This window comes from Colius striatus, chromosome 18 (genome assembly GCF_028858725.1).
Source record: "Colius striatus isolate bColStr4 chromosome 18, bColStr4.1.hap1, whole genome shotgun sequence".
NCBI classification, from domain to species: domain Eukaryota; kingdom Metazoa; phylum Chordata; class Aves; order Coliiformes; family Coliidae; genus Colius; species Colius striatus.
Window position 1 is genome coordinate 5059653 of NC_084776.1, and position 144179 is coordinate 5203831.

At 39.3% G+C, this 144179-nt stretch overlaps 3 protein-coding genes across 7 annotated transcripts; 1 reads left to right on the plus strand and 2 right to left on the minus strand.

The window, feature by feature from the left end:
• Positions 1-18493: 18493 nt before the first annotated feature.
• On the minus strand, positions 18494-85740 carry STXBP4 (syntaxin binding protein 4). 4 transcript variants are annotated; one of them, XM_062010736.1, is made up of 23 exons: positions 85637-85740; positions 83632-83754; positions 76385-76458; positions 76102-76197; positions 75015-75084; positions 74122-74196; positions 71883-71968; positions 71067-71184; positions 70411-70543; positions 68220-68326; positions 67664-67847; positions 66533-66611; positions 63422-63504; positions 62849-62945; positions 62416-62510; positions 61658-61744; positions 60102-60167; positions 54768-54944; positions 52573-52689; positions 52019-52068; positions 50961-51100; positions 33760-33817; positions 18494-21473 (listed from the first exon to the last, which is right to left on the minus strand). In XM_062010736.1, the coding sequence occupies exons 2-23, from the start codon at positions 83667-83669 to the stop codon at positions 21362-21364; spliced, it is 2142 nt and encodes a 713-aa protein (XP_061866720.1). In that variant the 5' UTR covers positions 83670-83754; positions 85637-85740; the 3' UTR covers positions 18494-21361. The 4 variants fall into 4 exon arrangements, with proteins under 4 accessions (XP_061866720.1, XP_061866719.1, XP_061866718.1 ...); XM_062010735.1 differs by having other exon boundaries at positions 50967-51100; positions 71067-71196; XM_062010734.1 differs by having other exon boundaries at positions 71067-71196.
• Positions 85741-85989: 249 nt separating this feature from the next.
• LOC104563703 (cytochrome c oxidase assembly protein COX11, mitochondrial) lies at positions 85990-89475 on the plus strand. Its single transcript, XM_062010889.1, has 4 exons — positions 85990-86229; positions 86325-86480; positions 87322-87447; positions 87932-89475. Exons 1-4 carry the CDS (start codon positions 86179-86181, stop codon positions 88112-88114), a joined length of 516 nt encoding a protein of 171 aa, XP_061866873.1. The 5' UTR covers positions 85990-86178; the 3' UTR covers positions 88115-89475.
• An 886-nt stretch (positions 89476-90361) lies between these two features.
• On the minus strand, positions 90362-112795 carry TOM1L1 (target of myb1 like 1 membrane trafficking protein). Of its 2 annotated transcripts, none has more exons than XM_062010888.1 (15): positions 112556-112795; positions 112291-112375; positions 109946-110024; positions 104777-104926; positions 104243-104362; positions 102813-102920; positions 102079-102195; positions 98499-98632; positions 96269-96329; positions 94852-94969; positions 93952-94048; positions 93487-93547; positions 92521-92608; positions 92236-92308; positions 90362-91307 (listed from the first exon to the last, which is right to left on the minus strand). In XM_062010888.1, the coding sequence occupies exons 1-15, from the start codon at positions 112611-112613 to the stop codon at positions 91244-91246; spliced, it is 1413 nt and encodes a 470-aa protein (XP_061866872.1). In that variant the 5' UTR covers positions 112614-112795; the 3' UTR covers positions 90362-91243. The 2 variants fall into 2 exon arrangements, with proteins under 2 accessions (XP_061866872.1, XP_061866870.1); XM_062010886.1 differs by having other exon boundaries at positions 102813-102923.
• Positions 112796-144179: the final 31384 nt, after the last annotated feature.

A 144179-nucleotide genomic window follows, 5' to 3' on the forward strand; every position in this document is an offset into this window, starting at 1 on the left:
GATAGCTGTCACCAGGAGTTCCCGCTAGCTTGTCCCAGTTTTGTGTCAGAAGGGGCTTTCCTCTCTACTTTTAAGATCCCCGTTGCAAGTACAGTTGACGTTTTACCCGCTCAGGCCCTCGGCCACCCTCTCGGGAACTGAGTCCTGCTCAAGTCGACAGCTCAAGAACTGCTCTTGCTGCAGTAACTTCCACCCTCGGGTGCTTGTAGGCATTTCCATCTCCCTGCTCCTCATCTTGTTTGTTGGATGGCATTTTGCAAAGCTTTACCATCCGTATTTAGTTGTTACTTGTCAAAAGCCAGTTTGTTTACCATTAAGAAATACAAATAATCATAAATACTCTAAGCCAATAAATGCAAGTAACGTGCATGAGCGTTTAATTGGGTGGCCAGCATTTGGAAATAGAAGCTGCCTGGGTAACAGAAGTCTGCCTTGAACTGTTAATGTTTTCCCCTTCCCTTTCTGCCTAGGATTATGTGCACTGACTAGTGTCTGGCCAAATGATCCAAAACAAGCAACTAATCAAAGTCCAAAGTACATTCAAATCACTACAAATCACATTGGCACAACCAAAACCTGAAGACTGGTTGTCATCAGGCCCTTCATAACATGGTTATGGCACAGCTGTGCAGGGGTTTTGGAAGAACCTTCATGTGCCACGGAGACAGCACGTTCATGATCAGAAAGACTTCAAGCAGGAATGTGATAGTAGTTTTTAAGTCACCTAACCAGAAATCAAAAGCACTAGATTATTAAATGATTGTACACGTAGCAACGTTACCAAATTGCTAGTTGCTACAAACCTTTAATTATAGTGGCATAAAGGTTAGGGTGATTGACAATCTACATGCAGATGTGGTACAGGTGTGTTTTCTATGGGGTATAAAGATAGACTTAGGGCATTCAGAAGATGTTAAAGTAACGGGGATACTGGGAAACATCAGTAACAAGAATAGTTAGGGATGCAATGAAAGCTCAACTTGGGCAGAACTACTTGGTTTTTTATGCTTACTATTACAAAATATACTCACCAGAAAGAAAGGGTATTGTCACTACAACAGAACGCCAAGAGAAGTGTGCTGTTTCACTAAACATTGAATAGGGTAAATTATGTGCAAATGAACAAAATGAAGCAACCAGACGCTGAAGGCTGCACGCAGTGACAGAGCCTGCACTCTCAACACACCAGCTGAGAATTTCCTGGGTAAGCAAGCTGAAACAACTCTTCCTGATATATGCACCACACAAAAAAACGCTGAGCAAAGTACTCGAGTGTGGTGCTCGAGCTGTTTTCAGTCTCACAATATAACAGGAGCAGTCACTTAACTCCAGCCTTGCCATCCTGGCAGGTTTTGTACCAAACAGCCAGAACTGCCAGCTCATTTCTGAGCGCTGCTGCTGTCTGTCACCCATTCTACTGGCTACGCTTTTCCAAAGGTGGTCTTCAACCCCCTCATCCTATTTGAGCCCCTGGCTGACACCCCCCACCCCCTCAGGTAAGGCTGACACAACCAAAGCAGAAATAACAAGACACTAACTGGATTTCTACATCTTCCAATGAAAATACTCTTTGTTGGTGTGTATGCTTGGCTTAGCATTCACCCATTAGATGTTTATTTTAGGGCTTAATGAAAGACTATGCCAGCTACTTAGCTTTTGAATAGAAAATATCCTGATTGGTCCCTGATTAAAAGAATAAAAATCAACCCATGTTTGTGTCCCTGCCCCTGGTGTTTTCATCACAGAAATGGTTATATGAGTTAAATGGCCCAGAGAGCCTATTTTTTTCCAAACCCAAGTACACATCAGTTACGACACCACTTCCCAAGGTATATTTTGAAAAGACAATTTGAAACTGAAAGAGCCTTACACTTTGAAGAGATTCTTCTACCTACAGCCCAGGTGTACCAGGATCATACAACCATAGAACGGTAGGGTTGGAAAGGAACTTGAGACATCACCCAGTCCAACCCCCTTGCCAAAGCAGCTGCCACCTACATCAGGTCACACAGGAAAGCATCTACGTAGGTTCTGAAGACCTCCAGAGGACAGTCCCCGTTGCCGTACACACCCCCAGGCTGCGGGAGCCCCCGTTCCTCCAGCTCTGGGGCCGTTTCACGCAGACAGGGGCTGCCTCGGGAGCTCACCGCACACAAGCGGCCGCGCATGAACGCGAGGCAATGCCACACTGACGGGCACGGCAGCCTTACCAAAGGGCACACGCAGGGCTCAAAGCCCGGCACCGCACCCTGCCCAGCTCCTCGGGGTAAACAAACCGCCGCCGTGCCACCAGCACCGCGCTGTGACGGCCGGGCCCTGCCCGCCCGCTGCCCTCCCGGCGGGGGAGGAGCCGCCACTCACACCCGCGGAGGGCTGTCCGCGGCACCTGCGCTCGAGCGGGACGAAGGGGCGGCGTGTCTGAGGGCTCAGGGGCCGCGGGGGGCTCGGCTCCGCGCTCCCGCCGCCCCCGGCAGCCGCCGCCGTCACGCGGCGCCCCGGCACGGCCGCGCGAGGCCCCGTCACGTGAGCGCGCGCGCTGACCTACTTTGGGCCAATGGCGGAGCGCGCGGCCCCGCCCGCCTCGTGCAGCCCGCGCGCGCGACCCCGCGGCGGGACGCCCCGGCACCGGGCACCCCCCTGTGCCCGCCCGGCATCGCGGCGGGACGCCCCGGCACCGGGCACCCCCCTGTGCCCGCCCGGCATCGCGGCGGGACGCCCCGGCACCGGGCACCCCCCTGTGCCCGCCCGGCATCGCGGCGGGACGCCCCGGCACCGGGCACCCCCCTGTGCCCGCCCGGCATCGCGGCGGGACGCCCCGGCACCGGGCACCCCCCTGTGCCCGCCCGGCATCGCGGCGGGAGGCTCCGGCACCGGGCACCCCCCTGTGCCCGCCCGGCATCGCGGCGGGACGCCCCGGCACCGGGCAGCCCCCCGGAACCCGCCCGGCATCGCGGGCTCTGCCGGGACCGGGACCCGCGCCACGCGTGTTGCCGTGATGACGGGAGCTGGACCCGCTCGGCGATGGACGGGACCTGCAGGGCCGGGGGGATTCAGCTGTTTATTGGGCACTTCGGGGCCAGAAATCTGACCCAAACTGCGATTTTAGAGCGAGGAGGGGAGAGTGAGGGTCGTTCTCACATCTACACTCCTATCTGTGCTCTCAAAAGTGAATAAAGATCCCCCCCTCCAAGTTATTTTAAACATGTTTTACAAAGGAGATGCTGCTTAAGTAGAAAAATCTTCAGCAGAGTTTGTAAGAAACACATTTTCTTCACTTTTGCTGCAATTCCCATCGTCTTGCCCATTACATTTCCATGGTTTTAAATGGTAATTGGGAATCCTGTTCTGAAATAGCCTGTGAAAACATGTTTTTCATCCCCATGCAGACAGAGTGACAGTTTTCTTTAGGGATCCAGCTAACCAGTATCTTCCAAGGGACCTACTTATATTTTCTCCATAAACTGGGATAAAAGTGGGCCAGGAGGACTGTGCAGTAATCATGGCTCTGTGTAAAGGTTGATAGTGATAGAAGAAAGCTCCCTGCTCCTGTGCTAGAAGACAAGTACATCACAGTCACCTTGTCATCCAGAGCTTTGTATGTATTTAAATATAGATCACTCCTTTTCTCTGACCATCTTGGTCTGGCTGAGGGTTAAATAGGAGCTGTAGGTGCGGTTTGAGAAAGCTCACAAACTTAACAAAGCTTTCTGGGGTCAGGTTTGCAAACCAGGGATTGCAAAAACAGGGAGACAAGGTGGGGAGGACAAAAAATGCAGGAGAATAGGCTCTTATTTTGGTCAAGGCACAGGACAGATTGGAAAAGCAAATGGTACCTTAAATAACTCTGGTTTTGTCAACAAGAGTGATCCCCACCTCAGCCCCTTAGGAGCCAAAACAAGGGAGGAAAGGACAGAGTGAGATGCACAAAAAGAGAGAGGAGAGAATCTGAAGAGGAACAAGATTCAGCCATTGATTTAGTTCTAATTTGTCCTAAACCATCAAAACGTTCCCACATGAATACTTTCAGGTACCCACACCCAAACTGGAGCTAAAAATCACCAGCTTTTGAAGACAAGGTTGAGAAGCTCCAAGAAGCAAAGCTTGCCTCCTTCCTTCACCATCACAGAGCCTTGGAAGCAGCCCTTGCTTGACTTCCCAAGTGAGAGCTGCTACCAACACCACTGAGTTCCTTAAAACCTGATGTTTGTTGTCCATGTGGTGTGCAGCTGAGCGAGCTGCCAGGGCTCCTCACAGAGGGAAAATGCTTGTTGAATGAACCATGGTCTGCTCCCCCTCACCTTTTTTTGTTTTTTCCCAGGTTTAATTGAATGTGGGAGAGGACAGGTTTGGAGCTGCTTTTGGGTGATGGCAAAGGAACTTCTCTAAAGTAATCTGGGGTGGTTCCAAAGGCATTCCAGTTCTCAGACAAATAGGTATTACTAGTCATTGCTTACATGCAACGAGTTGAAAGATTAATAATTTTCTCTGCCAAAGTTTTACAGTCAGCCTTTACCATGACAGTGGATCAAATACATGTACTTGCCTGGGCAGCTGACCTGGTTTGAACTCAGCAAGTGTTACTCTCCACCATGACTATGTTTTTGGAACAAATACTCTGCTGTGCTTTTACAGCAACTTTAATCTTGTAAAGCATTAACCAGCCTCTCCAGCCCATTTCAGACACCTCCTGCCCTTGGTGCCTTGCTGAATTATTTAGACCCAGTAGGTGTAAGCAGCCAGATGACAGAACTGGATCGAGACAAGTGATAAGGGAGTAGCTGCCCTGTTTTGCAGTCAGACCTTCCCCTGAATAAGGGCAACTCCCAGCTGGTGCCAATGGGAGAAACAACTTGATCCTTCCATTTATGCCTCTGTTCTCCATTCCTTTTCCTTTCTCACTCTTGGCTTGCCTGCTGCAGAAAGACAGTTAGAAATAGCTGTTCTTACATGCTCAGGCTGTTTGATTTGGGAAGTTGGCATTGGTTTTACTGGAGCTAGAAGAGCACCCACGAGCACAGAATAAAGCAGCCCATCCCCAGGCAGAGCTGTAACAGAAGGGAGGAGTGAAAGGTACAGGAGCTGAGCATCTCCTCCTTATTCAGAGTTTCTATTGAAGTCAATGACCCAGATTTCTCTGACTTCAAATGGCTGTTTTCAGAGAGCTTGCCGGAGGCACAGTGCTGGAGAAGGTCAGGCAGAATTTAGCCTGAAGTACTCGGCATGCATAGGCTTATCAGATCTGGATCTGTAGGATTTGATACCCAAAATTCACTATTTTCTATGAGACCTATGAAAGTCACTGAATTGGCCAGTATCCTGTGTCTCAGGCGGGCAAGCCAGCCCAAAGCTTGAGATATCTGTTCTGTGATCATTGCTGTGACATTCACCTTGCTCCCAGGTTTCCCTCTTACAAAAAGTAAATTAAAATTTGCATTAAACAAGTAGCTTTTAAGCCCATGGTGTTGGATCATTAAGAATCCAGAAGCTTGGTAAAGCTCTCTTGTCTTTGGCAAGAGATCCCAACCAGTGGAAAAATGGGAAAACTCCTACAGACAAAAATCAGGCTTCTAAAAGTAAAGGCATTGAAGTCATGCTATTTCTCTGTGAGAGAATCATTGTAACTGCACATATTTTAAACCAGTAGTGCAGAAACACACATTATGAATCTCTAGGCAGTTTATTCTGTAGATCTAGATTCGTTACATTTTGCAGATAAGACTGGTTTGGGTTTGGGGTTTCCCTTCCCCCCTTTTTTTCCCCCCTATATCCCTCACTTCCAGTTAACATGCAACAGCAGAACAGGTTCCTGATACTAATGTCAGCCTGCAGCACCAGCCAGGGGCATTCTGCTAAATGATCTTCTCTCTCATGGCCTGTTTGAGTCTGTTTAAATCTCTTATCAGTAATTTCAGTTGGAAACTAGTTTCTGTATCACTATCAGAACACACACAGAGAATATGTTCAATATCAGCATATCCAGGATTTTTTGGAAACCTACTTTTTGAAATACTGTAATGCAACACAGAGACAGTGATGATGAACATTGTCTTGAGGCAAATGTACCCTGGCTTCTATGTGTGGATCTCCTTACTTTATTTGATATAGAAGGTCTGATTAGATCTCTGAAGATTACAGTTTAAAAGGGCTTGGAAAAAAGAGAGCATTGGTAAATTTGGATTTTTTTTAATATATATTCAAACATAGAATCAGCTTTACTGATACAGAGCTGGATTTCAGTCACAGGGCTCTGTGTTTATCAAAAGGAAAAGGAGGTATTTCCCATAATCATGTGTTGGCTTTGTCTCTGCAGTGCCCAGGGCCGCCGCGCGCTGTGACGCAGGATGAAGCAGCTGCACACTGGGGATTGTGCTCTGAGGGAGAGGAACAGATTTGGAGTGTTGAAACCATGAGTCCTCCTACCTCTCCTTTCCACTGGAGTCAGCAGCTTTGCAGAAGTCCTGTTCCCTGTTTTATCTTCTGAAAGACCAGACCAATTGCTAACATCTTCTATGAGGACAGATGTGTACAGAAAAGATGTACATTAGAAGAGATGCATCATATTTGCCATTTCAAACAGTGTTCAGCTTTGTGAAGTTGTTTTTAGGCATCAAAACATTGAAGAAGAGATGAATACAATCGTAGCTGGCAGCTGTATCATAATAACCCTTTGATATACATGTGGCCACAAGGAAGCATAGAAGCATTGCTATTGTTATTGCTCAAGTTATCTGCTCCAATCTGCAGTAATGTGGGTGCATAACTGACTGTGTTTAGACTAAAGATATTCTTGTCCATATGCTTTCCTGGTCAGGCATTTAGACTATAAGCTATATTGAAAGCATCAGGCAGAAAGTTATACTGAAAACATCGGACAAAAGAAGTTTAATATTAAATCAGCTTTGCATTATTTTTATTCCCATTCATCTTTAAAGCACAAAAAAATTATCTTCAATTTATTACTTTGCAGAATAAGTTGTGTTTGAAAGCTCAACAACTAGCATTTTAATAGGCAAGTTGTTGGTTGGTTAGTGGCTTTTTTACATTGCCAAAGGGCATAAACATACTTACAGTTTCCTACAGCCATCTGACAGCATGTATGCAAGGAAATAAAGATGTTCTCCTCCTGGATTTTCCCCTTAAATGGCTTTGACCTGGAGAATATATGGTGTTGATTGGCATGAGAAAGAAGGCTGTGATCTTATTTTTACTGTTTGTTATAGCAGATTCAAACTTATCAAAGGAAGAAATAGAAGCTTTTTAGATGGCTGCTTGCCAACATCACTAATCAGAATTTTAATGAGATTCTTCTTTTCGAGGCCTAAATTAGGTCTAATTAACAATATATAAAGCAAATGCATAATGCCATAAAAGGGATGCAGCCTACTGCACATAGAATGTGTTTCAATTTCTCCACAAATAAAAATACTGAACAAAATACACATTTTGTTTTAAATATATGCCTTTTAAAAAAATTACTGTTATTTCCTTAATTAGCCAATTCTCTTTAGAAAACGTGCTCCTAGTGTCAGAACTTTGACATCTCTGAATGGGAATTCTGCAGGTGCTTATGGCTGAACCCCTCTGCTCAATTTCCCTTTGCTTTGACAGAGACTCCTGAAAACCCTCATCTGACACACATTGCTATTGTGGCAACAGCAAATGAGGCCCTGTTCCTTCCCCAAGTGCTACTTTTGCCATCCTCATGGCATTGGATGGACCATGTGTTCCTATTGTTCGTGGGCTGGGTAACTAGCCTGCAGCTCCCATTTCCCAACCCTCACAAAAGGCAGGGTTATATTTAGTCTACACACACTGGGTTTTTTCCAAGCATTTAAGACAGAAAATTGTTAACAACTACAAAATGCCATCCTCAAAACACAGCGTGGTTTCTTCCCCCAAAGTATGTTTTGTGCAAAGAGGGATAAACCTAAATGACTTTTCTCTTTCCCCCCCTGCAAGATTGAGTTGCTATTTACGGTACTGTAGCTCAGTTCTCTCCTTGTCTGGCTTATCTGTTACACATGAAATATTTCAGAAAAGAAAGCATCTCTCATCAGAGCTGCTCAGACACAGCTTAATGCAATTAAACACCTAAAAGTATGCAACTGCATCTTCTGCCTAAACAAACCTTTTTATTGACATGCAGTGGCCATTAATCAAGAAACCTCTTGCAAAGCCTTTTCCTAAATTTAATGTTTAGTAAACCAGACTCATGTCTGTATTCCAGCTAAATCAATATGCCTTCTGATGCATTTAGCTCAGGAAATGAAAGATGAACAGCAGCAGTAACTACTGGGGTAAAAACTCTACCAGAAAAAAATGAGCATAAAACCCAAACCAAATACTTCCCCTTGCACAAACTCAGTCATCATTTCTAGAAGCACTGGGCTGAAGTGTTCAGAGGGCTTGAGCAAGGCTGTAAGTGTTGCTCTGTACCTAGTTTATCTGGAAAGCTGTAACTAGGGTTTATGCTAATTGGTAGCATCTGTAGTTAATAAGACAGTCCATCAACTGACCATTAGCTTTGAACTAACATCAGACACATTCTAAGTAAGCTTAAATAGCCATTTCAAAGGTATATTTCTTGAAATGTGTAAATAAATATATTCACAGCAATTTTAAGGGAAGAGCCAAAACCACAGGGCAGAGGAAGCCAGAATCATTTTTGCATCTGTTACAACACTCAGGATAATGTTTTGGTTGATTTATAGTGGAAATATTTGTTTTTCAGCTGGAATTTCAGTAACTCAGAACAGATGTTCAGAGGGATGCTGGAATACTCTGCCCATGCTTCTATCTAAATCAAGTGCTGTTACACATTTGAGCTAAACTAGGGAAAAATTAATGTACTGTGAAATTACTAATCTTTGAAAGGTACATGTTTGATTCCACTTTGATTATCCTTCCATTTTATCAGGATCTCTAGACATACAATAACACATGTAAAAAACCTACCAAAGCAGTTAGTTAGGTTGCATCTGCTTTGTGACCCTGGATGGAGGAGCAGTGCTTCTCTACTGCTATTTTTTCAAAGCCTGGTAGTGTTGAACCAACTCATCTGTCTGATGTTTTTCCACCTTTACTGAGCTAGGGAATATTTAAACAAGAGGAGCAAAGAAGGTTGTTGTAATGAGAAAGTTACTTGGATCTCCTAAAAATCATGAAGAATTCAGTATATTATTTGGGGAAAAAAGGTCCCTTTTATGTCACATGGAGACCTCTTGACTACAGAGCAGCCAGGAATGCAGTTCTCTTTCCCCCATTGATTTACTTATGTCACTCAACCTTCAGCCAGAACAGGAGAGGAGTCTGTCATCAAATAAATTGCAGGGGCATCATGTTCTGAAATCCACAGCTATCTTTGCATTCACCTCCCTGGCACTAAGCTCCTGAGCTCAGAAGCGAATGGCACTTCTGGCCCTGTGGAGAGGCTGCCTTTTTGTCTTCTTTTTTTCCTAGGGAGGCAAGTTATAGTCTCCAAGTACAAACCTCCAAAGCTATTTGCTGATGCGAATTCCAGATTGCTGGTGGAGTTCTGCCTGATGTCTTTACCTTATGAGGATTGTTGTTTCTTCTAGGAACTTTCAGATACTCTACTGCTGCAGTCTTGCTTCCCAGGAAAGATCTAAATAATCTGGCATGCAGATATTTAATGATTATTCCATTTGCAACTCCATGTCTTTCCAGGTGCCATCACTATATTCTTAATGGCTGAAAGCACTGACTCAGGGAGGGGCCAGTGACTGGTTTCTGAGTGAAGCAAACATTTGGAATTACAGTTATTACAGACATTACAGACATGGGTTGGTGGGGTTAGCAGTGTGAGGAGAGGGGTTGGACTCAATAATCTTAAAGGTCTTTTCCAGCTAAACAATTCTATGATTTTAAAACCTTCAAGATGTATACAGAGATGTTTCCTCACCAATTTGATGCACTCATAATAATGCCTGTAACGTGCTCAGCTGTAGGAGCACAGGGACCAGGCAGGGCTTCTCTTTGGGCCTCAGCTTTTTCACAGCTGAGAGATACTCTATTATCACTGGAAGAAGTGGAACTATACCACAAGCTTGTGATGCAAACGCAGTCCAAATGCAGATTTTACTAGAATATAGTCTTTGGAAGCAAGTTAGTATTTATAGCGGTGACATGAGTCACCTTCTTAGGTACCATGGATACAGCATTTCCTCCACTAACTCCATTAAGTACAATCAGCTTCTCACAATATTTTGCACCTTCACTTGTACAACTGAGTAACTGTTTCACTCCTTGGGATGCTTCTTCCTCTCTGCCCTGGTGAGAACTTGAGCCAGGAAGAATTTGAAATCCCTCCATGGCCAAGAAGCTTCCATGCAACAGAAACAAAACTTCACCTGCTGTTGACTTTCAGACAAGATGTTTTCAACATTTCTCCGATGCTTTGCTCAGACATCCAGCACCATTATTTTATCCTGGTTATTATCTAACTGGTTTTGCCAACTGTTATACTATGTCAGTTCTTCCTTGGAAAAGCTGTCTCTTCTGCAAGCAGAGCTCTGTTGTGTCATTATGGTATTTCCTTGAGCAGTACAATACTCAGGCACTCCTGAGATACCAGTGTGCAGGGTACTCACAGCTGTCTACATCCTGTACTCCTGGCCATGGGTCTGAGAAATGTATTCACAGTCTGTTTAGGGTCCCTTATATTGGGGGTTTAAGCTACAGGGTGCCTCCAGGCTGAGGCCTCAGTGGGGTGGGAAGAGCCGTGCAACACCACTGAAAGGTGCAGGGCTAAATCTGATGTTTATCACACATGCAGTCCAGAGGTTTTCATCACTGGAAACCATCCTCCATGTGTTAACAGATGGAAAAGTTCTGAACCATTTTTAAAATTCTGTACTTGAAGAATAAGATTTTCTTCTAACTTAAACCTTTACACCTGATCTGCAGCCTTCACTTGTCCAGACAGTTCAGTACAGGAGTTAAAGCACTAGGCTGCTGACTAATGCTCATCTCTCCAGCTTCTGCCACCACTTGCTGCATGATCTTGGACAAGTCACTTGGTTTCTCAGCGTTGTCTCTCTCATGGTTTGTCCCTGTTTCCCATAGGAACGGGTAGGAGGTTCTTAAGGGGCTAACATCTGTATCCTAGCTGAATATTTGCAGGAGTTAGCTGTGTGATTTCATATATACACAAGGTAACAAGATCTATTATGACACTGACAGATTGTAAGCCTCTTGTGCACAACAGCCAGGTACTTGTTCCAGGAATAAGTCCTGTAGCAGTACATTATATTTCTCTGAATCTCACAGTAATACCCTCTTGTTGCTCTCTCAAGCCCCATTAACAAGCTGCTCAGAGGTTGGGAGACAGCATCTGCTTAGTAACAGAGCTGGTATTGATCTTGGGCATTGCAGATTTGTGCACTTTGGTAGCACAGACAAACAGTCTGATAATTGCTTGTCATATAAAATCAGAACTTGATCCCAGATAGATTTTTGAGGATTTGATCCTTTTGGGTACTGAATGCTTGTTGAGAGCTGAGCCATCTTCAGCACATCAGAGCAGGTAAAGGTGCTTGTCATGCTGCAAGTCCAGGCTGGCTTGGACAGGGAGCCTGTGCAGGATACTGTCCTGCAAGGAAACACCTTGATTATTCTAGGTTAAGAATAGGTGAGACTAGTTTGCTTATGAGTTGTGCTGAGATGCTTTGGAAGACAGTCCAAGCTTTATTATAGGACAAGGGGCAATGGGTACAAGCCAGAAGAACATAGGAGGTTCCAAAGAAACACAAGGAAAAAAAATTTTCATTGTGAGGGTGAGGGAGCACTGGAAGAGGCTGTCCAGATGGGTTGTGGAGTCTCCTTCATTCCAAACCCACCTGGATGATTTCCCATGTGACCTACTCTAGGTGGCCCTGCTCTGGCAGGGGGAGTGGACTGGATGATCTTTCAAGGTCTCTTCCAACCCTTAAGATTCTGTAATTCTGTGGTTATGCTAAGATTAGTAGCTCATGAGTAATCTCTACTAGAACAAGTCACTCTCACTAAGCTGTTGAAATTTCTGAGGTGCTGAATCTCACTGCCACATTCTGGTTTTTAAAACCAAAGAAATCTGTGGATTTCTGGCATAAGGGTCAGAAAAGGATCCGTCATGGCCCATGCCTCTGTCTTTTGTGCAAAGAGAACACTGGCTCTATTAAACATGTAAGACTGGCTGTCATCTGAAAGAGCTTATAAATTTTAACAAAACATAAAATAAGCATGAGTTCAAGGGAGAGGATTTTGTGGCTGTAACACACGTTGCAGTTACAGACACAAAATGTTGCGCCTTTGGTTCATTTAGAGAATACACATTTCAGCATTCAGAGACACCCTTACGATGAGGCATCAGCACAGACAGCACTAAGGAGAGTTTGCAAATCAACTGAGAAAAAAAAAAACCCAAGCATTCCAGTTTTATGATAACAGGAGATGTGATTTCAATATTTGTAACAGTTCCCCTCAACTTCAAAAAAAAAAGAAAATCGGTCTGATTTAGCTTTTTTCCCAGCTCGTGGGTGCTCCAGGGGAGTAACTGCTGTTCCTTAGCAGAGGGCATTGCTTGCAGAGAACTGAGCACCCTGACAGCCTGCTCCTGCCCACCCCTGCTCATGGGGAGAGGGGGTAACAAAGGACATCAAGTGCTATTCTGAGCGGGTGCCTCCCCACAATCTCTTTGCTTTCAGTCAGGCATGGTTTGGGTTTTTTTTCTGCTCCAATAGCTGCTGTTCCCTGTTACAAAGATGTCAGCCTGGTTTCCTGCAGCAGAATTTTGCCCTGCTTGAGCTCTGTGTGAAAGCAGTCCTCATGTCCCTGCCCTTTAGCTTTTAGGTCCTATTTTACAACTGTTCACATTGCTGCCATAAAGATGAGAAGAACAGCCTGGCACCAAGGAAATCCATAGCAGTATTGCCATGGGGTTTTTCAAGAGAGGCAAAATTTCACTCTGTCTCTGAGATCTTACCAAAGTAGATTAGTTTTTGTGACTTCTCCTTGTGCCTTAGCATTTGGCCAAGAAAGATGAGGTTTGCTTGCCTTGAGAAGTGCCGAGGAACTACAGGGCTCCCATATCAGCCTTGTTACAAATGCAGGCGAGGCTTCCCTTGGAACTGTGCTACCATTTCAAGTGGTGACTCCAGGGAGAAGTCTGCTGGCAGCCTTTTCATCTTCTCTGCACCCCGACTCATGAATAAACATAGGGAAAGAGTGAGCTAGATGAAAAACAGCCAGGACTCACGTTGCTGTAGAGCTGTGGATCTTCCTGGGTGTCAGCTATAATTGTCTCCTCTCTTTCTGGGCTATCCAGTATTTAGCAGGTGTTTCACTGTCTCCCTAAAGGAAGGCAGAGCAGCCCGTTGCACCTGTGTTCTAAAGCAGCTCTGACTGATTTTAGGTCACATTAACAGCAAATCAGAAGGAACAGACAGCTTGGGAGAGCTCTGTTCGCTCTCCTGCCTCAGCTCCAGACATCAGCTCGCTTGGATCTGGCTTCAGGAGAGGCTTGAATCTATTTAAATGCTGCTGTTACCTGTAATTTTAATATGTACCCCACCCCCCAGAATTGTGTGAACTGGCACAAATTCTCATCCAGAATCTGCATGTAGATGTGCAATAGTCTTAAAAACCTTGACAGGTTAACTTTCAAGATCTGTTGTTAGGCAGTAGTCACTACTAGCAATTACCCTGCTTTTATCTGTGGCTGTCAATGCACCGTAAAAAGTGGCTGTTATTCCCATTTTATAGAAGAAACAGATGTTCTAGGCATGTCTGAATAGATTTAATACAGAAATTGCAGGCTTAAAAGGTGTTCTAGAAAATCCCATCATTATCACATGACTGATTTTATTCAGTGCACCCAGGAATTCAGCAGATCTGCTGGTTGCACTTTGCTTCTCTTCTTGTTTGTTTTAAAGCAATAACTTTGAAGTTTTCCTTTCACTCCCCTTCTGGGGCAGAGGAGAAGCTGAACTGAGACTACCCTAATTTTCTTTTTTGAGGCAAACATTCAGGTAGGGGTTTATTTGAAACTTCTGGAGGTTTAATTTGGTTTTGTGATCAAGAGCCACAGAAGCCACATTTGTGAAATCCAATTAGGCTCCAGCTCTGGCAGGGACACATGACATAAGGCACGTACATCCATCTGACTCCCTGTCCTTTCCTGCTCCTAAAGCCTTCAGTCTCCATGGCAGAGCTGTGCTTCTTATCTCAGGTATTTGGGATTACTGCAAACTCAATTTACCTGCCTGGGAGTTGTCAGAGCAGCAGTCTTTCCCTTGGAAACATGGTAAATGCCAGGAAAAGGCAGCTGAGAACTGTTTCACTCCAGGGGAGTGAGAGAACTGGGCAGAGCAAGAGGAGAGCTACAGATGGACGTTGTGTTGGCATCAGTGTTGTCAGCAACTGCTGAAGGCAGTTGGTACAAACAGAGCGAGGAGGTTGTGCTGCAGCCTCAGTTTTAACAAGGAATGAGACACCTTTGTGCACGTCTCCACTTGTTTTAACAAGTGGAGCTCCTTCTTGCCAGGAGCTACAGTTTGTCAGTACCTTTACAGGCCAAACTTTTTTGTTTCTTGGACTGAGGACTTTCTGCTACAAGAAGCTAAAAGCTGTTAGAACAAGGAAGAGCTTACCTGGCAACGATCCCTTCTCAGGAACCAGCTCTCAAAAGGAACCAGCTCTCACATGCTGCAAATCCAAAGATGTGATGATGTACCTGACTGTGTGCCACTGTCTCCCCTCCCAGCTGCAGAGTCCCTTGGCTTGCCTTTCCCTTCTGGTGACAGTAAAAAAAGAAACCAGCTACTTCATCTTAATTGGAGAGCAGTAATTTCTGTCAGCTACATCAGAAACCAAATTGGTACTTCCCTGCTGTGCTGCTCAGCTCTCTGGGCAATAGCTCTCCCTGGCCTGAAGCAGCCCTCTTGCAGCACCCACTTGTGCTGTAGCAAAACATCACTCCCAATGGCTAACAAGATTTCTTGTAAGAGGGAATCTGGATTTTTATGAATAAGGTGAAGTGACCAAGGCCTTTTCCTTCACTTTCCTGGAATTGTATTCACTTGTAACTAGGTTAATTTGTGTACACATAACAGTCACAATGATAAGCAAGCAATGATAACAAACCTGGGCTGAAACAGACTTCAGAGTTTTGTACCAAACAGCTTCTGAGCACAGCAGTAAAGCAGACTTTTTCATTATCTTCAGCCAGCCACAGGACTTTCCTGTTAGTGTATATTTACTATTGATTTGCTCTTTGAGTTTTCTGTCATTCACTGTGGGACTCCAGATGGTTATTGGAGCAGCAGAGCCTCTACCATCATGCTGCTTCAGCATCTAAAATCAGAATGGGTTAAGCACAGACACAGAGTTTAGGCTCAAGTGACTAGACTACATTCCCAAAGATGAGCAGACTGAGGGATGAATAAGAGTGAGATTAATTGCATTCACACATTTTCCTCTAGTAGCAAAATGATTCCCTTTGGTTGCATCTTTCAAATAGCCAAATACCAAGGCAGTCATAACACTGTTGCTGTCCTATTTCCTGCTCCTCTTTCTTTATTATTTACAACACTTTTGTATTTAATTTGAAGGAATAATATGCTCTGAGAGTGACAGGCTGCTTCCTTAATGGGTTCCTCTGCTCCTGCTCATGCCATGCCATCAATTATGTACAGTTGTCTTTGGCTTGGAATATATAACCCCCATGGTGCCTAATTAAAGTATCTAACATTAGGGTCCCCAGTGGCACAGAAGAGAGGTTAAAACATGCAGTTCAGCCTGCTGCTTGGGGACTAAAAGATTCACTGTCCCTGGAGAGCTCAATGCTCTTGGTTTTCTCAGGCCATTGGGGTTGCAAAGGAATGGTGATGCATTACCAGGCTTTGGAGTAAAAAAACCAAAACATCAGAAGGAATCCCAAGGCTTTGCCTTTCTAAAGGTCCTTTCTCCTTCCCATATCTGTGCCATTATTATACTTCTACTTCAGGCCACAAGTATAGTTTGATGTCTTTTTCACTTTTAATTGTATGTTTATGAGTTCTCTTCATGTATAAGAGCAAGGAGTGTTCTTGGTGATAATAATAATTGGGGCAAAAATATCCTTAGAGAATAGTTAACCCTACACATATTTAAGCTTATCAATCCTGGAAGTTGTAAATGGAGATCATTTTCATATACATCAGATCAAACCTTATGGCTTTGGGGACAGAACTTGCTGTGGACACACTAACTTCCCAAAACATAACTGGGAGGGATATAGATTTTTTTCTCATTTACTGTCTTTAAGTGAACAGCTTTATAACTAGTTTGGCTATGACTAAGATACTGTACCATGTAGACAGAATCAGTATTGGTTACTAGATTTCAACTTCCCATCCTCGTATTTGGAAACATGAGCTTCTATTTGTAACAGATTTTGGCCCATTCCATTTTTTTTTAACTTAATGATGAATGATACAAAACTCACTGTGTCTTTGTGGGAAGAAAAGTCAATAGTATTATCTTGTAATAAAATATCTTAAAAGAGTGTTACAAAAAATATCAACCCATTAAATCCATGGCAAGGTCAGCCACTGTCTGGGGAAAAAACTCCAGAAGGAACACTAAATAATCAAACTACCAAAACCATAAACAGAATCTGGATGGTTCAGCCTGTGAGATGGCTAGTATTTTTAGTATTAAATGAACACAATCCCCAGGGAAAGGCAAAGCTGGTTAAACAGGGCAAAGGTTAGGCTTTATTCATTAGTATTTGATTTTTGGTACACTATCATTGCACGCAGTAAAGGGAAAGATTTACTAAGGTACTTAGGTACCTAAACATGCCTAGCAGCATTTATAGCAGCATCTAAGTAGGTTAGGTGCCTAATTCCCATTAACTCCATCAACATCTTTAAGCTGCTAAACATCTTTGCCAAGCTGGTCCTGCAGCCAGAGCTGCTGGATGTCGGTACCGAACTGGTGTGGCTGTGCTCAGCTGAGGCTCAGGCTGATGTTCCTTGGAGCAGAGCAGCATGAGCAGTCCACGAGACACAGAAATGAACCGGCTCCTGAGCCATAAAAAAAGCTATAAAAGAGCCATAAAAGAGCAATACCTGTAAAAATCCATTGCATGTTGATGCTTGGTTTGGAGTAAGCATTAAGGTTTCTGACTCAGTTTCTTGAGCTGAGTGTTAAGAATCCCAACAGTTCCCAGAAAAGTCAAGATTTCACGGGACAAGTCATAACAGCATTTGCTGAGCTTCAGGAAAGCCTTTCCCACTAGTCAGACCTGCACAGCCTGGCTTGTTCCACAATCACAAACATTTTTCTTAAAAGATTTTCTTTCCCCTAACTCAGTGCCAATAGACACCCTCCTCTATGTCAGAAACAGAGCTAAAGACATTGACCACACCATTACTTTCAGGTTCACAGAGCAGCCTGCCACGAGAGGCTTTTAAACAGATAGTGAACATTACCTGGGATAGATCAATCTGCATTAAACACTTTGCTTGACTGAACCTGTCTCAATTCTTCTGGCTCTTCAGCTTTCTTGTCCTGAGCAAAGCGCACATGGTGAAACTCATCTCTCTCCAGCAGCAGGTTCCCGAGATAATTGCAACTCTGCTTTGTCTGAGGAGCAGATAAGGCCATCCAACACATAGTGTCCATGAAGCAAATATATTCTGAAGTAAAACAGCTAGTTAAAAGAATAAGCTACAGGAATTACCCTTATTTGAAGTACACAAGAGATTTCCACCACAACAAATGTTTTTCAGTACAAAGAGGAACGATAGTCTGCATCAGTTATGGTTTTAAGGGGGATGGCATTAAACAGGAGACTGTCTGGAGAAAGGTTGAGGAGGATCATCCTTTGAGAATAACACTATCTGAGAAGGTTGTGTCCAGGGTGGTCCTCAATTTGTTTGAAATGTCTGTGTGACACAAAGCAATGGTTGTTCCCACCCCACTCCAAGTGATCATAAGTATTTATTGAGGCTTTATGTATCACTACAAGTAGTTGTATCTTGTCTATAGACTTTACTGGAGAAAACTACCTTGTAGCCACCACAGTGCAGCTGGTGGGGTTGATGAAAGGATCATCTGATTTATTGAGACACTGAGTAGTGTTACAAGGAAGTTATTTAGCACCTGCAAAGCTGAGCATCTCATGTGCCTGTGTAGGTATTTCTGTTCAGCTACTAGCTTTAATAGGAGTATGTGCCATTATAAATGTACTGGGGTATTTGCAGTATTTGAAGGGCAGCGTGGTGCAAGTATCCAGGTAAAGATTAACACCAGTATGTACCAGAACAGCATTTTTCACAATGTCACCTTTAAATAGAGGTACAGGAATCGTTTATGGCCTGTGGCCACTCCCTTATAGAGCTGTAGTTTCATTATTGTAAAGGATAGAACATGCACTTTCATTTCTTTTCCACTTACATTTTTATTTATTCTGGAATAAACATGAGAAGTTGTTTACAGTGCTGTATATTTTGACAACTACTCTTTACAAATTCTTCTCAAGTCATCCTAGGAGCATTTTATCAATATACACAGTTCAGCTTAATCAAAATAATTCCACAAACTTATTTCACAGAAAGGAAGAGACAAGGGGAGTTAGAGAGGAATAACCTAGGAAACAAGCATGCCAGTGTACAAAAATAGATTAGAACATTTGCAGATTGTAGGTATGAAAATGTAGTCTCAATAACAGAGAATTTGAACTAGAGGATTATCTGAAGAGGTAATGCTTACTGGAGAAGCAGCTAGATAGATGCAGAGATCTATTTCTAACGCCTTTAATTTCTAGGCAAATTTATAAGAGAGAGGGAGAAACAGTCTCCAAGTTTCTGAAATGTTCTCATCTGTGGGTGGAGACAGTTAAGCAGAGCAGGCAGCTCGCCAACATTCGGTCTCAATTTCTCCCCCTCTCGTGCACAGCAGGATGGGCACTGCGTGCTCAGAGCCAGAGAGCATTACCAGCTCCCCAGGAAGGGCAAGCTGGATTTGCCTAGCTGCCCTCCTCCAGCTGATCCAGCAGAAGGACAGCTTTAAATTGCTCTCGGGTCTCTAGAAAGCCTCTGCTCGTGCAGCCTGCTTGATCCATAGTCTCTGTCCCTAAACAGCTTCTCCTGTTTGAACCACTCCAGCTAGCTGTCACAAAGCCACGAGCAGAATAAATCAAGACTGTAAGGGTCAAGTGGAGATGCAAACCTCTCTTGGTAACAGAACTGGAAAACTGGAACCTATATGCAATCTAGACAGTAGGGAAGTATGAATTGAAAGTGCCTGCCATAAAGCATCCAAAGGACTACTAAGGCTACAGTAAATACTGCAAGGAATTCAGAACATTATTTCCCCTCTCTGGGTCATGAGTATGTGCCATTTTCAGAAGAGGGGCATAAATAAAAATGCTCCTACAGTGCCTGACCCTGAAACTGAAGAACATGCTCTGTCCCTTCAAACTGTATTCTCTGGGAACACAAAGGAGGCTGTGAAGCAATTAAGAGCCACTGGAGCAATATATGGCTACAGCATTTCTGTGTTATTGCTATGACAAGTTTTCTTAGAAATACAAGTTACTGTGGGTCTGCTGAGCAAGCTCTTTTTCCTAATCCACACCACCTGTGTAGATTCGTGGATAATTTGGTTCTGACCTAGTTAAAAGTACAAAACAACTTTTCTCCTATTTGCTTATTCAAGATTCCCTGACACCTACTTCCAGCAAAGCCTGCAAAAACTTTTTTGTGAGGTGCACATTGTTCCTCCAGGAAGACCATTTGCTGCTGTGCTCCACAGTTCACAGGTAAAATCCAGTAGATTGTTGCATTGCTAGTCAAAGAAGAGACTTGGATCTTTAAAAAAGGGTATATTATTTTTGATTCTAAAGGATCAGCAGCTACAGTGTGCCTGACTTGGCTCTGTAACGCTGGAGGACTCTCTGTAAGGACAGAGAGTGTGGCATAAGCATCAGAACTGCAATTAAGTCTTTACATCTACTCCATAGAGTACAAGCATTTACTTACTGGAGGCAGATTTCAAAAGAATGTGATTGCACAGCCTGATTTGTGTTGGCCAACAGAGGTGAGCTGGAGTGCAAAGCTGTACCTGAACCTTTCCAGGGAGGTTCTGAAGTCCTTCGTGTGCTGCTCAGAAAAATACAGCTTGTAGCCTGTGCCTTCCTCACATTGTTACAGTCCTGTTCTCCTTCTTGGACTAAAGGTCAGGGATAGTTTTCCTTTGGTATATCCATCAGTGCTTCTGCAAAGTTTCAGGTCTGTCTTTCATTCATTAGTCGACACCTACCATACATATTATATACATACACACACATATAAAAAGCCTCCAGAAAAACATAGCATAGAATCACATATTTCACAAAGATGACATCATGCTGTGACTAATGAGATTTAAAATATCCTGTGCTACTGAGGTACAGTGAAACCTGTTCATTAGCTTGCACTAGCACCCTCCATCATTTTCGTTATCCTCTTTAAATCCTCACCAATATGTACAAAATGATTTTGTTCTACTTAAAGACCAGCTTTGAGGAGGTGACTGATTTCTGCTGATCCTGGAGGTGGTTTCACAGGTTTCATTGTACTTGAAACTTCACAGCTTCCACTGAAGTATTTGATGCATGTGTGTATCGGTTTAGCAGAGTACTAAAGTAGAATAATTTTCATTCTTGCCTCACATTGTTGACAGAGTATGGTCTCCTCTACCAAAACTGTTTCTTCTAACTTGTCAACTTCTCAAAGGCTCATTCTCCTAAAGCCTAACCACCAATCTTAGTAAGTATTTGTTTGAAAAGTCATCAGGGCTCCAATACTTGCCATAAATTGCTACATTTCTATTAGTAAAAGTTATTTGCAAATTTCTTCCATAAAAAAATGACATTTTTCAGTAGTTAAAGCCATCTACATTACACTCACCAGCACTGGTTAAAAAAAACACAGTACCTCACTTTGCACCTTTCAGTCAACCATCAGGTGGTATCTAATGTGAAATTACAACCAATGGTTCCATCTTAACTCACACTGGTCAAAGCTGTGAAAATTCCATTTCAGGTCAGTTGGGCCAATGAAGAGGCCATGAAAAGACTGGATCAAGCCTTAGGAAAAGACCGATCCCTGTACACTGCACTGAGACAGGCTTAGGACTGAAGAGAATGCCTCCACCTTTTGTGGCACTCATCAATAAACTCTCCTTAAAAATGGCAGGACTCCCTCTGGCTTGAAGGGGAGAAATGTCCTCAGGTGCTATTATACTAGACTAGAAAATACTTAGGTTAAAAAAGTGTGCCAGTCTTCACTAATGTACTGAAATTAGACAAACTGCTTTCTGTTGAGAGATGGCTTCAGCTCTGGGACCTGGGAAGCTCTCTCATTCCATCGTCGTCATCCTCAGAGCAAAGCAAACTCAGTGCGCTTGTTACAGGGTGGACCCATGACGTTGTTTGGGTGACGTGGCTAAAAGGAAACAAGAAATGCTATCAGTCACCCAAAATACACTTTCAAATACAGAATACTATTTTTCTTGCTATCTATGAGATTTTCACCAACAAAATGTGGAGTCCTCTGGCTGCTGGAACCTGCACTGAACGTCCCGTTTCCCAATACATTAGAGAATGCTTTTATAAGAGACTCATTACACAGACTGGTGACATTTCCTGTTCACTAATGGAGCTGTAGACAGTGTATAGCCCAGACTAGAAAAATCTTGTGCAACTCCAATAACCTAGCAAGGTATTACCATTGCCATCACACCAGTTAAAGTCTGATGCCTAGTGCTCAAGCTGAACAAACGTGGAATCACATCATAGAAATAAATACACTCAGTCTGTAGAACATGAATTAATATCCTGGCATCATTAAGTCATTCCTCTTCTTGCAGTAAAAGGTTGATCAATAAATCCCCCAAAAAAGGATGTTCTTTATGTGCCCTCTACACCAAATTCTGGACATGCTTCCACAGCCTTCACACATGCAATAAAAGAGAATTGGTACTACTTTTTAAGGCATAAACTCTATATTTGGGATTCAGTCTCAGCCAATGTATAGTTTTTTGTAGGCTTCTGTATGAATGGAAAGGGACTGAACATGGCTCAGTAAGGATAGATAAATCGCATGGGCTTACAGTTTGTGAGTGAGAACACTGTACACCTGAGGACTGGTAGTCTGCATGCCAGCCATACTGTGTGTGGGCAAGACACAGCCTCTTCTCCCTTCTGGAAGAATGTGTTCTTGGTAAATCAAATAGCTTCTATTCACTTATAAAAATCCTGCTAATAAATTCATGGCTTTTATAGTCAAGTCAGTGCAAAGATGGATTTTATAAGTTCATTACAAGAACTATCTGAAAAGTATTGTCCATGTAATACACAGCATAAAAGACAAACAGCTCTTCTATCAACCTTTATACCTATTTCAGGTACATTGGGCCTATACTCACCTTTCAGGTGCATTGGCTTAATTAAATATGAAGGGCCACGATGGAAATACTCTACATTTACCTTTCCAAGTGAAAACAGATTTTGTCTTTCTGTTTTCAGGAACACTTTCTCAAATCTCTGATTATAGAAATTGGTATATTAAAGCAGGAAACTGAGCCAATGTTCCACAACACTGAATTAATGGTTATGAGGATCATTCCAGTCAACATGATTGTGCTACGACCTTACTTTGTGTTCACAGCTTTGGTTTGAGTATACTGAGGCCAAAGTTGGATATGATGAGGACAATAATACTGTTCAGCAAGAGGTAAATATGATGCTAACGTAAATCACCTCTTGAGCTGCCTGAATAGATGAACTTATCTCTGAACTGGTAACCTCTGAATTTAGCTGCTACTTAATCGAAGAAACACCTGAGAAAAACAAAATGTGGAAGATAAAGGCCATATCCTCAGTTCTTACAAAAAGCTCACAAACCCAAAAGCTCCAGTGATGTGTAAAAACAATTCATAGAATCATAGAATGGTGGGGTTGGAGGAATTCATAGAATCATAGAATAGGTGGGGTTGGTGATTCATAGGATCATAGAATGGTGGGGGGTCCAATCCCCCTGCAGAAGCAGGTTTACCTAGATCAGGTCATAAGTGCTTTTTGGTCAGAGCAGCACTGGATGGACTCCATTCCTCCATGAGCATGTTGTAAAAATGTGCATCACCTTACTATAGAAAGGTCAGTTTCACAGACATGGAAACAGAATTTTAACTGGCCAACACATAACTACAGAAAATGCAACCTCTCTCAGACAGAGCAGTCTCTTAATTCTAAGAAACTGAATGTACCAATTTTACCAGCAATCAGAGCAACTTCCCATAAATTTCCAATGTTTACCCTTAGAAAGTCAGACAACAGCCTACATGAAGAATATGGAGAGTCCTTTTAAAATGTGTTAGGAGAGATTTGTGAATACAATCTGTCTAATCAAGAACATTCCCATTTTTCCCCAACACCATGAAGCATGCATATTCATATTGTGCATATATTTATGTTTGTAAATATGCTGAGGAAAATGTCTTAGCTGTATTTTTTTTAATTAAAAGATTTAGTCAGTGTGGCTTAATACTGAGGATAGCACCATAAAATAAAGTCCAAGCATGTGATTTCATTTATCTGTGTAAGGACACAGAACTCCTTCCAATACCTGTGGAATCATGGGAGTTGAATGAACTGGATTCCATGCCTTCCAGCTCTGCCAATGTAGGATTTATTGCCTCCAGTACTATTTTAAGTGTTTATATTGTCTGCTTTTATCACGCTATTTCTTAGCACAGGAGTAGAAGAATTATGTGGAAAAGCATTCATGGGTCTTTGATGGAACCAACTAAAAAATTCTTTGCTAAGTATTTATTCTTCAGAAGACTTTTCTCCTATGTACTTTAGGACCAGGAGGCAAATGATAACATTCTGCTAACTGCTCTAAGAACTTGGTTTTGTTCTCATACATAATAAATCCAAATATATCATTAATAGTGCAGAATTATGGCACTGAAATCAGGATTACAATTTCCAGTTTCAATGGCATAACATTGTTTGATCACTGGTAAGAAATAAGAGAACTAGATCTCATCCATTTTCAAAACATACGAGGCCAAAACTTGCTCTAAAGTTGATCTGCTCTAAATGCTTCTGATTTCAACTCAGCTCTTTTAAACTTGCACCAGACTTCAACCCATGAATGCTTCTACTAAGACAGTTTGTTTTAAAGCCTTTGCCAAAACCCTTACTAGGAAAAGAACTCTTATAAATAAACATTAAGTCCAGATACCACATCTCACACTGTAGATGGACACACACAATATGCACAGATTATTTAGGTACAGAATAAATGTATAAACCCCTCCTGCCATTTATTTTTAGCCCTCCAAAAGTGCTGTGGCTAAAGAGCTTTGACATAATCAGTCCGAAGAGATAATCCTAGATTTACTGGTTTGCAGAACATTCTTGTATTAGAAATACATCCTCTGTGATTTGTGTGTTAGGGTCAGCAGTAAAAGTGAGAGGGAATTCAAATCTACCTCTAGGTTTTGCTTAATTGATGGAACTGTGTTGAATATTAAAAGGGATATTTGAAAAGCCAGCATTACCAACTCTAAGCATAAAACACTTTCCATTTGCAAATGTTCCCATTTGAAAGATTCATTTCATGTTATGAGAGCAATTAACAATATCTAAAGATTTTTAGGTTTTCAAACAAGTCATTGCTACTGGAGAGCAGCCAAATTTATTGTCAGAAAACAGCAATGTTTGATCTGGAAATATGTCAGTAGATTATTCTGTCTTTTTAACATGAGTAAATTGCAGGACAAACTTAAGGAGTTGGAAAAACCAAAACATGAGAGCACAGAGATTTTTTTTGGCAAAGAAATAGTAGCAAATTATCTAAAATACCATTATAATTACTCTCCTTATGAGCCTTACTTCTTTGCATAGAAAATAATATCTTTTAAATGAGACCTTAAGACAACCTTTTAAGAAAAGAATAATTTAAAGAAAAAAATAAAACAAAAACTAACAGAAAAAAAAATATCTGCATCTTTGACAGATTTTGAGCATCATCAAGACACCTTTTTCACTTGAAATTGGATTCTCCAACTTGGACCACACTCTGGAGTCTAACAGAGAACCATGAAGAGTGTTGCAGAAAGCACAGCTGCTGTAGGCCACTGTGCAGAATGCTGAGCTACAAAGCAGTCAGGTGGTACTCTTGGAAGTTGGGGTTTTTTTCCCCATTTGACATGAGATTATGTTCATATCACCTGGCTGAATTTTTCCAGTGCACCCAGGTTACTTAGCTTTAAAAGGAGCAATTCTGTGCACGATCCATTTGTTTATCTGTTCAGGAGACACGATGCAGCCTTAAACAATTAATCAGTCAAATGCTCATAATGAATAGAGACCATTACTCATTAGGGGCCAAATAGGATTTAGTTGTATCTGAAATTGGAAGGCCAAGTTCTGGCCTCATATGAACCCCGTGCTTCTCTACCAAATTGAGCAGTACTGAACATGAAAGTGAAAGCACATCTCTGCTCATGTGAAATGACACAAAACTTCAGGTAGCCATTTTCCTCCCTAAACAAACACACCCTAAAACCTAAAACAATTTAATCCATTGCATTTTGCTAACTGTTCTTTCTTTACTTTTGTATTCTCAAACATTTAAAATGCAACAAATGCTCAGTTGAAAAGTACTGTTGCCTGATGGGGCTTTTCTTGATCTGTGCACACCTGATTTTGTTTGCAAAGCCACTGTTGCAGTGCAGTACTGCTGTCAGCTGTAAGGCTGAGCTAAAGGAAACTGCATGCTCTGAAAGCTTCACCCTTTGGCACTTTCACTGTTCTTATTGAAGTAAGCATTAAAAATCATAGCAAAAAGCACTGCTAGATGTAGATGCAATGGGTTGGAAAGTGGACATGCTCTGTGCTACCCAGAAATATCTTCTGCATTGTGCTTTTTTTAGTTTTTAGACTACAAACACATCCCAGTGGGAAGTCCTAAAGTTCCTGTGAAAGGAGTATATGCCATCTGCTAGATGACTATGTGCTCCTTTGTTGTGTACTAGCATTCAGGCCCCCATGCAGTAGTGGTTTGGAGGCCAGAGCAACAAGAAAATAAAGAACAATGACATAGAATGAAGATCCTGAAACTTCATCCTTCATCTAGAGGCTATAGCATCTTCTCTGCTTGCTCTTGCACCAAATCTTTTTGTGTAGCTCTTTGGTGGACTGTGCACAGCTTTGCAAGATTTAATTACTGCCTTTGTCTTTTGTTGCTGGGCCTGTTTCTGTTCCCCTTCTGCTTGGAACAGCCCTTTGCATTGCGAGGATCTTTTTTCTCTTTAAAACTCACTGCTCTGAATCTTGCACCTTTGAGGAGGTACCCATCTCTTTCATTCTATTTTACTCACACTTCTCTAACTTGCTAATGCAAGTCTCTTGGGCCACGATCAACCATCCTTATGCACCTTCTGAAGCTCTGCATAATAAGAAAATAACATAATGAAAAACAGATCTTACACAAAAATGGAGTGGTTTTCCAGGCTGCACCACACATCTTGAAGACCTTCATGACTTTGGTAAAGTGAGAAACAATGACTTTTCCTCATGCTAACAGGTGGCAATGGAGCTAGCAGACACTTGCAGACCCTGTCATGGTATCTGTCATGTTTGAAAACGGCAGTGGTTGAAAAGCAGATGTTAAGTGCTGGAAGGAAATACTAAGTCAAGCAATGGAAAGCTCTTGCTATTTTGAAGAGCAAATGCTGTGAGGATCTGTAAGGAATAACTTATTCTGAACTGACTAAAGGATTTTAATTTAGTAGATAAGCAATTAGATACAAGAAATCAACCGAGTGACATTGATGTAAGTATAATCAAGCAGTCCTGAGAGCATCTAGGGAAGAGTTCCCAGACATGCAACCTATAGGTAGTTTAGGAAGAGTATTTGTGTTGTATTTATCAAAATCAGATTATATGAAATGAAATGTTCTTTTTGTCTTTCCTCTTTTTGTTAAAATTGTTTTAACACTGTCTCTTTCAAGACATTTCAAAAAGAACATACAACATCTAATAGTACCCCAGGAGATGTGGGGTAGGTCCTGCAAGATGCAGTGACCTTATCTTTTATTGGCTGTAATAAGATCAACTGCACTTGTCACCTCATGGAACTGTGTCCTAAGGCAACATAAATGTTCCTTGTATTTCCCTCAGGGATCATAGATTTTGCTTGAGTATTTATTAAAGATTGAGGGACATAAAGTGAAACCCCAGAAGACAGTCTCGCTGTTTATTGCCTGATTAAACTGATTAAACACTTGTCTACTAGGAAAAATCTATGAGCTATTTCAGAAGGCAGTAATCACTAGGAAGAAGATTTATATAGGCAAATGGCGTGCTATGTCATAAAAATTTGTCAACAATAAACAAATGGCCCAATATAAAATAACACCAGTAATAGCAGTAGGATCTGAGCCAAGGCTGAATAAGCCCAAAGGTTTGAGTGACAGGATATGTAAAAGTTTTCAGTCGTAAAGCACTACCTGAAATCTGTCTTACTCCACTATTAGCCAACTGCTATTACTCTAAAAGTGCTGTTTTAATATATGCAGTTACTCATACTCCCATATCTCTAAGTGAACATCATAAAAATTCTGGTGCAGTTTATTTACAAATGCATCAGATTGTGCTCAAGGCTCATGTTTACACTACATGTGTACTAAAAGGAAACAAAGCTGGAGCAATGGCTTTAGCTCATGCTTCAGATGAAGCACATACTGAAAAAACCCAGCTATGCATCGTGCTGCTTCTGATGGCTCTCCCAAAATCCAGGGAGAGCTCAGGAGAACTGATGGTGTAGAGCAGCGTACGTGGCTTATTGCACAAGTCTCAAGTTCAGCTCAGCAAAGGAAAATTTAGTAGGAGTCTGACCTTTCACATTTCCAGTCCTACTCACTGAAGTAACTGGATAGGTTAGACCTTTGGCCACATCAGTGTAAAAGTAAAACTACCCATAAGAGGTTAACAAAATTTGGCATCCTGATTTCAGTGGGATTTCTGGGTCTAGAGTAGAAATATAATTTCAGCTTCATATATTTTCTCACAGAAGACATTTTAACAACTGCCTTATATGACAGGCCAGAACCTGGACAGAGCATACAGTATCTGGGGAAGATGAAAGAATGTTTCTCCATTTTGGTTCTTGATATTGCTAAATAACAAACCTCTCAGGAAAAAAAAAAGCTCAACCAAAAACAGCTTAAGGTCTTAACATTCTTGTATTACAAGCTCATGTTGTCATAAAATCCAATGCCAAGTTTTCTAGTTTTACATCTAAGATTACTTTCTTTAGAGTCATACAAAATGATTTCAGTGAAAATCAGAGAACCTGAATTCTCTACAACCAAAGTATCTGGCAATAAACCATTTCTAAACTGTAGATATTATTGGAATTTTGATCTTATCCTGGCTATCTGTAAGTCTTCATTAATTTTTAGTCAGTAAAGTGCCTTATAATAAATTATTGCTGTATTCTTTAATGAGAAGTCTTTCTTCATTCAACAGTGACTGTAAACAGTTTGCAGAAGAGGACTATTACTTCTGGATATATTTACTCCTAGTGACCAACGTGAGACACAGCAGAGTCACGTACTTCAGACGTCAGGCATTAACACTTTGTGAAAACGAAAGTTCCCTGAGATGTTTCAAATTGGTTATAAAGAAAAAAACAAAAAGAAGAATGCCAGGATTTCCCTAATTCATTTGGTCACATCTGAAAGTGTTTGAACTGGTGTGAGCTGATGGATGCAGAGAGCTTTGGATCGTTACACATCAAAAAGCAGCAATAACAGCACTTGGTTAGTGCTGAACCAGGTTTATTTAAATATTTGCAGCTTCTTGTGACTATAGAACTATTCTTTCATCTGTTTTCAGACAGGAAGACTTAAGGATGACAGGGAACAAGAAACATTTTCAAATGCAACCCTCTACTTTTGAATGGCATATAAGATAGGAAAGGTCCAATTTTAAGAAGTGCAAAGTAATTAAAACTTTCTTTGAATGAAATGAAAGTGGAGAGCACTCCATGCCTCAAAATACTCATTCCTGTTCACAAAACATTAAAGTTATTAAGGTGGAGACACCTACAAAGATGATTTTGATAACTGATAATTTCAGTGCAACTAAGTTACCTGCTACTAGACAGGGAGTTGGGAGCAGACTGGTACTGGATTCAGTCTGAATATAAAGAAGTTTACTTCTAGATCAGCTTGACTATAATTTGAATTTCATTGAACTGGATTTCTTCTAGGAAGAGCCCCTCTAACTACTAGTTAGATAACCTACAGGTAACTAGTATATTGTAATATACTAAATATATACTGGGATGGGACAGCAGAGGTGAAGCTGAACACACCTCAGTGTGTTGGGTTTTGGGTCCTTCCTTTATAATGCAGTAGAAGTGTGTAGAGTACACTTATCAAAGGAATAGCCTTTCATTTTTTTCAATTTAACATGCAGAAAATAAAATAATCTGTGGTTTATTTTCCTTTTATGATGATACCTTTAGCTCTAATGCTATAAACCACCAACATTTATACTACAGAAGTTGTTAATCTATAACACATGCTTTGCTATTCTTAGTTCAGTCATAAAATCAAAACCAGATTCTGTGAATGCCCAGCTTTCAGTAAAATCAATGATGGCTCTTTCTCAAGCAAAACCAAACAAACTAGATTATTATAAAATATCCAAGTATGATGTGTTGGCCTGATTTGTTTGTGGAAGCCTGATTTGTTTGTTAGGTGTGATTGCAAAAGCTACCAGAGCACATCATGTACAGTTTTCACTAACCTGTGTTTTACAAGTATTGACCTTAGGCTTCTACTTAACTTCTGTACCTTCCAATGAAGGCACCTTCATTGCCTACTTTGTCACACTGAAGCACACAGTGCTTCCATGTGAAACTTCTGATTTCTAGAGAACTGCTAAAAGATAGCCCTAAATCAAGTTTACCCCTCCTTATAAGACAGAAACCAACACTGGCTCTAAAACAACTAAGGGAGAGGATCCCAAGAGTTTAAAGTATTTGGAAACTTTGACTTGTCTCTCAGGAAAATCAAATTAAGGAGAAATGTTCTTAAGGAAAGTAACAGTTAATGTGGAATAGTTGGAACCTAGTCCTATTAAAATGCTAGAAAAGTAGTGTTTACAGGGGCAAAATTCACAGCTGGTCCTTACAAACTGTATACATATGCAAGGCATGGGTGGGAGTGGGAGGGAGGATAGCAAGGCCCTACCTAATTTTAGGTGCCAGTCTCATGATACAGAGCTGCCATATGTTAAAGGTGAACATAGTGGGAGGATGGAAAAGATTAACTATAATGGGTTTTCTGGGGAAAAAAAACCCAAGTGTCCCAGCTATGGCTTTTTATACTGTTCCCCTGTGATTCTAAACCACCAGTGTGTAGCCATTAATTAATTAGCATATGTACTTCACTACAAAAGCAGCTATGCAGAGACTCTTTCTCCTGTTTAAAATAATCAAAGTCTGAAGTTACTAATTCACAAAACCTGTTCAATGATAAAATACCCTTTCTGTTTGCACTGCTGCAGTGCTGAGACTTTCATGACTTCTCATGCCAGAGCATACAACAAAAGTGAAGTTGTGTTCTAATAGTGGTTACAACACTTAGTACACCAGGTTATCTTAAAAGATAGAGGCCAAATTCAACCTCTACTTTCCAGCAGGAGGAAAGCAAAGTTTTACTAGCAATGCAGCTGATCCCTACCTTCTAGTCTACAGCTTTTTTTCCTTCTGGTAACTGTTCATTTATATTTCATTAGTAAGACACTTCAACTTGCTTTTTTTTTCCCCAATGCATGTAACTCTGAGAGGCTTCTGGTCTGTTTGCTATTTCATGGTAAACCTGTTCACATGACCTTGATGCCTAGCACAGAACCATGGGAGTTTATGACACACCAGCAGTCTAAAAGGTAGCTTTTCTCATACTTGCCGGCACTTCACAACCTGGTTGACTGGGAAGAATTTACTGAGAGACTGAAATTATTTCCTGAATGAAAGAGGTGATTTCAAACATTGTCTTAAGGTGAGGATTCACAGATAAGATACAGTTTTCCTTGCTGGGTATAGAGAGTTGTTCAGCCCCTTAGGAATACAGCCATGTAAATGTTTTATTCATGTCAGTTATTCACATAAGTGGGTTTCACTTTAGTGTGTAACACAAGCCAGCTGGTTTGCTTCTTTTAAACTCAGATTTCTCATGCACTTCATATTGCTACACCCCCTTCAGAGATATTTATGGAAATTTCACAGCAAGCTGTCTCAAGCTTATGTGCTATTAAGATTCCATTCTGGGGTGTTTACTGCATTAGATTATAACATATAGATTTATGGACTCATCTACTAGATGGCCTAATAAAGCACGTTGAGACTGAAGGTAACTACTAATTAAAATAATATTTGATTATCCTTAGTATATTGTAAAACTGCTATAGATTTAAACAGAGCCACTGCAGCTTCCATATAGCCTCACAGCCTAACTGCCTAAGAAGAAAACTGATAATTCACATATAAGATCAGTTCAACTGTGGCTACACTTTAAGGATTAGAACATGTTTTTTCTGTTTGTACACATGGAAGTGGGCTAGTGTTGGAACACTCTAAGCCCCTCATAGCTTTGGCTATTCTAAACACCAAAGAAAGAAAGGATTGAAATTCACAGCCAAAAAGAACAAGGAGGTTACACTATTAGTACCAGGCTAAAATATCAGCTATTCTGCCAATCCCCATTTAAACAATTAGATTAAATCCTACTGAAAAGGATCAGCTGGTAAGATGCACCTCAAGCTAAGTTCCTCCTAGAAAAGGAATGTTAGGTAGAATTTTCATCTTGAAATGTCTACCATGCAATGTCAGAAACAAGGGACTTGCACAACCCCTGCTTCTTGCTCTAAATAGTTCACTTTCTCAGCCTGACTTCATACACATTACAAAGTCTACTAAGAGGTATGAATTGTCGAGGATGCAAAAAGCCTGGCTTACGTTCTGCAAAGGCATTTGGAAACAATGATGAAAGCAAAATAAGGAAGTAGTTAAAATGAATATTAATTACCACAATGTCTTGTTGCAATGCTCAGTTAATGCCATTCTAATGAACTGCATTAAGAGTGCTTAACAGCACCTCGTTGTGGTGGCTCCATTCAGAAGAGAAATTTTTATATGGCAGTCATGAAGGATGATGTCATACCCATCTCTGCAACTAAACTGATTTTCCCTGCCTGCCATGTAAAGACTGATGTGCAGAACTTTATAGGACAGATTTCTAAGGTAAGTATGAAGGAAAACCTGGGGGCACTATCACTTGCATTGCTACAAGCATGTTGAAAGGAGGGAAGAACATTCATGAGTCATTAACAATTAAAGATTAGACATGCAAAAATTCCTGCAAAAGCCTTCTCAAGTGAACTACTGAATTCAAATCTGTAGTTTCAGCAAGTGGGGAGAATATGCAAAACATCTGATGCTTTCTGTACATTAGTCTTCCACCACCTCAACTAGCTGAGATTCTACTGTTGCTAATATGCATCTGACTGTCACATCTGCAATAGTTCAGCATCCAAGTGCAGAACTTCTTGTGCATATTTAGCAAATGGAGCTTTCTGCTGAATCATCAAGTACTTGGAGGAGCAGCACAGTAACAGAGCCCGAAACAAAAAAAAAAAGAGGGGGGATTGTTTCAAGAATGTCAGATTTCTTCTGCTTCTAAATTGCATTTGCTATTATTGCTAAATAGCACCATCTTCAAGCTCAGTTTCCAATTACACAGGTATAAACCTAGAGTATTGCAAGTGTTTTACCTAGCACAGAATCCACCTTAACTTTCCAACTGTCCTATAATGGCTCCCTGTATCACCAGATGGAGACCAAAGGACCAGGACTCTGTTTTAATAGTTGCTCTGGTATTTATTTCCATTGCTATGAAATTGGCTTTTAATTCACTTTCATTTCCTAAGTTATTTTTCTACTTTTTTTTTTTGGTATAAATCCATGTAGTAACCTACATCTGCCTGCAAAGAAAAGCCACCCTTTGATTAAAGCAGGAATGCACTATCATCCACAGGGTGTTTGGAAACCTCTGCAGAAAAAAAACCCCCTGTCTGCTTTAATATATCTAGCTTGAGGCACCGTGGGGTGAGTCAAGGACAACAGAGCAGTATGTTTGAAAAAAGGAAAAGAAATGTCCCTGCTTTTCTTGGCAAGCTGATACATAAACTTCAGTGTTATTTATGTGACTTTTATAAGAGTGTGGGATAAAAGCAATTTTATCTCACTGCAAAGATTTATTTGCCACCCTTCCTATCTTTTAGGAGACTCTGAAAGTCCACCTGTAAAATAGTGTCTTCCTGGCACCTGAAAGGATGAAATAAGATGGAAATTTCAGCAGCTAGAATAACTAGCTGTTGTTAGTGATTCATGATACACATGGAATGGAGATGGATTAGATTTGTCACCAATTGTTTCAGTCTTTTAGAGGAATAATGAAAAAAAACAGTGAAGTCACAAAACCAAGAAAAGAACAATTGATGTTGGTAATAAAGACATATATAAAACATACAACAGCTTTTGTCATATTTTTACTTATTTTTCCTTTAATTCTACGTTTAAAAATGTGTTTAGTTTGATGTGCTTTTCTTTCCACTCTGACCCATTTTCCCCAAGAACTACTCACTTGATAAAGTACTTGATTCCATCTGCTGTATAAGCTTCTTCCCATCCATAAGGCAGACCTAAGATGAAATAAAGAAATAAGATGTCTCTCAAAGCTTATAAGACATGCAGAACATAGTTTTAAAATGGTGTTAGAATGCTGTAATTTCAAACCATGTCACAAGAAGATTATAAATTAGTCCTTGCTGTTTTCATAATAGTCAATACTATATATACAACACCATTTAACAAATATTGGCTCTGCTACAAAGCTATGAACTTTGATTAGTAGCATTTCTTTTGTAGAAGCTGACAGTCTGGTCAAATTAGAGTGCAGCAGTTCCTCAGCTTCTTATATAATTTACATCTATAAGAAGTGACCAGAAAAATCTCCTACACCTGTGGTCTGCTGAGGTCTGCTTTACTCTGTTTTTACAGCTACTACATACAGATGCTGATAACTATATTAGGTGGGAGTCTGGGCAGAATGAAATCCTCTGCTGTTTGGTTTATCACCAGCTTCTGTGTTTATACACAGTTCCTCAGCAATTTAGACAAAAAATCCAAGACACACAGAGAGAGATTCAGAGAAAATACGTACAGGTATTAGTGTGAATCCTTATCTAGGTCTACATACCCTGTCAAAGGAATTCACTAAATGCATCGCTTCATTTTGTCATTTACTGTGATATCTCTGGGAGTTAAAGTATTTAATACTGCAATGTTTAGCATGAATTAAAAGAACTAATTCTGTGAGGGTGCCATTTTTACACGCAGTAAAAAAACTGTGGCCTCTTTTCTCCTTTTGTAATTATTTGTTATGCTAATCTTGGACTTTGTTCTTAGTTTGCAAGTCCCGTCCATGAGAGCAATGGGTAACACTTTTAGTACTATACTATGTCACCTTAAAAATTATCCTAGGAAACCTTTACTTTTTCTGTTGTTATTTGTTTTCAAAGGCAAATGTTTGTGGAGTTTGAAAAGTGTAGAGAAAGAAGCAAAGTGAAAAAATGTTCCTGATGTATGGCATCGTGACCCTGCACTGCAATGTATAAAGGCAAGTGCAAAGTTGTCTTTTCTTGGAGACTAGAAATATATATAAAATGAAAATGGCATGAAAAATTGTCCTGCGAGTGCTTTAGCTTGAAAGTCATCTCCAAATGTTAGTGTCTCAGGAGTTAAACTATTTTTGTTGAAGTCACAGTGTATCTCAAAGCCCAGCTCATTAGAACCATCTGTGAGCCTACTTTAGATTTAAAACTTTTGATTTGTTAAATGTGCCGGACTGCACGCGCCACATGGTCCTGTCAAAGCTGCTTCATCCCAAGGCATCCCCTAAGTGCACATCTATTTTTTTTACAATTTCTTTCTTAAAACACTCATTTTTTCCCTCCTATCATAACATCTTTGTCTTTGGTGTGATCTTGAAACTCTGGAAAAGGACATCACTTCAGTTTTCAAAGAGAAATAGAGTTCATCACAGCTACTGAATCATTACTTGGAATAGTGAAGCAGGTACAAACCACCTGAGAAGTAATTATACCTGTGAAGAGCAACAGCTGAGCCTACCAAAACTTCAGAATTCAGGAACCTGAGAATTGGTAATTGTAGACCAGCACCATTAATGTTGAGTACAGCTTGAAGCATATTATTCTTTTTCCTTTCACTTTTACCCCATATTAGTCACTTACTTCAGGCTTCTTTAATTTTCAATTTAGCAGAGATTTACAGAATCTCTTCCTTAAAACATGCCACCTACTACCTTTGAAAGAGAAAAATCCACAGCTACTTCTCTTTAAACACAAGGTAGTTGCTGCATAACAGTTTTCAGGCTTCTCAGAGCCTTCCTCCTTTCTCATGAAGGAAGGAAGCAAAGGACGTTTTCAGTTAGAAATATGAGCATATGCTAGACGTGATCATTAGTTCTTCCTTCCTTCTCCTATAAAAGATGAGACCTTCATTCAACACAGATACTTTCTAATGATTTAAGTGGCAATAGGATTCTTCCTTCAATTGCTTCCACCTGCCCTGACCCTTCCTCATTCCTGCATGCAACATATAGGTTCAAAATAAATGACAACAGACTTGCTCAGTTATGAATAAAAGCCTCAGCATCTGCTCTGTGCTCACGTGGATCCCTTACATCACCTGTTTCATTCACCAGTGACAATTACACTTTTTTCACTAGTAATTTGACTAAAATTATTTCACCTTTCTTTCCTTCTGAATCAAGGACAGCATGTTGGCAGTGATGACAACACATGCTCTCTATTCTTTTCTTAACTACAAAAGACCATGTTTTTCAAAAACACTAAATACATCTGCTACCTATAAATGAGACAGGAGATATCTCCACAGCTTTGTTTGCCTTTTGGACTTTATATGCATTGGATTATATATCCTACCCACACTTGATATACTTCCACCTACATCTGTAGGTTCTTTAGTGCCTTTATTTTCAACATTTTTACTCTTCCTCCCCTAGTTTTTCACTGCTGTTCCCTTTACTCCTTTCCTTCACTATTAGTTTTGTACTTACATTTCTCAGTATTTCCCATGGTAGCCAGGAGGCTCTCATGTTTTGCATTTCCCTAGACATCATCTTCATTTCCTTCAAGTTCCCTTTCTCCATGAATCATTCATAAGTTGATCTATTTCCTAGTGCTCTATTTTTTCACGCCCTCCAGGGTCAGATTTGTTGCCTGTCCCAGGACTTGCTCTGAAGGAATACTAAAGCTTTCACCTAGAGTAAATGGGAGGTAAAGGAGCTCAAACAGTCAGAAACAGTCTAAAAGATACAGGATTTAGCCTATATAAACTCCAGCAGTCTTAGGTTTCCTACATATTTATCATTTCTTCTGTGAATTGCTAAAGTCTTTGATGAAACTACATAAATAATGTATCTTGACTGCAGTTGTCTGCATACATCATCTTAAAAAACACAGATTTACAATAATTAATATTTTTCTAAGTAGAAAATACAGGGCTTCTTGCTATTCAAACCTTTGCAAATATTTATCTTTTGCAAGGTAAAGAAAAGGTAAAACTGCAAAAGTAATTACACATGAAAAAAAATGGATATAGTCCAAAACATCCTTTGCTTAAACAGAATAGTATCCTGGGAGGGAGCATGTTAGCCAAAACACATTATAAACTACCATTATGTTGTTCAGGGTATGTGCATTTCATTAGGGGTGATGCAAAAGAGATTTCTATAATTCTATATGAAAAAGAAAACCAACAGATTGCTGGTTGTGTGGATCCCAGTGATGTTCATCTGACCACAGAGCAGCCAGGCAGCATCCCTGGTGATTGCTATCTCCTCAGCTGCAAGATGCCTGCTGTGACAACCACTGCTGTAAAGTTAACACTCTGCAAAGCAAAAAGGAAAGGAAACCCTAGGGCAACCAACATTTTCCTGATACTTGATGAAGTGTAAGATCTCATCGATCTTTATCATTTCCTTCGGGTAACAGGACAAATAAAACGTACCAGCATTGATAATTGGTTTGTTGCAGTAAGTAGAAAGATGAGCATCAGCTCAGACTATAAACAGACATTGAAGACGCTGCCTTCTGTTTCTGAGGCAGAATGCATATACTCTCCTGCAATAAAAGCTGCACACAGCATGATCAATCAAAGTCTGACCCTAAAGGAAGCAGAGGGAAATAGAGATATTACTCGTTTTACAGGGCAGCTATCAAACCTGGAAACAGTATTGTAGCTGGGGGTGGGCTTTTGCCAATAATTTAGTTCAAAAATATTAAAGCAGAAGAAATGTGGAGAGCAGCAGATGAAACTAATAAAAGCAGATACTATAGCATGAATATTCAATTGACACAAACCTGACAGTTGTTTCCCTAACATCTAAATACTGCCATCCAAAATATGGTTTATTTTTCTTAAATTCTGACAAAATTACTCAAAGGAAGTAAGAGATTTAGAAAATAGAGTAAGAATTACTGTTCACTAGGATTCTATCTAGATTGGGCTGAAGTATGATTATTTAGCTACTTTGAGATAAGTATGTTCTCAAGCACTTTATTTTGTCCTTAAGGCCAGCCTTAAAAACCCTGTTTCCATTAGAAGCAGTCACACAAACATTACTGATGTATTTGAAAAGACTGCTTAGGGTTAGCTGCCTACCAGAGGTGGTAATCTCACCCCAAAAATTCTTTTGTGAAGCATAAACTGATTTCCAGTAGCGTTCACAGCTTTGTCATCCACCATCGGAAGGATGTCTGGCTACAATTCCTGCTAGGGCTAGAAAATCTTGTGGCTTTATCATTAAAGCACCTCATCTGGAATTAATATGAGTATCAAGCTTAAGGCATGTCATATCTATTTTGGAATTCAAAGGCCACGTAGTACCAGTTACAGCTTCACAAAAAAACACATCCTTTGACCAACAACTGAAATAAAGATACCTTTTTTCAACTGTCCTTTTACCTAGCTTGACTTTTTCAGTTACACATATCTTCTTTTAAAGGGAGTATGAGCTAGCTCAGAACCACCCTTTGTTTACCTCCTTCTAACTTATCTATATTTAATATTAGATTCTGAAAAAGAATGAATGTTTTAAGAAATAAGAATTACCTGCTAAGACCATCTCTAATATACAAGATTTGGTAAAGGACATTATAAGCAGTTTTCTCTGTTACTTGATAAATGAGGCTTTGAGATCTCATCTCTACAATATCCACTAATTCAAGTCTTACAAACACTTAAACCTTCCTCATGTTACCTCAATAACAATGTAAAATTCATTAGTTAAGATCCTCAGTGCCTTTGGCTCATCTCTTTGAGCTATCTGTGCAACGCAAAGAGGATGGAAAGCTGAACATCTGACTTGCTGGTTCTGTTATCTGGTCTCCTGAGTGCTACTGGAATATGAGGACATCCCAGAAAAGAGACCACAAGTATCAGGTGATGCAAGACCAGCAGAGGAACTCCTCTGTGAGTTATGCAATTCGGCACAGATAAAGCCAAAATGTGTGGAGACATACCCAGACTTGTTTGCTGAGTGTGTTCTGTGGGGTGCAGGCATAAAATGGCCCTTTATTCTTGAGGCTGCCAATTATATGTACTGTATTTTATCGCTTATTTGTGAATTAAGTACAAAACCTCAGGTTCAGAGAAACAGTTTTCAGGAAAGAATATGCATGTGCCACTTTGTCTTTAGACCAGTTGGAGTGCTCTTCCCACAAACAAATGTGTTTCATTTTATGAATAATACTCTGCTAACAGGACATTCCATTCCTTTCTTTTGCATATCAAATTCCATCTTAAAAGGAACAGTTCTTTTGTTGTTGGTAATTTAATAAAACAAAGCTGGAGTGAGTAGTTTTCAAGTGGAGACATCTGGGAAATACTAGCAACTGAAATCTATGCTGATTTCGAGTATGGTTGGCAGACTGGCTCCTCTCCCTTCAGCCTTGTTCCTAGAAACCATGCTTCATGCAAAATATTTTTCTTCCTTTGGATATTTAGGGCATGGTGAAAGATGACCTTTCCCATTTCCTCTTAATCATGAGATTATTGACCCATCTATGTTGGCAAAATCATTAATCTCTTATTAAAATAAGTACATGAAGTCAAGTTACAGTTTAGAATGAGTTATAAAAGAGTTTACTTCTTGTGGTAAAGGATGGTACGAGCAACATTGAGATCTTTATGGCAATTTTGAACTTACAAACTGTTATAAATGTTTTCTTCTAATATTTGTCTTTGAATAACTTGGTACAGTTAATTAGAAACAGGATGGATGCAACAGAAGCTGTAATATATGAACAATGACCAGTCAGCTGACTAATTTAAGGAAATAAGAACAACTTTGGTCGGAATATGTGATCAGACATTAGGCATATTGCTTGCCTACCTAACAAATAAAGAAATCAAAATCTGGAGTCCAGTATGTGCATGTCAGTTCCTCCAAAATGACTGAGAGCTATAGTCATCCAATAAGGTTGCTGCTATATGTCTTCATGAAGGATAAAGGATTGCCTTCCTGAAAGATGACTTTAAAAGTCTACCTTCTCACAAGTTGAATATTTAAAACACAACAAAACCCCTGAACTACATATTTTTCAAGTAAAGACTAATATTCTCCTTTCAAATGAAGTTCTAGGTTTTCTAGGATCCAAGCAGTTTGGACTGTTGGTAAAATGAGAAGCAGCCTAGACAATGCTCATCTTTATCCACGCAGGAGGTTAGTTGTTAAAGTACAAAATAGGCACAAAATGCTTAACAAGGGCAATAAAATCCTTACTTCTGCTTATTTCACAGCAAATGATTACACAGAAATGGCAGAACTTACTGCACAATAACATTACTATGAAACTTTCTGACTTTTAAAGGGAACAGAAAGAGTACAGTAAAAGAAGTATTGAGCTGCTCACCTCACCAAATAGAAACTGTTCTTCTAAGGTACACTAGGTACTTCTAAGATACAGAGTTTTGGGAGAACATGGCACTAGCAAGTGCCAAAAAACCCCACTTTTAGCCCAGTGGTAAACATTTTGATTTAGCAACTTACATTGAAAAAAAATCAAGCTTATTATTTCAATATGCTCACAATACAATCAACATGTATCACGTTTGGCTTAGAATATCTTTTCGCATACCACACATTTGACAGTCAAAACTTCAATTATCAATTTTGAGGAGGCCAGGATACCATTAAGCAGTATATCCTTCAACATCACAGCTATTTTAGTCATGAATGTAACATATTTGTTTAGTCATTAGGTCAGGAGAGTATAAACCCACAAAAGTATGGGATAATAAAAGCAGAGAAGAGTTAAAGACCAAACACTGAGTTTTGCATAATCTACTGGCTCATATTATTTGCTTTTTAAGATGCATTTAACATATTATCTGACAATTATTTCTGTGTAGTTCACCTACACTGATTCTTACTAAAATGCTACTGGCTGTCCAGTGAATTCTATTAATTCATTGAAGCTTTTTTCCTACAGTCTTCCAGTGCTGACTATGAATGTGACGTTGCCTTGCTGACTGAATGCACTACAACTTCCAAAGCAATTTTTAATGAATATTTACATAAGTTAATTTGAGATTCATCTTGATTATACCTATGAATCTTGACCTCCTGAAGAGATGACAGGAAATACATTACTTCCTATAAAATTAGAAAAATGGTCCATAACTGGGGAATTCCACACAAATGCCATGTAGTCCAAAAAGAAGTTAAATTAATAGAAGTAACTGCTCTCTAGAGAACATTCTTGTTCTGAAATGCTACTTCCAGCTGGTGAAAAAGAATCTGGAATAGCACATTCATATTCCAGAAATACAAGTCTTTGCAGACAGGGCAATCACCACCAGGACTATTTAATTAGGAATAGCCTGGAATACTTCACTGCATGGCCCAGCTTTAAATCATTTCTTTTTTCTCTCATTTTCCCTACTCTCTCTCTTCCTCCTCTGATTTCCCTGGTCTGGAATTCATCCATCTCCTTTCCTTACTGGATCAGCTTCTCTTGTCACCATCTATTGTGTTATCCACCCACTTTCATCACTGTCATCTCACATTGCTCCCTGACGCATGCAATTGTTAAATATAAGTTTAATTAGAAAGCATTCATTGGTAACAAATTAAAATGACTGTCTAAAATTAGAATTGAGCAGAAATTGTCTGAGACTTAAAAAGCAATAGTATTACATGATATGCCTTTCTTGCTAAGTAATATCTTACTTTTATGCACTGATGATGAAATTCAACTGCGCAGGGGGCTGGCATGAACCACCTACAATTAAGAGACACAGAACTACTCTCTGCTGAGCTCATCTCTCAGGAAGTACAGACCAAAGGAATATTTTTTTCCTTTGGAAAGAAGAATTGTAAAAATACATTAAGACAAGAGATCCTTTTAGAGATCCTTTTACCAAAAAACACTGGAGCTGCACACAAATAAAAGAAAGGGTTGATTTGCAGGAAGATGTGACTTTAAAACCAGCATATTTTTAAAATATTGTCAAAAGTTGATAGAAACTAGGGTATACATCTCCTCTTTTTTAGTTATAAATCTGAAGGGAAAGAAAAATCCACCATATGCCTGTACTTTGTTTTACTCTAACTGTAAATGATTCAGATATTGTTGTGGTTTGGATGGGGAGAGTTTCAAGCAACTACTTACAGGAGCCATCTTTACAGCCCCTTCCCCCTTACCAGAAAAGGCTGTCATGTCATAACATGACAGATATAATACCTGTAGCAATCACTAACACAAGGCAACATTTCCAGTTAAGGATACATAAGCTTTACATCATGAGGTAACGAATCTAGTATGAGAATTAGTCGTATTTTGTACCTCATTTAGGTTTCCTTCATAAGCACCAATGCAACTATGTTTTCTTCTTGCAAATTCTCCTTAAAAAATACTTTTAAAAAGCTTCCTATATAATTCTTGGCAATCAAGTTTCTCTGTACTTCTTCCCATTTAAATTATCACACTTGTGCACCATATATGTCTAAGTAACTCTGCTAGCCCTCAGCTTCTCACTCCTACCTACTGAAAAAGAGTGAAAAAATGTGTCAAGTGAAGGAACTGACAGAAAAGCACACCAGCCCTCTTAGACAAGATGAGTGCTGATAGCTTTAGCATACACTGACATGTGAAACAAAGGTCTGATCAGTCCCCCGCCTCCTGCCAGCTTTAATCCAGCTCTCTCAGGATGCTCAAAGTTGTGTAGCCATAGAAAATTAACTCAGTGTTAACTGCACAAAAGTACACACAGTTCCTTTGGTTCAGTTCCATACTGTACTGGTTGCTTTCCTTTTCAGTACCTGAGATACTGAGTTGCTCCCTGACTGGTGTGCAAATGTACACACCCACAGAGAAGCACTGGGTTACCTACTTCTCCAGATAACCAGCCAAAGATATCTGAGCTCTGCTTCAAATCCAAAGAAGGATGTCAGACTTGAGTTTGAGACACTGATATGGGATTGAGATCTCACGGTTCAATTCCTATCTCACTTCTTTCTTCTGACTGTGAGCAATTTGAATCTCTGTGCTACAAAATTTGGAAGCTTTTTTCCTCCTCCCGTATGTCAAAACATCACACTGTAATTAAGGATTAGTATATCAAAATTCTAAGCATTATGTCAACAGAAATTAATATAGGGCCGATTTAGGAAGTATTTACCACCCAGTAAAATTGTTGGTTGTGGAGAGTTTTGACTTCAGTCTCCATAGTTACCAAGAGCAAGTACACCTTGTATGGGAAGAGGCACAAAGTCAATTATATTTTTCATAGTGGGGTCACAGTATGAACTAAAGGAGTTCATAGGCTTTTAAAGGTCTGCTCTTTAATGAAGTCTCCCTTCAGAGGTGCTGAAAATTAACCTAAGGAGGCTGCACTGATCTTGTTAGCTCATCTGCATTTTAACGTATAATAATATCACTTACTTGTTTTCCATTATTAAAATGTTTTGATTTGAAAGCCAGTACAGACAGTGCCTATTCAAAACCTGACTCATCTTTTCTCATTAATGGTAAGTGAATGGAGAGAGAACAAATTGCTTTTCTAGCAGCAACAACAGATTTCTGAAATCTAGGTCACGTTAACAAACTGCCTTTAGTACAGGCTTTTGACATTGGATTGTCTTTTTCCTTGCTGTGAAGCATTAGGAATAACATACATGTTCAATCACCAATAAATTAGCTAGCAACTTGTTCATAATGGATACTTGAAATTCATTTTTAAAGCTGATCAGGGTACAAAATTATTAGCATCACCTTTTATCCAGTTTCTCTGCTTATACATAATTACTGTAATGTTCTGTTTCTCAGACATCAAATTACACAAATGGGGTCTAATTTCTAGGTCCCGTATCAATACCCACAAGTAAGACCAGTGAAAACAATGTCATTCCTCAGTCCCATACAATAAAATGAGGTTTTAGTCCAAGTAAGAAGAGTTCAGGGATAATTCAGGATTTAAAACTCATTTGGAAATGAACACTCCTTCGAAATGTTATTGAAAAACAGGATTAGAATTTTGTAAGAGCTTGACTAACTGGATCAAATGTTTGAAATAAGTAGGGTGCAATTCAACAAAGACAAAAGCAATGTGCTCCCCTAGGTGTGAATAACAAGCTGCACAAAAGCAAGTGTGGCCTGTCTACCTATCATTTGGTTCAGCAGAATCAGAGAATCTTCTGGAAGTACAGGAAAGCCCAAACTTTACACAAATCAGTAACATGAAGCTATCATGGAGAGGGAACATCATTTGGGGATATAAGGGCTGATGTGCCATATATTAAAGTGAAACCCTTTTCCTAATGAAGCCTTTAAGAGGGTAAGAGTGTAAAGGTGCTACTTGACACTTTTCCACGCTCAAGGCATGAGCTGAGATATTTTTTCAATGAAAATGAACTGCATAAATAGAACATACAGTCATAATAAAGCAGAAACAAAGTATTGTTATAAATCACTAACAATCTTGACAGTTACCTAAGAATGTAGAAGGATATAATCTGCACTGCAACAGATTCTAGTAATAGCAGGCCACTATCCAGGAAGAAGGAAAAAAAAAGCTGCTTTCAGGATCTTCTATCCATACAACATCTAGTCAGGAGATTAATTATTTAGTTCAGGAGACTGATAAATCCTCTCCTTCTCCCCATCCCTCCTGAATGAAAAAGTCAGCTGCTTCATGGCTCAAATTCCTCCCTAAAATGGGGATAATAATTGTAATTAAGTTGTAAAAATGATGTACATAAAGGAGATTGTATTAGATTTATAGACTCAAGAATGGACTTGTCTCACAGTTTAGTGCTCCATTTTAAATTTAATACCCATACACACTCATATTAATTGAAATTAAATGGGAAATATTTTTTAAATGATATACTATTAGGTTTCTCAAGTGGATGCTTCCTCTTTGCTGCAATGAAATGTTTTAATGTTCTTGGATAAATCTTCCTTTCAGAACTACAGTTGTTGAATACTGTCAGAATTGCAACTTCTCATTCTTATTTATCATGCAGGCAAAATAGGAAATTTTAATGATTTGCAGAAAATTCAGTGTCTTGCTGCAGTAAACAGGGATGTGGAATAAGCTTTTAAATTCTAGACTGTGTCCTTGTAAAATTGCATTAAATATGCTGGGATTTTTTTTCCTGAGGATTACAGAAACCATTTGCCTGTTATGCAACTCTGAATTTTAATTTTTCTGAAAGTATATGAGTTGTTCACCTTTGGACTCCTCAGTGTGATCTGATTTGCAGTATATCTAAAGAGTTGCTGATAAGCTATCATTTTTTTTTAGATGAAATAGTCTCATTTTCAGCATGAGGCAAAAATTCAAAAATGCCTTTATTAGAGGGCAAAAAGGCCCCACTTCTCATTTCATGTGCACTTGATGTTACACTGGAACAATGAAAATTAAGTCAAGGGCTATTCTCAGTTTATATCACTGAAGATGTAAAAGAAGAGTTACTAAGTTTTATTTCAATTCCCAAACTATATTCCTGTGTTGTGCTAACAAAGTTTTCAGATCAGGAAAGAAATGTAGGTACTGTGCAATCTCATAAAAAATGATCTTAAAATCTCTTGCTACCTGAAGTTTAATTTTCGGACAAACTACCAGTTTGTGTAGTAGTCACTGTTTCTGCAGAGTGGCACTCAGTACTGTGTGATGGTTGGTAGCAGGCTCCAGAGCACATGTTGAACTGCAAGCTCCTAGTGCCTTTAAAGTTTTCGGTTGAGCAGAGCTGGAAACCAGAAAACCACTGCCCCACAGAGACTAAATCAAGTGATGCATTCAGCAGCAGCATGAAGCTTTGGTCTTGTTCTATCTTCTCTCACTCTACATTGTCTTTACAAGACCAGATTAGCAAACAAGAAAGTAACTGAATTCTGAATTCAGGACAAATTGGGAGATGCTTCAGCTACACAAGAAAGAGGTTTTGGGTCTTATGTGGCCTTCAGAACTCAGTGGAGGCCAGGAAGGCATAGTACAGGCAACACCTACTTCTGCATATGTGTAAGAAAAGATGGGTTTTGGAGAATTGTTCTTGGGAAGCTGATAACATTTGGTATAATGAGGATACAGTGCCAATATTCTGTGGCAAATGACAGCAGTCCCCACGAGCTCAAAATTCAGCATGATTCTGCAAGCAGAAGGAGCTGCTGATGTCCAGGTCATATTCCAAAATTACTAATGTGATTCTGGGATTTATCTTTTCTTTTAATCTTTTTATTAACAGCAGAAAGCTCATTTAGGAGCTTAATATTATTACTTCCTACAAAAATGAAATTACCTTCCCATTAAGTATTTCTGTTTCAATGAAAAAAATCTCCAACCTTCAGGGACTCACAAAACTCTGAAATTTTCCACTGGATAAAACAGTTGCTAAATCATCTTTTGGGAAAACTCACCTCTTTTGTTGTTGAATGTTTCAAAGGAATAATGCATTTTAATTTCACCAAATTAGTATTTTTTAATGGAAGTACTGTCTCAGAAAATGTTTAATTAAGAAACATACCCTCTTCAAAGCATACAGCACTGACCTGAAGATTTCATTCTTTTGCTAGTCAAAGATTAAAAAGGGGAGCTGTACAGATGTGTTCAGGATACACATGGTATAATGTAATAGGTCTCTTCTATTTCAGCAATACCCTGAAATATTTATGGATTTATTAGCTGAAAGAATATTGAAGGTATACTATCCTCCTGAGGCAAAATCATCGCCACAAAGATGACCTTGCAGGAAATAATTTTCTCTTTCTGATACTAAATATGTATTAAGACATTGCAGCATGACTTTCAGCAAATGCTAGCAATCAGGTAATATCCCAGAGTCAACAGAAGACTCATATTTTGATAACCAGCCTCTGCAACTGTATCTTTAATATCACTAGCCCTATTAATAAAAGTCAAGTTAGCCAGTGCATGCCTACTCATGTTGAAGTTACATCTGGATTTTGATTTACAGACAAAAACCAAGAGGGAGGGTGTGGAACAGCCCACGCTTACATGTCAACTTTTTCAGAACTCTCCTAATGAACTACAGCCAATTACCCATGAGAACAATGTAGCACTGGTGTATCTTTAATTTCAAGGAAAAAAATTAATAATGTATATAGCATTAATTCTATTGTAATAAACAAATACACCAGGGATGTAACAAATACATAGAATAAATAAATACATAGAAGAACTACCAATACTTCACAATATTAGCTCTTCTCAAAATAGCAAAGTTGATATTTGCAAAGACTTGTTACTCTACCTTGTAACATTGTTCCACCCAGACTGTCAAAAGAATGGGAAGGGGCAATTAACATTTGGCTGAGTACAGAATGCTTTTGGCAATTGACCATGATACAGTTTAAAAACCCCTAAAGTGAAGAAATTGATTCGTTCCATATTTCAGCTTCTAACACCTAAGATGTAAGACTTTGTGGTCCAGAAATCTAAAGGAACTTAACTGTCAAGAGAACAAGGACGAATGGATGCTGATCACCAACAGTTTCAATTGTTGCCTTGTACTCAGCACACAAGGAAAACTGATACAAAAACTGGGCAACTAAACTGCTGCCTGTAGGATCTTTGTACCCAAATGTATAGTAAGTACTGTGACTGACAAGATCATTATCAACAAGGTGAATAGGGTTTTTGGAAGCTATATTAACTGGCAGATCATTTGAGTGAACTTCAGCATGATTGCCAGGTGTCAGATCCCAGGCTGACAACGGATGAAAGGAACGTGATTGGAAAAAATAATTCAAGTTGCACTGCTTGAGTTCCTTCCGAGCAGAGATGCAGGCTTCACAGCACTTAATGGATACTGATGACTGGGATTATATCAACAAGGGCAAGATTGGATTTTTGGATAGAAATTTCAGAGGCACAATGAGAAAATTAGCAGTCAAAATACTCAAAAGCTGCATTATCCTAGTGCATATGTCAAAATGCCCATTTCTTGCTATTTTATGAGATTCTAGGTTTGTTCCAGGGTTAATTAGATTTTGGCCATTACTAGAAACAAGTGTATTTCTTTTCTAATTTTGTAATAGAAAATGCTTCTCAATTCTTTTTAGCATGATTTGCACCATATGGTCTATTAAGTGCAGCCAGAAACTACTTTTAAATGCTACAGTTCTGTCACTGAGGCATTATTATCCTTTGTATGATGAAAGTAATTTTATGTCTTCAGGAGATGCTTGTATTCTGCAAAGCAGAAAGGCCTCTCAAGACTTAGTTTCTAAAAATAGGTTTCATCCTTTCAAGATGAAGGATGAATCTTTCAAGAATTGGGCTTGATTATTCTGTTTATTTGCATTTCTGGATCTTGAGGATCCTGTAGTAGTAAGCACTGGAAAAGAAGTTGGTTTTCTCTTTTACAAACAGATTCCTTGCTTGAAAAATCATCAAACTCACTTCACATAGCTGTCATTCAACCTAGAAAGCTGAAAACTGATCTGCAGCATTATCACAGGCAATATGTACTTGGAGATTTTCAGGAATACACTGAACTTCTTTAAACCTCTCCGGCAAAATGTCATGATATTATGGAGGAAGGGGACAGTTTGTGTGGTTAATTCATAACTAAGTCATTTTGACCTGGTTGTCAAGGATGGTCTTTAACAAGCAAAGCAGTTTTCTTTTGGAAGAACATTCAATAAACTTGTCTTTGCACCTAGGCTTAGTTTCACAAATACTGTAAATGAATCAAAAAGCTGTTTTGGTTAGGGCTCCTTTACTTCATGTTGTATGAAATCAAGCAAATTATGACAGAGAAGTTCTATTTAGAAGGCAAAATACATCATGATTGTTGCCCAGTTATCCATTTTTATCCACTGAGCAATCTCAGAAATATGAACTCTATTTCTCTAAGAATTCATTAACAAATTATATTGTGGACATCCTCACAGAAAAAGGAAAACCTTCAGCCTGCAATCTAATGCCTATTATACTTTTTTCTTTGATTTATGGTATTTATGAAGTGCTACAGATGAGAGTCACGTTTTTATGATAATCCATCTGCATAAAAACTGAAGATCACAGGGAAACATTTTGTGAGAATCTGGTATAGAGGACTGCAGACAAAACACTATTGAATAGTTACTCTGCCTTAACTAGGGTTTTGGGGTTTTTTGACAGCGAGAAACTGAGTGAGATTGGAAGCTTTAATCCCATACACAAGCTCGTCAGAGCCCAAATCTCTCTGTAACACTCTCCAAATCAGAATGAACTCAGAAGGATGACGTTCAATCTTTAAACCCTTCTCTGCAGAGCTATTTTTAACTCTCAGGTTCATAAAATGGATCCCTGCTGTGGCTCCAGAGCTTTCTAATGTGTATCATACCTATTATGTTTGACAGAACCACATGTTAGGATTCAGTTACATTTAGAACTAGAAGTTTTCGTTGCACAATTTCCTGTGTAGTGTGATAGAAAGATCTCAATGTGACAGAACTCGACCATTGTCACTGGCGGAAAAAAACAGTTCTCTCCTCTCCTGGCCACTGTTACTCTTTTCACTTCCACCAGTAGCTCTAATTCTAATATTCTGGACACTTCTGAACAGTTTTTTAATATTCTTATTTTCCTTTCCTCTCCATAGAGTGATGCAACAAATAAGTGTTCTGTAAGTTAGGTCAAGAAAGACATTTTTCATATCTGGGAACGTTTCTTCTACAAATACATTTCTTCAGTCCCTTTCTAAATTAATTCCCAAACAACATAAAAAGGATATTCAAATCTTTGATGCAATGATAACTGTCAACCATAAGTCACCAGCTGTCCAAAAACTCCTGTAATGTGTCAGGCCATTTCTGTTTTATTTTTGCAAGTCAATCCATCTAAGCTGGATTAGAACTGACATGTCTGCTCAGCTATAGGTAAATATGATCAAAATACACAATCATTTTGATGATCTGATCTGGGAATCATATAATAAGCCACAGATTTTCAACTGTATGCCATTTATTAAGGCAACTGCTCACGAACTAGTATAATTTTACCAATGGAAAGAGATTTCTGTTAATGACCTGAGGGTAAACATGTATCTCCAAATGAAATTGCAGGCTCCATTAATTCCCTGCAGTAATAAAATCTTCATTAAGACACTTTCATGTAAATTCAGCAGAATAACATTTTGTAAACATTCTGGTATGACAACAGAGCATTACAATCAGGAAATTCTGCTACTTTACACGATTCTGGAAATCTTCATATTCCTCATTTTGCCATTTATTTTCTGCTTTAAGTTTTCCTGGGCAAACTGTACTCTGGAGTAACTTCATATTGTAATTACAGTTTGATGAAGGTGCATTCTGAACTGACATTGAACCTGCTCTGTCCTCTGGTGACATGAATGATTGATTCTGCCAGTTCACATTCCATTTTAAATAAAAATATCTCTTTGCTAATGAACTGACACCAGACTGAAAAGCTCTGGGAAGATTTGTTTCCCCAAGGGCGTTTCTAGACTTCAAAACTCACATTTCAAAATCCTTAACAATAATGTTCCAATTTTCTGAAAATTAAAGTTGAGTTATTATTTAATATTTTAATGTATTGAGTTTTAATAAGAAGATAATGATAATTATCATTATAAGATAATGGTAATTTTTCATACATTCAAGATACTGAGTTATTAAAGCTTATATTCCAAAACCCTGTTGACTTGGACAGCATTCACTGCTTTAGTCTAAAGCCCATCAAGTACGATGGAAATATTTCCACTACTGAGTTTCAAGTGATGTCTTTTGAGACAAGGAAAGCCAAGTCTAGAATCTCATGTGATTCTTACTTCTGAGTTCCTCCTAATGTTTAGATCCTAGGAAGCACTGACTCAATCTTATGCAGCCAGAATTAAGGTAGCTCTGTAGTCTTGGAATGAAATAAAAAACAATACACAGGAAAAACCCTACTGGGTGAAGCATACAACAGAAAATTGGTCAAATCACCATGGGAAAACAGTCCAATTGTAGGAAAGGGTCTTGACTGTGGATAAATTTAGGTTATGGTAGTAAGCAATAAGCAGTAGGGTAAATTCAAATCCAATCCAAATGGAACCTCTAATCAGGATCTTTTTCACACATTAGGGAAAAAACCTCACGTGGTGACTACTGAAACACACTACTGTAAATTAGCAAGCAAGATGCTAAAGCTAGAACATTTAATGGAAGAAACAAAGTATTTATGTATGTGTATGTATGCAGACACACTCAAAAAGCTGCATACACTCACTGTCTACTTCCAAGATGGCACGGACAGACTTGGCAAGGTCTCTAGCTTCTGCTGCAAGAGCTGTTGTGACAGTAGGTCCAATCCTTCCCATCCGTGCAAGAAGTGCTTTGGTAGACAATGCTGTTCTTCTGTCACTAAGAGAACAAAAAATAGTGTTAATGTGTAAGATAATATAAGAAATGGTTACTTTTAATAAACTTGTTAGATTGGTTAATGAACCAATGGCTTGGTTCTAGATTGGTTTTGTTCTCATTGTACAAACAAAAAAGAGTCATGCTACCAAATCAATGAGTTTGCCACACAAGCCGTTCTGTCTGTATAATACAAGTATTAGGAAAGTTGCTTTTGGCAACGTTCATGTCTCAAAATCCAGTGTCAAGAACTGAGTGGGTGTCAGGAAAGTAAGTTACTTAAAAGTAATTTTCATATTAGCATGTAAGAAGGGACACTGCTTTAAGTGACCCAATTCTTACCTTCTGTGCTGTTAATGAGTCAGTTTGTCACCTTAAGCTTTGTGCTTTATACATCAGTCCATTTACTAAAATAAAGTCTACAAACTTTATAAAACATGCAACATCATTGTGCAGTGATGATGGGAACAGCATTTAATTGATTAAGATTAGCATATGAGAATAGATATCTACAATATAATAGTTGATCTGATCCTTCAGATTTTTTGGAATGATAATGCAAAATTTCTTGGGCAAATCTAAAAAATAACTACAAAAATTTAGAAGCTACTGTTGAAGTTCCTTGCAATTTTAACTAATCCTTAGCACATTATAATTATTTTATGGAAACATCCAGACAACCATAGCATGTAATTACTAATGGATTTAATTCTGAGGGTTTTAATGAAACTGTATCCTGAAAGTTGAATTTATAATTCATGCCTTTCCCTCTCCACCAAAAAAAACCCAACTCAGAAACATACAGCAAAAAATATAGGAAAAATAGCTACAAGAAAGTTTTGGGACACTTTGAAACAAAAGTAGAGTTTTTCTAATATTAAAATTATTATTTAAATATTCATAACTATGCCATTTTGTTACCTTAAAACCGTTGAGGAAGGAGAGTTATCTGAAAGTACTTCATGAACAACCTGTTGGCCACAGTGAAGACATTAACAGTATATAAATCAAAACAGTCAAAAATTAATACCTTACAATTTGATGTTCTATTTGAGCATGTAAGATTTGATTTGCAATTAAAGAGTTTAATCTCTCACAGCTAGAAGTGCAAAAGTAAAACCCCAAATATTATAACCCCCCCTAAATGTAATGAATATAAAAACATTGCTTTTTTTCCCCATAATATTTAAAAAATATTATCAAGTATTACTTTTTCTGCCTTTTTCCTGTGAGGAAGCTCACAGAAACTGCCATGGTGTCTGAAAAATTAGGTGAAAAATGAGAAGTTCCTTTTCTTTTAGGACATAGCAAAATATAAAGATTAGGTAAATTCCTTCATGGATACGTACATTAATACACCATCTTTATTTATAGTAATGAAAGGACCTCTGAAAACTAGTTTATAGCCAGTTTGCTATGTTTCAATACAAAAGTTTTCCAAGTGGAATATTGCTAGAAATGCCAAGCAAAGTTACCTCTATAAATTGTAGCAACTTTTCAGTAGCCACCTCAAAGGTCTTCCTAGCTGATTCTGATTTCCGCAGCTGACAGTCAAGCACTGTAACTCTCTTTCTCAAGTCTTGCATGTTATCCTGGGAAAGATATTTTGAGACTTTTATTCTTATCATTTTCTCCCATGGCTCACATGGTGTGGATTGAAATGCATGTCTGCAATGTTTAACACATAGTCTTTCCAATGTTTCTGACAAACAGGCAGGTGTGCCTGGTCTGCTTGTAAATCAGCTCCCAAACTACAACAGATTTTAGCAAACAATACAAAGGTAAATTGAAATTGCCAGTTAATAAAAGTGATAGGTCTGAAATTTAAGACAGTTTGAAATGATTCATGAACAGATCAAAACTATCAACCTGAGGGTGACAGTATCTGTCAGCAGGGTGGCATAAACAGCCAATGTGTGAACAAACTCAGCTCACTAGTTTGCAGCTGTACATCCTTTAGCCAACAGACTAATTATGGCATATCTCAGAAAAAAACCTGCCCTCTAGGATTTCTCTACATGCTGTTGTACAACCTACTGCTCTGTGTTATGTATCCCTCTGTACTTCAGCTACAGAAAGTGTGAGCTCCATTTAATCAAGTTCTGGAGGCTCAAGATTTGAGTCTTTGGCACTGTTCATGTAAGAGGACCAGAAGATCTTCACATGTATATGGGCATGTCTGTTCAGCTAAGCTGTCTGCTGAAGAGATCTAGACCAAAATACTCTCCAAAATTAATATCACTATCATGAAAAATAAACTTTTACATTACTGTAGATGATCTTTTCTGAAACTCCACTCCCTGCTATGAAACTCTTCTAAAAAACCACCAAAACCCACTTACCATCTTTACTTGAAGCAGCTGAGTAGACACATTTGTTTGTATACACTGTACAAAGCAGCAGAACAATGATCACTCTGATTGTCAAAGAATTTGTTGATTAAAACAAATTACCTTTCTTTGGTATCTCACTGTCCATTATTGGATAAAGAGCTGGTAAGCTCTCAGAGGGACCTTACTCTTTCATACTAAAAAGAGTACACTATATAATTGGTACCTATTTGGTACTGCTTCTTTTGAACAAGAAATGCAGAGGATCAAATCTCAACTCAGGTATTAAGTGCTCACTCAGAATTTCAGGAATTCAAGCTAGCATCTCAGAGCTGAATTTCTAAGAAAACAACCTACACTGTCTGAATTTCTTAAAATGTTGATATTTATTCAAGTCCTAGAAAACGAACAGTGCTTCAAGAATGCCTGACATAAAACATGGGGCATCTTATCCAGATGTTCAGAAAGAACTTCTAGAGTGTGATTCACCTCATCAGATACACTCAAAATCAGATGAGAGGAATTGCTCCCTGGGAGTTCTGTGTACTTGATATGTTGTGTTTTAGTAAGCTTGCATACCACTGGGCTCAGTGTTATCTTTTAACACCTTTAATATTGAATTAATTATGATAGAATAAGGCAATATTTCAGTAAGTTGGCTTCACCAATTTGTACTCACATCTGTTTTTCATGAGAAAAACAAAGTAAAAACCACAGGTGTCAACCTGCTTGGACTTATTCAAACTGCATGTAGAAAATGGATCTGCAATTATGGGGAAATACTTAAAAGTGCTTCAAATATTTTATTTCTTAGCATGCTTTGAAATGCCTCACTCAAGTGGTTTTAAAATATGAGGCTGAATTAACAAACAAAATTTTTTGCCAGGACACTGTTGGCAACATCTAAATAAGTATCTTGATTAAATCTAAATTTACTTAAGAACAGTACTGGACTTTATATTGTTATTAGCCCAGAACAAACATAAATATGAAGACCATTTTTACATAAATAGAGAAGCATACAGTTATACCTACAGTCTTTAAAGACAATATTCTGCAGTTTGGAAACTATTCCATGCTTTTAATGCTTGAGATATGCCATTTTGACCTCTGACTCACATATGCTTCTAGCTCCTATTTTTACATCCCAACGATATGTGGATAAAGGAAAACTCACACACTTCACATTACCTCCTTCACTACACATCATTCCAGTTATTGAATAATACAAGACAAACAGTGACCTACTTTAGAAAAGCAGATGAAAAGAAAATGAAAACAAGATACATGACAACAGAGAGAAAACCATGGTAACTACAGCAGACAGCTACTTTGCTTACTTTATTTTGGCCAGAGTGATCAGCGAGCTGAGCCTTCAGCTCTACAATTTCAGCTTCTAATAGGCGAATTACTTCTTCATAGTCCATCTCCATTCCACGAGCCTGCCTTTGTGCGGCTTCTGCAAGGTGAATCCTACTTCGCAGTGCTCTTGTCTCTTCTACAGCTGCCTTGGCTTCCTAGAGATGATAGAATTTAATTGAAAAGTTACACCCCCAGCTAACAAAGAAGTAGAGATTTAACTCAGAAGTACTGCAGTTCCATTAAGGCTATCTTTTTGTATTTATGGTTAGATGGTTTAATTGATATTTTTTAAGTGTATCATGTGGAAACAAAAACCAGAAAGAGAATATTCCTAATAAATTAAATCATGAATTCCATGGTTGCTGCAAACCTAACTACTTATAGAAATGCATCTGATACTGTTAATCTGCCCCAACACTTTCATCCTAAAAAATACTTTAATGAGACATTATTTCATTTTATCACCATCACCTGAATTCACACTTAATTCAGAGTCCACACATCATGCAGATGGACTTGTAATGCCAAGTACTCAGTCCATGTTGTTCTCAAATTTAGTGTTGGTTTTAATTTTTCTGTCTGGTTCCTGCTCTTATAATATTATCTTCTTCACAGAAGAATATGATATAAAATTTATATATAAATAGGATATGGAAACCAGGAAATTAGACCCTGTTAGCTTTTAATTCAGCTAAAGTAATCCCTAAGTGTTGTAAAATCTGACTTAATGAAGGATATTGCTCTGTTCACTTTACTACTGAATATATATTCAAGTTAACTTTGTTTTGTATGTTTAGAAAGTCAAACTAAAGGTCTGGATAACAGATGAGTTTCCACTAAGAAAAACCAAACAAACTGCTTGTCAAATACGTAGACACATAAGCTCACTGGCATCAGAACCAGTAAACCATGGTTCCCCTTAGCTTTTTCTCATCTGTGAAAAAAGTCACTTAACGTGAATTTTCTGAATCTTTAAAGTTAAAAGCTTTACCTATACAAATTCACAGAGCTAGAAATTATCTGTACACATTCTCAGCTAAGGATACTTACGTGAATATCCTATTCCTAGTCTACCTATCATATCTGATTATTCTAACTAAATCATGGTTGGGATTGGAACTAGAGGGAAACAGGAACAGGGAATAGAAACACATAACCTTCTAGAAACTAGGCTTGAAACTACTGTTTCTGAAAACCTAAATGACCAAACCTTATTTTTGTTGAAGAAATGTCAGATTTGTGCTAGTATGACCTGCTTCTGCAGGGGGGTTGGACTAGATGATCTCTAAAGGTCCCTTCCAACCCCTATCACTCTATGATAACATAAATGTCAGTTAAGCTTAAAAAAGTAGATTTATCTTATTATTTCCTAACCTAGAAGCATTTGCTTTGTGCAATCAATATCCTTCAAGCCAGGTTTTCCTATTCTTTGTCACAATAGTTGCTCTATTAAATGACCCAGGCTGTACACTGATGGTCTTAATAAACAATATGTATTTATTTCAGGCCATAAGTAAACTAATCTCAATGACATATATATATAGAATATCACCTTCCTCATTTTTGCAATGGTTTTGCAATATAAAACCAATTTGGATGATTACCAGGAACATTCTGATCTCTTAGAAAATAAAGCACTGCAAGTAGCAATCACACGTGTAACAAACATTGACACCATCAGTGAATACAGATGACACTGGAGTTTTATAGTTGAGAAGTTTCTGTTATAGGAACACAAGTGATAAGAGAGACATTTAAATAACCTTTGACAGTAAGTACAATGATTTTTATTGTTTTTCTTTGGAAGTACAAAGCATTAGGTCAGCCTTTTCTCTATGATGATCACCTCCACCTGGAAACACAAACTATTAAAAGGCTTATTGCTGCATATCTTTCTGTTGTTCAGCAAATTCATTTTACAGTTGTCTGTGCACAGCACTAAATGCAGTGCAAGGGACCATTACTGAAAGCACTCACTGAAAGATCATCAGCACAATCCACCCCTCCCACAAGCTGCTCATAGCAGTTCTTTTTCTAGAAACAATTCAGAAAACACAAGGGTTTCTCAGAAGTTATGAATCTACAGAGCTAGAGGTTAAAATTAGTGCCTCGAGACAGGTCATTTTCCTGCCACTGTGGGAAACAGTGTGACTCAACAGCGAGAAAAGCCGGGCCCTACTGACACAGAGAAGGATTTGGTAGCAGCAAAGGTAGCTTCAGTAACAGGCTGGAGGTGGGAAAAAATGTCTCTTGGAGACAAAAGTGAAGAAAGCTCTGATGTTGTTTGGCTAATGTAAATGAACAGAGAGGCCTTGACAAAAGCGGGCACGTGAAAAATGCCCACATAGGAATGATTTAAATAAACTGACATCACAAAAATCATGGGAAAAAAGCTAGGAGGAAAAGACAGCTCTTAATTTTGAAGTAAGACCTCCTTGAGATAAAGGATTAATCTCTTCTAATCCAGAATTGCCTTTGCTCCTCCATTATTTTTTTACAGAAACCCAATTGTTGAATATTAATTTCCCTGTAATAGCAGCCTAAGTATGACCAGATTTCAGCAGTGAAAGACCTAAAGGAATAATTAATGTACAATGGATTCTTACATTACAATGAAACAATTATCCACACTACAACCCAACCAGCAAAATTTTCAGACAAACCAGAGCTGTTTCCTAGAGTAGAGAGGCACAAAGGGAAATGATACCATCAGGTTTCCTCATTCTACAGTTACTGATTTTGGTACTGCGGTGACATGGTGGGTTCTCTTAGTGATGCAGGTAAAGGGCCCCCACCAGTGAAGATGGTGGATAACAGCATGTTACAGCAACATGCTTGTCCCATTCAACTGCTTGTGTGAAAGAAGATGCATCATAAATGGAATCTGTCACTGCTAGTATTTCATCTCTATAAATGTCTGACGGGACCATTTGACATGCTCTGAAATGAAGGCACTCTAACTAACAAGAAAGTGCAGGCTGGAGGAGAGAAACTGAGTCCTTACACAATTGGTTGCAAGGTACACATTTCTTTCAGAGGCAGGTTCTATTTCTTCCTTGGATAAATTCAACTGTCAGGTGAGGGGTTTATCTGAGTAACTTACAGCCACTGATTATGTTTATTCATTATTTTTTTAGAAATTGAATGCTGAAAATATCCTTTAAAAGAACTTTAATTACTTTTACTATATAGTAAAAGAAAAAACCTAATGAAATAAAGGTAAACCAAATACTGCTTTCAGAGAGGGGGAAATAAATTCTATACTGTATCCAAAAGAGCAGCCATTCAAGCACTACGCTTCGAAGCACCTCTTTTCCCCTTAGAATCCACAAGCATAGGACAAGCAGATCATAGCTCTATGAAATACAAGTCCAGCAGTATGGGAGACTATAAACAGTATCTTTACTACGTTTCACATTTATTATGTTTAGCTGAGATCCTCCAGGTGACAACAGCTGTATAAAAGAATCTGAAGTAAAGGAGAGATCATTCAAGCTGGTACGGCCCAGGACTTTCAGGCAGCACAGAACACTATCAAACTCATGCAGGAAGATAGAAAACATCATTACAGATTTCACATTCATGGTGTTGACAAGCATTCAGTTACTCAAATGTGCCTTTCTATGTTTTGTGCCAATTTTAGTTTCCATATGACTTCAGAAAAGACCAAAAGACAGTGCTGTAGGACTATCTCGAAGTAAAAATGTATCAGGTAATATATTTCTTAATGTGATAGACCAATATTAGGAAATAATTACTATCTCATTTCAAATTTAGCAATATTTCTACTCTTAAAGAGTTTGTTTATCCTGTTAGTTACTGATTCAAGCACTGTTTAATGAATCAGTACTAACAAAACATGTTCATTAACCAGAATATTTGTGTGCCTGTCCTAATTAAGCTGTAATCTCTGTGACTCACAATTAGTAGGCACAAAAGATGCTTCAATATTTGACTGGTAGCCTATATCCTCATTTTAAACCTCGGGGCTTTTTCAGGAAAGCAGTACTTTTTGAAACAAACATTTAACTGGTATTGAATTCAGAAGCACACATTTAAGTTGGTTTGTTTGTTTACTTTGATTCGGGCCATTAGGGCCCAATGATGTATTCATTAACTCATTTCACTAACTTCAGCTCCAGCAGGAATGCATCATTGTAAGTTAAATGGTGATTTGTACTGTAAGAAGCCTATTTTTATTAAACTTTATATCACTATGCACATCACCTCAGCATGGACATTGGTTCTGAACTACAGAAATATATCTAGAACTCTTGAAAATGCAACAAATATCAAGAAAACTTTTCTACTAAAAGCCTGCTTGTACCTCTTAAAATATGTCAAACAATGCTGTGATTACATATAATTTATTCTTTCTTTTAATTTCATTATATGAGACCTTTTCAAGAGCAGTAACTTAAAATGCTTTCTAGAAAATCAGAGTATTTCTCCCCTGGAGGTTTCTGCTGCAAAGCTGACCTTCACCCTCACCCGGCAGAACTGGAGAGAAAAATAAAATACGAGGACCTCATGTGGTAGAAATTCAGCATTGCTGCCACTGAAAAAAATCATCTTTGTCCTAATCTGCCCTCCCAGTAAGAGCAGGTGTGTGAACCACAGCACTGGATGCTGAGGACTTGATATCCACAGTGTTTGCATTTCAGTTTGTACTTTGTATTGGCTTTAGTCTCGACTGATAGATCGAGAATCTACTCTAATCTACAGCAACAGATTGAACCATCAGTAGTGAATGGAAACACGAGGTGCACTACTGGAACAAATTTTATCCACTGTCCCACAGTGTACAACATAGCAACACCACAATATTAATGGAGAAAAGCTTTCAAGCAATTCTCTTACGTTCAAGGAATAAATGGTGACTCTCCTGGTAAATATCAGGTAGAATTCCCAAGTGTGTCTGTTTTATCTATACTTAAAACTCTGGTTGATATATAAAGTGGGTAATGCCAGGACTGGTGATTAGGCACACTGTTGCCTAAGAATAGCAAAATCACTTCAAGAACATTTAAGACCACAAAGGTACTACCACATTATTATCAAACTTGCCTGATCCTGCTTGTTTTAATAGTTCTTCTCTCAATTCAACAGCATAGAAGTATCATTGCTCTCAAAATCTTAAGGACTGCTACTCTTCAGTTATAATAAAAAGCTTTGCAGTAACAAAACAACCACTTTGTGTTGAAATCAGTGTGAAAGTACAGTCTATATGAACATCAGGATGTGCTCCGCTCTCCCTCAAAAACAGTAAAAAAATATGAGAACAATTACATTTTTAAGAAATTTCAACCTACTTGTTTGACTGTTTGTAGCTCCTCTGTTAACTGTTTCTGCAAATTCACAGATTCAGACAATTCTTCCTGTTTTGTTTCAAAAAAAAGGAAGAAATAATTAATAATTAGGTCTGAAAGACAAAGAGTTTTCCTAAAACCCAGTTAGCTCTTTCAAAACTACAGGTAGCAACACAACCAATGTCTGTTAATAATGTTGTACAATCAGGAACACCCTTTCAGAAACAAGTTTTGGTGGAAATAAAAAATAATCAACAGCTTTTATAAAACCTGTGACAAAAATAAATCTTAATCTACAACAGCTTTTTTTTTTTTTTCAGAGAATTGCTTGATTCTGTTTAAGTTCCTTGAGCAGCTGAGGATTATTTATTGAGCATTTCTGTGACAAGTAGAACACATATTTTAAGTCTCTTGTTACCTAGGCAGCTAACAAATGAGCAGAATAAGGACATTTTCTTGGCTTTAGCAGATTGCTGTAGAACCTAATATTCACATCAAGTCATTTTCAATACGGTTTGTTTGACCATTCTTTCATTCACCTAATACCAGAAGCCTGTGGGTACAGCACCTTCACAAGGTTAAAAGCTCTAAGGAAGTTTTAAGAAAAAGAAAGGTAATGTAAAATCACAAAGATTCTTATACTGAGTCAGATCAAGGATATTTCTCACTCAGTACCAAGTATTTCCCTGTAAGCTGTTAAGGGAAGAGTATAAGGAATGAGGCAGTTATTGATTGATCATTGCCAGTTTCCAACATCAGGAATTTAGGGACCCAGGATAAATATTCACTGCTTCAATGTTCAATGTACATCGGCTTCTCTTATTTCAGTATGAATTTTTCAGAAGGCAAATCTTCGTACACAGAAGGAAGAATAGATCTTTGGGTATGTCAACACATCACTATTGTAACCTACAGCAAGAATTTTTTGGGACCAGGAAGCAATTTGTAGAATTGCCTGTATAAATCGCCTGGGATAAATTTTCCAGTTCTATCCAAGAACAAAAGTTAGGTTTTCTGACTATAGAAATTTTTATCCTTTGGGTTGTCAGAGAAGGAAGTCAGGAGCACAGAACCACAGTTATAAGCCAAGGTACTAAGAAATAATAAATATATTTGCTCCTTTAGGTCTCATGTATTTTCCAATGTCTATGAAAATATATATTGATTTTGAACACAGTCTAATTAATCTTCCAGTTCTAACTTATTTCAGAAGTATTAGCATATGCTCAGACACTGTGGTTACTAGGATCTCACATTGCTAAATGCAAATCAGTCACTTCTCCAAATTGACTTTTGTGAAATGTCTTGCTTAGTCTCATGTCTCTGTGAATCAGATTTAAAACTACATTACTATTCAGTATAACAAATAAAGTTCACTGTCTCCAGAAATATGTTGTAAGCATACAATCTTCAAACATAAGTAGGACTGTTTGCTTTGCCTTTTCATATATGCATCAAAAATTGAGCAGAGAGTTAAAAGCAAAAGAGTAAATTACAAAATCCACTCAAAAAGAATTTAGTTTCTTGAACAATTTCAGCAAATAAAAATTAAGTATTACCTTTAATTTACTTATTTCTTTTAAAGCTTCATTTCTTTCTTTCTTAAGTCTTTCCATGTCATCTTCCAAAGCATCACAGGTTACAAACTGTGCATATTTAAATGCATAAGGTTAGAATGTATTGCTAATTATACCCTCCATAATCTTTAACATCTTATCTTACAAGGACTTGTTAATATAATGAGAGGATAATCTTAATTTGAAAATAGTTTAAAACCCAAAAAATGCTAAAATGTTTAAGAAAATTCTGAGCAACTTATCTTCCAAAGGAACAATTATTATTTCTGTTTAAAAGTATTAATAAAAGTATGTTTAAAGGACTGAGAATACCTCACTGCCATCTCCTGTTTCCGTCAACATTTTAAATAATACATGATTTGGGAATTCCTGTGCTGCAAATGTACTTTCTCAAAGCCACCTTGAGAAGAAAGTGATTTTCACTGTAGTAGTTCATTTTGCTGGACCCAATAATTGCCTATCACTTACACAGATAGTAGCAATATGTATGTCATTAAGAAACCTCAGTATATCACTGACCATGTCCATGCTTAAAACAAATCACAACATAATGATGTGAATTGCTTTCTGCAAAGTAGGTTGCTTTAACAAGCAATTCACAGAAACTAGGTTATCTTAATGAACACCACAATATGGAGATGTTCTAAACATCTAACCAAGATCTAGAGTAATGTTACAGATAACAAGCCCTTCAATAACCTCCTCCCAACGATTAACCACTGTATAGACACGTATTTTACCTGGGAATCCAGTAAACTGGCAAATTCATTGACCCCAAATGTTGTGTTGTCTGTTGCATTCAGTTGCAACAGATTCCTTGAAACTTCAACAAAATCTAAAAAAACAGTTTAGATTTGTATTCAGTTTAGATTTTGCTGCTGGAGTCTGCAAGTTTAGTTTAGTAGTAGTTTAACTAGATGCAACACAACTACTACTACCATAACTATGGCTAGTCAAGCTCTTAATTAGCTAAATTTGTGATTTGCTTTCCAATTACTTAGTTTCAGAATCCGAAGCTTATTTTTAGAGAGTAGAATAAGGTTCTCGCCTCAAAGTATCATTTTATTTGCAGTGGCAACCCAAAACTGACAAAAAAACCCATTAATGGTTATTATCTATCATTTCTAGGTTCCTACATTTCATTATTTTCCACGGTAATTAACAAATTATTACCTCCAAAAGAGACTGTTCCTTTAGAATCTTTCTGAAGTTGCTGCCTTAGGGCTTGCTGCTGCTCATCTGTGGGCTGAATCCCAAGATAATTCAATGCCTGGAAGGAGAAAACTTATTTTGGAGAAAAAAATGACTAGGAATAATGACTGCAGGGACATGGGGGAGTAATTAAAGAGCTATACTTCAAAGAGCCTTTGTATCATAGTACACTCATTGACAATACTTTTATTCCAGAGACACTCTGTGACTTTTCCTTCTAATTGAGAGATGTTCAGATATTATTTAACCTTGAATACAGATGAGTGTAATAAGCAAAATCCTTTGTCCTTAATAACTGCCTTAAAAATCCTGAGGGATGTTCCGATTCCCTTAAGAGTTAATGAAGTAATTAGATTAACAAAAACAGTAATTTGCTCAATATATCAAATGAAATATTGGCCTGCAACCTGAAAGAACTACCCAAACAGAAAATTTGGTGTATAATCTATACCTTAAACTCTGTAAACCCAGAAATATTTTCCAGATGTTTTGCATGCATCATGAAGGAAAATTCAAAAGACTGTACTTATTTACCCTTTCCAGCTTTTCAGCTTTGAGACGAACAGCAGAGTTCTTTCTTTGCAGGTCATAATCATCATTCTGGCTGGGGGCAATAACTATCAAGAAAAAAATTCATTTATGATATACTTGTAACTATTGCTTTGAAGAATTTGTTCTGAAGCTCCACTTACCAAATGGATGCCAGCTAAATACCCACTTGCCACAAATCAACGTTAATATTTAGATTGACTTTTGTTTTTTAAAGGACATAATTGTAATAAGCAAAAATTATGGGTATCAATCACTAAAACTATTTTTTCACATCAAAAAGTGACAAGTAGCTAATTAGCAGAAAGAAACCAGGAATAACTTTGAGCAATCCATCAAGCATATGGCTTATGCTTGTGGTATTTTCTCTTCTCATAGAGATACACAGTTACTCTGGAAACAGAAGGGGAAACACACTTCTGAATTCTGAGAAAGACCTTCAAGACACACTCTCTGCATAAGCAACAGTTCCCAAAAGCATATCAAGCGATCTGGAAAACACCGGGGAAAGAAAGGGAATGACTTGTTGCCAACTAAAGGCAACAAGAGGAAGCTTAGACTGAATTCCAGCAGGCTTTTCAATATTTTCCTGGGGAGAAACTCTATTTCCAAGAACTACCATCCATCATCTCCCTCCTCCCCAGCCCTTAAGTTTGCATAATTTTAGCTAGTTGCATTAATAACGTATGGTGCGTCTATTATATTTCTGATACATGCAAATGATTAAGCTGAGGAAAGGAAAAGAAGCTAGCAGTACTAAGCAGTCCAGATGCAAGATCTCAGAATAATTCCTTTTTTTTTTGATGTGCATGTTTAGTTTTAATGGAGCTCAAGAAATGCAGTCACAGCTTTGTCACATTTCAGATACACCTGTGGACATAACACAAGCAGCAGCAACCTCAGGAAGGCTTTGATCACAGACAAAAGCAAAAGGAGCTGTTAACTATCAATTTCTTTGAATTTTATATGTATGTAAATAGAACAAATTCATTCACTTGGTTTTTTTTCAGAAGAAAACGGAATACTAGTTTGCATTTAGACTTTATACAAATGAATTAAGATCTAAATTGTAATTTCCTTAATGGACTATAAGGGTTTTAAAACAAAAATCAGCCTTTGAAAACTAAAGGAACTCGCAGTGTGAGATTCTCTCCAAAGGAACAGAACAAATGGCACAGAATTTTTTTTTCACTTTCACAGCATATCTGTTTCCAAGCTCAAAGTAATTTACATTCTCTTTATATGCCAAAAGTATAAACCAAAACATCTTGAAAATCTCTGTCACTAACACCTCTCACATGCTATATTCAATTCTGAAGACAGCAGGCTAGAACCTCAGCTGAATTGGCACACTTCCTTTCAAGTGAGAATGAAAAGGCCTTGTGTTTGAGTTCATGCAAGAATTTCTCAAAATTATGGTGATTTTCTTAAAGCACTTAAAAAACCCAATAAACTAAGAGTTACTTCAATTTTTCAAGGCTATCTTTGAAAGGTTAACCTTGAAAAAGGGCAGCTTGAGAGAAGTGGCAGCTTTGACTAAGGATGTGCTAATAAATAAGGCTAAAATGAAAAATGATAATAAACAGTACAAACTGGAGCTGCAGGAGTTTCCACTCCACTAGCTATGTTATTCAGGTATTTTAAAAAACCTCTGGCCTTGGTCTCTTGAAGCAACAATGAAGCTCCTTGTGTATTTCACCATATTAACCAAGAGATTTATGTTCTGAATGTATTCAAAGGTAGCCTTCTGTCTTCTTCCTCTGATTATTGTTGTGTTTTTCACCATCAATAGGAAAAACCTGTGTGATCATTAAACTCCAAGTGTATTAAATGCCACAACCCTTCCAGCTTTAAAAGTTCACATTCAGTCAGCTTAGCCTTCAAGGAAGGAGGCTAACTGGTCAGATTTGCAATATGGAGACTGTTTCATTTAAAATTAGCATATCTAATATGGTCCATAATAAACCCAGGTACAATTTAAATAACATCGGTGGAGCAACACCTAGAATGAATCAGATCCTGTATGTTTGTCCTTCCTCTTCTCAGCATAGTAGACATCAAGTGGAGAAGCATGGGTTGTGCTTACTTACTACTGCCTGAAGTAAAAGAGTATAATTCAAGTCTATGGAAATACAGAACAGAATCAGTTACCTTACCTTGTCAATTGAGCCTCCCATTATTATGTCAGACTACTGCATTTTCACTCTTTGTTATTACACCACATATTTGCTTCCCAAAGGAATTACAATTGTTTCATTCAGATATGGTTCTGACTAAATTCCACAACCTCTATTTTTCTTTAGTGTTTTTTTTCAAAATACCTATCTAGAGACACGATCAAAGTGACTATTGACTTCGTTTGAATGTCCCGACTTAGGACAAGGGGCAATGAGTACAAGCTAGAATATAAGAAGTTCCAAAGAAGCATAAGGAAAAACTTCTTCCCTGTTCAGGTGAGGAAGCACTGGAACAGGCTGCCCAGATGGGTTGTGGAGTCTCCTTCTCTGGAGACATTCCAAACCCACCTGGACAAGTTCCTGTGTGACTCCTATAGGTGGTCCTGCTCTGGTAGAGGGGTTGGATTCGAGGTCCCTTAATTCTGTGATTCTGTGACTTTCACATACAAACATACGTCAATATATTCTACTTGTTATTATTTGAAAAAACTGTTACAGAGGTCTGCATGTTATTTCTACCCTCCCTATATGCTGCCCTGATTTAAAAAAATAATGAAGTGCAAGCAGTATATATCCACAGGATTTCATAAGTAAAGAAAGCAGTTTCTATAGCAACCTAATCTCGATCTACATATGAGTCTTCATCATCTGGTTTCTACTGACTCTTATTATCATTACTGATGTATAGCAAATGTGATCACTCATTTTTGTTTGGTTACAGCTGTTTATTACAGAAAATGTAACATGTATTCGACAGAAGCTACTAAACAATCCATTTATCTCAGTCCTTTATTTAGTACTATAAAAATAGTGCAGTATTCCTTTTTTTAAAGACTATTTAGAGTCTCACTATGTACAATTTTCTGTACAACAGTTACTGAAGAAAAAAATGGTGGCACAGAAGTAAATCAGCATTTACCTGTTGCAGGCACATCAGTGGGAATGCTGTCTAGAGAAGTAACTGGAGATTGCTCTCCCATCTTGACTCCAGCTTCCATCTATGAAAGAAAACCAAAAGTCATGAAATACCATTCCCAAAGCAGATCACAAGCTAAACTTGTAATACACATTAATTTTAACAGAGGAAGGAGAAAGAAGACCAGGGGAAGAAATAGTGCTGGATAGGTCAAAACAACCCTATGGAAAATGGAAGAAAATGGAAGTTACCAGAGGGGTGCTGGTAGAGAGAAGGAATATAATTCAAAAAACTTAAAGGTCAGGGCCATATCAAAACTTTAGTTAGGTTTTGAGTATCTTCACAGACTAAGCACAGTCTCTCTAGGCAACTCGTTTCAATGTTTATGCCTCCAACAGGAAAGAAAAATGGGCAAGAATTTTAAGTACAAACATAAGAACAATTGAGGATCACCTGTTTTGACTTTGTGTTTGACACAGAACATTTTATTCTTCCTGCCTTGTACAAAGGCAATACTTTAGTTTCTAAGATGCAATAAATATATATTTTTTAAATGAAATAATAGAATCATTTAAAAATCTTTCTTATGGTCAACATTGGGTCTTCACACTAATGGTGAGCTGGATGAATTCAAACAATTGTTGTTAGCTGAAAGAAAGGGCAAAACCCCCCATGTTCTGCTAAGACTCTGATTTTCAAGCAAAAATCTCATCACCATGGAGGAAATGTAACTTGTGAGATTGTACTGTACTCATACATATGTAGTAATCAGAGAGCACATTACCTCTGAAATATGTAACTACATATACTTAATTCTGAAACTTCACTCCCTAAACAAACAGTAAGAAGAACTTTGTATCTAAGAACATAACTTAATGCTTATTTGATTTGTTGTCTTACCACAAGTCAACTAATGCTCTTATTCCTTTCCTCAGTGCAGTTTACTTTAACACAACATGTCTTCTGGAAAAGTCTTGATGTAACAAAGAATTAGCATTGGCAGGAAAAAGAGCCAGTCATTTTCTTACTACAATGGAAACGGAATTATAATAACCCTATACAGAAACATCCATAAAATTAGGGAAAACAACCACTTGCTCACTTTATACTAAGAGAAGTAAGAAGTATACTCACAGCATTTGGAGTGGATGTTGAAACAAGCTTCTCATTAGGAGATGCAACAGAACTAAGTACTGCAGCCTGTTGCTCTCCATATGCTACTGAAGGCGTTAAGAGGCTGGAAGGACGCTCCAGATTCTCTGAATAACTGGGGATGTTTTTCTGTCTAATAAAAGCTATCTCCCAACAACTTTCAAATCTGGAATTAAAATTAAACCAGTTTCAATATATTATATACTATTCTGTTCATAAGATTATATGTTACACTTGCAAAAATTACATTTTCCCAAACACTGGGAATGGTTTTACTTGAATGTTCTATTCCCCATGCTTAAAAAAGGCAAACACTGTGGCTTTGATTTTTTTCTTCTGAAAGGAATTAAAGTATCATAATTTTACAGGTCTAAAAGGGGCATTTGAGTCTTCTTCTATGAAATAATATTGCAATTGAATATTTTTTTAAATCCTATTCCTGTAACTACAAGTGACATGACATTTCACATTTATCAGATCATAAATACTCATATAATAAATCATCCTGCATGGTTAACTGTTTGACACTAACACATACCTCATCTTTGTTCTGTTGATTATACTTTTTGCCTCTTCATAGGAGACACCAATCATTGACTCTTTGTTTATGGATACAAGTTGATCTCCAGGTTTCAACCGTCCATCCTACCATAACAAATCAAAAAACAAGCCCACACATTTTAAATTAATTGCTAACACTATAGAAAGAACTGTATAATCACAGCACTTTAATATGTTCCTCTGGATCTGTCAAGACAAAAAATACCAAGAGCATTTATACAGTTTGCCTGACAGTCTTCCAGAAATAAACAACAGATTAAATGATCATTTAATCACCATGATGGCAGTCATTATAACAGCTTCATCAGAGAGAATGGATCTCAGATACTGCATGAAGAAGAAATTTAGACAGATACATATTTCTATTAAAAACAAACAAATACACCACAGATAGTAATTTCTCCAGCAAGGAGTACCAACCCATCTGACTACAAAAAGCTGCTTTATGAATTAATTCACCTCTGAGCTGGACTAATTTGTGATTCAAAACCAAATGTTCCTTGCTATACGTGTGACTCCTTAAGTACATACTAGTCACACTAATTTTAATGATAAAACCAGATTAGTCTATTAGGAATTCACCAGCCCAAACCATGACAGAAATAACATTGTCGACTTTGTGCTTCTATTGAATTCACTGTAAACTTTCTAGCAACACAGGAACAGATCATATTTCTGTCTCAGAGACTGTAAGACAAAACTTTAAACATGCTAGGCTAGATTTCTCACTAAGATAAAGCCTTCTTCACTTACATTTTAAAATAGATCTCAACAATTTAACTGAAAATTCCCATAACTCATCTATAGTTAAGGAGTTAGTTATGACATTTGGCTAATGTAATAGACATCAAACTACATACAACATGTCAGAGTTCTTCAGCTCTTTAAGAAATCAATCACAGAATCTATCTGACCATGTGAAACAAACTCTACAAAAGACACATTGGAAATAAGTAAAATACCTTTTCAAACCAGTATAATTTTATGTATTTAATACTCACATACCACAATTTTAGCTGTGTTATTTCAAATCTATGATAGCACTTTACTACACTTTTCTGTCACTTCTTGTTTTGGTTTTGATTAAAGAAAAAAGTTGTAGATCTTTTATTTGACTAGCATCCAGACAAAATTCAGATATCCATTTCAATGCTGCCCTCACGTGGCAGAGACTTATAATATGCTTGATGCTTAACCAAGACTGGGAAATTACCTCGACTGTTGCTAATATCAGAATGTACTGCAAACGAGTGTCTCAGTCTATTGATTATGTGGAATAGGCTTTAAATTACATGTTTACAATGAGAAAAGTGTTTTAGAAACCACAACAGGATGGGAGAAAACAAAAGACAAATGATTACTATTCATTGACAACAAGAAGTCCTACAGAAACACCGCATTTTTTTTCCTTCCATCTTGACTTTTTAGGATTAACTTTCATCTACAAAACTTCAGTCACAAATAACTTTAGACTGTTTTGGAGCAAACCCATTGTTTGTGAAATTAGTCATACTCCCTTGCTTGGCAAAAGGCCAAAACTAGTTATCTACAGATCAAAATAACCACAACACAGGATGCAAAAGGAGATACTTGGGTAAACATTTTTGATTCCATGAATCAGTTCTGTTACTTGTTTGCTTTTACAAACTGACAAGCCCTTCTGATTTACATATTGCCTTTGTCAAATGAAAACAGTAATCAGTACTGATTCATACATTTTATTACTCTGTCAGTTCTAGGTTTGTGTTTTTCTGATTTGCCTTACTATGCTTTCCAACTGCAAGGCTCCATCTACATTTAGTCTAAGGGAAAAATGATTTTTTGAATGTCCAAGAACAAAAGGAGATGCAATCTGTAGAGCTCTGGCCCGTCCTTGCTGATTGACCTTGCATCATGCAACCTCTCAGAGAAGCTGAGTTCTTACTTTCTCATATGTAAATCAGGGAATAAGATCCTCATTTCCCCCAAATGAACTCATGAATGACTTTCATTACCATGTAACCATGCTATGGTGCAATGAGATAATTCTATTCAAAGAGAAAACAAGGAGAAAGCCAAAAAAATTCTGTATTTAAAATACAACTGTATATATAAAATACTGAAGAGCTATTAAATGAAGGCAAAAATACAGGTGACTGAAGGAGAAGGGATGGAAAAATGGTGTTTACCTTATGACAATCACCACCAGGGATAATTTCTTGAATATACACCAAAGGCCCTTCATTTCTGTTAATGCCTCCTACGATATTCAAACCTAGGCTTGTTCCTTTGCAAACAGAGATCATCTGAAATGCACTATCCCTATGAGGAGAAAGAAAAGTAGATTTACTTCACAGAACTAGATACTCAATGAAGACTCAGATGACACTCTTACTGATTTCACTTCATATATTACACTAACAAATAGAAACAGGGGACTTTTACTCTCAGTGTTCAAACATTACACTACCTACTTACTGCAAAATCAGTAACTTCGGTTCTTACTTCTGGTAATTACAAAAAGAATTGGTATTTTACACGGCTAAAAGCTCCTCTCTACAAAATATATCTAAGGCTGGTGGGAGTATCTAGGTACACATAAACCAAAAGCATTAATTCATTAGGAGACACTAAGATCAAAAGTCAACTTGATGAATGTACTTCTACCACGCAAGCAATAAATAACTGAGAAAAATAACTTATTAAAATAGAAAGTTTTCAATACCAATAATATAAGCTACAGGACTTATACTGTTTAGAACTCAACCCAAAATTCTCCTGACCAGCCAAATACAGCATTTTCTACAGCTCAAACAAAAGAGTTACAGTCAGTTTTGGAGATTACTTTGCAAGCTTTGTGGATGATGCTGGGACAGAATTGTTTCTGTTCACTGTGGTGACATTATCCTTCGGATGCAACTGAGGACTCTGTGACCTTGAGGATGACCCAGAAGAAGGGCTGTCTATAGATTTTGCTTAAAGAAAAGAAATAATAATAAAAAAGAAATAAGCACTTGAGGAAAAGCACAACATTTCAATCTGTGTAAACAGTCCCACTGAATTTACATGAGCTGAAAACCAACAAACTGTAAGTAATCAGACAACCAAAATAAAGCTTAAGTCTACACAGTTAAGAATTGTGAGCCACTCAGGGTCTTGGGAATAATTCTTTAAATTAAGTGATGTTTTAAAGCAAGTGATGGGGTTTCTTTTCAAACTGTGTGCAAAAAAACATATCAACTGACTTTCCTAAAGGAAAGGCATCCTAATTAGGCAACAATTGCACAAGGATTAGAATTTATGGTATCCTAGTTCAAATTTTTAATAGGACTTTGAAAGAGTGCATTTAATCTACAAATACCTTTGAAATCTTATGGTGCATTTCATCTACAAATACTGACTGCTTTTACATAGTCATTCTTTAAAACTGCTGTAGGTGATAGCATATTTATTTAAAGAGTGGGGGAAATTGACACACAAATCCTTCAAGTCAAGTATTGAGATACAAACTAAATGTTAAAGTCTAAGCAAATATGTGTTTTCAGGCACCTCCTCCAATATATCCTCCTCAGATGGACAGAGTTTTAAGTGAAGGCTCTACTCCACCAAAAAAAGACTACTGTCCTACAGGATTATGTCAGGCTAGGAAGCAACCTCTCACCAGGTAAAAGTTGTGTTGGAGAACTTCTTGAAGAGTTAGTGTCACTGTGAGAGCCATACTTATCCATCAGGTCAAGAAATTCTTTCCTGTGGCAACAAAAAGATCCTCTTTGTCAGAGTTTGGCATTGGTTTACATTCCCCTTTTGAAACGCGGTACTGTTTATTGAACTGAGAAAGAAACTCAACCTCTGAAATGGGATACTCCTGTCAAATGTTTGAAGAGGCAAGAAAAATATAACATAATACAGAAGGATAAGGATGGAATAGGGATAGACTATGAATGCAGTGGACTATTGATAGAAAAGCTTAAGTATTACTTCTCTTTACCCCTGATTTCAAAACTTCAAGAACTTCTAACTCAACTACAGAGAGTAAGACAGGGGTATTACTTAGGTCCAGAACAAGTTATTTATATTAGAAGGAATCAGATAATATACCTATAGCACAGTCATATTTTTTAAGAATGCTTTCAGTTCAAGTATACTGAACAAGAATCTAGAGGAGACTGACAAAGATGTAGCATCTCAAAATAGAGGATAGAAGACATATTTCTAACTTTTCAAGAATGAATAAAACATATGTAAATTCTTAACTTCTGTTCAGCTTTCTCAGAAATTTGCAGTCTATTTTGTCAGAAGTAGATACAATTAAGTATTAAATATTGTATGTGATTGGGCTTTGCTTATTTTTTTACTATGAAGTCTTTTTTTAAAAGCCCAAGTAGATGAAATAAAGGGCAATTCTTGGTCAGATGCACTGATGAAAAACTATTACTAAAAACATAAAAGCAGAAGTTCTTTGCAGAAACCAATCACATCATAATAAACCAGAACAAAGCAGCAATGATGTACATTGTGTAGTACATGCATTAAAAAGGAAACAAAAACTCTTGATTAATACTGAATGCATCCTAACTCTAAAAAAAATGTTTCTAATTTGAACAACAATTACCTCTAGTGATGATAGATTAAAACTTATAAATAATCAAGAATTATGTAAACTGGAAATATCAGCAAATTAATATTAGAGAATTAGACAGAGAGAATTAAGAGGTGGCAGGGAATGTAATTCCCAAGTAATTCCAGTAACTGCAGAGGCTTGTTGAAATCTGCTGGATGCATTATTTTTTGTAAAAATTGCAAGGTTTATTGGACTAAGGCCAGACCCAGGGAACACACATAAACACAGCTGAGTGTAAAACAGTCTTTTAGCATAGGAATGTACGGTCATAAGAAATTAATTCACAGGTGTCTGAGTAAGGAAGGGCCTGAAGGTAGCAGCAAATTGTGCACAGGCCGTTGGGCACACCACCAGAACAGTAAAAAGACTGATGGGTTTTAATTATTCAAAGAGTTTAGAGGAACTAGGTCAGTATGCTTTAGATAAAAGCAGATTAAGAGTGGACCTCACATATATCTAGGCAGTCTGAAAACAGGAGAGATCAAAGGCTACAGAGTAATTTAAATATCTGTTAAAACCAGAAAATAAAGGGGCAGAAAGAGGAAGATTGGACAAATGGCTAAAGAAATTTAGAGAAAATTCCCTTATGGAGAGATTACTCTCTAAATGGAACATCCCAGGAAAGTCAAATAACAGCAGATACTCTCGCAATGATTAACAAATGTAGTTATGTAACAGCCGCTTCTTCCAGAGATTTAAGTCAAAAGGGGATATAGACCTGGATCCCAGCATTTCTGATGATTCTCTGCTAATATTGGTTTATAGGCTTAACTTTAAACAGCAAGGTTAAAGCAATATTTAATGGAAATGTCCTTATAACTGATGTATTTTGAACTACCTGCTGCAGTGACCAGTTTAACCTACTTATTCAAACTAATTCAGAGGTCATTAAAGATTGGAAAGTAAACTTCTGAGGGGACACAATAACTAAATCTGCCTTTTTTTTCAGAAGCTTAGACCAGTTTAAATTACATATGTACATCTTTAATTAAACAAAAAATCAGGGGAAATCATTTAAATACCATGGTATTAGCTGGTAACATAATATTTAAACCCTTTTCATGAAACTGAAATTGGCCTGAGCTTGCTACTTTAATTAAGGCAAATTGTCTCAGAATGAATTGGCATCAAACACTATACAGAAAAACATGACACGGTGCAATTCTGTGATTAAAATCAATCTGAAAGAAAAATACATGCATGTCTGCCCACCCAACCTAAGATGCAGTGCTGTCTTTCTACTTGTTAGAGGTAGAACAATGCCTTATTTTTCACTTACTTTGCTTCTTCATCTCTAGCAACTAGCAGAGACATGTGATTAGATGCTGATGCTGTTCGCAAGATATCAACAGCCCTAGATGAGGAGAAAACCAGTCAAATAAATATAGGCAGGTGATGTCACAAAGTACACAGAGAGTAAGGCTAAAAGAGTTGAAAAATTGACAAATTCTTAATGTAGTTAATTTTCACTGCCGGATACAGTGAAAAAAGTTATCCAGCAGCAAAATTCAAACTCAGCATTGGAGCACTGAGCTAAAGATAGACTGTGGTGAGGCTGTGCCTGGTGAGAGGAATAAACTAGGATTGTCCTCCCTTTTCCTTCCCTTTGTCCCCATCTCTCCTTGGTCCATTCTACTGGAATGGAACTTCTTCAACATTAACAGACTGCACTAGAGGAAAACTACTACTCAGGTGTGCTTTCCCTCAGTAATATGTACTGTAATTTTTCTTTGAATTTTAAATCTATGTCTCCAAAACTAAGCTGCATTGATCTTTGGTGATCCAGCTACAGAAGCCAGGCAACACTAGTCAACAGATTTTTCTGAACAACTTCTTCTTCATTGTCTCATTACAGTGAAGCTGCATCATTTACATTGACCAGAATTGACTATAAAAACTATACTGACTATAGAGAACTATAAAAATATTTTAAGGGCTTAATACTTTAATGCTGTTTTCATGTACATTAAGAAATTAGCTTATTCTGTCATTATAAAAGCATAGAAACTCTTGTTGCTTTTACTGAGTTCATTGGTAGGATAAATTAATTGCTAGTTGAATTCCAAGGACCTCAATGGAGTTGTGCTCTTTCAACCAGTGGTCAATAAGACAAAAATATTGCATGTAATATTCCAAACTCTACTAAGTATTTAGCAATCAGCATGAACATACCTTTCATTGGTTACTCCACTTAGGTTTTCTCCATTCACATCTAAAATTAGGTCACCAGTGAGCAAACGGCCTTATTAACGAAATCAACAGAAAAACAGTAAACATTCTATATCATGGGAATAAAAAAGGGCTTTTTCTTTCTATTTTAAATGCAATAAACAACCTTACAACTTGTAGCAGATTAGGTTCTGATCCTAATTAAGCAAGGTTATTGTGATAAGACTAATAGCTATCAATCAGTCTTAGAATAGTCACTGAAAATAAGTGTTGTTCAGCTATTTGTATTATTTACACATAGCACAAATATTTGTGGGACTTGGATTTATATTTCACAGTTGTGGAATCAACTTTCAGATAAATTTTGCTCTTAATGTACATGTAAGTTATTATATATAGACATATTAATGTTTTATACATTAATATTCCTGTGCAACCTGATCTAGATTAATGTGCTTTAGCAGGGGGTTGGACTAGATGATCTGTAGTGGTTCCTTCCAACATTCTGTGATTCTGTAATAAAGACATCTAAAAGATTTTTTAGAACCAATTCTATTCAACCTTTGGCAAATCTTAAGTTCAGGAATTATCACTTTTTAAGTAGATTTAGATTACTTTAAATGATCATTTTGCACAAGACCAGACAGAATCTTAAAGAGCTTCATATACAAATGTAAGGACAGAAGTATCTTCTGTAACTTTATTATCACAAACTCTACCTTGTATGATTTCTTATTTCCACACTAAACACCTTAACTACTATTGGAGAAAAAAACAAAACAAGAACCATTCTTATCCCTTACAAATAGAGAGGTTCAGCTCATTTAGCAGTGATGAAAGATTGCCAACTGATTTCACTCCAGCCATATCAAGACCTGAACACATATTCAAGAACGGAGGGTATTAAAAATCTTTTCATGTGAAGGGTCCAAAGTGTCATTTCTCTATCTTAAAGTAAGACACGACTTACTTTGGATCCTCACAAATCGTGTTGCTTTAGATGTCCTTATCCACAAAGGAAAATAAAGAAACTTGTTTTGATGGCTTTTTATATGCAATGTGTTTGTACCAAAATCTTCAGATTACTTACTATCTACAGCAGCAACCCCTCCAGGTAGAATTCTCTTTATGAAAATCCCATAATCTTCTGCTGTTTGTGCCCGATAACCTCCAATAATTTTAACTCCTGCAGAACAAACAAAAGAAACAAGCAAGAAATTGGTTATTCCACTTACCGCGCTAAACGGATTTGCAACCAAATCCACAAAAGCCAGATAAATTAAACTTCTACTGATGACTGTGAACTGGAAAAGCTCACCAGGTGCTTTTAGATTTGGTTTACTCTGAATCAACAGAATGTGCAATCTAATTACCTAATCCATTTTGACAATCAGAAAAAGAAATGCGGTGAACAGCTCGGTTGATTCCATGAGGGCCCATAATGGTCCTAAGGAATAAAGTAAAAGTCATTAATTTCTAAATACAGAAACCTATGTAAAGTTATGTTACTATAAAATACAGTGACCATGTTTTTAACACTAATACAAACTAAAACCTGTTTTCTACACTGATAACTTCACAGTGTTTGCTCCCTCTGTGCCACTCACTCTCTCAACATACAGTCTATCTCCTTATAACAAATACAAGATGGCAAGGTAAAATAAAGTACATGTAGTTTATTTCCTTTCTCTCCCAAAGCTTTTTAGGCTGACAGTGAATATCACTTTGTTTACAATACAAGGATCATGACTAAATACAAACAAAGTCCCATAACCTGCTCCAGCTTAGCATTTAAGCAATAAAACTTATTATGCATTTTAGATCACACAATAAATATTCAAACAAAACCACAGCTAACATAGTGTTTATAAAAAATATTTCCTAAGATATCCAACATAATTTTGTGGTTATTTATGATCCTAATATTTTCCCTACAGTCTCCTAGTTCTTCACTGAACATTGTTTTCTTTGTTCTAAAAAGGATTCTCTCTGAACTCTTATTTCCAGCTCCCCTGTGCACTCTCCCACTCCAAGACAAAACTCGGTGAAATTGTCTAAAGGCAGACGAATATTTTGGAGGCAGTTGATAATGCTGAAGAATGAATGAAGAATACAAATCACAATTAGAGTTTTGAAACCTGAACTTAAGTTCCACCAAAAATATGACCAGCATACTGTTCTGTCAATGCAAAATGGTAAGAGTTCCTATAAATCCAGATTAGCCTTTCCTACTTTTTATTTTCATTTAGATAAACTATTGTAAAAAAATCCAAGTTGTATCATATTTTTCCCACTGTATAATTTTTGGAGAAGACTCACCAGATTCCTTCTAGAAAAAAGCAGAAGCATCACTTAGGTTTTTCTGATTTGACCTATATATTCTAGATTTGGTAACGAGTAGTATTTTCTAGAGCACGATGTTAAAGTGAAATGGAACAAGCAGAATTCATAAGCAGGAGGGAAAAGAAGATCAAAGTGGAGGACATAGTGACCCAAATCCTCCCACGCCAGCAAATCCAGCACACGGCCTGAACTCCATTCCTGAAACTGGGGATTTGTACAAAAGCTGGAGTACATGTCATTAAAAGGTGCAGTGGCAGAGGGAAGAGAGATATCCAGAAGGTCCAAATATTCCCACTTCTCAAGAGATCCAGCTTCTAAAGAACAGTCATAATTCTTCTGGTTTTCTACAGGAAAACTGGATGAGTTTTTAAATCAAGAGACAAGCAATTACTCTGGAAAGCAACCACAACCTCAAATGCCCACGTACTTGCAAAATTAGCCTTTGCTTTAGAAATGCTGGCCAAAAGAACAGACCTAATAAATGATCTTTAGAAACAAACAGGAAGCCTAAGTTTCAAGCATTGGACAATTTTCACTGTAGTATTTCTTAGAAGTATTTGTTTCAAAGGCTAAAATGAAATGATGAAAAGTAGTCGGTGTATTTGGCCACTGACAAGACTGCACATGGCCTTGCTACTGCATGAGAGAGCACAAGGCACTCTTTGTAAGGCTAAAAGTGAACCAAATTGCTCTTATTTAATTACAGTCTGAAAGGAAGAATAAGTTCTGAAGACTGTTATTTCTCGAACAAAACTTTTTTGATAACCTACTTCTGTACTACAGCTGCAGAGTACTTTGCATTACTACCTAGTACTGTCACTTCAATTATCCCATGAACTGAAATTGGTTAGAAGCTGAAAGACAACATACTATTCATATCTTCTATGGGTCTGTCCTGATTTGTATCCATCTTTGAAAACTTGAACAAGGTACATTGTTCTTTAAGATAAGCAGACTATTCTGTTTTTTTTCTGTCCTGTCTTTTGCTGCTACTGCTCTGATGCTTGCTCTGCCACTCAGCAGTTTTCACATTACAGTTTCTTTATCAAAATTAAAAAAGCAAGAACAAAGTTATTTCAGTCTCACACAGAAGTTTACTTTAATGAACTCTTAAAAGATCAAATCTCAGACTCTTAAGTCTAAAGTTCACCAGAACTTATGTATATACTGCTATATGGATCACAAAATATGATCAGATCTAGGCACAGAACACTTACACAAGGAAAGATCTGCATTTCTAGAAGTAACAGGCAGTATTTTGAAAAGAGAGATCCTAACTAACTTTAAATGGGTTCTGACAAAGACAGAATACAGAGAATATATGAAATAATAATTCTCAGTGCAGGGGAATAATCTATATCCGAAACAGTGAATTTGTCATGATGTCACTGCTTACAATTCAAACTGACACTTTGAACAAAAATCTTTACAGTTGTGTTTATGTTTTTAAACGCTAAATCCCTCCAATACATGTAGCTTAAAATTACTTTATCACATAAAAGTAAAGATAAAGATTTTGAAATGCTTAAATTTATTTAGCATATCACATCTTGCTGACTTTTGCTGTCAGCTTTTATCTCATATTACTTAGAGATGGATCTTCAAGTCAAGCTACTTCTTGCAGTTCTAATGAAACAATCAGGGCTTTAACAGCTTCACTATAAAAATACTTGGATTTAGCACCTATCCTACATTTACCTCATGTTATCATGATTTAATATTAATGAAGTGTCAGAATACTTCCTCCAAATCATTAGAAACAGTATAAATCAACAGTATAAATAAGGACACAGGCTTCTAAATCAATTGGCAGTGAAACCAAAAAAATTATTTCCATGTTCTCTGTAGAAAAAGATGCAAAAGAGCAGTCATGCAAAAACACTAGTAAGCAAGCTTTTAGCACACAGTGAAGATATGAGGCAACAGATGAAATAAACAAGCAAACCTCTACAAAATGTACAGTATTACTTTGTTACACTAAAAAACGCTCAACTCAACACTCCAAATGAAGTCCTGAAGTACTAATAACAGGGTGTATAATTTTGTGCAGATGTGCTAGCAAAGGCAATTGAAAAGAAATCTTTTATACTTTTTCCCCTATTACTTTTTAATAGCATACACAAGGAAGTTCAACAGCTTTATGTTTCATATCTTCTAGTGACTTATCAGAAAATTTGGCTCTGGATATTCTGACCTGGATTGCTGAGACATTATTAGTCATTTATGTACACAAACAAAATATTTACCTAGGTTCATCAATGAATAATAATACCTTTCCCTCACAAAACTGCTATTACCTGATGCTTAAACAAAAACCTAAATTATAAATTCTGCTTATGGAAAAAAGCTGAAAATATCTACAACTTGTAAATTGTCTTTGCTGTACTTTTCCCAATCACAGACTAGAAACTGCCATCAGACCCTAATGGTTAAGCGTACCAGTATAAGAGAGAAAGACCATCGAAACGCTCTGGTTCATCTTCATCTCCTGGTGAGAGTAAAGACATTCTTCAGTACGGCAGCAAAGACAACGACAAAGCAACTGAAATACACTGCAGGTTTCCAGTTCTGCCAGATAAAGGTTATGTGCTGGACAACTTCTGCTACTAACTAAAGAAAAAAACCAAACAGAGCTCGAGAGGAGTGTCTCTGCCTACTTAATCTCCTCTGAAACCCTCTGCGTCACATCCACTAATTCACCTATCGAGATAACGTTGACTTTTTCTCCATTTGAAATGGCAATTTACAAACAATTTATAGCAACTTTAGACTGATAAACACAAAGGGGAGAAAAAGTACTTGCACTTAACTACAGCTGTGATTATGCCATCTATATCTAGCAGATAGATAATTAAATTAAGTTTGTTTTCCGATGTTCTTCTAATAATTTATTTCCATGCTTTGTCCAAACAAGGTCAAAAGCAATAACTCATGACCTTTCCAAAGCAATCTTCCTAGCAGACTGGATTATGTAGATCCACACACAAAAGGGAAAGCCAACAAAGCAGACAGACTGAAAGCATTAATGAAAGAAATGCCATTACGCTATTACTTTGCATTCTCAATCACAGTATTGATTCGTGTCACTCTTTAACTTGGTTTTTAGTCTTTCAATATACAACAGTCAACAGTTAACATAGAATTTCAGTTACGTATTTTCTCTGCAAATGGAAGCTGACACATCTGGTCTTTTCATGAAAGCAACTAGAGATGGTGAATTTATATCATTACACTGCAAATAATCTAGGCGAAAAAGTCAAAAATACACCACTGTTCCCAGAGGTAAGAGTCTTCTCTGTTACAAGGCTTAGTCTTACAGACAGATGCGTTTCCAGAAGTTCTGAGCATCTGACATAATTTTGGTTAACTGCTACTTTGTTCCAGGCTGGTATCAGAAAAAGGACTTCTATTACTCCTCCTCTTTCTAAAAGATCTTGAAAATATTGCAGTTTAAACTGAAACCCAAATATTCTGTGTTCACTGAGGACTTTAGGTAGAAAGGTGAATCCTCTCTAGCAGGGAATAACCCTGTGATGAGACAGCATCTGTCAGCGTCTAGAGCAGCACAGCAGGGCAGCCTGGCTATGCCAGGAATGCATATGTCAGGCATCTCTTTTTTTTTCTTCTTCTTTTTTGAAGCTGTATTGACTGTGGTTTCACTAGCACATAATCCTTGGGGTGAAAAGATCTTTTTGTTTTTGGCCAATGTGCTTTATATGCCCCTAGATTCCACAGAGTCTGTAGCACGCACACACACACACACATATGAGGGGCAGAAGAGTAAAGTGACCCAGCAGAGACTAAAAAGCAGATCAGTGATGGCAGTACGAAGTAGCCTTCCGAGCTCTTAAAATGTGAAGAGGTCACTGACATCATTTGGATTGCTCACATTCAATCAGTGATGAAAGTTTGACCCTTTGTAGTCTTTTCTCAATCAGTTTAACTCCGCTGCTGTTACTGGCATTACAGACCAATGAAAGAGAAGATCAAATACCAACAGCCTTTCACTAACCAAATTGTCATTGTTCAATTTGTGGTATCAGTTATCAGTAACATTTGTCAGAACAAATCAGTCAGATCAATATGGCTTGTTTCCAGTGCCATGTTCTCTGCAACAGAAAGACATTCTCCCCTCCAATTAAAAGTCTGGCTCAAGGCTATGTATTTCTATTATTAAAAAGCAAAGTAAATACTTTATTAAACCAAACATGGCCAACTTCCAAGCAATTTAAGGCAAATGTAAAGTACTATTAAGCTTATTGCTCCCAACTCTTTCTATTAGTTATGCCAGTAATACATCACTTGTTCAAACAACTGCTCCTCCATCCCTTCTCAAGTAAACTATGCATTGATCAGCTTCCTGAACTCATCTCCGAGGCTTCTGTCCCTTTTAACCTCAAAATTCTGCATCTGTGATGCTTTTAATGCTTCTAAAGTATTCACACACAAAAATGGTATTATTGCATCTCTGGAAAATTCTCTGCCTTTCAAGAACACACTTAGGAGAACACAAATTACTTTTTACTGTCAGAAAGAGCTAAGGATACTGTAACAACTTAAAACTGCATAAAATCGAAATCTTCAAGAGACATCATTTGTTATGATATGCACCAAACAAGCTACAATTATTTTTCAAACAGTTAATAAACTATTATCTTCTGGCAACATTATTAATTATGACTCACCTTTCCCAAAGGAAGTTTTACAATGCTTTAGCAACTGAGATAGATTACAGGATAATTTAGCAGATTACAAAGAGATTTGCAGAGTCTTCAGAAGCAGAACTCACAAAATTTTTTTGCTATCAATAAAACTAAGTGCTTTTATAAAAAATCTATACAAGCCAGAGACGCAACTGCAGCCATTCAGGTTTGCTAACCCTAAAAGGTAAAAATTCATTATGATACTAAGGACTACAACCTAGAGAAGTCTGTGTCATATAGCAGGAGCAACATTTACTTCTGGTCTATCCAAACCCACTAATTATTCAAAATACATTTTGCAGATTAAAAGAAATTGTATGTCATTATATGGCAATTGTCAAACATGAAGAAAAGCTTGAGCAACATTGTAATTGTGGAGAAGCATGAACGGTTTGAGGCTAACCCCTGGCCTAGAGAAGAAAGGTGTTATTTGAAGTTTAGGTAAACCTCAATTAACATACAACCACGTACATTCTTGAAGCATTGTACATTGATACTGTCTCCTAGGACAAACCAAGAAAAATATACAAAATTATAGTTTTCCATCATCATGTAGCTGCTGATGCAGTCATATACATCTTTCATGTTCCTCTTGTGAAAATTGCCTTTGGAATACTGTGATCTAGGAACTATTCGTACAATATACCTTCCACACGAATTTAGCAAGCCACGGCTGTTTTCAAAGTGTATCTTTGTGTTGTAGACCCTGAATTTCCATCAGATAAGCAGAGTGTTTGCTCCTTCAGATCCCAGTAAAAAGCCAGTTAATATTTTTAATGTTTTGTGAATTTGTTTTCTTGAAAAGCATCAAGTTATTTATGAGGTGGCATAATTCAAAGTTATGCTAAATTGTTGGACAATACTTTAGAATACTACGTCCTGGATTCTACTGCAAAAGAAAGAAAACATGATAGTCCAGCAAGAGCTGTCTGTACCTGCTTTTAATTATGGATTTGATGACAGCATTGGTGTGGTTACTTAGCAGTGTGGGAAGGTTTAGGGTTTTTATTCACAAGTGAATCCATGTCTTCATTTAGATTCTGGTCTAACCTTTAACTGTTAAGTGGATAACATTACAGTTGACAGAATGAATACAATTAGCATTATATATCACACAGTATTATTAAACATTAAGATTTTTCCAAAGCACTACATCTAAAACACTGAAAGCATGCACACATAGTACTCTGAACAAGTAATGCATTATCATAGAATCATAACTCCATGCAGTACCCTATGTTACTGCAGGTTTCCTATATATACAGGGGTATAATTTGCTATATAGCTTACAAGTATGGTTTCATAGCTGCAGAAGCATTAAGAAATTCTATGTGCAGTTTATCTCTACACAACCAGTCCAAATCAAGTGTTGATTAACCTAATGAAAAGCTTAAGAGCTGTTCCCTCCCTTTATGTGTAAATTCACTGCTGTTGGCACCAGCTTTTCAAAGATATTGCTTCAGAGTCTGTCAATATCAAAGCTATTCTAAGATTTCATCAAAACAAGATCCTACCATTAGAACTGCAAGAATCCAGCAATTGCATTCCTGTGTGTGGGGAAGAAAAGTACTTACTTTTTATCTGCATTTGTTAGGGGATCTGTACTGGACATCTTCTCAGGTGCACTGCTTTATTAAAAGTTCAAAGTGAAGAATTCTGACACATGAAGTACTGGTTGGTAACCAGGATAATAACTGCTGTAAAAAAGGAGAAAGCACTTTTTGAAATTCACATGGCAATGTTTATTTCCAGGCACTGACAACAAACCTTATTTATTACTGAATGAGCTGAGATCAAGCGGGAAAAGAAAACTTTCCTGATGAAACAGGTACAGTTCACTGCTGAAAAGGAAAACAGTAAGCAGATAACAACTCAGAGTGGTGTATATTGTACCAAAGGAAAACAGTAAGCAGTTAATAATTCAGAGTGGTGGATATCATATCAAAACATCTCACATCCTCATTTCCTCTTAATTTATGAGGTAGGAACTAGGGTAAACCTGAACCCTGCAATTAAAATCTTTAAAAAATGAAGTAACTGAGATGACAATTTCAGGATAAAGTGATGTGACTGCTAAAGACAGGAAAAAAGATATCCTTTTTTTTTCCAGTAAAAGTTACTTGGGAAGAGAATGTCATTGTGAACATGATGAGGTGTTTGTATGTCTTGTTTTCTTATACTTTTTAAAACCTACAGTCTGGTATTCAGTGCCTACGGAATTCCCACATGAAGACAGATGTAGACCAAAGAGCACACAAAATGAGGTTAAATACTGCTAGTGTAGCAAAAAACCCAGTAATTCACTCTATATTCTTATTAGTGCATGTGACAGGTTGGCAAGAAATATAATCCTGAGTCAACTGGGCTATGATTACTTGAAAAATTTCTGCAAAAGCATTAATGTAAAAAAATCTGTTTGCATTAGTAGCAAATCTTCCTGACTCCCAAGAGCTGTACAGACAAATGCTCACATGCCTACAAACCAGGAAAGACATTACTCCTAAGATATGGTTTAAAGAGAACAAGGAACTCTCTGAATAAGACACAGGTAGAAGATGGCCACAAGTGCTAGTGGTAGCAGTGACACACTATACTGTTTTAAACTAGGCTCCCTAGGTGCATGGTGTCAGCCTCCACATAAAGACACTGATCAACTCCAACAGTTCTGTATTTCTGCATGAAAAAAAAAATATGTCAATTTCACTTTGGAGTAGCACAGATCTTCCTGCAGTAACAGTTTTTAGATCTCTCGCTAAAGAACCAAAAAAACAGCCATCCAAACAAAGAAGAAATGCCACAATATTGTTTCACTCTAGTGTTTACTATTCTCTTACTCACAACACTTCTAAATGGAAAATGAAGCTGTATCAGGAGCTGCCAAAGCCACTGCATTACTCGCGTTACTGGAGCCAGCACAAGAGCAGTGCTCTAAAGCAACACGTTCAAGCATTGCTACAGCAAAGTTTGTTACAGTGTATGGGACTAGTCCTGTGAGAAAAGATTGCATTTGGCCATTTGCCTGACCTCGCCTGACCTGAAGTTATTGCTGTTTACAAACAACGCTCGGTTACTTTTCAGAGTATCAATATTTGTATTTAAAAGGAAACAAATCCGTACACAGTAGAGAAATAAACATAAATATGAACCGAAGCACCTTTGGAAATGAACTTAACCGTGTCAGTGTCCACTGAACTGTGAGAGCTCCAGGAGGACAAAGGGATGGAGCCTCCTGCTCTCTGTTGAACCTCTCGCAGCAGTGCACGGCACAAAGGTGGCTTTACGAACGCTGCGTCGAGCGCTCGCAGCCCCGAGGGTCCCACAGCCCGTCGGTGCGCTCCTCGCCCATCAACCCCGCTGAGGTCCTCAGAGGACATCCACCCCTCTCCCCCTGCTTCGCCACGTTAACTCGCTTCTCGCAGACTTCTCGGTGGCCCCGCTGCCGTCCGGCCCCAGCCCGCACCGGCACCGCTCGGACAAAGCCCGCTCGATGCAATGGCAGTGCGGGGGCCCCGAGACGGCGTCCCCGGCAGAGCCCGAGGGGTGCGAAAGCCCACCGACCTCAAGGGCTGCGACAGTTACCTCGATACGCAAACTACCGCCCGAGCGTGAGCGACCACCGGCGGGGTCTGTCGGGAACGCCCCGCGCCTCAGCGGGACGAGCGCCGGGCGGCCCCTGGGCGGCTGCTCCCTCCCAGCGGCAGCGCGATGGCGGCCCCGCCTCGCTCCCTCCCTCCCCGCCCCTGACGCCGCCGGACGGTCGCCGGGCAGCGGCGGGGCGTGGCGCGCGGAGAGCTGGGACCGCCCCCGGGTCTCGCGAGAACTGCGGCATGGGGCTGTGCGCGAGGGGCTGTGCGCGCGGCGCGGCGCTGCGGCTGCCCGCGGGGCCCGGCCCGCTCTGGGCGCTGGCGCTGGGCCGGGCCCTGCCCCGCACCGGCGGGTGGGCGCCCGCGCGGCCCGAGGGGAGGGCTCGCTACGGGCTCTGGGCGCCGGGCGGCCGGGCGCCGGCCCCCGGGGGCGCCCGCGGGCTGCGGAGCTCCAACCCCTTCACCCGCAAGCAGGAGGAGGAATGGCGGCGCCGGAACCGGTCGACGCTGGCTTACATCGCCGCCGCCGCCGTGGGCATGGTGGGCATGTCCTACGCGGCTGTGCCGCTCTACCGCCTCTACTGCCAGGTACCGGCGAGACCCGCAGCCCAGTGCCGCCAGCCGCCTCCCGCCGGCGGGCGAACGGGCCGGGACGGTGACTCACTGCCTTTCCTTTCTGTCAGACGACCGGGCTGGGCGGAACAACGAGCACAGAGCATAGGTCGGAGCAGATCGAGAGCATGGAGCCGGTGAGAGACCGGGTCATCAGGGTCACGTTCAACGCCGACGTGCATTCCAGCATCCAGTGGAACTTCAAGCCCCAGCAGAGCGAGATCTATGTGAGTGACTTTGTTCTTACCCTCACACAGAACCGCTGGCAGCCAGAGGTGGAAGCGTCAGGCTTTGCCTCACACGTTCATGTCAACCTTGCATTCCGGTCACCTAGAGCCATGCAGTTGTGACCTGGAAAACACACACAAACGGGGGGCACGATAGTCCAGGGGTTTCCACAGTACTGCCTCTGCAGAACTGTAGTGTTGATGCAGGTTGGGTAGGCAGGGCTGAGGCCTCTTCCTACCTGAGGGCACAACTTCTGTTGCCTCTAGCCTTGTAATTAGAGTTGTCTCCCTACCTTTCCATCAAGCTGCCAAAAGGATTGCTAATTAAAAATACACCTGTGGGGTTTTGCCCCAGTAGTTTCTCTTCTTGCCCCTATAGACATGTTTCTATATTTAAAAAATTGAACGTTTAAATCCAACTTGACTGTTTAAAATTACTCTTGCAAAAGGAGGGAAAGCACAACCACCTCAGAAATTCAATGTACACCATATATGAACCTGCATATAAAAAAACCCCACCTTATGCTGTTAAACTGCTGAGCAGTCTCAGTAGCAGAGCAGTTAAGGTTAAAAATGCACACATCTAACATTAGTGATGCTTTTAATGTTGAGCATTGGATTGTTCATAAGCAAAATATTTGTGAAGGAGTGAGGTAACCAACTTGAGACAATAAAAGAGAAAATGAAGTCATATAATCATAGAATGGTAGGGTTGGAAGAGACCTTTAGAGATCACCTAGTCCAACCCTGCAGAAGCAGGTCATACTAGCACAAATCTGAAGAACTCAGAGGGGTGGAGGGCTGCAGTGGATTAATAAAATCACCATGTTACTTTATACAGGTGGTACCGGGAGAGACTGCCCTGGCATTTTATAAAGCAAAAAATCCTACTGATAAACCCATCATTGGAATCTCTACCTACAATGTGGTCCCCTTTGAAGCAGGACAGTATTTCAATAAGATACAAGTAAGTGTGAACAAAGCAAAGATGACGTTTTCCTGTACTTGAATGAGAATCATTATCCATATATTAACTGTTTCTCATTTTAACCCTGGATACCTTGCTATACTAACAGTTGAAAACAAAATCCCTTGACTTTTTTAAATGGGAGTGCATCTCCGCCTTGCTGTCCTCAGAACAAGCTGCAGCACATGCCCCTGTGGATATACTTATTACCACCAAGGCAGAGGGCAGGCAGTAAGGCTGTGGGCTGCTTGGCCTATCTGCACATCTGGACACATCATGAGCAGCTTGACTTTTTATCCTGTAACACAAGAGGAACAGAATTGCTGTCTTTTTGCTCATTGAGTTGATCCTTCCCAGGATTTTAGGGATGTAGAGGGAAGTTGATTTAAAAAGTGAAGCTTCTCTGGTGTTGGCAGAGATGAAATTTACCATAGCTATGGGTGTGTAATTGTTTTTTTTCCCCTCCCTCTCCCTCACTCTGCAGTGTTTTTGTTTTGAAGAACAGCGGCTAAATCCTCAGGAGGAAGTGGACATGCCTGTCTTTTTCTACATTGATCCAGAGTTTGCAGATGACCCTAAAATGGCTAAAGTTGATCTCATCACCCTCTCTTACACCTTTTTTGAAGCAAAGGAAGGACAGAAGTTACCACTTCCTGGATACCAGTGATGGACAAATTCTACTCGAGCACCAGCTTTGAAAACATTTTTCCATGGAAGAAAGAACTACAGGAGTACTGTGCAATATGAAATGATATTAAAACACCATGGACTGTTAAAACAACATGCTGCTGTTATGAAAAGATGTATTTGCATTTAAAAAAAATCCAATTTAACATGGTTGGGAATATTATTTCTTTGGGATAGTATTTGTCAATCAGGCAAGAGAAGGGAACACGCTGTTCCTGGAGGAGAGAAGGTTTTCTCAAGCCATCTTTCTAAAAAGGTGATACATGTTATCTGAATACTGAGGCAAATTTGTAAACCCAAGTGTAAACTGAGATTGTCATTCAGAGAAATCTCCAATTGCATTGCTGGCTCTGAAGAATAACTTCCATGTGATCAGTTAATGAAATCTCAAAACTGAACAAAGTTAGACTGTATTGCCATGTAACCCTCCCAGGGCACAGGAGGATACGGTGATTCAGAAGATTATGCACCCTCTTCACATTATTACTGAATCAGTAGTTCACTTGGTAAGAGCAGACTGGTCTAAAACTGTTATAATTTGAAGGAGGAACAGTGATTTAAATGTAAGCACAGCAAATCTGTGGTGTGGTTTCCATTTAGAAATGCCATCTTCAAATGTCAATTCAGCTTATGTAAAACATCTGCAATGCTCCTGACTGCTCCTTCCCTCTGCTGAGGGCTGTAGGCTGGGCACCTCTAGAGAGGCAGAGTAGGTATGAAATGCTTTGAAGGCAAAGGCAGTACATGAACAGCTGCTTTTAATTGTGGGGTAAATTAGGGCTTTTGAGGAGACTCCTAAGCTACAAAGGAAATCAACCCCTTGCAGAGGTTATGTCCCACAAAGGCTGCCCAGCAGTGGAGCAGTTGTTCAGGGGTATTCCGTGTACTGTCGGGACACGTAAGCCTGTATTTATGTAACTTTTGGTCATTATCTGTGGGTTGGGATAATTACACTTTTATCACAGCTTTGCAAACTAGGAGGGAGTTGCACAGCAAGTTTGAAGTGACCTACTCATTTTCAGTCAGGAATTAATCTCAGCCCAGTATCTCATCTGCTAGGCCAGTTCTTCCTACCCTTCTCAGCAGATGAGATAGAACAAAGTTAAGACTAGTGTTGGTTTGTTTGGACTAAAAAGAACAGGTAAAGTCACAGTTAACTGCCAGGTACATGAGTCTCAATTATATTTGCATACACTCATTTTAAAAGTGGGGTTTTTTTAAAAATAAATGCTACCTTAAAAATGCAGTACTGTACCAATTACAGGTGGTGTTGAAATAGATTCTGGGTGATGTTCATGTCAGGTCTTCCCAGTGTATTTATTAAAGTTTTAAAGCTTTTCATTCTTTTCTCATGCATTTTATCCAACACAACATGTGAAGCCCAAACAAGTGAAATACATCTGTATAAAGAAAGCAGCAGGTTTCATAATCTGTATTTCCAGTTATGCTTAAGAAACAAAAAAAATCAATTTTTGAACCCAGACTAGAAAAAAAAGCCAAAATAATCTTACCTGGGTTGTCTTGAATCTGTTGTCTTCTTGAAAGATGGAACTCATTGTGGGAGCTTCCCACCCATTGCAATGTTCTGTCCAGGATTCTGTGCTTCAGAAGAAAAGGAATAGCCCCATGGCAAGTGCCAGTTTCATAGAAATGTGGGAGGAGATTTCCCCCAGGATTGAAAGCCCAGGTTTGCAGAGATACTGGGTACATTCCAATGATAAAATCAAGCTTTCTTAACTGCAGTAGTTACCCAGTTCCCTTTCCATCTGTGACCATTCTGCCCCTTTAAACATGGAAAAGCTCAGCAATCATCCACTATGGGTTACCATACTGAAACAGCCCATTTGAATTTGTTACACTTGGGGTATTTGCCTTCTCCCAGTACAGCTAAGCTGCAGGGGAAAACAAAAAAAAAACCTAACCCCCCAGAAAAGTCAACCAACCTCAAACCCTGTTTTCAGCAGTTTTCTCAGGCTGCTGTCCAGACCATTGCAAACAATAACAGAAAAATAAAGCAGCTTACCTTTCCACCCTCTGCTTACACCCTGCCCCCCCACCAACTTCATGCTTGTGTTTTTGATAGAACTGAGATGTTTCTAAGGGTCCTACAATGACTAACACCTCATTGAAACCATGGATTTACACTTTCACTGCTCCCTACATTTGGCATTCTGTGGAGAATGTATCATCACCTGTAAGAACTCCAAAGCAATGAGGGTTAACTTCTCAGTAAGCAGTTGTGTTTATTTGGAACTTTATGGTACAGAAATTGCAAAACCAACTGAGAAATTATCACTTAGAACAGTTAACATAATGAATGTTTAAAATGCAGTATTTCACAAAAAAAACCCAACCTAGCTTATCAGCTATGGATATGAACCAAGTTCTCAAATTTTATATGGAGTACAAATTCCGAGAACTCTTATCTGTTAAAGTGCATGTTTTACATTCAACATTAAAATAGATAAGGCACTTCTATTAATAAAAGAGAAAACTGTTATTAACAGGGTTAAACAACTTGATTAAAATAAATGGTTAACTATTGCTCATCTGCATTGTAGATGATTAGCTTTTCCTTCACCAGAACAACAATCTCTGCAGGGCAGGAACATTGAAAGAAATGATTGATCCCTTTCCAATATTTACTGAGTAAATGAATGCAATGCCAGAGGAACAAGCAGGGTTTTTCTGTTCTGTTAAACATGGATGACAGCACCTCATGTTCTTACCAAGACAAAAATCCAATTATATTGGAGGCTTTTAAGAAGAAAACAAACTCTATATCCAGAATACGAATGTAGGAAAGTAACACTGTGTCTTCAGACAACTATGAGGAAGCCCAAGTTCAAGAGAAGTCCTGCATAGCAAAATCCCCTTCTAAACTTCTGGGGAGATGAACACAGCAATGAGGCCAAAATAGAAAGTGGATTCTGCAGTTTCTTTTACCACAGTGTTCCACTTCCATGTAAATATCCCAGTACTTATTTGTTGTGCGAACATACAAAACCTGTTCTGTTATTCACTTGTAGGTTACAGGAAGGTTATAGGAAGCACTGCATAGGACCAGCAGAGAGTAACATGTGATCAGTAAGAGACTTCACCTCCACCTTCAGCATTCTGTATGCTTTTTTACTTCTTTCTTTAGCACATCATCAATTTCTTCATAAACAGCTCTGAAAGAAGAGGAACCAGGGTGACTCCTATATCACAGTTGTTTCATTTTGATAAAATGCACCAATGAAATCCTGCCCGAGTACCAATTGCCAAGAGTTTACAGTGTTTGCCTAACAGGAGATCATCAGTGGCAGGATGCCCAGGTTTCCATGGAAACAAGAAGCCAATCCCATGATGTGCCTGTGATGCTACATTTAATGAGATACCTCTGGACATTGACACTTTTGATGAAGTAAGTTTGGGAATAGGACTGCAAAATGCAAATGGCAAGTATTGCACCCAGCATGCAACTACTGCACTGGTTAAAAAGAAAGAAATAAAGCTTTGTTGAGATTTTTCTTCCTTGGAATTTGATGGTTTCTCAGAAATAAGTTTTGTGTAGACGGTTCATTTTTTTGCAATTTACTGGTAGGGAGTTCTGCCAACTATTTAGCTTCAAGTTAGTTTTCTAACTACTTGACCTTCTGGAGAATCCCAGCATCCATTCCCTTTTGTAGTTTACATTTACACTGCTGACTTTCTTGAAGAACATTCATAGACATGATTGTTATGAGTAGGAATTACTTTGGTTACATTGCTCCAGAACTACCTGTGTTGAAGTGTCAATTAGCTTCCTCCCCCAGGACCTTTTCCAGGTTTTATTCACCTTTTCATATCACTGCATAGAATTTTAGTAAATCCTTTTTGACATGGCATTACCCCACCACTTTTACAGATGCTGATCAATGAACACGCTATAGGAGTTTATACCTTAGTTATGCCAGAAATATTGGAAGCCACTCTCATCTGCATTAGCCATGCAATTGGTCAGCTAACTTAAGTCTAAATAGTGTGGTCAGTTTTCCCACTCAGAAGAAAAAGCCACCTCAGAGCAGCCTTGCTTTGGCATCTAAGAAAACTGTGTTATTTATATTACAAGTTACTTACTCAGTGGGAGCCAAGGGATCAAATTCCATTATCTCATAGTAATGAGGTGATTGTGGCTTGTTCTTTGATGCAGCTGAAGAATAAAGACAGGTAGATAAATCCCATGTATCTACTTGCTTTAAATTCTAAAATGGACAGACATTCCTAGAGAAGTCATGAGCAAGATGAGATTTTGTCAATGTTTGTTCCTGCTCCCGTTCTTTAACAGTCATTACATAAAGCCCTTGAGTTCCAACAAGAAAAATATATCTCCATGAAAGTTAGCTGGTCTGCAGTATTTATTACCTGCTGATGACAGTCCATTTAACGATGCAGTATGTTCACTCTGCAGATTTACTGGATTCAGAGGCACTGGGCTTAAAAGAGTCAGCAACTAAGGACATCAAGCAAAACAGTGCATAAACAGACCGTTCTCTGACAACTGGTTTGACTTAACTTATATTACTGCTGACTTGCCTTTAGACTCAGACTACAGGAGATAAATTCTAAGGTCAACAATTACCCATCTATTTAATTTCCATTCCCTACAGAAAGTTCAAAACATCTTTTGCTGTTATCTATAGCACTACAGTTATTTGTATAACTTCTGTGTAATTTGTTGCACTACACAGACAGCAGTATTCACAGAACAGATATCTGCATTTACTTCTGGTTTAAAATAGTGTATATGCATGTGTGTTTGGGGGCTGCTTCTCAAATTTTCTATTTCATACTGCCTACCACAGAACAGCATTTAAATGTATAACATTACCTCAAAGCCCCTTTGTGTTATTTGCATTCCTTCTGTCATGGGTGTTCTGTTTGTAGCATATGCCACTTGTCCCTCACTGTACTTGGCTTTTAAGTGTTTGGGGTATTTTGGTTGGTTGTTTGGTGAAGTATTTTTGGTTTGTTTTTAATATCTTATTTGAGATAGGAAATACACCAGAGTAAGATGATGTCAGTAGGAGGTGATCTTGGCTTGCTTCACACAGCAACAGATTAAACATGAACAATAGAACAACTGCTTTCTGCAAACACTCCTGAGAATGTGCTGGACCTGAGAAAATATGCTTCCACATCAACATCTGCAGTATCAAAAGATGAAAGTTAGCCTGGTCACCAAACACAGAGTGTTCCCCCATCTATAAGGAAGGGACAAAGAACAGATCTTTGTATCCCTTTTGCACAGCAGTAGTGGTAAATCCAAACAGTTCTCATTTTGACAGCTGCCAGCAAAGAATGATTATTCTGAACATGTGCATTACTCACATTGCTATATGAATGTCCAGCTGGGTTGCTTACACTATTGTTTTGTACTTCAGTTGCAAATCTAGGAGAGAGTAATACATTTATAGTTAATGTATCTTCTAATTGATAAATCCTTTTTTGCTGGTCTGTCTTTATGTCACAACCAAGAGCAGCATGGCCAGGTGGGCCACTGTCCTGTTCACTTAAAAGGTAGGGAACTACAAGGACACTTTTATCTTGAACTCTTCTTATTGACCTGTTTATTCCTTTCAGTGCACCATTTGCAACACTGTAGCAGAAAGTTGTGTAGATCTCAAGTATGTTTTGACTTTTGAGATAAATTCATGTCTATGACTAAACAGTGCTGCAGGAGTACTATATTTTTAAGCATGTTAACAATTGTCTAACACACAAGTAGTTTTCATTGTTTTCCTGGACTAATGTGTAGTAAACCTGTGTTCTATTTCTTGACAAGAGATTACTCACGGGAATTGCTGAGCTTTTGTAGTAGCTGCTACATCTAGCTGTGGATAAATTGATGGATGATGCCTGTTTTTATCTTCAGGGTGTGCAGATATGCCATCTGAAATACAAAGTGATAATTAATCATCACTTAAACATTATTAAACAAATCTTAGTTACTTGTACTATCAACATCGAAAAGGTATTTTGTGTGGAAGCCTGAAATGAATTGGTGTTTATAACATGAAAGATAAAATTTTAATAACTCTGAGAAAGCTTTAGATGCAATATATTTATCTCCTTAAAATATCATCACAGCATCAGTAGTGCTATACATGGCAGACAGGAGTTAAAACTTCCATTGTTCCTAAAGACCAAAATGGAATTATAGGCATTTACTCCTAGGGTGGATATAAAGGAGGGGTTTCTGCAAACAGTAATTCAGGGTACTGAAGTTAGGAGCTTTACTCACTCCTCTGACTATGAAAGTAGTCTAAAGTTAGAGGACATGAATACCCTTCTCAAAGCCAACTAACACCAAGTATCTCCTGAAAAAGCTTAGGGCATCAAAATGGTATGAGAAGAGTGTATCTGTGTTGCTTTATTCCAAGCCTACAGAAGCAACTACCAAACTGCTTTATAGGCTTCATTGTAATAGAAAACAGAGCACATTCTACTGTTCACATTTACATAATGGAGAAAAAGATTGTTACTTCCACTGTAAACAACTTAGAGAACCTTACACTAGCTTACACTTTCTTATGTATGCACATCAGTTCTCCTTTTAAGGAGATTTAATGCATATCCTTAAAGTTAAGGAGTATCTTTGTTTTCTTTCTTACAGCAACTTCATTCCTCCACCAAATTCCTGTTGGTTTGCTTTAAGAAAACAAAGTGCAAGGGAAATGCACATTCATCACTTACTAAGGCCTGAAGGAGACGCTGCAGAGTCAGTTTGCACCACTGTGGCTACAGGAGAGGGAGAATCTATGGAGAGGTCAAGTAGATCACTTGAGGGAGCGGTCGGCTGCTTCCTGTATAGCTTCACATTTCAAAAGGAATAAAGTTTGTTTGGGTTTTGGTGTTTTGTTTTGTTGGTTGTTTGTTTTAAAAACGACCTTGTATAGTTTTAAACAAAATTGCTGTTTTCACAGAATATAAACTTCTACAATCAGCATATTGAAAAACTGGGAAGAAGATCAGGATTTAACAACTTTTTTGGTGTGAAAGACACCTAATGAAACAAAAAATGCTTTCCAGAAAAGATCAGTTTCAGCTGTTTCAAAAAAATCAAGGGAAACAATTCAGAAGTAGGAAACAGAACAGACTTAACTCTGAAGAGCAGTTGTGAGCTTGTTTAGATACAGATTTGATATCAATGTTCTGATTGATCCTGTGCAATTATTTTCATGCTACTTACTCATGTTATTGAGATTTGATATATACTGAGGAGACTGATTTTATTACAGTCCTGTTTTGGATGGGAAAAGTTCAAAAAACACAGCAATGTTTCCTGGGACACTTGTGTTAGAATGAAAAGTGTAGCTAACCAAAGACTTCACTAAAACCTCATGCTTGAATCACATGAGTTTGGTCATAGCAGATTTTAAAAGGAAAAAAGATGCATTTTAAACCTGGAGACTCCCGAGTAATATCAAAATGCATGGACTGCACCATTTGGACTATTAACTAATCCTACAGTGCATCCAACAAGCAAAAACATCCATCTCCATAACCAGAATGTAGCAATAGTGTCTTTCCAGTGACAAGATCATCTTATACCTTTTCTTAAATAATTGTCAGCTGCATTTCAGCATTCACAAGCTGAAACATGTGCAGAACTACTTTGGGCAAAAGAATTAACAACTATAATTATCAGTCAATAAAGGCCAGTCATTTGCTACAAGCCATTTCTCACAATTCAGAAAAAGCTTTCAACCCAGGAAAAACCATCAGTAATAGTGAATTCTGGTAGTGTAATAGCATTCCAGTCTGTAAATGCTTAGCAGAGAACAAATGAAAAGAAACATTATGGTTCTTCATTTTGTATATGGCTGATATTAATGCTTTGCTGTAGAAGTAATAAACCAGCATTAGAATAGATTTTCCCTGGCCAAGCTTCCATCTTAGATTTGACATTATTTGCTATGTAACTAGATGAACTTGCATGAAGTACTGCAAGTGAGACTTTAAAAAAACCCCATGAGCAGTATCAGCCTGTTTTATCCTGTCTCAGTTTGAGAATAAAAGTCTGCATATATCAAAACTGTATTTATCACAATCAACAGAAAAAGGGATGTTTATAGTCCTGCACTTCACAAGCTCAGCTGTTATTGCTCACCTCTGCACGCTCACGTTCTATCCTCTGATTCTCCAGAAAACGAACTCTGTTTCGAGAGAACCTGTTGAAGTTGCAGAGTCAAATGTTCATTCTTACATTTCTATAAATGTAATTTATAAGAATATGAAACCAGTTATAATAGAAGTTCAATTCTCAAATGACTCCTGAGGCACCAAACAAACACTACATGTGCTTTTCTCTGGGGCACTTGTCTCTGCACTAGCAATCTGACTCGGTCTTCTCCAGGGCTGTGGGCCTCTGATTAACACCAGTTTGTTCTTGTGCTCATTTTTGGAGACAACTATCCCTTCCTTCCAGAACAAAACCAAAGCATGGCTGACAAGAAAGTTTGCCTCTGTGCCAGATAAATAACTATGAACATGCACTTTGCCAAATCTGGCTCCTTCTGAATAGAACACTCCAACTGAGTTCCAGGAAGCCTTCAATCCTCAGAGTTCCTCACATTCCCTCATGCCATCTTAGGACAAACCACACATCCTTTCTGATACACAGCCCCGTCATTACTTCAGGTATTTTAAACACTTTTGTTTGCTTATTTTTTAAGGAAACAACAAAAAAGATCGACATATATAAACATTTATGTACTAGGAGTCATAGCAGTGCTACATCGAGCCCAGGGGAGGCTCAGTCAAGTGATACTCAGCATCCAGATCAATTTGTTTCAGAAGTAAGAGCCCTAAAATGGCATGGACATGAGGCTGTGTATATAACTGCATTTGCTATTCAGGGTTACCATACTGGTAAGGCACACAGAGATAGTATATTTGCAGGGAAGAAGACAAGAAAAGAAACCTCTCCAACTGGAGAACATAAAATGTTTATGTATAATACAGGCAAACTGCTAGAGCCACTAGAGCCACTAGAGGGAGGCAGCGTTACATACATGAGGCCAGTTTATTGCACAGTGGCGATTATTTGGCTCTACATTAATAATCAGAAACAGAGAGTGCAGCATGACTTGTCTTCAAACAATACACACAGTATGAAACAGATGCAGCTAGTTAAAAATCGGCTTGTCCTTTACACATGATCTTCTGCAGCAAGCATTAACCAAAGACATTTTAATACTTAGCAACTCTGAAGTGCAATGTATCTGCACCCAGGAAGATTCTTTTCATATAAACCATAACTAGTACTAAACCACAGTAGTTTTCAGTTTCACAATGGTCAATTAATTGTTCCTTCAATCACCAAGTGAGTGTTTCATAAGGAATTTGCTGAATTATACCCATGAGCTACTATATATAGTTCAGGAAGTTCTTAGCTTTGCCAGTTTTCATCAGTTGTAACAAAAATGTAAGCCCATATCTGACTTCTGTTCAGCTTCTATAAATCCACTGAATTTCGTTTCTGTTTTGCTTTAGGAAGTTTTTCATTTTAGTAAGAAGTCAGCACACAATTCTTTCAAGACAGTTACTGTAAAATATGCCAATGCTGCTGCAGACATAAGATTTAAGAATAAATCAAAACTACATGTTGTCAAGATTAGGCCCAAAGTTTGTGCCTTGACACACAAAAGAATTAGTGATAGCACTCAGAAGAGGACTAAAAAGCAGACTAATTGCTCGAAATCTGCTAAATTTAATCATACAGGATTGTACTTCATGCATAATTATTTCTACAACATTTCCTAGCCACAGAGGGGATCAACTGCTCAACATCGAAGCCTAGTTCCTATTACAGCAAAATGCTCTCCAGGAGGGTATGTGATATTTAGGGGGATAATCCTGGAATTTAGAGTTTAAAATGAATTTCAGTTTTTCTAGCATCTAGTCATGTTACCAATAACATAACAGACAAGTAACACAGGATGTCAACGCAAGCACTACAGTGCTTCCATGTGTGAAAGAAACATTCTTTGCTGTAAGACAAGTAGAACAGCATGTTTCCATCCAGCTGAGAAAAGCAAGCAACTCCTTATGCATGCAATGAGGCAGAATGCTATTCCATGGCTGATTCCAGCAGTAAAGCTGTCAAAGTTGTTTAGAAAGGAGAACAAATATTCTTTTCTGGAAGCATACATACAGATAAGGACCATCACCAGTACCAAAGAGCCTGTAGCAAGCTGATGACAAGTTCACTGTGCACTAACAAAAAGAAATGTCAAATCCCACAATTATTTTTGTTGTGTGTGCCTCCATCTGATTTCCTGTCCAGATGTGAGGAGATGTTAGGATACCAGATGTGAGGAGAGAGGCCCTTTACTTACCTTTCATGTCCCAGGAGGACATTATTCAGATCTTCATTTACTTGTATTAACTCAACTATCACATCTTCATTCTCCACTGTCACCAAGAGTTCCATGATCCTCTCCTGCATCATCCGACAGGTCTTGTACAGTTTCTGGGCAAGGCAGGGGAACAAAAAAAAATGAACTGTGGTCTCCAAATTTGGCAGTTCTGGAGAAGAGGAAGATACCTGAGTACTGCAGACTCATGGGTACCATTCCTTAATTTACACAAACCACACACACATACCAAACGTTGTGAATAGCATAATTTTCATGTCTTTGATCTCTGCAGGGCAGGCTGACAACTATCATCACAGCCAGCACTCCTACCCAAGCCCTACCTCTTGAACCACCTTTATTTTTAAAGATATGTCTCTAAAGTCTAAATTACAAGTCACAAAATAACGAAGACCCCTCTGGGTGATACAGAGGAAATTTGATTTGATCCTGTTTGAAGCTGATTAAACTCAGCAGGATACTTCCCATGGATGTGATCTTGTTCAATGTCTGCTTGCAGAAAAGACAATAGCAGTCTAAAGGACAAAAATGCTCTGTGACACAAATCTCTTGCTTTAACTATTCCTCTAAGTGGGGAAGTTTGAATGCACTTAATCTATGCACTTCTTGAGAAAGTAACACACCTCTATCAGAATCAGATAGGAGAATGATGGGAGCTTATTGAGCAGCATTTTGCCTTACTGACAGTTGAAGATAGCTTATTTATACTTCTCTCCACTCCAGACTTCTCATGTTCAAAGAAACAAATTCTTTAGCAACAGGAACTTCAATTCAGCCAACATTTTTTTACCCCCACAGTGCACTTCCAAATGCTGGCTGTCTCTGCTTATGGATAAAAAAACCACCACCAAAAAAAGGGGGAAATTATTCTGTTTGCACACTGCTATTCAGGAATTGCTCTGCTGTTGTTTGCAAAGTGATCTATTTTTCTTCAAAAAGTCTTACCCTTCACATAAATTCAAGATTTTATTTACGTAAAAAGAAATTCTGCACTCCTTTGCCAAATCTGCAGAAGGATTACAGAGCACTGTACCCTTCAGTACTGTATCTTCATAGGATAGGATAAAACATTCAGTTTAATGTCTGTAATTAAACTTAAAACCTCTCCAATTGCACACTTTACTACCTGATCCACATTTAAAAAATGTGTTATTTCTTATGACTCCATTATGCAGGCAGACTAGCTCCTTTGTAAATACAGTATTCAATAAAGAAGAAAATGGAGACACTCATTTCAAGCATGGATTTGCTAGGTTTTGCTCCTAACCTACAACGATGCATATGCTCATATGTTTTCAAAACTGGAGTTTTACAACGATGCACTACCAGCTGGTGTAATAATCAGCAGCGATTCCGATGAATTTGTGCTGATTCTTATCAGCTGATGATTTGGACCCAAATTCCTGCACATCCACCAAGTATGTCTACTCACTATCCAGTACAAAAGTGTGTTACTCTTCTTGGCTGATACTGAGCTTTAGTTTCTCTTTAACTGCTGTAACTGGTCAGCACAGGATTTCAAGTGAGATCTGCTATCTGAAGCCTTGTCCAAAGCAGGGTGGAGAAAGGGAGGAGCCTAGCCACTAATGAAGCCACAGAACTGAAAATATGCTGCACTGATAAAGTGTACCTAACTATAGTTTTTATTAAGAGACTCCAAATAATCAGGACTGAAATTAATGTCTCTGACCCCCCACCAAAGCCTGAACAAGCAGCTCTTAATAGAAGACTTTATTCTCTGACAATAAAAGCCTAATCCAAGTAAAGCCACAAACAAAAGGGAACATTAAACATTGTTAAAGGAACAGTCCAGCCATGTGGGATGCTTTGTATCACTCTGTGCACAAGGGAAATGAACAGAAAGAACAACAGAGAAAAAGAACATAGAAGGAATGAGTTTTCAGTCACTCTCCCACAAGTAGGAACTCCACACCCTGTCCTCAAACTTTTGCCAACAATTTTATTACTGGGAGTGTCAATAAGAATCCACTGGTCTACTGTGGGCAACCTAATCTGCACACTCACATCCAGAAGGGCCACGGTAGGAGACAGGAAATGAAAGACACACTTTTCCTGTTTTGCAACCACAAACACCTTGTTATGGTTTGGACATAGGTGGCCAAGTACGTTAAACCAGTGTACTTTCATACTTGAGTATCTTTCACTGGCTGGTTAAATCATTAATGCCAGTTTGCACCTTCACAACATCCCTGGCAGTAGTACTACAGAACTGAAACATTATGTATGGAACACACATAGATTAGCTGCTTAGATGGTGTCCATTGCTGGAACAACCCATACTCAATCCTTTAGCACAGGCAAGGCAAGATCTCTACAATCTATTGCAACAGCCATTGGTCTGTGTTTAAAATCTATGCTGCTCACACTGTTACTTTGCAGGCCTTTCCTCTTTGGACTTGTACCTTCACAGAAGAGATGGTGTTGGAGACACAAGGAATTTCCAGGCAAGCAAAAACCCCTGAGAAATTGCATCTGCCTCCTATCTGGTTCCCCCAGACCAGCAGTGCTACCTGTCTTTAGAGACACAGTGGCAAAATGCTGCTTCCTCTCCGTATCTCACCTCCAGTTGTGAGCAAATCCGTAAGTGGACACAGCTGAACAGCATGACTTTGAAGGTAACCCAACAGCACTCAGTAAGGGTGCTTTGCCAGGAAAAACTTCTGCACTGGGCATGAGAAGCACACTAAAGTCTTGCAAAAATTAGATCAGTTCCCCAGCACATTTGATGCTAACAAATTACCAAAGATGCTTCCTCATCGTAGAGGTCTGGAGGTAGGTTTAAAACCAGAAGGATGTGCTAAAAGCTTTTAAAACTCTGGCAGACAATATAAAAGAGAAAACCATCCATTCACATAGGTCACTGCTGAAATGCTAAAGGAATACTGCATTTTTGATTTCCGAAATAGAAAATGCTGCATGAACAAGTAGACTAAAGGTCATCATGGAAAGAACATCTAGATGTTCACTGTCAGATCTATACTGGGCTATTGCAATACACTTCCTTCAGGCTACACTTTAAGAGCATGTGAATTCATCTACAGCACAGCAAGCTCCCAATCTCTGAGTCACACACACACAAAACCAATGCTTCATATTCTTCACTGGCCTTCAGTCTACCTTTAAGGTACTGGTAATAATAAAGAGAGCACTGAGGACTCCAGGACGGATATGAGAGAGAGAGAGACTGTGTCATCATCTATTTTTCCACAAGGCAACTGCTTTCAACTGGAATGTTCTTGGGGCTGTTTGACAGAACATGCTTAACAGAGAACGCTCCATTATGAAATTCCTTTGCCCTTGGAATTCCCTAGAGCTTACATTTGAATTGCAGGCTGCATCGTCTTTTCCTGACTATCCAGATGTCAAGGGAAGGTGAAGGAGACAACTGAAAGCTGAGCAAAACCAGAGATAGAAACCTTTTGCTGGATTCCATTTGGCATTCTGAATCCAGATGTTAAAAGACAGGATGCAACACTAACTAAACCAAATCCATATACACTACAAATGAATTTTCACTTACCTGTAAAAGATTCATATCATCTGGATTTTCAGAGCCAGGAACATTTTCTTTTAATATTGATGACATGACTCTCACATTCATTTTTGCCATATCCAGTTCACTGTACAGTTTCCCAATCTATTTGGTTCAACAGGACAGAATATTGTGAAGGTGAACAGAACAAGCAGAAAAATTCTTACCTCTAACAGATACTTTCCTCCCCACTGGGTATAATATGGGCCTAATTAGCATTATTTTACTCTCATGGCTCATATGTGCAATCAAATTAAGATCTAAGTCTGGCAGTGCCACTCATTTCCCTTACAGTTAATCCCTCTCACTAATGTTACTGTTACTCTTTTTAGTTACCCACAATCCAAGTAGGAATGGAAGTGAATTATCCTTCCCTTCCTGCTTTTTAGAATAATCTCTTCACACAAGCATTATGCAAATTTAAGTTTGGCTTTCACACTTGTCTTTGAAGTAACTTTTACCAATTTGCATAACAACATTGTAAGACATCATCAGATAGTCTAATGCTTGAGTTAATGACTCCACTTTCTGTTTGGGGTACTGAACTCCCTTCTGCCTACTTAGCTTTACCACATCAGCATATAAAACATCTTTAGGACAATGAACCTGAGCTATGCCACAGAGCTGGTGGTCACTTCCAGTGGTCTATGCACTGAGGTTGTGGAAACCTTAACAGTACATTTCAAGTGGACCTGCCCTCCTCTAAACCTGTACTACAGCACCTGCTCAGCAGTCAACAATAATGTTGGGCCCGTGGGAAGAGGCAGTAAAGAAGATTTTGCAGGACTAGTAGGAGATGGTGATGACTTCTTAGAAGGTTGAGATGAAGTCTGCTGAAAGACAAAAGAGCAGAGTTCGGGTTTAACAAAAGAACTGAACCAGACATCTAGATGAGAGGGCTACAAAACATCTTTGTCAGCTAATGCCCAGTTGTTTGATCTTTCTCACAACCAGTGCTCCCAGGGAATTTGTAGAACAAGGTCTACTTACCAGAATAAATCTAATGGTCATTTTGTAATGAAAGGAGGCTTGGAATTCAGATATCTTTTAAATGGGTTTGCAAGTAAATTTTATCACAGGATAAAGCTGGGGAAGGAAGGAGAGTCCTGGGAAGAGGGAGGGGGGAGGGGAGGTGTTAAGATTGAGTTTTATTTCTTATCTCCCTGTTTTGATGTTTCATTAATAAATCAAACCCTTTTCTCCCCAAGTTGAGTCTGTTTAGCCCATGACACTAATTGCTGAGCGATCTCTCTGCCTTTATCTCAACTCACAAATCTCTCCTTATATTTCTCTCTCCTCTGTCCAGTTTAGGAGGGGGAGTGATATTACGACTTGGTGGGCACCTGGCACTCAGCCAGGGCTAAACCATCAAACTCCAAGCAAACCTGAAACATTCCTGCTTGCACTGATTACAGACCTCTAATTCTGTAATTGTAAGGTTCCACACAGTAATGGATGGCTTTCACATTTACTAAGACTCTTATGAAAACTACTCTAACAGAAAAAAAATGACTTTAAAACATGGACTGTATTTTCAGCTGATGGCCAATGATCAAGCCATACATATGTCTTAGTGACTACTTAATGTCCTAGGTGCTACACAAAGCTACCTGTGACATATGCTTAAATAACATTTTTGTGTAGGGGCTGTGCAAATAGCTAGAAAGATATACAGGCAGTAATCTTTTCTTATAGATTTCTACCACTCTGGATTTAATTTAAGAGATAGATAATGCTCATATTCTGAACAGTAGTACGTGTTTTCATGAAAATCTTACTCATTTTATTTAAAGCTTTCAGAGCTGACAAGTTTGGAGCACTCAGCTCTCATTTGGAGGTAAACAGCGTGCCCAAATCCTTTACACACTTTGCAAGACTCAAGAGAGATGCTTCCTTTTAAAGAACATATTCATTCATCTGTGATTTGAACAATAAACTACTATATAGGCCAGGCTTCTTTGTTGTTATCTTAGCTGTTATAATTGAAACTGATTCCTGCTCACGTGCTTAAGTAGGTTGGTCATATTCTCCCCTGGAGCACTTAAATAAACAAACCCCAAAACAAACACACCTCTTTGTCTACAGACCTCATACAATTAACACATCCTGTTATTGATTTACAGTGGTTAATGCAGTATCCTTGTGACCCCACCTTACGTCCTCCTCTGCTGGTGTCAGAAGATGGAAACTCCACTCCTTTCTTCAGCAATTCTAGATAAACTTCTTTTACTTCACTCACATCCACCATTCCTTGGAAACCTCGGGCCCACGTCTAGTTTTGAAATAACAGGAACAATAACAGCCACAGAAATGAACAGTCAGTGGGGCAGAGAAGTGCTTCTAAACCACGTGCTCCTAAAGGCAGGTCATTCCCTCCATCCACTCCAGTTAACTTCATTCAAAGCAACAGGAACCACAAAAGCTCCAAAGTTAGCTCTCATCCTGCTTTTTAAGAGCAACCACAGAGGAAGCACATACACAGACTGGGAATATATAAGGTAGAGGCTAATAGTTTCCCAGTTCTCTCCCTTTGTCTTCCAGTCTGTGCTTCTCTTGCATGTAGCACGAGCAGCAAGAATAAAGTCTGCTTTAGGAAGAGGTTTGCATGAGCATGTAACAGTACAGAAATGGGCTGCATTGTACATATTTACCATATAGCAGGCACACAAACACTATTTAGACTTACCATGATATAGGTCAAGATTTTCTCCTGCATGTCAATTGGTAGATTGTATCTTGGGTTCAACAGTTTCACGAGCTTGTCTTTACAAAAATCTTTCTTCACAACTAAAGACTGGAATCTCGGGCCGCAGTTCTCTATACACATGTCAAGCAGCTGCACACACAAAAAGCTTTTGTTACACAGATACTAAGGGAAAAGCCACCGACTGGACTACTATTGTTTAATTTGTTCCAAGGTGTTATGGGGAAGAGCATGAATGGATATGAACAGATAACTGCCAGCTATCTCACTAGAATGTCTGATGAGGCTGCTACAGGCAAACAGTAGCTCACTGTGCGCAGTTACACCTACACAATGCAAAGTGAGATGTGTGAGCCAGTCATACTATTTTGAACAGAGAAGTATGGTCACTATTGTTTCCATGTCACAGCAATTACTAAATGCATGGTACCTTAACAGCTTGAAATCTGTCCACAACATTAAAAAATGATTTGTACAGATTCAGTAATAGAATTAATTCCCTGCCTAGCACATAGGTACCCTGGTCTGACAGACTCTGAAGAGCTCTACATGAGAAGAAAACAAGATTACTAAATGTCTCTCTTCTGCCCTGTGAGAGACTAATGAAAAACCAGAAAAGAACAAATTCAACAACTTGTAGTACAATTTCTCCATATTTTCTAAAGGTCACACAGATTTGAAACAGAATAGCTGAACTGTTCCAATTGTCCAATTAATCTTCATGAGAGAAGTCTGCTTCCACAACTCTGCCTGAAATGCTCAGAGTAGGATCCCTGAAAACAACGTTTCTGCTCTATCCAATACAGCAGCGTGCGATAATGACATCATACTTCTCCCTTGTGGTTAATTACAACTCCCATTTTGCAGAAGAGGTATCAAAAGCTGTCACTTCATCTCAGTCACCTAGAATCAAGCCCGTACAAGTCTTGATAGTAAACTGGGGTCAGTCAGATCAGGTGCAGAATGAGGAACAGAACTCATCTTCCCTGGCTGAAATCTGGAGATTGACTACAGGATTACAATGCCCCATATAGAGAAAAATGGTCACTCTTGTGCTTTTTGCTTTTCAACAATATCTTTACTTTCCCTCCCAATTTAAGAGGGAAGGCAGAAAGGTGAAAGCAAATGGTAGAAACTGACAAAAGCTGGCAAAATATCTTGGGTTTTGAGACAAAATTTCCCCTGGATCATGCAGCAGACAGGGCATACTCTTAAAAGGATGCATAGAATTTAAGGGATGCTATTGTAAGCTTGATAAAAAGTAGGTTAAATAAACTCCCACTCAGAGTAGGCTATATTTAAGTGGAAATCATTTCGCTACTCCATTTTCTAGCTTCAGGACTTGGGGATTTTTCTCTGTCTGTAGTCAGGAACTTAAAGGAGAACAGGTTTAAGACCAGAAGAAAATATATTGCTGGAATAAAAACAGGGTAGAAAAAAAGAGACAACTGGCAAGCTGCTGTGCAAAAAAATAACAGGGATAATTACCAAAAAAATCTTGGCTCGAATAATTCTTTTTCATTTGAAAGAGTACATGAAACATATGTTAATAAGCCAAGTCATTTGCCTGTGCAGTACTTCAAAGATGATCTGGGTAAAAAATTTTCATCTCAGTGCATGGGAAATTTGGTTTGCTACTCCCCATTATTAATTCCCTACTTAAGGGAGTGAGTATTCACCCTCTGAATGAAAGTATTCAACTAATGTTGTAGATCCTCCACTCAATTATGCCAGTGCAGCCCACTCAGTGTGAAACTAAGCTGATGTAAGAAAAAGAAGAATTTTACTCAATTATTTTTAACCAGACCACTAATGAATAAGCCACATTCACACTAATAACAACTTTCAGTAGAATTTCAGTATGGTTATTTATCATTGCAAATAGGACTTCACCTTCCAAAGCAGTTCCATTGGAATGAATAGTCCCAAGGTGGCCAAGTGAACCACTGTTCCACATAGCACAATGAGATCTCAATAGAAACATGCTTTAACAACAAACTTGCAAATTAACTTCAATTAATCCATTAAAATTCATCTAAATGACAGGCAAGACTCAAGATCTGTTTCAGTTGACAGAGCTGCTATGTTCCAGGCTAACTAATGCCAAGAGACCTGCACTGAGCAAAAAAGGGGGCAAAGGGCACACTCAAAGCCTCTGGGTCACACAAAACTGAAATGATAAAAGGCATCTGAACAGAGGTGAAGACAAACTGTACGGTAGAAACAAAAATAGGAGAACTTGGTGTAACAGGAAGTCAACCACCTTCCTTATCAATAGAGACCTCACTCAGAATTCCATAGGGCTATCTACTCATCTGAAGCAGACAGGTATGGTTCATAAAGCTGTAATAAATGGATGTAGTCTGTCATGGCTAATTCTCAGACCTAAATTGAAGGCAACAAAACTGCTGCAGTAAATGTTTTACAAAACCAGGGGAGATCTAGGAGGAAACTGATCAGGTGCCTCAACCTTCACTACGTAAACAGAGTTTATGCATCCAAAGTCTATTAGTAATAAGTCAAATAACACACACAGAGTTCATTGGATTCCTGCCTAAACATTTTAATCCTCTTCACTCTGATTGCACAATCGACACCGCCAAACCTGATCTCTTGGCTTTATCAAAGACTATGCATGAGGCAACTTTATGGCCTGACATACACACACACCTTGAGCCATGTGACTTCAGAAGTCCTAGGTAACTTCAGTAGATCAAGTCAAGCCATAGCTGACATTTATAGCTGGCACCCACCCTCCTTCCTCCAAGTAAATCAGTAAGCTAGGAGGAGGAAGACACCGTTGTGATGGAACACTGCTCAATGACAGAATCAGGGCTAACACATGCACTCATGTTACTTCAGATGAAGGCTTTCACATTTTACTCTGTCTGTATTCTCTGGGAATAAGCTCTTTAAGCAGTTTCAAAAGAAAGATTAAATTCCAAAATTTCAAGGTTGATTAAATAGAAGTGGATCAAAGTACATTTCAAGAGAAAAGTGATTTGTAGGTCTGGTGCCTTCTTAGTTTTATCTAATCTAGGTAGGAGAGGCAATCTGATGTAGTCTCAAGAGCTCGTGGACCACATCTACTGTAGAAAATACAGGCAATACAAGTTCATCAAAAAAGAGAATCCTTATTTTTTGTAGAAATCTGGGAGGAAAATAATTTTAAAGATGGAAGAGAGGTTTGTGTTTTAGGAATTGCAAATTATTTCTGGTTTTCCATTTGCAATGACTTCCTGTTCCAGTCTAACCCTTTCCAAAGGGGTAACAGGCACAATTTCATTAAGGCAACCAAGAATGTAAAAACAGAAAGTACTGCACAGAGAAAAACAGATCTGGGGACAGAAAAAAACCAAAGAAGATGAAAAGGAGTTGGGGTAGAGAGAGAGACAAAGGATGGAAGATCTTACATAAGAACAAAAGCAGGAAGAGAGATGGAGGAAAGGTTGCCACTTTTTAAAAATAAACCAACAAATTATGAAGGAACTCAGGGAGGGAAAAAAACCTGCCTCTGAAAACAGAGGCTGGGCCAAAAGATGTGATTGCCTGGCAGGCATAGTTACACACCTACCTGTGAGTAGGTGAGAACAGACATGAAGAAAGGGGCCTGGAAAAGTGACTGTGAGAAAGTGTTAAACTACAATCTAAACTGAAACCTGGAACAAACTCCATCTCCAAGCAAATACAAGAAGCTTCCAGGTCAATGTGATAAACTCATTGCTTGGACACACCTGAAACAAGATCCTTCTCCCACTTCTACGTGCTTATGAGCTAAGCTGTAATGTCACCTTGGGTATATCTGCAGAGTAAATATCTAAAGAAAGGCTGCTAAATCTAAGCACTGGATTATCGTAACTCCAGTTGATTGTGTCAGATATTCAGAAAAGGACCAAGGTGCACAAAGACTGTAGGAGAAAGAAGGCAGATCTGATACCGGGATTGCAATGACAGCGGAAAGCAAGTGTTTCTGTTATGCAAACACACAGAACACATGGAAAGGTGACTCATGAGACAGTGGAGGTGGAAGCCAGGAAAGAAGTACGGAAATGGAAAGAGCTGAAGGTACACATCGGTATGTTTAGGACATGTCTGCATCCCTAACTTGTCAGGAGACACTTGGGCAATTGCTAAGTGACCTAAAACTCTACACTATCAATCACGTATCTTCCTTAATCACTTCTTAGAGCATGTTGATATAGATAATGATTTTGCACAACAAATACCAAACTCCTGAGTAATGGTACTCAGTGTAATGCAGACAATCTCACCTCTACAATCCCAAAAAAGGAGATGGCAAAGAAAATATTTCCAGACAAATCACAAAAGAAACAGATCCCTGACAACTTAACACATGAATGGTACGATCCTTCTCACTGACTCACTTAGCCAAGAGTAATTCAAGTCAAACTCTGGACTTAGGACAGTGTTAGAGACTTCCTGCTGCTGCCTAAGTTGTCAATGTGGTGGAAAACAGAGCACTATGTAAACATACACCAGGAACTCTGAAACTGACAGAAATCACAATGCTTGCCAAAACTCTGGGATAGGTGAGAAACACTGTAAGATTCTGGAATCCTGATTATCTAAAATGATGATATTTCACTCCAGCCACTCCAGCCTTTAGTCATAATACCTGAATCTTGTGTGGCTTACTCTGCGTCTTGCTCCCTTGCTTAACTCATCACTGTTACCCTTTCATTCAAGCTTGTCATTTATACATGATAACACCTTTACAAAACAGGTCTTGCACATTCCACCACGCTGCATACCACGCTTAGCTTAACCAAGATCAGTACCACAAGGTAACAGAATGGTCAAATGCACCTTTTATGCAATATCTCAATATCCGTATCTTTCACAAACAGGTGGGGCGCTCACTGAGGAAGAGTCACTGGAGTAAACAAGAGCTATACCACTTCTGTGTAGTACAAGCTTAAAAAAGGCAAAATCACAGCAAGTTTATGTATCAACTAAGACTCTGGAACACCAGCAGACCATCTGATGTGCACTGTGGTAGTGCTGTACACACAAACAACAAAGACCGAAAACATCCCGGAGAATTGTGTCAGGGATAATTTACATGCCACCTTATCGTTTTAAATGTTTGCCTCCTTAGTGTCTAATTAATATAAATATAGCTGTACTTACAGACAGGGTAAGCCTGATCTCTTTGTGGTTACAGTTTTTTGAAAGCTTTTTCTTCAGTGCTTTAACTGCATCTTTAGGCCTGTGACAAGAAATTAAGTAGAAAAAGTTACCTGTGGAGTCGAGTTGTTTTTTTAGTTCGCAACTTCATCCAAGAGCCAAAAATACCAGTCTGAGATATGGGACCAAATTCATCCCTGTATTTACACCCACATAAAACCAGAGCAATTACCCCATTGATTTCAGTAAAATCACTTCAGCATCGAGCTAGAGTAACAAAGCAGTGAATCACGTTTGTTAGCGCAGACTCTGCATTACTCCAGAGACTTGTGCAGCAAATAAACTTATTCTCCTCTGCAAAATCTCCTCCAAAATTTTGTTATTTCACTGCTGGACAATAGATTTCCTTATGCAGCTTTTATTGCTACGAAAGGGAGTAACAATTGCCAGCTGTATCAAGAACTGACTGGTACCTATTTTTCACCTATGATGCAATTAAAAACTATTCTCCTGGGAGTGCTGTCAGGAGTAGGGGTGTCTTGGCTAACTGCCAATCTTATAATTGCAGGATGCTTTTAACTCATCTAAGTAATTACCAGATACAAATGGACAACCCATTCTACCCCAGAAATAGTGGCATTTCTAGCCCAGTCATTTTGATTTCTATATATACATCCTGTATCTCTTAACTATCTATGTAGGAGGAAAGGCGAGGAAGATAGTATCATGTTTATCACGTGTGGGAAACAGTTTTGCTTCATTAATATGGGCTATCTATACTGTAAAATTACAAGGGCTAGCTCAATGCTCAACAAAAACAAGATGTCCTAATGTCTCTTTAGGATGTCTCTAGAATTTAAGAGGGAGCAATAGGCATAATACGATGTTTCAGTAAGAAAGAGAAAAGAAATCTTTGTTGAAAATATTTCAAAGCCAATGAAATTAAATCAATACTTACTACTACTGCATTTTCCAGTTTGAAATATTGTTGTACTTGAGCAGAAAAAAAGAACATATTTGGCTCTTTTTCTTAATCCTGTGTCATATCCAGTCACAATAATAGAGCATCAAGTGATGGATGGGAGCATGAGAGCAGAGAAGAAAACTTTCGCTTGCAGAAAGCTTTACTATTACTACTCCACTCCCGGTTCTTGCTTCTCTTATTGAAACATCTGGAAATGCTCTGGTCAGGAGCTGGATATTGCATTAAAATAACCATTTGCCTAATTAGATACAGCAGTTGTGCTGTTCCTAGCATCCTGTTACATACTGTCCCTAGTAGTAGTTGCCTAGCAGGAAACTATAAGGAGTTCCTCTGTAAGCATTAGCTATGCACAAGAGGAAACAGTTTGTAAAAAAAAAAATAAAAGCTCTGTTGCCTAGAAGTGCCACGTAAAAACTAACAGAGGATCAAAATGTGCTGTTGCTTTATGGTGGTGACCAGGAGGCAGTTATTACTGACCTTCCAAGCTCTAAGAGCCACAGGTGAGAGTGTGGGATACAAAAAAAAAAAAACCCTGAAAGGAAGGAAAAGCTGATATTTAAAAAAATACACATATTTGTGCTGAAAGCAAGAAGGCACACCTCATTCTCCTAGAGAAAGCTCTCCAGTCTGCATTGAAGTATGCCACTGCCAGCAGCGAGCTCTTGCCATGCAATGCTTAAGCAGAACTTACATGAGAACAAATTTCCTTCTCCCCCTCTGACAGGTAGAAACAGGGAAGCACAAGGCAGCAAGTAGCTGAGCGAACCAGAACGTGGCTGATCAGTTCAAGAGGATACCTCTGTCCAAGGAGCTCATGCCTTGAAACGATGGAACCCACTGAACAGAAACGCAGCCAGTCCTGCTGTTATGAAGGCTGCCTGAGAAACTGCACAGTGAGGAGTTCTAATGGAGTTAAACCCAAAGAGTTGTAAGCAACCAAATGCTCAAAATCTTCTCCTATGCTGCGTTTTGCAGAGCACAAAGGTATGCGTTTGGCCTGACAAGTGGTACAGGTTATATGAAACACATCAGATTGGCTGAGAAACCTACACTACCACCTTTAGCACTTGTCTATGGGGAAAAGCCTGTAAGTTAAATCTGAGCAAGCCCTGATAGCTGAGCAAGAGACACTGAAATATACAACACTCTCCCCTAAGAACCAAAGATACCTGCTCCCCGCTGCTGCTGCGTTTTGGGTAACTTCACATACATGTCTGCTGTCACCTGCGCGATTTTGCCCTGCCCTCGAGCAACGCCGGTGCTACCTCCGAGACGAAAACCCGGCTGTAGTCACTTCGCACAGAAGCGGCAGGTCCCTCTGAAACCGAGGCGCTCTCCGCCCGCAGCCCCTTGCCCCGCTCACCCTTCCTCCGTCGCGTTGATCACGTCGCAGATGTGCATGAACTGTCCCCACTCCTCCGTCTGCAGCGCTCCAAACGTCGCCCGCTCTGCAAGGCCAAGGGGACCCGCCGTAGCCGGCCGCGGAGCCCGAGCACCGCCGAGCCGCGGCGGGCCGGGCGGGCAGCGCGGGGAGGCTCCGTCCCGCCGCGGACAGCGAGACGGGAACCGGCGCCCCCCCCGGCTTCCCTCGGGCAGGCGGCGGGGCGCGGCGCCCCATCGTTACTCACCGACGAGGCTGCCCACGGCGGTACCGAAAGGGTCCTTCGGAGCCTTCCCAAAAGCCATGACCGCTGCCGGCAGAGTAGCGCGCCCTCTGAGGGGCGGCAGCCCCGTCCCGTCCCGCCGGATCCAGCCGCTCCCCTCCTGCCCCGCCGGTCGCTCCCTTCCTGGGACTGGGGCGGAGCCGCCTCCAGGTGCCGTCGCGGTTCCTCGTTGCTGATCACGTGCGGGCCGGGCCGGGCCGTGCCGTGCCGGGCCGGGCGGCAGCGCTCCCGTGGCACTGGTGTGGCACGCGGCGGCGGGCGCTGCCGGCCGTCCCTCACGGACGGGTCATCTCCGCACCGCTGTCACGGACCTAAAGCACCCCTCGGACTTGCACACGAGACCACATAGCCCTGTTCTCCTTTTCTTCCTCCTTGGACAGTACTGAAGGTCCAATGGGACCCCCCCACCTGCTCATCACAAAGTCAGCGGTAACTCAGCCATCTCCTAAATGGGTCTTAATAGCTGAAACCACAGGAATCATAGAGAATGGTGGGGGTTGGAGGGGACCTCCAGAGCTCCTCCAGTCCAGCTCTTGCTAAAGCAGGTTCCCTTCAATCAGGGGGCACAGGAATGTGTCCAGGCAGGTTTGGAAACCTCCAGAGAAGGAGCCTCCACACCCTCTCTCAGCAGCCTATGCCAGGGCTCCCTCACCTCAGCACCAAACAGGTTTTCCCTTGTGTTTAAGTGGAACTTTTTGTGTTCCAGCTTATGTCCATTACCCCTAGTCCTGTCAGTGGACGCTACAGAAAAAAGCATTGCCCCTGTCCCCCTTAGTTGTCTCCAGGCTAAACGGCCTCAGGTCCCACAGCCTTTTCTCATAAGAAAGATCCTCTGTTTCCCTCATCATCTTGGTAGCCCTGCACTGAAATCTCTACAAGTTCCCTGTCTCTCTTGAGCTGGGAAGCTCAGAACTGGACACAGGACTCCAGATAACATTTGGTAAGGCAAAGCTCAGAACGCCAGGGGCCAACCTACCCCAGGACTCCAACCTGCCTGTTGGCATCTGTGACTTAGAAACCTACATAAACTTGAGTGAAAAGTTGAAAAGAATACCTGCCTTGCAGCACACCCTCCCTGAGTGTGTACAGTGGCCAGAAGACTGGTGGGAATTTTGTACTTTCAGTTATTTTTAAGAACTTTTTATGGCAGAACTGACTTTAAAGGATCGGTTTTGCATTACAAGAGTTAAGATCTTTGCAAAACCACAGAAAATCAGGCTTTTCAAATGCAGCAAAAATTAGAATGTACAGTTTTAGACTGACACCTGATGCTATTTGCTGGTTAAATTGATCACACGTAATTCTTTCATCTTAAAAGAAGACTGCAAATGCAGTGAGAGTGGCAGCTTCTGCTATACGCTACCGCACATTGCAGACTTTGGCATTGTGCTGGTTTTGGCTAGGAGATAGTTAATTTTCTTCACAGTCACTAAGATTGGACTATGTTTTGTATTTGCACTGGAGACAGTGTTGATAACACAGGGATGTTTTTTTTATGGTGGAGCAGTGCTTACATAGTGTCAAGGCCTTTTCTGCTTCTCAGCCCACCCCAACAGTGAGCAGAGTAGATATGCACAAGAATTTGGGAGGGAACACAGCCGAGACAGCTGACCCCAACTGACCAAAGGGATGTTTTTGTGGAGTCATAGAATAGTTTGGGTTGGAGGGGACTTAAAAGACCATCTATTCCATATGACATCATGCTCAGCACATAAATCTGGAGGAATAAGAAGGAAGAGAGGAACATTCAGAGTGATGGTCTTCCCTGTTTTCCTGGAGATGGTTGAACACCTGCCTGCTGATGGGAAGTGGTGAGTTAATTCCTTGTTTTGTTTTGCCTGTGCATACAGTTTTTGCTTTACCTATTAAACTGTCTTTATCTCAACCCATGAGTTTTCTTGCTTTTACTCTTCTGATTCTCTCCCCAGTTCCAGCAGGTGAGAGTGAGCAAGCAGCTCTGTGGGGCTTAGTTGCAGGCTGAGGTTAAACCATGACAAATATCCCCTGCTATGAAATCACCAGGGCTGACCACTGCTCCTGCACTGTTCATACATGTTTTTTCTAAAGTATTTGTTCTTTTCTGTTTCACAGATGCCTCAAAGAAGGAAAAAAAACCCCAAAACGATGCATGACTTTACATTCATGAAGTCATCCTTTGTAATAAGCAGGAACCACTAACGCATTCCTCTCTACATGTACACACTTCCACATGTGGGACTTCCTCACTACAACTACTATCAGTGACTTCCATTGTGTCACAAGTCTGACTATATCTCAGACCTGTACAATATTTGGGAACAAATGCAGCATGAACAAGAATGAAAACCTCAACTGTAATTTTTATTGACTGCAAGTTGTAATTATTTCAGTATAAAACGAATACAGAATCACGGAGTCCAGCTTAATTAGTCATCCACTCAGAACATGATGTAGCCAAATCAGTTATTTGCCTGACATTAGAATGTAATGAATTAAGAAAGCTGTATTTGCACTGATTAAGATAATCTTCCTCGGATAAACTCATTTTACTTTCTTTTGCATTTTGTGTAACTCTATAGCCCCATCTACTGGATGACTTTAACACAAAGGCTGGAGAAGAACGTACATTTTTTGTGTACCTGCAAGTATCTCTAAAAAACCCCAAGTTACTACAAGAATTTTTGGGCAAGTCGATCATATACAATGAATGTAAGAACTGAGTCTGTTTCTTGCTCTTTCTGTAGTAAATAGGTGAAGCTGATCACACAGCTTGGTGAGGTTCCCTTTGAGTCTTTCCAAGGAATGCACCTCAATTTTCCACACTTCTGTCAGTCTTGTCAATTGGTTATAGGCCAGACATTATCTGTCAAAATGGGAGCTTGTTTATTCTTGGTTGTAGACTTTTGAAAGACAACCTCTAAATTTAGATGTTTATTTCATTTGCTCTTTAACTCTGAAACTCAAATAAGGGCCAATTTAAATTAGCCCTTGTTAAACCTTCAATGTGAGTCAAATCTTGCTTCAGTGAGTGTATTTTACTGATCTATTCAGGGGGAAAAAAAGGGAAAAAAAGTCCTGTTCTCACTGGAATTTACTTATTGAAGTTACTAATTGAAATCAGCTACTGGTCTAAACTATGAATTCCTAGCAGGGTTCAGACTGCTTAAACAAGTCTGCCTCAGTCCTGAGCTTCCTCTGGACTGGAGTCCTTGGTATTTATGAGTCAGTGGTCAGAGTCCCCGGACAATCCTACTGCACTGATTATTCTATCACAGATATACTAATATACTTAGCTATTACTGCTAAGGGACATTTTCTGTCTTTTGGAAGTACACACATTACATTACAAAAAGAAAAGAGAGGCTAAATAATTTCTCTTTGCAAAACGTTTTGAAGCAAACAGTGATTTGTGGCACAGTTTATGTCTGCCTCTAGAGCTAACATGTATTATACCAACATAAGCAGGCTTGTTAAGGTATTTTTATTTGCACTAGAGATTTTGTTGGTGTTGCTCTGTCAGTTATAGATGTAACATCACATCCCTAATTGCTATAGCCATGCAGATTTTTTTTTCAACCCAGTTTTGCTGGTTTTAAAGTTATATGTCATTAATTTGGGTTTTGTTTTTTTTAAATTACACCTTTACCTTATTTAGTCTTCAGACCTATTTTCAAGGAACCACAAACACACACACACACCATATTGGGTGAAATACTTAAACAGCTGACATATCCGTAAACTGATGTATGGTATTGACTTATACCTGCTGTTATGTGAAACTTAGAAACCACATTGATGATTTTTGGTTTAGTTTAAAAATGAGAGGAATTTCTTAAAAGATCACTACTCAGCAGAGATTAAGTGAGGAGATGCAAAGTATTCCCTCCTCCATCTCCCAAGGGCTGTGTTTACTCTCATAGCCTTCACCAGAAGGCTATTTTAGTGTGATGCCTCCTTGTTATCCAGAACAACAAAGATTCAATCAGCAGGATTCTCACTGTAGCTCATTAGACCAGATGCTGGTTATGGCCTGTGCTGGTAGCTCAACTTGAACAAACAGCTAGAGGGCTAAAACAAATCCCTTCTGCATCATAACCATTAGCTCATTGCCTTCAGATAACAGTAAACCTAATCAGGAGCTATTTGGGCAAATTAAATTAATGTTTGAGGCCCTGTCTCACTAAGAATACAGAGCTGTCCCCAAATATCTATTTAAGTAATTACTGTTTTATCTTAAAAAAATCCAAACCCTGTTGTGTTAGCAGCATACTTAATTTGCCCATGTAGTAAAAAGGAATAAATATCACCGTGGAAGGAGGTGTCTGTGGTCTGCAGAGGGCATTCTTGTTCAACAAATCTCCTCCTTTCTCAAAGTGAAGGATGGTTTATGGAAAAGGCTGTACCCGACCAGCCATATTGGGTTTTCTCATCCATGCAATGGGGTTCAGATGCAGCTCTTCAGCATTATAGTGCTTTCTTGCCATTTGAAGTATTTAAAAACCCATAGGCAATGGGTATAGGCAATGTAAAACTCTCAAAAGGTAGGTGAGGGTAAGAGATGTGGCAATTTTCAGGACTGACAAGCAGGTGACAGGTTTTCTCACTCTCAGTTCTATGCTGCATTTCCTGGACCACAGCACAGTGTCACTGCCCTGGGACTTTCCTGTGAAGTTGAACAAATCTGTATTTCTATCCCTTCTAAAACATTGAGAATTCCAAATGAAAAACATTTTTTTTAATAGCACACCATGGGAGTCACAGCTAGTTTGAAACTGAAGCCACTTGTGCCTTGTTTTATATAAGGCTGAGCACAAAATCTTTCAGAAATAAGTATTTTACATCTATTCACATTTGTGGTTTTTTTTTAAAGATGTTATACATCACCTCCCTCTGGGATTCTGCCCTCCTGATATGGTATTAATCCAAAAGCTTTCCTGCCTCTCTTCCCTTTCCTTTCAGAAAAAAAATCCTTTTTTCCCTTATCAAGGCTGGAGATAAATATTCTGCTGTATATTTAAGGAAGCTTACCAAAGCATTTTCTCAAGTTCACCTTCTCAGAGACAAAGGTGCATCATCCAGTTCCCCCAGCTTCTCTCCAGAGGCATATTTTCCTCCAGTGGATTCTAGGTTTCTAAAGAAATGATGAAATCATTATTATTCTAAAGAATATTCTAAGTCTTAACTTTTCTTTATAAGATTAATTATTAAATATACTTTAACCATTGGAAGGTAAAATCCTCTGCTTGAATCTCACAGGAAAACTTACAAAGAAATAAAAACCTTCCTGAATCTTAAATGACAGGAATTGTAGATAGTTCTCCCATGAATGGAATGTGACTGCTATATATATACTGCTGCTTAAAGAGCAAGCTCAAAATGCAAAGTAAGATATGAACTCAGTAATTTAGATTTACAGGAAACTGAACATATTAGAAGTTGGGAACTTTTCTATCACCTTGCCTGCAAAGGAAAATGGCAAATAAGTGGTTTGCATTTAAGCTGACAATAAAGAATATATGGATTACTCAAACATCTCTTTACATTATAGGATATTTAAAGAAGTTTAATTTGTAGGGGATCCTTTGTGGGTTTGGACAGTAGTAAAACACAATTTTCTTACTAAAACAGGAATGTTTTCTGACTTACCATGACACTTTTAATGTCTGGTGCACAGCAGGACACTCAGATTACATATGGCATACATTACTATGGGCTACAAGTTTGGTTTAATTTTGTTTACAAAAGTTTGAAGTTAATGATAAAACTCTTTCCTATCTCACTCTTAGCTACCATACAAATTTCTTTGCCTTCAGTGAACAGGCTTGAAAAGTTCTGCCATATCAACTGGTGCACTTTTGAAAACAGATGTTTTCATCTATAGGTGTGCTGAAATGTGATATAACAACAAAGATCTTTATCTGCTTTTTTAAAGCAAAACAAAAAGCAAAAACCCCATCCTCAAATCTTTACATATCAGCTATGTGGTGTAACAATCCTTTCACAAGTTGCAAGGAATCAACCTGTGTCAAGCTGATATTTTCAATACCAGGAAAGATCTTGATTTGGACACTATTGCAATTATCAGTGTAGAAAGCAATCCTGGAAAAAACTAAAACACTCAACCTTTGTGCATGAACAGCACATATGGGCTTTGCCAAGAAAGTAATTTTTTCTCTTTGTGACACTCCCACTGCCACTTGAAGTGCAAAACAGCTCTAGGCAAGAGTTTAGTTCAGCACTCTTTCTTCTCGTTTTTGTAGTGTTTAGAGAACAGCAACAATTAAACACATATCCTTTAATAATAAAGGATAAGAAAATAGATTTCAAGCACTGCATCCTGATGAAATAATTTCAGCAGTATATGATTTCCCACAAATAGATGTACTGGCTATTGGAATAGGTGTCCAAAAGCTTCATAGTTAAATCATAGATGGGCAGCTCGGGTCACCTACAGAGCCCTGGTTCAAATCCAAGTCTTCTCCAACTAATGTAATGCCATGCTGCTCACATGGCTATCTCCTGTCCTAATTAACCAGGAGTCTCAGCTGAGCTCTCTGCTGGATTTTAATTACAGAGTTATTAATTCATAGGGAAAAAAAATTGACAGATGTTTCAGGTTGGTCGTAGCAAATTAAAAGGCAGGTGCTTGGCATGAAAACTCAGAAATGATTAAACAAATGACTCATGGATGTTTATCTGCTTTACAGTGAGCACTGCACATAGTACCATTGAGAATATTGTAGCACAGGGTGGCTTCCTTTGACCCTGGAGTGACCCTTCACATAATGATGACATTAGATATTTGCCCTGAGATGACCTTTGACCATTGACCCCAGACTGACCTTTGACCCAGGAGTGATACTTGACTTTGAGGTCTATGATGGAACAAATAGTCTTTCCTTTTCCCATTACCATCTCAAATCCCAAGAAGTCCAGAGAACTGAATAGCTGCCATCTGTGGTGGGTTTTGTACTAGAGCCTGCTTCACTATATAAACCAGGGTGAAATTATCTTGCAGTATTTCAGACTATGACCTTTCAAGTAGACAGACCCAATGATTTTCAGTCAATGCTCCCTCTGCTTGATTTAGAAGCCCATTCAGAAGGTAAAAAGGCCAGTTCATTGTGGCAACTCGTTATTCCACTGTGCTGCTACATCCTGATAGATAACAAATCTGACCTTTGCTACAAAAATGGGTTGTTGTGGGCAGTAAAAGTTCACTTTGAGTGACACCATGACTGCTAACTCCCCTGTAGACAAAGACAGGATGGGGGCAGAATACACAATCAATAGTCTATGTTGAGGAACTTGCTGAAAACCTGCATGAGAAAACCTGAGTCATCTTCCAATTTCAACAGCCAGAATTAAGCCTGTGAATCTCAGGCCTTAGTTTTGTGTTCTGGGAATACTTGTATGCCCAGGAAAAAAAACCTCCACAAGTTACTTAATTTTTGCTTAATGAAGTTGGGATAAGTTGAAATTAAAAATAACACAGTGAACTCCTTCTTAGATCTAGAAATGCACTGGGCACATTCTTGGTGCCAGTATTAAAATGGTGCTCGTGAAATCCTGGCTGATGATGGTGAGCACTTGGAAATGGAGCTGTTACTGCATGGTAAATTCAGCTCTGAGAAAGATGTGCTAATAGGTTTATAAGGAAATGCACTAATTATGACAATGTTTAGTGATTCCCTATTCAGAAAATTAATTCTAAGCATAAAATTTGATTCTTGATTTGAACCTTCATCATATCAATTTTAGTCTAATGTCATCTGACTTGATATAATGAGATAGTATTTATTCTCAGGACTCTCTTTTGCAGTCAGGCAATTGAACAAAAGCTTGGATAACCCATTATGCAAAGTTTTGTAGGTGCAACATAATATTATCCAATACCTGTGAGAGTCCAGAACACACAAGCTCACAAAAAACATTTCTCTCTTCCTCATGTATCTCTCTACTAAATCAAGGTACTTCTGTTCCCTCACAGCTTTCGAGAACTCATGGTCCAGAGTTACAGCTCTCCAGCTGAAGAATGCCCAGGCCACCATTGCCCAAAGATAGCAGTAACAATGCAAATGAGATCTGCAGACCTCTTACTGAAAGCTTCTTTGACTAGTGAATGTTGACCTCACCTCTGCAATTATCTAAAGCCTCAGTATTCAGAAACTCATCAGCAAATTAAAGGTTCTCCCTAAAGGAAGGGGTTTTGGCATTCTAGGAATAGTTAATGCTTTTCACTCTTTAAGGCTTGTGTGATTACTTGAAAGTTTTTTAGCTGCTGTTCCACTTCATTTTCAATGGACATAAATCAGTGGTCTCTATCTTCTTATATCAGCTGAAGAACTCATCCCATCATGTCTTTTGCTTCACCATTTAGGAGATTTTTTTAAAAGTTATAACTTAAAAAATCTGTAGTTTATGAACAGCTGAAACACTGAAGTTTCATTTCTAGACATCTGTGCCTTTAAGTTTGGCTCTCTGGGAACCTGCAACAGCTAATGAGGATGGTGCTTGTACAGCAGGGTTGCCTTGGCTGGAAGCAAGTGGTGTGAAGAGACAAAAGACTGCAACTCCCAAATTGTTCTGAAAATAATCCTTAATGGCCACAAGACTCAGGACAGTCACTCTCTCTGCTACAGCATTGGGTTGCTCATTAAGAGCTAGTAATTAGAGTATCCCTGCTGCCTTGTTATAGTACTGATAAAGAACTATTGGCATCCTCCCAGAGCAGCTTATTTCAGGGAAGTTCCTCCTACTAGACTTTCCATTGTGAATAATCCCTTCTAATCTGCTGACTTGGATCGTGCTATAAGGCCAGTCTCTGAAAAAGACAGGAAAAATAGAAAATATGAAGGCAGATGTTTGGGGGACTTTTTTAGCACTTAAGAGTTCACTTGCTTGCAGATGTCAGTTGCTTTGTGATTACTCCCATAGACTACAGCACAGAATTTTCCCAAGTGTAAGAGTGATTTAGGAGCCCAAATCCCATCGGTGCTCAATGGGCCTCTGTTCCTAACAGGCACCCAGAAACCAGCCTCACCAATGGCCCTAGTAAACCTGCCAAAACCCTATGGAGTAAGATGTGCATTAATTTTGTAGGTTAATGCCTTTGTGCCCTGAGGATCCTCTTTTGAAAATGACTTTTAAAAACTAATGCCATCAGCAAGAGGGTCCAGTAAGATAGGGGCATATTTGCAACATTTCTTTCCACATCATAAATCCCCTGCAACAAGACATTTTACTGCCTGGATTGACCTTTTTTTTTTCCCTTTCTTTTTTTTTCTGAAGCTGCAGAATAGCTAAAACACAAGGGCTGATTTGGGCACTCACATGTGTCACCCAGGTGAGTTGCAGTGCTGCCAAACACCAGCAACCACAAGCTTTGGCCACAGGAGGAATGTTTTTTTCTCAAAAGCCCTACATTCAACACCAAGATGCCTGAGAGAGTGCTCAATCCTTTGCTGCTTTTGCTAAGTCAACATCAGAGAAATGGATATGTTAGAATGAATGATCTGAGAGGGGAAAATATCAGAGTTGAAACATCCTTCTAGCTAGAACCATGCAGCAAATCTTAGCTCTGGATGTATCTTGCCATTCAAAGTTATGCTGCTTCAAATCTCCAATATTTACTTCATAGAGTCTGTCAAATCTTAGAATTCTCTCTTGCAAAATGTTTCTAAATATGCAATAATCTATGTTTAAACAAAAAAACTCCCACAAACAAGACCCCCAAATGTCCTGGAACTGAAAGAAATTGGGTATGGAAAATGGCTCTTTGGTATATAGTTTTATAGTTTTGTCCTCCTGCATATTTTTATATTGTTTTATGCCAAGCCAGTAGCAGTGATTCATTATATGAATTTGGAACATTATAGATTCAATACGGAAGCATTTGTCTTAGTGACAGGAAAGGATCTTTTAGGTCGCTGAGCCACTTCCCTGCAACTGCAGGAAACTGTAAAAGACATAAGCTAGAAATACCCCCAGAAGCTTAACTCCCTTCAGCTGCATCCCCCTGGATTTACAAACCCCTGATTATCCCACAATAAAATGAAAGCCATCAGAGCTAAAGAAAAGCCTCAAAAGCTAATCTGTGCTGTAAATCTATGCTATAAACCAGCCCAGAAGCATTGACAGTGCACTAGGTCCTGGCACTGGCACAGACTTTGTGAGGTTCCATAAAACAATATTCCAATCACTAACACCTGGTGAGCAGAAAAGCCCAAACTTATGGACAAGATGGTAATGTCCAGGTGTGTTGACCTCTCTACAGGGCCATTTAAAACCCCAAAATCCCTTGCAGCCTTTTTCTCCCGGGCTCCAGTGACCTCAGTGCTCTCCCTGTGGTTATATGAACTTGAAAACGTTGCTTCATGTCCCCATGAGTGACACCTGGGGCTTCACGGGTATCATTCAATGCACACAGAAGGGAAATGAACTCCCCTAAAAGTAACAGATGGTGACATCAGTTCCTATTGTCACAGCAGGTCAAGCCATAAGAACAACTTAGTGAGTTGCAAAGGTTTGTAATACAAATAGCACTGTTGGAACATTACTTTTATTCCTTTGATACCCTGTAAATGAATTGGCAGTAGACATTTCATTGTGTTTGATTAAGACTCTTATTAATCCACATGAAAGAACCATAAAGTCTTTCAGGGAGGGTATCAAAGAGCAGGTATGGAATATCTTAAAGGCAGGAGCTAGAGAGTATGAAGTCTACTCTGAGGCTGCACTAACAGACAAAGAAAAGTGGGTTTGTATTCGCTACAGATATTCTTGCAGTGGCACAACAGGATTGGAAAACGCCATGAGGTATGCTAAGAGATGAGGTGCTATGAAACTATTTGAGATCATGAAAGAATTTGGAGCATGAAATCTTTTAGAAAGCACCAAAAATTCAGTGACTTTGAGATTTTACCTCTTTATTCACACTAACCAATACAATGACAAAGATAAGGAAAAAAAGACAGAAAGCAAATTGCCAAACACTTCCTAGGCAAGAGGAGTGATACCAAACCTTTATGTTCCTTGTTTGGGAATTCTATTGAAATGTCAGTGTAATCTTCAATGAAGTTAAAAAAAACCCAACCCTCACACCTTTCAAGTGTCCAGAATTAAGTTACAAGATTGATTTCTAAATAGCAGCAATCAGGAAGAGTCATACTAGTCAAAACAGTGTCACCTCAACATTAAGAACTGCTTCGTGTCTTTCAAGGAAAGCAGATCACCTGGCAGAGAGATGTTGCTTACCTGAAAGCTGCACTTCGCTGGTACAGAAGGTGTCCTTGTTTATAAGCATCTGTATTCAAACTGTATTAGAACAAGTCTTTTTCCTTAGCAGTGTTCTTCTAATGCTTTGACAAGTAAAAAAACCCCCCATAAACCTGATTGTTTGTGATGCTGCCTCTTGGAATGGGACAGGGGAAAGGTTCCCCCCTAAGCTCAATGAACTCATGGCCAGATCTTATTTGTAATAGCACTCAGTAATTTGCCAGTGATGTGCTATTTGTTCACTGTAGTCTTTAAATCTTCCCTAGTACTGAAAAGAATTGTGAAGAGTATGCTGTGTTTTTTAGAAACAGCTATTTAACTACCCAGGCTCTGGTGGGTAACTAGAATTTCTAGCTGCCCAGTAAAAAGAGCCAAGGGGTTTGGCTGGTTTGTCTGTGGATGCACTCACTGAGGGCAAAGATGAGAATCATGAAACCTTGCTTTCCAGGCAGGTGCTCCGCACCACCACACACTGTTTTTTCCCTTCTGAAGCTGCCAGCCAAATGCATACTTAGGAGTTCTTCTAAATATATTGTATTGCTGTAGCTTGGGTCCTAGTTGGATCTCTCTCTCTCTCTAAAACTCTAAGAGAAAAAGGCTTTTGGAAGTGTTCTATGATTATGAACCATCCATGTCTGATTAGAGGTATAATTACATTCCATTTTGATATCTGTCAGCAGCAAATCATGTTCTTATAGGCCAGATTATAACACATACACTCTCAACTCTAAACCTCACACATTTCTCAACTGCCATTTGAAGGTAATAATGGAAATCCATGTTTTAATTTTTAATGTTTTCAATGCCTGTTCTTACAGCCATTATATATTTTGGGAATGAGTGGCTGAATCCATCATCCTGTCTCCAGTGGAATCTCTAGAGGCATTTTACCTGAACCCTGATGCTTTTTTCTCCCTCCTACACAGACTTGACACATTTTCATCTTTTCATAACCAGGCTGTATATTAACAATAAGGACATTAACTCAAAAACATTAACTCATTGGAGGGAAAAATGTACCAAGATAGTGCATCCAACTCCCCCATGTATTTTGACATTCCATGTAGCAAATTTTGCTGTCATTTTCAAAGTGAGTAATCTCAGCTCTGACCAACGGCAAGGGAAGTAGACGGCATGTGAAGAATTAAAATGTGAAGACAGATAGACTCATCAAGTCTGCTTTAAATGATGTCAGAAATGAGTGTCAAAGCACAGAGCTTTATCTCCCACACAAAAGAGCAGGATGCCAAAATGCTAGGGGGCAACTCTCACCACTGTGCCTGGCTGGTAACAACAGTAACTGCTGCTCACATTTCCCTCAATCTCTAAGATACACTGAAAGTTTTCATGTGTTAGTATTACTCTGGATCTGCTGCCCTTCATCCTCTTCCTTACCCCACTCAGAACAGACCATTACTTTGACATTAAGTTTATTCTCAACTACACAGAGGTTGGCAGCCCTACATTTACCTGGTCACCACAGACCTGAGGCTGTAAAGAGCCAGTGGACACAAAACCTGTCATGCATTGCACAGAAATCAATGGACCACAGGGCAGACAAATCATCAGTTCACAAGCTTTAGGGTACATGGGGTTTTCTAATGCTGCCAGATGCAAGAAAAACAGAGTTCTTTTGTTGCACAGCAATTTGGTGAAGCGCGTGGCTGGCATGGAATGTTGAACAAGTCTACATCTCCTTAGGGGTTGCATCAGAAACCTGTCTCATACTGAACTTGTGTGAGGTGGTATAAGCAACAAACAGCAAGGAACTTCTGAATTCACCCAAAAAGAGCACCTTTAGGGATGGTGTCTCCTTTCAAGAAAGGCAAAAGAGGCAGCTTTGGGCAGGGTGCAAACAGGCAGAGAAACAAGGCCACAGGGCACTGTGGAGCCAGGGAAAGCAAATGGTGTGAGGCTGCTTTGGCTGCAAAACTTGGTCACACTTAAAGATACTTATCATCTTGAAAAAAACTCAAACCACTCACTGTTAGAAAATCTGTTAAGGCACCATGACTAGAAAGGTAGGGACAGAGGCAAAGCACAGCAGCTCCTGTGCAGGGTTGGCTGCACAGCAAAATGATCTGGCTGCACACAGAATGCTGTGGGGTGTGTTTGCTTGGGAACAGCATTGCCTTAGTGCATCTCTGAATGGTTCCAGAAGGGATCTGGCTTGCACAGAAGCCAGAGCTCTTGCAACCATGAGCTTAGAAATGCCTCAAGAAATGTAAAACTGAAACCAAGGAGCTACCAACTGGAAGATTTTATTTTTTTAATGAGGAAATGAAACAGCAGAAACCAATGGAAGTTTCGCTGTTTCCTCTCAAATCCCACGTTAGCATTAGCACTAAACAGATGTCACATATTTGAAAGAAATGGCAGGTTTGGCACCTCTTCACGGTTAGCAAATTTAATTATGGCTTCAAATGCAATAATGGAGCAACCTTGCTTGGCTATAATTGGATCTGCAATTGGCACCAGCTTTCCTTTCCTCACTGTGCCATATGGGGAACTGCAGAACAAGGTGCTGCATATGTTCCTGCTGAATTATACTGGGTCAAATCAGGGTCAGATTAAAATATTATGGAAAGGAGAGGTGGGACAATCAAAGAGGAGGAGTGGAGATACACTCTTGCAGGATTGTTTTCCTGCAGTTCCAATTTCTCTGATCAAATTACCTGGGATCCAACTGGATGTGAGCTCCAATGAAACAGCTACTCTAATTAGGAGAACTCCCAATCTCTCTGAAATAGCACCATGTTCTGGGCAGAAGATCAGGAGAGGCAGAAGAGCTGGCATTGTCTGAGTGCAAGATGGTCCTGAGATAGACAAAGAAAGGAAAATAACCCTTTAAATATGCCACAAATACTGGGAGAAGAGTTTTCTCCTTTTCCCCTCCTCCCAGAATCAATAATATTTCAGAAGGCTGGAACAGGGTGAGGAAAATATCCTTCCTGTCAACTCATATTACGTGTCTGCAACAGCACAGCAATTAATAGGAGTAAAAAGAAAAAGAATGCCTATCTTGCTATTTGGTTACATAAAATATCCACCTTTGGCAGGCTAGGTAGCAATATCTATGAGTGTGACTGCCTGACAGTTTCCCTTACAAGGCCCTATTTTCTGCTCTTATTAACTTTGCCAGGCTTAAACCATTTGGGCTGAAACTCCTCTTGCTGACTTTCTGTCTTAGGCTGAGTTTGCCTGCAATGTTTTCATGTATGCACATTTATACCTAATTGGGATAGCTGGTTCTGATCCCCAGTAAGAAAAAGCAACCTATAAAATAATTGCTTCAACAACTTCATAGTCCCAGAAAAGATAAGATACAATAATAATTGTGACATCTTTCCTGCCAGAAGAGGAGAAAAACTCGTTATGTGCAAGATAAATGCTACTGAAGAAATCATCTGATGCTAATGCAAACCTGCTTACCTCCAGCCCATGTCAGCAATACACACAGGCAATGTTCTAATCCCACTTAATTTTAATTCAGTAATATTCTGATATGCAATCATTTTCTTCCTCCTGTTGAAACTAATGGGACTTTTCCATGAAATTTTAGTCTCAAAGCCTCTTGTGTGTTTCTCTAGAATTGTGTCCCTCTGTGACATCTTTTATGGCCCCATGAATTACAACCCACTTATGCCATTTACTGTTTGAAAGCCTAGTTTTTAGCCCTGACATTGATGAGCAGTCAATTATTCTTATTTTCCCTTTTCAATACTTTTTGCTTAATAATTTTAAATTATAATTATTACAGATTTAGAATAAAACATGAAATTACCTCTGATAGCTCTGAGACCAGAATCAACACAGGAGTCAAGCCATTCCACACCACACAGGAGTTATCTTCAAGACTGGGCCAGTTGACTCTGCAATTAAATAATGTTGCTATGGTATCAGGTAGGTCTAGGGAATAGAATGGTAGCATTAATTACAGAAGGCATAACTGGAAGACAGTTGCAAGTGACTGCTGCACTGGAATTTGGTCTCCCTGTCAGAAAACAAAGCAGTTTATAAATATTAATAATGATTTGCAACACCTAAAGTTAAGGAAGAAGGCTGCAATTATAGAGAAGAATAATGAAGAGAACTGGGTTTTTTTATGTCAATGTCTGAGAATTATGTCTGAGGGTTATACAGCAAAGCAGGACAGAGACAAGGCACCAAAATCCTTAATGCCCTCCCTGGGATAAAAGCCATTGATGTCACCCTTCTAGATTTCTTCACCATTCCTAACAAAAGCATGAACTTTGTGGTATATGTCTCAGCCCCCTCTTTCCCCAGTTTGTATCTTTGATAGAAAGAATAGGATAAAATCAAATATGAAATATTCTCACTTTATCTCTGAATTACCCCCAAATTAACCCAAACCAAAACAAATCAGGAGTCCTAAAACTACAGAGTTTTGAGCTGAAGCTCCATATAAATGTTCATATCTGAAAACACTTGCAGACAGCTCTGTAGTGAAATAAGCTGCATCATCCTTGAAGCAGCATGAACAGAATGTTTAAAACTCAGTAGACAGGAATAAAGGGCAAAAGTCTGGAAGGTGTATTTCTTCATTATTGTATCTGGATATATTATGCTGTAATGATTCAGTACTCTCAGAGAGAGAAGAAAGTCTACAGAAATGTTCTGGATGCCAGTCTGAATCCATATTGGTGCTGAGTTCTTAAGAGCAGAGACCCTCACCTCAAGAGGTGGCTCATGGCTTCACAGCTGTTTGTTTCAGCTGCAGCACAGTGATGGTTCTCTGCCTGGCTTGTGGCTGATGCTGCTGCTAACTGTCCCCAAAGCACACAGGGTGCTAAAGAGTGAGACAGACTGAAACACTGTGCCCACAGCTCTGCTGCCTGGAAGTATGAGGCTTAGAGACCAAGTCTCCCGTTCGCAGACTTCAAAGGTCTCTCCAAACCGGTTTGTAAGACTGAAGCCGACATGTGGGAACATAAAAAATATTTTAAAGCACATTTCCTCCTCTGAAGAAGCATTCCCTACCTGAGAGCTATCCCTGATGTCAAGGTTGCTATGGTAAGTAGTTTTCATTTCTTTGGTTGAACATAAAATTTCTTGGGTATAGCTATTCCCTGGGCAGAGTGGCTTTTGGACAGCTATAAATTTATGCTCTGGCCTTTTTATGTAACATTTCTGGAACAAAAGACTTTATGTGAGACAACATAAAGCTGACAACAGCAGCTTTATACTTGGGTGCTTCTCAGCACACTTGCAGCAAATTAGCTATTTGCTCAGAGAGGAGGGAGTTTATCCACCTCTGTGCAGCCCAGCTAGGCAGCCTCGTCTGTGCACTGGAGCCATCATCACTGCCTACACATGAGAGTCTGTTTTATTGCACCATCAGAAGAATTCCTTTGTCTCCCTAATAAGCAGATACAAGACAGGATGCAGAATGTTCCTAGTTCAGTAAATTGAAACGATGGTAGCAGTCAGTGCCCATGTCATTTATCTCTTGACTCTATATTAGTTCAGCACATCAATGTAACCTTCTCCAGCGTCTTCTGCAGCTGGTTATAGAAATTACCCTATGTCAAAGTTTATATTACAGCTCAGCAATAACAATGCAGCAAAGGAGCTTCATGCCAGGTTTCTGAACCTTGCAGTCTCTCAGTCAGGCTTACCCTGGCACATAATCATAGCCTATAATTCTTTGGAGAATGGGGGAATTCCATATACTGCATCCTACTGACAGAATGGGTCGTGCCCTGTTTATCAGATTCAGCTAGAAGCCAAAACAAAGCTGTCTGTGTCTGCTACTCTAGAATAAGAAGAAAGCTGATATTTCAAAAAACAAGCTTTGGGACATACATTATTTTGGCCTTCCACTTAATGTACAAAAGGTGTTCAAACACAGCTTTCTCACTTAGTGCTGTCTCATCCCCAGCAGCAAAGTGTCCACATGACACGACAAGCTATCAAACATAACACAGGCATAAACCACAATGAATTCACAGTCTCTCTTAGATACAACATTGCTAATAAGTACTACTTTTATGTCAATATTTTGTGCTTGTACAAGTTATTCATTAGGTCAGATAAGTTTGCCCTGCAGTGGAGGCAATCTGAATGGGTCAGAAAAAACTCATAAGGAGTAAAGAAACAGCTCTGCTTCTTGAAAAAGAGAATGTTTTAGATTTTCCCTGCACAACTCTTTATGTGACTCTTCAGTAATTTAACATATATCAACCTACTTTAAAGGAGCTCCTTGTCAACCTGATGATGATCTCAGTGAAATCTAAGACTTATCTCTGCTGGAAGAAATGCTGTTTGAATCTGTTCTCATTTTATGGTGTGGCCATTAAGTGACAAAGGTCATTACATTTAATATATCTCAACAGCTTGTGTTGCTGAAATTCCTCTGACAGACTGGGCTGGGATCTCTCAAAGTCTGTAGCCAAGCAGGAACCAAGGGAAAGACAATGACTTTAGCTCAGTTCCTTCAGCAATCTCAGAGAGAGGAGACAGATGAAGCCTCCTGAGTCACTGAATCCATTTCCCTGCTATTATAGAAATGTTGCTGAGGAATTCATTTAATTAACCCTTGAGTCTCCTTGTTCCTATTTAGACTGCAGGGATATAGGTTCCTGGGGAGACAGCTCCAGCCCAGCACCATTCACCTTCCCAGTAGTCCAACCCTTTACCTTGTTTTATAGCTCAACACTGGATAAACACAAGAACTTGAGCTAATGATATCAATCTTTGCTAAAATTGAAGCTATGCTTGGCTTTTACAAACCTGACCTTATGCTGCTTGTTCCACTAAAAGCCATTAGACTCCTGCAACTGCAAAAGGAAATTACTTTGTTTTCTACCTGGCACGCTGAACTCGTGAGCTCGGGCTGAGAAAGCACCTGGAGGACAGGCCTCAGCCTGCAACTTCCAGAGGCAATTTGGACTTAGTGACTAAAGCAGTAACATGAGGTAATTTTTCTTTGCATTGTAGCAGTATCCTATTTGTATGAGCAGGTCTTACAGAATGAAAAATGATGATATATTCTCATTTTAGTAGAAAAATTCCCTCGTCTCATCAGTCTTCTATAACTCTGTAACAGACCTTCTGGAGATAAAGCTGGGCTAACAGCACCTGGTGGAAGTCTGTCACAGGAAAGAAATAAGTTTCAGTGGCTTTTTGATTAAATTCTTATAGACAGAAATGAAAAATTGTACAGTTCCCTGATGCCTCAGTATTGTAGTGATGGTTGTACTGGTAGAAGGATATTCATGTCAGAAACATTTCTGCAGGTCTACTCTATGCAACTCATTTTACCTCTCTACCACTCCTCCCAAAAGTGGGAGAACCAGCCTAGATTATTCAAGGATCTTTGTTTTAAAAAATGGGAGCTTACAGAGTTTCAGCTAGTGAGCTAGCTCATAAATTCAGTATTTTAGGTGACAGTCCTTGGCAGAGAACAACCACCCCATTAAATCACAGTGGGCAAGAAGCTGTCATTTTGGTGAATCATGAGAATCACTAATTCTATTATAATGTGTGCATATATGAGAAAGGTAAATCAGTGGGAGTTTTAGTTTCATCTTTATGGTGTCCTTCAGAAGATTATGATCCTTGCTGCTTTTCTCTGTTGTCCATCCAATTTCCAGAGCAGCTGTTAAAATTTTCAACAGCAGCAATTAATAAAGACAAGCAAAGTATAAATCTTTGCAAAACCCATTCCTGTTTTGCTGCTACCTTGATTTCAGGCATTAGCAACTAACCATCATGTAAAACTTATTTTCTAAACTCAGGGAACACGCAAGCTCCTCCGCCTTCCTCACTCAGCGTGCATTTACCAACGTGATGCAATGCACAGGTCCCAGGGCTCTCCCAGCGCTTGCACACCTGTGGCCCATGTTCTTTGTGGTCTTATACAAAACCAGACACTCCCATTTGGAGGTAGTTCATGAACATCAGATGATCACTCAAAAAGTGAAAGGACTCACATGCTTGTGCTTGGGTTAGCGTATATCCAGGAGATTAGCTCTTGCTTGCATGTGAGCTCTCTGTTAGTTACAGCTGAAGTTAGTCAGGACTGCACTATATACATTATTAAGGCCCTCTGTGTGCTCTTTAAATTAGAATCTATGTTTAATCTAACCCATGTAATTACAAAAATTACAATTAATTAAAGAACAATAATTCTTATTAAGTATGAACTGAAATTCTTGTAATCCAATGGATAAAAAAAATATTCAAACAGCCCACCCTTAAAACAAATTCAAGAGCAGAGCAAACAGTCCTATCTAAACACTGCACACAGAGCTAACTATTGAGGTTGGTTCTGGTAGCAAATATTTAATTTTGCACTCAATTGTTATTTGGTGAGAGATGTGGCAGTAACTTTTATTTGACCTTAGTCGTTTTCAGAGATATAAATGTATGTGAAAGATCCAAGAAATTTTACCATCTCATCATTGCATATAAAACATATATATATATATAAATCTTCTCCCAGATCAAATACATTTACACTGTTAAGGAGATATTAAATGAATGCAGACAGATTTGATGTATTAATCCACCTGAAATAATACACATTACATAATTCAGCATTAGCACGTTTAATGGGAAACTGCCTAAGCTGAAAGTGTTGGTAATTTCAGGTCCATCATTTAGAAGTACCTGATTTAATTCAATGTAGAGGAGGAGATAAAAAGTAAATTTGTTCTTTGCTCCACTAATGAAATAGTACTTTGAGGTGCAATAAAGAAAAAATCTGGCTACACTCTGACTGCAGCCCATGGTTGGAAATGGCAGACACTGCTCGTCATTCATAAAACCTTGTGTGTGTTTAACTGCTAAAGAAGAAGTTGATGCCAGGTTTTGTCACCAGTATTTGCAAGACAAGTTTATCCATCTCTGCATTAGCAGATGTAAATTGCTGGAGGCAACTATTAAGCACAAGTAAACATGTGCTGCCTTTTAACAGTGTTGCTGCTATAACAGACCGATGGCATGATTATAAATACAGCCAAGGGGCTTGCTGTGAATGATTTTAATTCATTTTCAAAGGACTGCTGATGTATTTCCTCTCTTATGGTCCCTGAGTCTTTTGTCTTCAGAGAACCCAGTTTAAACAGTGGGGCAGGGAGTTCTTCTCTGGTACTTCTTACTGTGTAATTCTGTCAACTCCTCCTCGCTCTCATTTGTGAGACACTTAACTACTCTTTTACTTCCTTCTCATAACAAACCAGAAGATGAACAGGATAACCTGGGATTGAGCCACAAAGAGATTAAGGACATGTCTGCACTGTGCAATGGAGCATGGTAAAAACAGTTTTAGGAAATGTGTGCTTGTGTCTAACAGCTGCTTGCAAACAGTTTTGCCCACTGCATGGTACTATGTCAAGGCACTAAAAAACCAGGGCTAATTAGCCCCATTACCCTTGCACAGCTATCTTGTTGCTGGTCTTAGAGCTGACAGCATCCCCATAGGCTTGCTCACACCAATGTGCAGAATTATTTGCTCAAGGTCAAAGCAGAAGTCAATGGCAGCAGTTACTAGTCTCTCTCCTTTCCAAATACAATAACCTAGAATTGCAAGTATTGGAGAAGCTGCACAACTCATTACACGTGTGGAGAAAAAGCAGCATGCACAAAACTAAATCATAAGAGTATTACTTAACCAACAAACTGTTCTGGTCCAGGACAATGGAAAATCTGGCCCTTCATCACAATAGTGGACCTGTAAAAATAAATTACACAGAATCTTAGGGGTTGGAAGGGACCTCGAATGACAATCCATTCCAAATTGAGAATTCACACAGGCCTGATGAGTAAATGAAGTTTTTACTTGGCAAGAAACTGCCACGTTGGCTCATGTAAAAGCCCAAGAGGCAGCTCCTGCTTGGGATGGCACAGCGAGATCCCCTCTGAGTCTCTACTGGAGATCCTGCATACACTTCTGCACCCGCCAGCAGGATCTGACTCTTAATACATGAACTAGTGACACTTAATGCCTAGAAGGAGAAATTCAGTTATCTACAGCAACTAAAATAACACTGTGCAGCTTGTCATACCCAGTCCAATTTGTTCCATGGTTTTTCAGAGACACCAGGGAAATACTTCATTCTCCACTTCAGCAAGTTTCGTCTACAGTACTCCTTGCTTCCTAAAGAGTTGTTACAGTGGTGAAGAGAATAGAGGCTTAAAACACAACAACAAGCTTTCTACCATGACTCCCACCAACTTCTGTTATTGAATTTAAATCTAAAGCCATTTTCTCCTTGAAACAATTGCCAGTCTCTTCCATTTTCTTAATCTACTTGCTTTGGTATGATTCTGCACTGATTTATACTTGCCTTTGACTTTATTTGTTTAGGTGTAAGTGATGTTAAAAATAGCTCTAAATTTCATTCTTTAAACATTTTGTGGATTCATAGATAAGACAGGAAGACTGACTTTGTAAGTTATTGTCATCTTTGTTTCCTCCAAATCACAGCAGTTGAAACCATTATGTTTTTTTCCATGCACAAACAAAATTCATATCCTTTCAACTTAAATTATTTTTAGATGGTGAGATGCAGAAGTAAGTACAATGACAAAGCACAGTGGGTTTCTCTCAATACATTTGGAGCAAAACCTAGATGGAGCTGTTTTCAGCACGCAGCAGAAAATTGCACTCACAGCACACGGCAGATGTAATAAATTTCCATGCCTCTAGCGAGAACATCCAAGCTCTGGTTTCTCTGCCTCACACCAGCAGAGTAAGAGGGAGTTCAGATAAAAGGTTCTTTTTGGAGCTGTTTTTCTTCAATTTATTGCCACTGACAGAATTCCTCCTGATTTTTGTAAAAGCTCTTTGTGGGAAGTTTGTTTAGCAGCTGCTGGCACAGGAGGGAAGCTGGAGTAACTTTTCCATTCCCCACAAACACCCTCAGGGCTTTCGGGAGCAGCGCTGGGACTTTCTGCAGACATTGGTGGAGATAAAAGAGCTCTTCAAAGGGAGATTACAACAGCAAGAATGAACTGGATGAGCAGTCAGGAAGAAACAAGCAAAGGAGAAGTTTCATTTTTCTTTTGGGTATTTTGTTTCATAAATGTTTAGACAAGCCAACAACTTTTCCATTTCCAAAATCTCAACTTGATTCTCCTTGCCAATAACAAAACAAAAGATGCTACATCAGTCTGCCCACAGACCCTATTACATGGGCAGCAGTTAAGCCATCTCTCCTCAGTGCTGAAGGAAAAGTTAGAGCTTTTGATGATGTGTGAGCCCCAGAAGGATTCAGACCACACTAATTTAAGCTCTCTCAGTGCTAACAAGGAACAGCTATTACTGTATGTACTTACAAACTAGAATAAAAGGTTCTTTCAGTGGGAAGAACTCAACAGCTGCTGCCTTGAAGGGTCTTATCTTTTTTGAATTGTGTTAAGGAAAAAGGAGAAATCAATAAATACACTCACCAGAAAAAGAAATATCAAGAAAAGATTAGCCTTGGTGCTGCTGCGTCAGTCCTAGCCCTGGGATAGGCTAAAGATAGGCTCAAGGTAAAGCCTATGGACTCAGACCACAGAAATAGTGAGGTTTGATGGGGGCCTCTTGCTCTGGTCATTGTTATTTTAACTGGGTGGAAACATGAAAAAAAAACAACCAAGAAACAAAGGTTTCTGTCACAGAGCCCAGTGCTGGGCTGCGATCCCCCCTGCCCTTCCAGCAGCCATCCTGGGATGGACTTCTTGGGCAATTCACATTAGCAGGTAGCAAATACCCTCTGAATGTGCCACCTGGCATGACTCCTCATTGCTTCCTAATCCTCCTGGAACAGCATTTTCCAGACAATTCCTAGAACACACTGAGCATTCTCCATATGTTTGCAAAATGAAGTCAATTACAAATTTGCTTTGACATCTCCTGCAAGAATCCTTTTATCATAAAAATCTGGCAGATGAAAGAGATAGGGAGTTGTTTCTGACCTAATAGTTTTGCTCTTCCTTCAGGTAAATTCTCACATTGGGAAATGTTTGCATCTCACAGCTTATTTTTCTGATATACTGAGCTAACTCTATGTAAAACTCCAGCACAGCATTACTTGACAGAGGATAAAATGTCATTTTTTTCCTCTGTCCAAGCTGTGCTGAAGGCAGACACGTTTGCAGCACCTCTTGCCTCTGAACTTCCCCAAGTTCTCTGTGATTTGTGGCAGAAAGTAGCTCCAAGTCAGAGCTGTTTTAACTTATTCTGCTGTGGCAAAACTGCAGGAACTATTGCAGCAGCTGGAGTTGCAGAGCTCTAACCACAACTGCCATTACACAGCTATATTTCTGATATTTTCATGCATTGAAGTTATTTCCTGGTGGGCACATCTGCTGTATTTATGACCTCATTCTGCCACTGTGGAGAAGACATTACCTCCTGTTCCTGAACAGGAACTACTTATGGAAGGAATGAAAGCCTCCTGGTTCATACCAAGAACTGTGAGGATCTCTCACTGCTAGTAATGGCAAAATACGTAGCCTCAAAATCAGAGAGACCTTGCTCAGAATGGCTCTTGGAAAATCTAACTCCTAAGTCAGTTTACAGCAGTTGGGAACTGCTGTAGTTCTTTGAAGTTTTTGCTATGGATTCCAGTCTAGTAGCAAGGAGTAAGATGAGGTAAATGTATAAATTTACAGTTGATTATAAAGTTTCCCTGGACAGGTAGTTGACATACAGACATCTACTGATGGATACCTTTGATCCTATATGAAAGCAGCTGATTTTATGGAGGCTACAAGTTCCCCACTTTCATACAGAAGAACCATATCACAAGCAGAAGGTACAAATGAGGTCTTGTGATTAACACACACCAGTAATTTCATGAGGGGAGCACAAGTCCAACTACAGATTAATAACATGAGTTTTGTCCCATGCCTCACTTTCTCACCTACACACTAGCAACTGGAATTCCTGTGTCCTGCTGTCAGGGTGGACTGCAAGGTCCTCAAGGCAGGAACTACTTTTAGATGGTGCTTTCTATACATGTATTCCAAGTAAAAAGGATAAACCATTCAACCTTCAAAGAAGGTGTCTCTTCCAGTCACTAGCAGCCTCACACTAGTGCGGCTGTTGATCTTATTTCATGGCCACCTCCCTTTGCAGCATGCAAATCCTTTTACATGCAGCTGTATTTCCCATTCTCAAGCCAAATCCTTTCCAGCTCAAGATCAGCCCATTTCTGCAGTGCATCAGGTGGAATGTGGGGATAACTACAAAGCAAACATTTTGAAACTGACAGTATTAAATCCCATCTGCATAAGGAAACATCTCATCATCCTGCAACATACTCATGCCAAAGGACATCCTCTCCTTCTCTGCCAGGGGTTCAGAACAAACAGACTATCCTTCTGGTCTCTGCACAAGCCAAATCTGCCTACACAACCTTAGAAAGACTCCTGTGGTGGTAATGAAGGTGTGGAGGACAAATAATTTGACACCAGGCTATAAGGGATGAACATTCAGATGCACATGAGCCTGCTTTAATCCAACCAGTCTGCATAAAAATGTGTCAGTGTGGATTTCAGCATGGACTGGCATCCCATCACCACCCCAGCTCCTACAAGAACTCAGAAAACTAGGAGTAAAGTCACAGTTGCCATAAACTCTGTTTTTCACCCAAAGTAGCTTAGCTTTACCTACAAGAGTTGCATTCCCTACTCCATTTGTCACACAGCTAGAGCCCGAGTGACCCCGTTTGCAGGAACCTGTGAGGAGACGAGAAAGTCTTCACTGAGCTGCAGTGCAATGACAGTGGGATTGCAGTGAAGGAGATGTCCCAACACCCTTGTGAAAGGTGATTTTATCCTAAAGGCTGTAATTATGGCTTGGCATGACAGACTCTCACCATGACAGACCCTGAGACACGAAGCTGTCAAACTCATCATCCATCACCCAAACAAAACACTAGTGATGTCCAGGCAGACCTCCCCTCCCTCAGTAGATTAATTCTGATCAATATTAAAATAGCTATATCCAGTCTGATGATTGCTCTTAACTCATGGAACTGTCAGAGATGTTAAAAACAGGCTAGAGAGAAAAGGTAATGACAGATAACAACAAAAATCTCAGACATTTTAAATGGTGAAAAATTTGTTTCAGCCTTATTTGCAATGAGATCATTTCTGCCTGGAAAGCATTGTGGTTATTTATACTAAATACTGTGTTAAGCTTTGTATAGAGCAACCGCATAGCAGCTTGCATCCTAAATTGGGCAAAGGTGGTGTTGTCACCCTCATTTTACAGATGCAAAATACAGTCATGGAAACAAGAGGTGACTTCTACAAAACAAGCATGATAAACTCATGAACTGCATTTGAGCTCAGAGGATATATGGGAATGTTTTAACTGAAAGCCTTCCCTTTTCTGTCATTGAATTTCTCGACTGCACACATCTAAATTCCTGGGGCTTTTGCAGCACTCACAGATTTGGATTCCTTCTGTTTCTACCAAATTATGTAGGCTGCCCACTTAGAAGAAAAACTACCAAGGCTGTTACAGTTATTTCTCTCTCCTTCCGTTTCCTTAAAGGAAACTGACTCCAGGCATCAAATACAAAGGCAGTTCTTGTGAGAACTTTCAAAGTTGCTTTTATGTCTGCTCATCTTTGTGCTCAAGTCACAGGCTGAATGACTGCTGCCACAGAAGGATGGGCAGAGCGTGCATCCAGGTACTGCACAGGCGTTCTTGGGTAGCAGTGACAGGCATTTTCCCTGCACAGACAGGATGCTCCTGACTCTCAGCTGGAAGATTGATTCAAAACTCTGCTCAGCCCATTTATGGGAGCTGGTTTTGGGGGTATTTAGGTGTGTCTGCCTAGCAGACACTCTGGCATGGTTGAATACCACTGCCCTGATAGCACACCTTGGGAATTATACATCTCCTGTAACTGCTTGCACGCTGGAAACAAGAAATAAGAAGAGTAGGAAAATGGGTTAGATAGTCGTTATTATTTTCTGAGTACAAGGAAGTAGCAGCTCCATCTTTACATGGCCCCACCAATACTGGATTACATGGTTGGAGAGCCTGGCATGCTTTAGAGGGACTCCTTCATGCATCTGCAGGCATCACAGGTCTGCTGGAGCAAGAAGTTTATAGTGCATGCTCTTTATGCTAAGTAAAATTATAACAACATCTGGCATCCAGCCTCTAGCATAACCTAAAACAAAGCTTCCTAAAACTGATGCTTCAGAGGGCAGCAAAAGAATAAATAAACCCTTTAGTAATATGTCTAGCCAACCATAGAATCCTTTACATGAAGAAAAACATCTTTCCTGAGCCCAATAGGAAATCATTTTGTGCCCTGAAGCATGATATTTGTTTACCCTTAACTTAACATGCATAATGCTAGTTTTGGGTTCTTTTTTCAATGAAATTATCCATTCCCTTTATAAATCTGGCTCTTCAGAACCCCCTGAAGAATCTTAGGTATAGCTTGGAGAAATAAATCACTGGAATGAAACTGTTATTTATCCTAAACTATCTCAACAGCTGTACAGGTTGGACAGAAGTTCACATGCACATCCAGGCGAGCACTTTCCTGAGCAGTATTTTGCTGTTAACAATGGCACACTAAAGTGCTGGCTCAATAACAACATGTATTTTGTATTTAATTCCCCTTGAAATGCAGCACTGAAAGGGCAAACAGGAAAAAAAACTGAAGACACTGGTCTGCATTTAACACTGGAGATCCTGGATTTTGCACCACTGAGGACCACTTGTATCATGGGGTGAGTCAAATGCCCAACAGGGTAATTCCATTGTACGTTGCCTATAGTTTTATAGAGGAGACAGAGCTTCTACAGGACAGTGAAGGACTTCCATAGCAAGATTCTGCTAGCAGATCTTTTCTGGAAACGTGATTTACAGCTAAGATTAATTTGTTCTGGCAGCTGCATGGTGTTTTGGCTGCCCCTGAGTTCCTCCACTCCCCCACCCCCTAGATTTAATAAAATCTCAGGTGTTCTTTTTCTCTCATGGGAGTAAAAAGGGTACAAAAAGCTGCTTGCAAAGGTTAAAGATCTTCTTTTTGAAGGCTCTCCAGTGAGAACAAAAAACATTATTCCAGAGAGAATGAATAGTGCTAATCCATAGCTGATACCCTTGTAAATATTGAAGAGAACAATATTTGCTGAAGGGCATAATAAATATCTTTCATATTCACATCCAAACAACGATGCAGGAGAGTAAATGGTATGGTCATAGTAGCACAGCTAGGGATTTTTTCCTTTCTTCTACCCGTTCACATGCTCTAGTTCTGTATTTCCATTACATCCCTGGTGTTAAGTCTTGCAAGAATTTATTGCAGTTCTCTAGGGCATTATTTCTATTACAAACAGTGACTGCACTGTAACAAGACACAGAAAAAAAGAGCCTCCCCCAAAAATTATCAGTTGAGGCAATGCAGAGGTAGTGGGAATTCATAAGGGCTATTGCCAGCCTGGTGAGGTTAAGCTCCCTGGGCTCCTTAATGAAGAGTTAATAAAGAAAGATAGGCACTCCCAGATGATAAGTCTGAGCAGCTAAATTAACCTCTTGCTCTGAGTAGCCTCTAAAGTGCAGAATCCTGCCTTCATTAACCATAAAGGGAGCCCAGGTACATTAACTGCAGTCATCAGGGGACTCACACCATCTTCTTCAGTTATTTGGCTTAAATACAATTCAAAGCACGCAAAATTGGGAGCCCAGGTCCTACATTGACTGTGGCCTTCAGCCACTTCCCACAGTGCTTCAGGACACCTGAACTGGAGAGTATATTCATGGCTACTGTAAGCCAACTCCAGGATTTCTACTTTAAATTTTATTTGCTTTTTAATTTTGAGTTGCCTTTCATCTGGGATGGCTCCTGGGCTGAGTTTCCCACGCAAGCACCCAAGGTGCCAGCCCTGGCACAAGGGAGGTGATGGCTCAGTAGCAGCTTGTTTTAGATTGTCCTAAATCAGTTATGAAACTGCAGCCTCAGGTACTTCAAGTCAGATAATATCAATATCCTCCTGCTTTTTCACTGTCATATCACTGTATTCTTAAGGCAGTCTCCACCAGCCACCCTGCTGTATCTCACTTCTTACCAGTACTCAAGAAAAAGAATTCCAGAGAAAGACAAGCAATATCAAAATTTCATTATTGCTATAGGATAAATTCTATAATAAAGGCTTAAGGTAGGATAGAAAACCTATATAAGGAGAGAATATCTCCACTACAGAGCCTGGGCACTAGGAAAGCCGGATAAAGGATGGGAGAAGAACACCTTATCCTTTATTCTACAAAAGGCAAATGAATGGCTTACCTTCCTTTCTATGTGAGCTTTTACAAAAAACCCAACCAATGAAAAACAAACAAAAACCTATTCTCATTCAAGCTTTTTTTTTGTTAAAGTGTTTGTATGTTTATCCCAATACAAACCAGAAAGATCACAGCTAAGTTATCACAGCCAACCAGCCCAAATCACAGCTGGGCTGGTCACAGGCAGCTCAAAGGAGCAAACAAAGAAGACTTTCAAAGAATCAGACATCTGATTAATTCAAGGTTGTAGTGTTATGTAAATAGATAAGATATCAGAAAGGAGAAAGCCCTAAACGAGTTAACATTCACTCAGGCAAATATTGACATGGAATCCAACAGCATTACTCCCCTGGGAAATGTCAAGTGTATACCTAAGTCTCTGTAGAATTTGGGCTTAGGTTTGTTGAATAAATAGTGTTCTGAGAAATATTCACTTTGTTATATCTTGCACAATCTGTAGGAATACTGATACAGTAATTTGAATATTACAGAAATACTGATTTTATCAAACATTCAGCTGGTCTCTTAATGCAGGTGAGAGCTGAGACACTCATAACATGAATTCAGGAATTATGACAAACTTGGTCACATTATAACAAACATTACTCATTTCCTTAGAGTAATCAGGTTTATTAAAAACAAAAGCTGGTTAATATTTCATCTTGAAGCATCTTCTCCCACTAATGCCCTAAAGCATTTTGCCAGCCACATGCTGACATCTTAAGTGCAATCCCTCCTCCTGTGAACCCCAGTTGAGACATTGAGCTGAGCACTCAGCTGCCATGCCCTCGGCAGCAGCCCTGTCAATCCCTTTGCAAGGCACAAAATGAACCCATTAGATTTCATCTAAATCCTGCTGCTGACATTTATGCTAATTCAATAATTACAGCCTGGTCAAAAAAATACCTGTTCCTACTGAAAACAATGGCAAGCAGGAAGCCTGAATGTGCTGGCAGCTGTCCTCAGCTAGGAAACCAGGCTTCAGACAAGCGCCTTAGATATCACTGCGTGAGATAAGACCGGGGAGGAGAGGTGGAGACACGTTCAAGCTTTCCATTTGCTGGGCTGCAAAGCCCAGAGTCTCAACGGATGGGGCTGGTGAGTGGGAGAGGTGGGGAAAAGCAACACCGTTGAGACTGCGTTTCTCATCAGAGCCCACCCATCTGCCAGGGACCAAAGCAGCATCTTCCAGGCTCCGGCCGGGCTCCCAACCCAGCTGCCCCCGAAGCAGTGCCCAGAGCCGGGAGCTGAAGGGTTCGGAGCTTGAGGCACCGCTAGAGGCCAGTGGAAACCAAGAAATCCCTGGCAAAGCCCACGACTCTAGAGAAGGGGCTTGGGAGGGGCCGGGCAGGTTTGCTTCAGGACGTTCAGAGCCAGTGAAAAGCTACCCACGCATGTTTCAACGCATCGTGACTTCTGTGTGCGGCAGATAGAATCCGACTGGAGAAGATTCACGGGGGAAGAGCACTAAGAGCCGCTAAGAGGAGGGGATGCGAAAAGGGTTTGAGCTCAGTCTCTGCCCAAGCACTGCCTCCCCTCCCGCCACGACTGTCAGCAAGCGGCAGTGGCAACAACTGCAGTCGGTGTTTAGAGGCTGATGAGCAGAACTCGCTGAAATGGAATTGTTGCGATTCAGGGAAAAAAGGAAAAGAATTAATCAGCCAGCAAAAGGGGTGACAGCTGCTTCCCTGATTCCATTTACATCTAATTTGTAGCGTTTACCTAATACCTTAGGTGCGTTTCCAAAGACAGTTAAGAATACCTTTGCATTTCAGCGACTGGTAAGTGAATGCAGGCTTAATTTGATGTGACTAACTCTACCATGTCTTGCTAAACAGCAGGGATACAGATAAGAGGAAAAAAGCCCCGGAAAATGAATAAAATCATCACAATCCTTGTTCTAGATTGCAGAATGTGCTGCATAAACTCACTGGACGTAGCTGTTTGCATGAAAATCATGCAAAGGCTCCATAAAAGTTTATAGAATCATAGAAGGTGTAAAAAATGATCTCACAGAGCTAAATGCAGGAGTGTTATTTAACCACAACCCTAAAGAAAGCACTCACCTAGGAAAGTGCTTCAGATTTTTAACTAGTCAGCACTAGAGTGTGATTAACCTTAAGTTCAACATAGAAACATCTTTGAGTGACATTCCTTAGGTGGCAAGATGACACATCCCCTCTCCTTCAAGGTAATTTCAACTTGAAGTGTTTCATGGATTTAGCCCAACTTTTGTGCCATCTCTAATATGATTTCTAATTCTGCTCATGTTTCTCCCATTTGTTTAGTGCTAGCTTACCTCTTGCAAGGCAAAATGTGTCAAAGTACATCACAGCTGCCATAGCACCTTTCACATTTAAGTGTCCTGGATCACTTCACAACCACGAGAAGAGTCCCGACATTACTATGAAATGGTTGCATTTAGATTTACAGCTGTAGTTGTCTACTATCCTGGGTAGGAATGATCTTTATAGCACAGAAACATCACAGTAAGTGGTGCACAGCTCTGTAAGGACTCAGTGGCAGAGCTGGAGAGGGACTACAGAGTCTTGCTTTGTGATGCTCCGCTCCATTCCCTGGTAGAGGTATAAATGCCACAATATACCTGCAGAGAGCTCTTAAGAACACTCCTCCAGTGCTATTAACATTTTACTGGCAATTTCTGGATCATCCTTCCTGTTCTCAGACAAGGAACAAAATTTTAAACACATCTCATGCCATTTTGCATTTCAGTTAAGTACAATGGAACAGATTCCCAGAGGCTAGACTGGGGTGTGTTGGTGTAGCCTTTTATGAACAGAAGCAGAACAAATTCCAGTTTACTATAGTGAAAAGTACAGTGCCTACTCTGTTCCTAACACCTCTGTGTACAGAGGCCAAACCTGAGTCTGGAAATGCAGTTTTGTCTTAGGAGGTACAGAAAGACATTGGCAGCTTGTTATACTTTCTCCCAACCTTGCTCACCCTCATGTGAAATAATAGTAGAGATCTGAAGCGACAGAATACTTTGCCAGCTTCTGAGGTTTTGGCAAAGCAGCTTACTATTGGCTTTTACACACACAG

Excerpts from the sequence above, each read along its gene's own strand:
- STXBP4 (XM_062010734.1), bottom strand. The coding sequence starts at position 83,669 with ATGTCCAGTACAGATCCCCTAACAAATGCAGATAAAAA. Across the intron at positions 76,459-83,631 it reads CTAACAAATGCAGATAAAAA|GACCATTATGGGCCCTCATG; the intron begins GTAAGTACTTTT and ends TTTATTCCTTAG. Across the intron at positions 33,818-50,960 it reads CTTGGAAGTAGACAGTGAGT|GTCTGCCTTATGGATGGGAA; the intron begins GTATGCAGCTTT and ends ATTTCATCTTAG.
- LOC104563703 (XM_062010889.1), top strand. The coding sequence starts at position 86,179 with ATGGTGGGCATGTCCTACGCGGCTGTGCCGCTCTACCGCCTCTACTGC. Across the intron at positions 86,481-87,321 it reads CCCAGCAGAGCGAGATCTAT|GTGGTACCGGGAGAGACTGC; the intron begins GTGAGTGACTTT and ends TACTTTATACAG. Across the intron at positions 87,448-87,931 it reads AGTATTTCAATAAGATACAA|TGTTTTTGTTTTGAAGAACA; the intron begins GTAAGTGTGAAC and ends CTCACTCTGCAG.
- TOM1L1 (XM_062010886.1), bottom strand. The coding sequence starts at position 112,613 with ATGGCTTTTGGGAAGGCTCCGAAGGACCCTTTCGGTACCGCCGTGGGC. Across the intron at positions 104,363-104,776 it reads AAATCTTGACCTATATCATG|ACGTGGGCCCGAGGTTTCCA; the intron begins GTAAGTCTAAAT and ends TTTCAAAACTAG. Across the intron at positions 92,609-93,486 it reads CTGGACATTCATATAGCAAT|TTGCTGACTCTTTTAAGCCC; the intron begins GTGAGTAATGCA and ends TGATGTCCTTAG.